Source organism: Martes martes, assembly GCF_963455335.1.
Source record: "Martes martes genome assembly, chromosome: 3".
Classification (NCBI taxonomy): Eukaryota; Metazoa; Chordata; class Mammalia; order Carnivora; family Mustelidae; genus Martes; species Martes martes.
The window spans coordinates 160509173-160640580 of NC_137890.1; the positions used below are offsets into that span (position 1 = coordinate 160509173).

At 39.8% G+C, this 131408-nt stretch overlaps 4 protein-coding genes across 20 annotated transcripts in view; 1 reads left to right on the plus strand and 3 right to left on the minus strand.

Moving 5' to 3' along the window:
* Positions 1–16632: 16632 nt before the first annotated feature.
* TM4SF20 (transmembrane 4 L six family member 20) lies at positions 16633–27662 on the plus strand (the record flags this gene model as incomplete). Its single annotated transcript, XM_080799814.1, has 4 exons — positions 16633–16815; positions 22114–22179; positions 25513–25664; positions 27377–27662. The coding sequence occupies 4 exons, from the start codon at positions 16633–16635 to the stop codon at positions 27660–27662; spliced, it is 687 nt and encodes a 228-aa protein (XP_080655940.1).
* Positions 27663–34472: 6810 nt separating this feature from the next.
* MFF (mitochondrial fission factor) lies at positions 34473–66122 on the minus strand. Of its 17 annotated transcripts, XM_080799815.1 has the most exons (13): positions 65906–66074; positions 62817–62928; positions 61871–62048; positions 60792–61012; positions 59687–59856; positions 53528–53616; positions 50872–50946; positions 49767–49844; positions 46325–46483; positions 42893–42925; positions 41252–41311; positions 38349–38433; positions 34473–35321 (listed from the first exon to the last, which is right to left on the minus strand). In XM_080799815.1, exons 3-13 carry the CDS (start codon positions 61906–61908, stop codon positions 35190–35192), a joined length of 1140 nt encoding a protein of 379 aa, XP_080655941.1. In that variant the 5' UTR covers positions 61909–62048; positions 62817–62928; positions 65906–66074; the 3' UTR covers positions 34473–35189. The 17 variants fall into 17 exon arrangements, with proteins under 17 accessions (XP_080655941.1, XP_080655951.1, XP_080655952.1 ...); XM_080799825.1 differs by lacking the exon at positions 61871–62048; XM_080799826.1 differs by lacking the exon at positions 49767–49844.
* A 7107-nt stretch (positions 66123–73229) lies between these two features.
* COL4A3 (collagen type IV alpha 3 chain) overlaps positions 73230–131408 on the minus strand; it is a 123855-nt gene continuing 65676 nt past the window's right edge. Inside the window, exons 4-51 of the mRNA XM_080799436.1 lie at positions 130692–130736; positions 129842–129904; positions 129105–129158; positions 127853–127879; positions 127237–127311; positions 125041–125103; positions 124880–124915; positions 122956–122997; positions 122663–122740; positions 120653–120715; positions 120005–120064; positions 118745–118789; positions 118174–118227; positions 117757–117798; positions 115604–115688; positions 114295–114330; positions 112118–112282; positions 109496–109588; positions 108720–108815; positions 105456–105526; positions 104473–104655; positions 103462–103630; positions 101423–101515; positions 100628–100729; positions 98871–98968; positions 98186–98336; positions 97723–97836; positions 96410–96577; positions 94861–94950; positions 94397–94531; positions 92088–92186; positions 91244–91333; positions 90778–90917; positions 90197–90323; positions 88848–88928; positions 88421–88519; positions 88140–88187; positions 85244–85429; positions 84486–84616; positions 80913–80985; positions 80740–80811; positions 80527–80652; positions 79605–79703; positions 76572–76784; positions 75770–75947; positions 75308–75422; positions 73928–74100; positions 73230–73320 (exon numbers count right to left, since the gene is read on the minus strand). Of these exons, the coding sequence (XP_080655562.1) occupies positions 73236–73320; positions 73928–74100; positions 75308–75422; positions 75770–75947; positions 76572–76784; positions 79605–79703; positions 80527–80652; positions 80740–80811; positions 80913–80985; positions 84486–84616; positions 85244–85429; positions 88140–88187; positions 88421–88519; positions 88848–88928; positions 90197–90323; positions 90778–90917; positions 91244–91333; positions 92088–92186; positions 94397–94531; positions 94861–94950; positions 96410–96577; positions 97723–97836; positions 98186–98336; positions 98871–98968; positions 100628–100729; positions 101423–101515; positions 103462–103630; positions 104473–104655; positions 105456–105526; positions 108720–108815; positions 109496–109588; positions 112118–112282; positions 114295–114330; positions 115604–115688; positions 117757–117798; positions 118174–118227; positions 118745–118789; positions 120005–120064; positions 120653–120715; positions 122663–122740; positions 122956–122997; positions 124880–124915; positions 125041–125103; positions 127237–127311; positions 127853–127879; positions 129105–129158; positions 129842–129904; positions 130692–130736 (4731 nt within the window). The 3' untranslated portion in view covers positions 73230–73235. The remainder of the gene's footprint in view (positions 73321–73927; positions 74101–75307; positions 75423–75769; positions 75948–76571; positions 76785–79604; positions 79704–80526; positions 80653–80739; positions 80812–80912; positions 80986–84485; positions 84617–85243; positions 85430–88139; positions 88188–88420; positions 88520–88847; positions 88929–90196; positions 90324–90777; positions 90918–91243; positions 91334–92087; positions 92187–94396; positions 94532–94860; positions 94951–96409; positions 96578–97722; positions 97837–98185; positions 98337–98870; positions 98969–100627; positions 100730–101422; positions 101516–103461; positions 103631–104472; positions 104656–105455; positions 105527–108719; positions 108816–109495; positions 109589–112117; positions 112283–114294; positions 114331–115603; positions 115689–117756; positions 117799–118173; positions 118228–118744; positions 118790–120004; positions 120065–120652; positions 120716–122662; positions 122741–122955; positions 122998–124879; positions 124916–125040; positions 125104–127236; positions 127312–127852; positions 127880–129104; positions 129159–129841; positions 129905–130691; positions 130737–131408) is intronic.
* LOC308340561 (large ribosomal subunit protein eL33-like) lies at positions 78737–79030 on the minus strand (the record flags this gene model as incomplete). The annotated part of the gene is made up of 1 exon (XM_080799835.1): positions 78737–79030. One exon carries the CDS (start codon positions 79028–79030, stop codon positions 78737–78739), a length of 294 nt encoding a protein of 97 aa, XP_080655961.1.

Here is a 131408-nt window from a genome sequence, read left to right on the forward strand (position 1 = left end):
CACTGTCTCCCCATCTCCATCTTCATCCATTTCCATGCCATTCTCCACACCGTGACCAGGGGACTCTCCCTGCCCTGCTTAGAGTGTACCCCCTGCTCTCAGGAGGGAATCCAGAATTCCACAGGTTCTGAAATTCTCTCTTCAATGCAAGCCATTCCCTCTTCCTTCCATCGAAACCCATGCACTCTCTAGCTTCCTGTCAGTCCATCGAAGTCTAGAAATTTCCTGCCTCAGACACTGCAAATCTGTTCTTGCCTTTCCCTGGCTTTCATACCCATTGCTACGTTTGTGGCCAGCTCCAGGTCAAGACATCAGTCAGCCCTCAGCTGTTTTCTCCAGGGACCCCTTCCCTGGCCCACAAACTAGGGTAAGATCCCTCTGCTATATGCTTCTTGTTCATAGCGCCGCTCACCACTGTATCCAAAATAAATCTTTAGTTCTCCGTAACTACCACTGCCTTCCAAGGAAGGCGGAACCCAGGAAGTCAAAGAACCTCCTGACTCTTGAACATCTTAAGGAATCTGCCTGTGAATGTTTACGGGAGAAGTAAAACACTCCACCAAGTACAGTGGTAAGAAGTAACAACAACAACTAGATTTTTCTGAGCAAGCCCAGAAGTTTGAGCAAAGTTGGACGGTGAGTGGGTGCTGTGGGCCCAAATGGAGTCATTGGAAGTCTTTTGGAAGAACGGAGTTACATCGACAATAAAACATTGTGTTTACCCGGAACTCTACGAACAGATGCACCTATCTTCATGAAACACTTGTCCTTGCATAACTCAACCCCTACTGAAGGTGAGTTCATGATGAATTTCTCTTTCAAGTAACAAGGACACATATGGCAAGGGAGCAGCGGACACGATTGAGATAGAATCGCGTGAGGGAGAGTCACCACACCCAAACCCCCACCTGCATGTGTCTGCGCTCAGATTCCAGGAGGCAGCAGAGCACAAGAAGGAAGTGAGAGGACAGGCGAGGGTCATACAGAGGCCATGTGGTGGCGGGGGTGGGGGTGGAGTGGGGAAGGAGGCCAATAGGCAGGCTCTTCATGGTCCTCCTCTTTCTCACAATAAGGTGGCCCAAGGCTAATAAGAAAAGCCAGAAGTATCACTTTAGAAATTGCCCAAGATCGATTGTTAGCTGGTAATCCATTCAATGTTTCCAAAGATGTGCCATTAAGGCACACTTATAGCTAATCTGTGTATTCCCAGTCATACGTGAGTGGGAATAAATCCTCGGCCAGGACAGAGACCAATACAGCCAACGTCTCTGTGGTGAGGCCCAGTTGGCTACCCTCAAGGACTGCAGCTACCCCACTGGCCTGTGCACCATAGTTTTCAATCATTTTTTTTGGAAAATTCCCCAGAACAGTAGTAAGGATTTTCTTAACTAAGAAAAAAAATTCATTTTAGTCAATTAAGTAAAGGAAGTCAAAAGGAAGTTATGCCTTTGAATGGGGTCACGAACTTTTTCTGTCAAGGCCAGGCGGTAGATCAGTCAGGCTTTGGGGCCACCAACCGTTCCTGCCACATATTCTTATTTTTTCTTTCTTATTTTTACAACCCTTTCGCAATGTAAAAACCAATTTGAGCTTGGGCACCATACAAAACCAGGCCAACAACAGACTGACCATGAACTATCACTTGCTGACCCTTACTTTAGATAAAGAGAAAGAGTAACAAGAGTACCAGACAACATTCTCTGTGCCCTCATTGTGTTCTTTAGGAGGAGGCATCAGATGTGGGGGCTGAGGTCAGGCCAAGCTTCATAACCAAGAACATGCAGTGCCCAGCGTCCAACTTGGCCACCTGACTCCAGAGCTAGGTTCTTCATCTCTGTGCCACCCAGAACTTACAACCCTCCTCTCTCTGCGGGATGTGGGCCTGCAGACCTGAAAGGGTGGTCCTATGGGACACTCACCACTGCCAAAGCACATGTAACAGTTTCACATGTGAGCAACCACCCAAAGGACTCCTGAGAACCGAGAGGGAAGGACTCAAAATCCATGCTCCTCTTCCAGCAGGTCCATGGGGCTTTCCCCATATCTGTAAAGTTGCTCATGATTATTTTTAATGCCTATAGAATCCAGAGAAAACTATCCTTCTAGATTTGGTTGGGAGTAAAGGATGGGATGTGGAGAGACAATGTTTATTCTGTTTCTATTGTGTGCTAGGCACAGTTGCAAGTGTAGGATCTACCCTGAGAGGTCAGGGTCTCCAGCTCTGAGCATAGAGTCCACAGGAGTGTAGGGTCTACACTGAGTGCAGAGTCTATATGTGAGTGCAGGGTCCACCGTGTTGATGAGAGAGTAGAAGGCCAGCTGAGGACAAAGCACAAACTGACACATTCCTCAGGCTCTCCTGGCTGCCCTGAAATTAAGGGAAGGAAGAACAAATGGTTAACTCACAGAGATCATAGTCCTGCAGTCTGGGAGTCTCCATTGGTTTAGAAATGTCTTAGTGATTCACAAGAAAAAAGCATTCTTATGGGTCTCTGGAAGTTAGGTTATTGATAGACCCATAGCCTCAATTTCCTGGAGCCCAAACATCATCCACCCATTCATAGCGACGTGGGAAACAAAGATAGAAGAAAATGTAGATAAAATTAAATGTCCTTATAACCTGCAGCCCATTGACAAATACTTGAGGCAGGCGGAGTATAACATTCCCCCAGGAAACTCCCAAATGTCTTAATGTTAATTCCTTACTAGAAGGATTAAAACAACCTGAGCTTGACAACAGCCGGATCCAGAGAGTTTTTGTTATCACATCAAAGTCCTTTTGGACAACTCCCTTTTTCCTTACCTCCCCCAACTCCCAAGTATATCATCAGTCACCCCTCACAGCCCTCATGCAGCAGCTCTTTCAGCCCACGGATCCTGTCCCCGTGTTTTAATGAAATCACCTTTTGCCCCAAAGACGTCTCAAGAATTCTCTCTTGGCCTCCGGCTGCGGACCTCACCAACATTCCAAAACCTACATCCCTGGGAGTTCAGGGCCTCCAGCTCTGAGTGCAGGATCTGCAGCTGAGAGATGTTTGGATCACCACAATCATTATCACGGTAGTCGAACGCAGACAATAGACAAGTGAATAATGTATTTCAGGTGCTAAGAAGTGCCAGGAGAAGAAAGTCCACATGAGCAAGAGGATCCCGTAAAGTAGTTGTTAGGATCCTTGGAGAGAGCAGATCTTGAGGAGAACAGAGAGCCTCTGGAAGACGAGGGGCTGGAGCAGCAGGAGTAGCTCTGTCTGTTGGTCCTTCCCACTCCCATTCTGCCGTGCAACCCCCCTCCCCGCCCGACGCACACACATAGGGAATAGCCACTGAGAACCATGTTCTGCAGGCAGATGAGGCTGCTCTTCTTCCTCTCACACTGCAGCGGAATGTGTGGGCCTCAGCAGAAGGGAGCTTTGGCATCCCACGTGCCCTTGCACATCTGAGAGGTGTGCTCATCAGTGATTTTCTCTGACACCCGCTCATCCCCATTCTCCTGTGCTCAGCTATGGCTGCGAGGCTGAAAGCACCTGCCCCCTTCCAGGCCTTTCATTGCTGTGCATCAGAGTCTCTGAATGAAATCTTTGCCCTTTAACACAATTGCTAGAGTGGCTTCTCTTTTCTTGATTCAGTTCCAACTGCTACACGCCTTGAACACACAGTCCTGAGGAGGGAACGCGTTTATTGGAGAGAGTGTGGCAGTGTTGGGGCAGGGCGAGCATGGTGAGGGAGGGGAGGATGGGAGCCAGAGGTAATCCATAGGCAAACCAGGAAGGGCCTCATTAGGTACCCCAACAAGTCCGCATTCTGTTCTGGAAGCTCTGGGAAGGTGCTGGGAGTTTAAGGAGGGGGAAGGGAATTAAACAGGAAAGAGGAGAAATGGGCAGGACCAGACTGAAGAAACAGACGGAAAGAAGTAAGGAAGGGTAAATAATAATAATAATGATAATGATAATAAAACTTAGAATAACGTGTTTTGGCGAAGAGAAAGAATGGCTAAGAGGTAATTTGGTAACTATTAGTTAACATGTGTAGGGCTCTTTGATTTCTTTTTTTGCCAGATGTTTTCCACCTGTTCTGTGGACAGAGGAGGACTGGCTTTAAGTTATCGAAGACCTCAGTTACATAAGGAATAAAAAATCCTTGGCTGCAGAGAGAGGTTAAATAACATGTTTTCTTGAGAATCTATAAGGATAAGACAGACAAGTAATGATTTTTGGAGAGATGAAATCTAGTATAAGACAGTGTTTGAGGGACGCCTGGGTGGCTCAGTCAGTTAAGCATCTGGCTCTTGATTTCAGCTCAGGTCAGGATCTCAGGGTCATGGTCTCAGGGTTGTGGGATGGAAACCCCTGTTGGGGCTTCGTGCTCAGGGGGTGGTCTGCTTCTCTCCCTCTGCTCCTCCTCCTGCTCCTGCTCTCTCCCTAAAACAAATAAATAAATAAATCATAAAAACAGCAAACAAAAGAACTGAAAGACAGTGTTTGAGTGTCCCTAGCACTTGGATCCCCATGATTCTTGGTTGTTTGGCCTCATGTGTATACCTGGTCCATGAAAAGTGGGACTTGATCCTAATGCTGTATGTTGCTTAACCTTTGTGTGTTCAGAAAGTCTAGATACCTGGAAGGGCAGAATACACAATTGGCACATTAAGGAAACTCATAATCTGAAAATAACACACCTCATATAACGTTGTCATGCATACGTTATAAGCTATGTCAACAAGGATAAGAAGTTACCAGTCACTGTGCATTATAAATTACTTTCTGAACATGCACTAGGTCTGTGACAAGAGCCCACGTAATGGCCACATAGGCAGGGAATGATGAAGGGAACAAGGCTGCCAGGTAGGCATCCGTGACTCAGCCTTCCCACTGACAGGCGCCCGGCCAGCAGGGTCAACTTTTCAACCCCAAGCTAATCACAATGATATCTTGGGAACAGGGTAAGAAACATGACCTCCAGCACCCCTCATCTGTCAGCTCTGGGTTCAGAAGGAGGCTGGTCCACGTGAATCAGGCCACCAGTCCATGCATCTGTCACCTGGAGCTGCAAGGGGTTGGGCCTGAGGAAGAGACAGTTTCTGCCCTCAAGCTGGAAGCCAGGAGAGCAAACCTAAAATTGGGTCCCCTTTTCCTGGGGCCAAATATTTCAGGAGACCCCGATAGGGGAGGGTGGACTGAGAAGCAAGCAGGGAGCAGGCCAAAGCAGAGGTGGGCAGGAGTGAGACCTCGGGGACAGGCCCCACCCTTGCTGGCTGCCCCACAGAACGGTCAGAGCCTGTTTTACGTCACCCTTTGGGAGACCTTGGGCAAAGTACTTGACCTCTACAAGTCTCAATATCTCACCTTTGAAACTGGAATCCTGGAGTCTTCATTATCCAGGAGTAACTAGCACAGGGGGCAGATAACTTGAAGTGAGTCTATAAATAGGAACTAAGGTGTCGCAGTAAATAATTTAGTAACGAGTGTGATTCCAACCTTATCTTTAAAAAGGAAACTAAAAAAGAAGAAAAAACAAAACAAGCAAAGGAAAAAAGAGACAAATTAAGAAACAGACTCTTAACTCTAGAGCACAAACTGGTGGTTACCAGAGGGAAGGAGGGTAGGGGGATGGGGGAAATATCGTGGTGAGCCCTGAGGACTGTATAGAATAGAATAGTCAAATCATTATATTGAACACCTCAAACGAATGTAACACTGCATGTTAATTATACTGGAATTGAAATAACAATAAAAATAAATTATTGGTAGGTTAAAAAAAGAAACTAAAAATTATGCATATAAATTACTTTGTTTTAGAGTTAATGAAACATAGGTTATCAATCCAACTATGTGCTAATTTCTAGAACAGCAAATGACTCAGATGTGATTACAGGGTTGTTGGCGTGTTTTTCCTGACAACATTCTCCGCGCTGGAGGGCTCTGCCAGTTTTCCTGAGGGTTTCTCCTCACATTTTGCTAGGCAAAGAATTCTTTCCCCATGATGTGTCATCCAGTTGTCAATACATCCCTTTCAAGAACAGATACGGAATGAACAAATCTAATTGTTGTTTTTCACTTTAATGTCAGCTTTCTATACCTTTCTTAAAAAATTATACAGATCACTTCCATTTCTGGTAGGATGGTAGGTCAGACACCCCCAAAAGTCTTCTCTTTATACAAAATATTTAGAATATGGGAAGAAGAAAAAGAGGATTAAAAACTAAGTGGGTGAGGGGGAGAGCTGAAGCAGGGACCCCTGTAGAAAGTATGGACCCTCAAAGTGTCCCTCTCAATGAGAGCAGGGCTTGGAAAAACCCATCAGGGACAAAGTGACCTATGTAGTGTGTCCGCCACAGTTTGGGTGGTGGGGAAATGGGAGATGTGCAGAAGCATGTTTTCGTGTATGTCTTTTCCATTGTTTCTGGGCACACACACACACACACACACACACACATGCACGTACTTTTCTAAATGAGTTCACAGTGTTCTGTAACTTGCTTTTTTCCCTCTTAATTTGTCTTAGACATTTTTCAATGTGTGTTCTATACACATATCTCATTTTTAAAAGTCTGCATGAGGGACACCTGGGTGGCTCAGTCAGTTAAGCATTTGACTCTTGGTTTCATCTCAGGTCATGATCCCAGGGTCGTGAGATCCAGCCCTACATGGGGGTCTATGCTGAGGGCTGAGTGTGGAGTCTGCTTGAGATTCTATCTCTCCCTCTCCCTCTGCCCCTCCCCACCTGCTCAAGGGCACTCTCTTTTTTTCTTTTAAAGATTTTATTTATTTATTTATTTATTTGTCAAAGAGAGAGAGCAAGGACTCTCTTCCAGATGCGGGACTCGATCCCAGGACCCTGGGATCATGACCCGAGCTGAAGACAGACACTCAACCGACTGAGCCACTCAGGCGCCCTGGAACTTACCACTTTCTAATGTACTCAATATTTATCCATTATATTTATGTTCTGTTTCTATCCATAAGTGTGGAAGCTTTTGTGGGGCAGGGATCTGTGTTGGGTTTGTTCACTGATTTATCCCATTTGCTTAGAACAGAGCCCACACAGTAGATTTGGTAGATTCTCAGTACACATTTCCTGAAGGAATTAAATTAATCAGTGAACATCCTTGCACAAAACTGCAAGGTCAAATACTCCTAAATGATGACGGTCACTGGATTAGCAACTGTATGGAAAACCACCTCCATGGGCAAGACAATTCCGTATCATTTCACTCATGATCATTTACGGCTGATACATTAACAAATGACTGTTAGAATTGCTACTCAGAATTTTTCCTGGAAGCTTTTATTATTGCTATGCCATAGAGAAGATGCAAAACTCCAAAAGAATCACATGTGTCTTCCTACTTTCCCCTTCACCTTAATCCATGTCCTTCCCTCAGATGAACAGTCCTCTTTCCTCTGGGGTAGGAAGGTGGAGAGATCAAGGGATTGACCACTTCCTATTGTATGGCTCTGAGTTGAGCCTATGGGCAGAGTCGAGCATTTTAGGGAGATGAATGCCAAGGTTCATGTTGATGGTGGACTAAAATCGGGATCTCATTAAATTAATACTGTTTATTTTCAGTGAGTACTGTTCTCAATGAAATGTGGAATGTGATATTAGATCAGGGAAATGACCACATAATGGTAACATTAGACAGGAAGAATTATTTGTGAGTAAGTCACACAAAGCTAGAGGGATCTGCACAAGCCAAACATCTGGAGGGGACTGACTCTCACCTCCCGTGCTTTTTCCTAACACCTCCTGATCCCCTCCCAATTTCACATCCAACCACATCCCCTCCAAAGGTAAACATCCCATGAACAACAGAATGAGAGACCAGATATTCCATTTTAAAGAACATGCTCTCGGGCGCCTGGGTGGCTCAGTGGGTTAAAGCCTCTGCCTTCAGCTCAGGTCATGATCTCAGAGTCCTGGGATCGAGCCCTGCGTTGGGCTCTCTGCTCAGCAGGGAACCTGCTTCCTCCTCTCTCTCTGCCTGCCTCTCTGCCTACTTGTGATCTTTGTCTGTCAAATAAATAAATAAAATCTTTAAAAAATAATAATAAAATAAAGAACATGCTCTCTTTTCTATTATTATTATTATTTTATCTCAGGTGATTTTGGGAAGAATAACCAGCCCCTACTTTTCTAAAAGAGGGTAACTCCCTATGAAAGCAAGACTTGACATGGACCTGTTCAAGGCCTACCTCCCATCCTTTGACTGACGCGGAATAGCGTCTTGGGGCTTCCCTCCCAGAATAGCGTCTTGGGGCTTCCCTCCCAGAAGACACGGTTCTGAGCATCAAAACTGATTGCCCGGTGGGAAGAGTAACTCACTGATCCCTGGACTACTGGGACTTCTTCCTCCTGTGCCTAAACTTTCAGGGTTGCCAGTCACCCACAGGATGGATGCAAAGAGCCAAGAGTGGTTTCCAAGCCTCTCTGGAGTGTGACCCCTTCCTTGCTAACTGATCTCCACCCCAGCTCCTCCCTGCTCCCTAGGTTCCGATCACACTCCACCATCGCTCCGAGCTGGTGGAAGCCGTCCACTTGTGTTTGCATGCAGGCCCAGCCCTAACATTTGCAGGGCCAAGATGTGAATAAAAATGAAAGCCTGCAGACTGCATGTATCAGTATTAAAAAGTGATAAATCACACTAGCAGATTGTTAAAATATGCTCTATCCTTCTGCCTTGTCAAATATACCTTTACAATAGCCAAAGGAAAAAATACATGTAAATCTGCAATTTTTGGCAAAATATCAAAGTCATGAATTTAATCACTATTGCATTATGGTTGGGTATTCTGTTGATGGGTCAGGCTGTTTGGATGAGTCATAAAATAGAGATACACATAATCATAAGTTATTGTATCTTTTTTTTAAATTTTTTAAATTTTTTTTATTTTTTTTAAAAGATTTTATTTATTTATTTGACAGAGATCACAAGTAGGCAGAGATGCAGGCAGAGAGAGAGGAGGAAGCAGACTCCCTGCTGAGCAGAGAGCCCGATGTGGGACTCGATCCCAGGACCCTGAGATCATGACCCGAGCTGAAGGCAGCGGCTTAACCCACTGAGCCACCCAGGCGCCCCAAGTTATTGTATCCTTATATCAGAATGTTTTCCCTTACCTTCATTCAGTAAACTAAATATTTATAATAACAATGATTTAACAAATGCTTTGTGGTCTATTGATAAGAATGGTCTTAAGGATGAAAATGAAATGTCACAATATTTAAACTATACAAAATTTGAATATATTTCACCAAAAGAACAAAATACAGGGATTGTAAAAGTAAAAAAATTTTGAAGTACTTTTCACATGTTTAAAAGGTAACTTTCTCGAAAAAAAATTCTGCAAAATTATCTACAAAATTAAAAGAAAAACCAAATAATAATTAACAAACACCCACATCCACATTTTAAATAAAAATTATTTTAAATATAGCTGAAAGTGTTTTCATGTAGTGAAATTTTTTTGACAAATATGTTAAGAGGGTAAAAGCACTCACACAAGTCTACTGTTTGATGTCCATTCCTTGCCAAAGGAAAGCATCAACAGGCTACTTCAGGCCCATTATGTCTAGAAGGACACGTAAACAAATAAATCTAAGAGGAGTATGAATTGTGCAATCTTGAAAACATTGCTCAGCTACTTCCTGCAATGGTTGCTAATGCCTCGCTGACACGTGAGCCCCCCAGAATGACTCATTAGAACCCAAGGAGAAGCAAGACAGTGGACACTTGCCACTCCTGACCGGAAGGGAGACCTTATTATACAAGAATATTCTGTATTCGTGTTGAGCAAGATGGAACAAGTCAATCTGTCTTTTCTCTTGCCCAAGTGTTTCTGCCACACAAACCCTCCTTCCACACGCTCTGAAGCAATCAGCCCCCACACCTCCGTGACAGAAGCAGCAATCTCCTGGGTCAGGGACAGGGGGCAGGGCTGGGGACACACCACTTCTCTGGGGCCTGAGTGGGTTAGTGAGCTCACGTGGTAGAAACGAACGTAGGCTCCGGGGCTCAGCTCGGGCTCGCTGTGTGCTTTAGGTGACTTATTTTTGTGTGTTTGTGGCATGTGGGACCCTAATGTGCAGGGCCCAGAGATCCCTCCTGCTCAGATGGGAGGATGCCCCTGGTACACGGGACACTGGTGTGATGACTGAGGAGTCACCGCCCCGCCTCGGACCTCCTCTGCCAAGGAGGGCCTGCCCCTGGGACCTGCCCTTACAACAGGGCTCATCGGGCGGCCCTGAAATGCCCTGTTTGGACGTGTGCTCGCACTCAGCTGCTGGAGGGCCTGTAGCTTACAAACAAGATTGACTTGTACTTCGCTCAGCTGTAACTTGAAGGTAATACGAGATTGATTTGCCAAATACAAACATGTATTGAGTACGTTTTTCCAACTACTCCTGCCCTCCTGTTTCTGTGCCCTGGTGGAAAGCCTCCATGCTCTTGGGGATGCCACCGTGCTCTCGGGACGCACTCCCGGCCTGCAGACCCCCACTGTGGGCTTGTCTGCATCTACTCTGCCACGGTTAAGAGGCTGCACCCAGCTCGAGGTGCTCCGGGCAGCTCCAAGGCTTGACTCCAGGACCCAAAGTCTTGGTGATTCAGAGTCTTCTTCTTGCTAACTTCTTTTTATTAATGTTAAGGTGACTCTCATCATATCTTTTAGTTTATTTGAAGGAGATGAGCACTAACCCAGGACAGCAGAAAGCATGAAAAAGGATGGGAAAGGCTTCCCCCGGCCCCAGACTTTTCTCCTTGAAGCTGGGACCCCGGGGGGTTTGGAAATGGCCTAAGTTTTGATACTTCTGATCAGCAGAGACATCAACCTCAGAATGTTTCTCTTTGTACCATCATGTAAGGGATCAGGGAGGACATTGAGACGATGAGATGTCACAATTCAAATCAATATTTATAGTTCAGATCAAGACTTTGGAGTCAGACTGGCATTGGTTGGGCAGAAAATAAAGCTGATAGCAAAATACTTCAGACCCTCATAGTCCTTTTGTAAATATGTCACTGGAACACAGAAATTCAGAACTCAAGGAAGCTATTTTATGAGGCCAAATTTTGTTAAGGAAGTAAACCAGAGATACTGCAAAGTATGTCGAGGGACACGGAAATAAACAACAATAGGGCACTCGTCAGGTGCTTGGATCAAGCCCAAGCCAAAGGTGGTACATGAGGGGCTCCCCCAGCAGAAGGCAGCATCAGACCTCCCCTGTCCCCTGAGTCTCCCTCCTCACCTCTCCTGAGTGTTCTCTCCTGACACCATGGGGTGCTGTGGCTGTGGAAGTGGCTGTGGCAGCTGTGGTGGCTGCATTGGTGGCTGTGGTGGCTGCAGCAGTACCCCCATGGTCTGCTGCTGCCACCACTCCTATGGCTGCCGCCCTGTGGCTGCAGCTCCTGTGGCTCTGGCTCTGGTGGTTGTGGCGGTGGGAAGGGCTGTTGCCAGCAGAAGAGCTACTGCAAGAAGCAGTGCTGCTGCTCGGTGGCCGGCCGACCTCTGGGAAGATGCTGCAGGGGACAAGCTCACTCCTGTGCTTAGATCTTCAGACATTTTGAACTTTCTCCTCTTCTGGTTCACCTAAATATCAAGCTTGTAATTTAATAGAAAGACACCTGATTAGAAGTCAGAAGTGCCAAATTCAAGTTTATGGTCTGCCAGAGCAACCTGACCATGAACAAGTCACCTTAGCCTCCCTGAGTCTTACAGTCTTCCTTACTCGTCTGCGAAATAACAAGGTTGAACTAAAAGTTTCTGATGACCTTTATAGCTTCGGCAGCACATGAATCTATTAAAGTCTCTAAACTAAATTCACATTTTCCCTACCTCACAGATTCCCTTATTTACTTTGGCTGTGGTAGGCATTAAAATCTGTTTATATATGTATGTGAGTGTATGTATACACAACATACAAATAGACAAATAATTTTCAAACCAATATGCTCTATCAATCAAAATCCACACTGCAAAAAACTCTCACTTCTGAGGTGCAAAAATTCACATTAAAGAACTCAGTGGACTGAAATAATGCTTTTTAATATATTTCATTCTTTTGAAATATTTACTTTAGTGTTTGTTGAACTTCCGCACTTATATTCCTACTTATATCAATTATATACCATACATTTCTTATAATTTCTAGTGTTCTCACATTTTCCTAAACATATTCTTTTAATAAAACAGCAGAAGTCAAATTCAGTGATCCAAGGTTCAGTCACTAGCCTTGAAGTTGTGGAGGCCTAGTGGCAGCAACAGTGGCCATGGCTTTCTGGACCATAGTTCTAGAGGTATATGCTTGAACTCAATTATTCCAGAAGGTGCTTCTTGATATCTCTCCCTTATGACTACAGCAGGTGCAATAGCTCCCCATGGGCCCATTCATTAGTCATGTCCTGAGAGGCATTTCTGGAAGCCAGCCTAGAATGTGCCCCTCCAAACCTCCCAATAATTTATACACATAATTTCCCAGTTATAGCTCTAAGACTTTTGGTTTTCTGCAACTGACACTGACATGAAAGTCCCCTGACCATCATTTTGTGTCAAATTCTAGCCACCCTCCAAAGCCAGGAGGAATCCTGGCTCCCTGCCCATCTTGATAGAATCCTTCCTTTTTCTGAACTCTTTTTGCTCCAGCAGGGCATGTGAGAAGTTATTTCTGTTCTTTCCTATCCTTGATTTTTGTAACAGTTGGTTTTAGCTTTTTTGGGGAATTGTTAAAAAAAGAAAAAAAGAAATCCATTTAAAATAGTGCAAAAGGAGCAATTGATTATGATATAGAGGCACCTGACAAAAAACAAAGACAGAACCTACAATCAATCTTCATAGGGTAGGAACCAAGATGAAAGCCTTTGAGAAGCCAGGCAGCTACTGTTTCTCTATCTCCCTCTAAAACCCCATGTCTCTCACGTCTTTCTACAGGTCTGCATCTTCTCTTCTTCCTCTTCCTTCTTTTCTGCAGCCTGGTTTCTCTTTTTCCCCTGGCACAACTCATGAATTTATAGGACCTGTAGAGAATGCTAATTGCCCACCCAGTACCCTCTGTCTCCTATCCCTCCACTCCATTTTAACTGGGCACAAATCACTTGAAGTAAATACTCCTTAATCCCCAGACTCCCACAGCCAATGTTGTCCCATGGCTACATTCTAGCCAATGAGCAGCTCTTTAAAAGGGAGGAGGTGGGACTTTCTCTTCCTTTATCCTTCTGAGTGGAGAATAGATATGACGGTCAGAGCTCTGGCCGCCATAGTCTGAGCATGAGAATGATGGGATCAAAGAGATGGTGGCTCCATAAGCTAGAAGGATCTCTGAGGACGTGGAGCTTTCTTTCAGGCTCTTGAGTGCCTACTTTCAGACTTCTCGGGAAGAACTAATTTCTATCTCACTTAAGCCATTGTTATCCTGAATTTCTTTTTACATGCAAAAGGCTAACCCTAACTGATAAGCATGTCCTCCCATTTCATGCATAGCAGAGAATACCTAGTATCTTTTTAAATTCTCAGCTCCTGGGAGATATTGGAAGAGCTAAGCTTCTATATATACTGGTATTGCTATCAGCAATGACCAGGGGAGCATAGTACATATGAGATACAGAGGGTCTACTCATGTAAGTTGTGGGGATTGGTTTTTTTTTCTTTTCTTTTCCCTTTTTTTTTTTTTAAAGATTTTATTCATTCATTTGACAGACAGAGATCACAAGTAGGCAGAGAGGCAGGCAGAGAGAGAAGAGAAAGCAGGCTCCCCGCTGAGCAGAGAGCCCGATGCGGGGCTTGATCCCAGGACCCTGGGACAATGACCTGAGCCAAAGGCAGAGGCTTTAACCCACTGAGCCACCCAGGCGCCCCGTGGGGATTGTTTTTACAGAAGGAGGCATGTGGGCCAGAAAGGTTGACCCAGACCTTAAATTTGTCTGTTCTGCTCCTTCTCTTCATTTGTAAACAGATTCCCTTTTCTGCTTTATCCCTGTCTTTCCCTTCATATTACAGACTATAGTTCTACATTTTAACAGTTTTTCAGTTACTTACTTTTAGCCACAAGTGTAAAGAGTACCAAACCCAAGCGGAAGTAAATTTTGTTATGGCTGCCAGCAAAGCATGCTATTTAGTTTTGGTCTTAGAGTCCCGTAGTCAGGTGGAGTCTAACAAATTCAGGTCCCTATGAGTAAACTTGTACCTAAACAGTTCTTTAACTCAGCTCCTTGTGAAGATGGGAAAGGATTTAAAATTGCAAAGTCCACATCTGAAAATAAGTAACTGCCTTTCCCATGCAGCCATCTCAGTAATAAATATATAATTTACTTATATATTATTATAATTCCATAGTCATATAATTTGTATAATTCAAGGGGGTAGTAGTTTTGTTGTTGTTGTTGTTTTGTTTTGTTTTGTTCTAAGAAGGCTCCATGACTGGCGCAGAGCCTGGTGTGGGGCTTGAACTTATGACTCCGAGATCAAGACTTGAACTGATATCAGGAGTCAAACGTTAACCAATTGAGCCACCCAGCTGCCCCAAGTAATCATTAATTTTTATAAAATAAATATGAAATTATTCTAGATAGCTCAACCATGCAGAAGTATACAAATCATATGATGGAAGTACCCCCTTTCGCTCAGCGCCACTGTAGTGTGATCTTCCATAACGGCGTTCCTTCCATCATTATCCGTGGTGCTATGGTGATGGGTGCAGTATTCTTTTTTTAATTTAATTTTATAATTTTTTATTTTTATTTCTGATGGCTGGGGTAGTCTTAATTTGTTTGGAACTGGAAACTGGAACTGATGTTTCAGGGTTGGCCAGTGGAACCCACACAGTGTGCCCTCCTGCTTCTACAGGTTGGTGTGCTCCTCTCCAAGACCATGACGCCTGCGCTTATGGATTGTATTGACCCCACTTCTGAATTCACTCATCCATTCATTCGTCATTCCCAACAGCATCTGTTGAAACCATGCTCTGGGCTGCAAAGGCGATTACTCAGCAGCAGGGAGGAAGGCGTGGAAGGTATTAGAGCTGCCTAATGTTTGACTCTCTTCCGGACACACATCAGTTTGTATTTCATCATGCACTTGAACTCAAGTGTAACTGAGTGACCATTTGGCCAAGAAAGTGTGAAAAGACGTGATGTGGCTCTTCTGGACAAAAAAGTGTTAAGACTCACCACATCTTTTTACTCTGACTCCACAACTGTGAAAGCTGGGATAGAAATGATTTGTGCCCCTGAATCTTTCAGTAACAACGGTGAGCAGAGCCCTCTTGTTGATCTATGATGGCCAATTAGTATGAGTGAGAACTTTGGTATTTAAAAGGCTATCCCAATGGGTGGAACTTTTTCTTGAGGCACTCACAAAGTAGTAGGGAGACAACATGAAGCCCCAGACCAGAAATGTACTGTGCATAACCAAGTAAGTGCTCAAGGTTCAAAGAAAATAAGACATGATGATCTCTGCCTCCATCGTTCTCATATTCCTGTTTCATTCTAGTTTCCATACTTGAACACTGCCGGTCTTCCAGTGTTAACAGAAACTCCCACCAGCCTTAGACGGGCCACTTCTAAGTGGATTTGTCTATAAGACTGGGATAATATGACTTCAGATTTTTTAAAAATTTTGTGTATGTGAGCATACAGGAAAGCATACTTTATATAAAATGGATATTCTTGTTTTTAGTTTTTATAAGGCATACTAGTAAAAGGTATTAAGGAAACAGATCTTAAGATCATCCTTTTTCTTCTTTGCTTTTTTTTGTTTGTTTTCATCTCTTTATTTTCTTGCATAAATGTATCTAACAGAAACTACAGATTTTTTCCCACCTTCCATCCCCTATGGAGCTGTGGAGAGTGACCTTTATCTGCATTATTACGTGGGTGACAAGGACAAGTTTGACCATGTGTTCCTGCATCAGTTCCCATTTGATGAGAAATTGAGATGTGCCAACAACGGCAATTACACGAATGATGTCATGATCAGGCTTATGTACATGAAAGTGTGATGGAGATGCTGAGTACAATAATTGACGGCAGTGTGATAACCAGAGAAGATGGTGCTCTGTGGCGTCCTCTTGATAGGCTGCACTGGCAGGAGCCTGAAATTGTTATTGGAGATGAACACACTTTTTTAACAACATCAAAAATTGGCTCTCTTACTGATGTCAGTCAATCCAGGGGTCCAGAAGGCTTACACGTATTTTATTATTTTGCCCAGGACCTGAAGTGTTTTGTCTTCAGTCCTACTGGATTACACTTCTGGATTAAGCCACTGTAGATTGAATATTGGGGTGGACATGTTGGTGAGGGTGGGAGTAGCTGTTTTTAATAACCATTATCAGGAAGTTTTTATGTATTATCAGGGAAATATTTTTTGTGTAAACTATAAATGGTTGTCGTTAATAAATATTTAACAAACTACAAAAAAGAAAGAAAGAAAGAAAGAAAGAAAGAAAGAAAGAAAGAAAGAAAGCCAACTTACTTCCTCTACCAGTTCTCATAATAATGCCCTGCCCTCCTGGATGGACTCTGAACTTCCCGCAGTTATTTTTCATAAGTTCTAAACTTTAACTAGAAGGCTCAGGATAAAAGGCAAGACAGTGCCACAACAGCAGCCACACTGACAGGATTTCTCATTGAACCAGGGGGTGACCATGACCTGCTGTGAGGGATGGACATCCTGCAATGGATTCAGCTTATTGGTTCTACTTATATCGGGAATAGTTCTCAATGCAATTCCTCTGATTTTCAACTTTGTGGGTGAAGGCAAAGTTTTTCACAACCCCATCTCTTGCTTTGAGTGGTGGTTCCCAGGGATTATAGGAGCAGGTGTGATGGTGAGTAACATTTATTTGACTTGATTTGGGGAAAGGGCTGCCTATTTTACCAAACTCCCAAACACCATCTTTCAGCTTGATGGTGGGCTATGCCTTGGCTGAGGATATTGTCAGGAACAGTGGAATGGTATTAATGGTATTAATTCACTGGCATCAGTGAAGAATGAAAATTTAAGTAAATTTAAATAAATGGTGGTATGGACTAGGGAGCTTGGGCAACAAAATTAATAATTTGATAAAAGTTTGTTGGATTGTTATCTATCATATTTCTTCACATGTGTTATGCCATTCTTCTAAGCTTTATAGTTAGTGCTCAAGATGTTTTGAATCCTTTCCCTCAGCTTTCCTTTGCCAATACTAGTCTCAAAGTATTCACAGGAATACAGGAGTGGGAAGTGCCACCCAAGGGATTCTGATTAATGTCAGAGAAATGAACTTTTGTTTGGATGTGTGTGTGTGTGTGTGCGCGCGTGCACGCGCATGTGTGCGTGCGTGTGTGTGTGTGTGTGTGTGTGTGTGTGTCTGTGTCTGTGTTTCAGTGATGATGAGTTGCTGCTGCTGGTCTTATTCCCGACTTCTGTGAAAGTGCTCTTGGGTCATTACATGTTAAACTTTAGATAAAAATTTATCCTTTGGCTGGCACACTGGAGTGGAAACCACTCTGGCACCAAAAGGCCATTTTAGGAAACATTCCCCCAAAGTCGGTGGTTTACTTTCCCTTTAACATTGTGAGCAATCTATTCACCTTGCTTTAGGTAGAACGGCTATTTCTTCAAATAACCCTGAGAGTTTTCTTCCAGGCTAAGAGGAAGTGAGCAACAGTGTTCAACCATGATGCAACTGCCAACATTTGTGTCTGCTTTCTGCCTTTCTAGAAGCTTCCTCTACTTAAGTAGCATGAGCTTCCTTGCATCTTGCTTAGACCAGAAGCCAGGAGCAGCTGGCTAAGTCTAACCAATAATGTCAATTTCCACGAAGCCTAAAAGTTCATCAGTGAAAACAATCCATGTAGAATAACTCATGTCGCTTTAAGTATAAATTGGTTCTACTATGAACCCCATCACAGTTAAAAACAATTTCTTGCTAGCAATAACAGAGCCTAAGGTGGTGATGGTACATACCTACATTCTATGTGTGTTTTGTCAGTGGGAGGAAGGAAGGAAGATGAAGAGGTGAAGACACAGAGAAGGGCCCACAGAGAGTTCTGTTGAGTGCCAGCTACCGGGTTCACACTTTACACTATCTCATTTCATCTAATAATCTGGCTAAGCAGATATTATCATTTGTATTTTAATAGATCAGCAAGCAGAAGGTTAGGAATGTTAACAAGGCACATAGTAGGTGGGAAACTCAATTCCAGATTTATCTGATTACAAGATTCTGTTTTCCACCAGTATTACCACCATAATCCTCAACGGCTGTCTCCTGTTGACAAAGGGGAAAGACAAAATCCATAACCTACTCCATAAATTTAAGTGGCCAGGAAACTGACGCATAGGAAGGTGATATAAATCTGTGAAACAGTTCCAAAAAATCTGGACTTCCTTGTTCTATGACTACATTTACTTTATGATCCTCAATAAATATTAATAAAGACCTGGAATCACATGAGGGATCTCTATTACGCAGTATTGTAGAATGTCATCGAGGCAGTAAACAACTCCTTGAAAATTTCAATAGTCGTTTTAGAGACTGAGCCTCAAACTCTAGACTAGGCTCACAAGCAAACTGGTAGGTGATAGAAGGGCTCAGAGTACAGGTACATTTTCATGATCCTTAACTACAAATAGAATGTACAAGAGTATCTTTTTCAAAGGGAGTCATCCAAAATACTGAACTCTTCATATACTTGTAAACACACAGAAAAGTTAATAAGGAAGCATTCACTGCCTGTGATAGCACTCTTGTCAGAGTTCTTGAAATTTTCTAAAATTGCTATGGCATTTAAAATTTTCTTCATAAACAGGCGATTTTGCAGGAGGTAGCTGATAATAACTATGGAATTCATTATTGATTACTTCATAAAATGCACATTCATTTTATGGTTTTATGATTTAGTGAAAAGAGAGAACCTTTTCATCTTTTGAAACCATGACTAAGAGATGTTACGTAATTATCTTCAATCATCATCTGTTAAGTGGAAAAATCGATACATGTTATTTTTTTTTTCCAGGCACTAAAAAGAAAGACTTGAAATGTTTCCTCTAAAAAATATAAAGGTCATTTTATTATTATATGAGATTGGTTGAAAGTCTGATCTTAATCATGCTTATTCATTGAGTGTACCTCTTACATAATGATAATTTATCAATTATTAAAGTATTAACATAGAACAAATTGTTGAATGTTAACCAAAATTAGAAGATATTATGTATAGCAAGAATTTTCAAAATGTAGTTTTTATATTCATGATGAGCTATGGCTTTGTGTTTTACTGTCATGTTCAAGTACTTAGGAAAATCCCAAAAGTTTGCCTTCTATCAGTTTTAATGATCTAAAAGCTTTCTTGTACTTCATTTGTAAAATCATATACTACCTTACTTTTAAAGCTGGATAAAAGTATGGGTATGTATAAGAGAAAGTGAAAAATACTTTTTTATAAAAATAAAAGTCTATCAAGATTTTTAATTTCACAAAAACTCATGCATTTAAATGTACTTAGGAATTGAAGAGAAAGAGTAATTCATTACTCATTTTCACAGGATATTATCTGGAAAACTTATTATAATTTAGTTACATATGTACACACATACATTCATATTGTACTGTTCAGGGGTGCCTTTCCAGTTGGTGGAAGGTGCAACTCTTTATCTCCAGGTTGTGGTTCCGAGTCCTGCATTGGTTATAGAGATGACTTTTTAAAAAATCACATTTTATTGTCCATCTTATAAAGAGCCCCTCCAAGTTCCGAAACTTTGAATGGGCCAAATGGTTGAAATACAGTGAATTACCAAGTTACACATAAGAATGGAACAAAGATGTGTTAAGATGTCATGAAATCAACTGGGTGAGGATTCATATACCACAAGCCACTGTTACTTTATAAAACACATTTGCAAAGGTAAAGAACTATGAAAGTAAATGTTCAGGCATCTCTGAAATAAATTAATCCTTCAGAAAGTTAGAGTTTAATTTACATCGATAAGGAAAATGGAATGATTTATCCATTTAAGTTTTAACTTAATGTTGTTTCAACTTTAACGGGCTCATTACATTTCTAAATCAGGGGTTGGGAAACTTTTTCTATAAAGAGCCAGATAGTGAGTATTTGAAGCTTCCCAATCCAGTCTCTCTCACAACTATTCAGTTGTGCCATTGATGTGTGAAAGCAGCCATGTACAATATGTAAGTGAATGGGCATGGCTGTATTCTAATAAAACTTTATTTATTAAAAAAAGATGGTGGCCCACAGTTTGCCAGTTTCTGTCCTAAATTATTTGTTCTTAAGTCCAGAAGACAGGATAGCTTATGAGTACAACAAAAGAAGTTCAGTCTATGAATGCTGACACCTATTTGAGAGCTAAAATAATTTATTTTCCTTTTCTTCTGGGCTCTCAGCTATGCCTCAGAGTGGCTGGGCTGTCATACATACATGTGCCCCCTGAATTATAACAGTGTTGGTGTTCAGGGCAATATATAAGCAGAGCTTGAGAACAATACCGTGCTCTCCACGAGTGACATGGAGTCAGCACATGGTTAGAGCGGGATGAAGTTTGTCAGGAAGGCTGCCTTGTAAGGCATAAACCTTAGACCTGTTCTAAAAGAACAAAGGTGTATGTGGGCTTGAGAAGAAGTATCAGGGAAAGAGCAGTAAGAGGAAGACGATGAGATGAGCCAGGTGGTGCTGTGGAGGGGGAAGGATAAGAATGAATAGACTGTATGGAGGAGGAGAGAACTGTCAGAATTGGCCAGTGTAGAATCATGGTTGAGCGTCTGGGCTCTGGCCCCCAAATGCCTAGCTTTGGATCCCCAACTCATCCACTTGCTTAAGCCAGTCACTCAAACTTGTTGTGTCTCAATTTTCTCATTGGTGAACTGGGAGGAATATTAGCGCCCACCTCATGGGATTGTTATGAGGCTGGAATGAACTGAACCATGTTCACCACCTACAACAGTAGCCGGCCTGTTGTTAGAACTCAATAAAACATTAGAAAACAAGAGTGGGAGTAAAAAGAGAGAGCTGCTTTAGGGCAGTTGTGCTGAGAGAGCAGGAAAAGCTCTTGGCTAAAATTTCTACAGTGGAAGGAAATGATTTACATTTCACTCTTCAATGATACAAACTTTTTTCCAGTAAGAATTTCCAGTCATAACTGCTGAGTAGATATTACTCAAAGTTGAAACCTAATCCTGAGAATGCGGCATCATTTCACACAGTTTTCCTCAGCGATGTACATCTCCCTTGACATAGAAGGCCCTACATGCAGTTTTCCTAAACAGCAGTGTAAAGTGAGGTCATGATCTGTCATGGATACATGAGCAGAAAGGAGAATGTGGAACCAAAAATAATTATCCGGGGGTGCCTGGGTGGCTCAGTGGGTTAAGCCTCTGCCTTCGGCTCAGATCATGTTCTCAGGGTCCTGGGATCCAGCCCCACATCGGGCTCTCTGCTCAGCAGGGAGCCTGCTTCCCTTCCTCTCTCTCTCTGCCTGCCTCTCTGCCTACTTGAGATCTCTCTCTCTGTCAAATAAATACATAAATAAAATCTTAAAAAAAAATAATGCTCTGGTCATAAATTTGGCGACTGGCAAAATGGTGGTGACCCTGGGGGTAGGAGGGAAGTTCAGAAGTGGGAGAGGGTGGTGACAGAATTCTTAGTTCCCAACTGTCAGCCAGTTTCCTTTCTGGATGCTTGCCAGATTAATTTATACAATTTTTGGGAAATTGAATAAATGGTCATAGATTATAGTAACTTAAAAAAAAGAAGAGGAAGAAAGAAAAAAGAAAAAAGGGGAAATTTGGATGATGCAAACAATTCTTTCAGAAACATTCCTTCCAAAATAATGAATAACTAACTCACTCTAATCCATTTAAAATCCAAGTCTCTCTAAAGATGAAAGTAAAGAATGTAGATGGAAGAGTTTGAAGCTGTTGTCCTGAAATGCCCCAGCCCTCCCCCACTTTAATCTTTGTGTTTGAAATGGGGATCGCAAAGTGCACAAGATCAAGGGATATTGCCAAATTTCCCCTTTTGTTCTCTTGAGCCTTGATTTCCCACAACTGCTGGGAGGTGGAGATGACTGCTTTTCTCATCTGATGAGAAGTAATCATATTCATCTTTCCTGTTGATGTGATTTCCAGGTCATTCCAGCAACAACAATGTCCTTGGCAGCAAGAAAAAGAGCGTGCTGCAACAACAGAACTGGAGTGAGTATGGACCATTGGCCTCAAGCCAAACAAAGCACAGGAACATTCAGTTACTGACACAGCAGCAAAGCTTCCCAAGTCATCACTATCTGCCCAACAGTGGCAGGACCACAGTCACAGAAACATGCAATTTACAGTAATTATATGATAATACGGAAAGTGCGAAGTTTATCTTTTTTCTTTTTTTCCCCATAAGAATTAAGCTTTCGAGTCAGTCTTCAGACCTTTCCTCAATCTTCAGTTTCATTAACCTAAAGGCTTTCAAAGAAAGGAGATTTGGAAGTTATACCCGGAGCTGTAATCAATTTCATAATTCTCAAATACTTGTCATTTTTGTGGTGTGTGTAAAAGACTTTGGGAAAGTGTATCCTCAATTCTATGAAAGATTGGTTTGCTAGGATCAAAATAATTGTCCTTATCCAGTTAAAGGAGACAATGGTTATTTATTTTCAAATATTTACTGTGCACTCATTAAGTATAAAATTGTAACTAAGTTAAAAGTAAAGGAAGTGAATATTTATTAGCCTACTGTTATTATGGTCAGAACCCTTCCAACTCTACAACCTTGCTTAATTCTCTCAAAACCACTAAGTGGGAAATATTATGGTGTCTGTTTCATTGACTGAGAAATTGATCCTCAGAGAAAGCAAATAATTTGCTAGGGTAGCACAGCTAATAAGTAGGTGAATTTTTGTCCAAATCCACCAGACTCCAAAATTCACAATATTTACACTATTTATGCCATGGTCGTTGTTATAAGCAACACTGAGGTCTCTCAATATTCTCTAAGGAGTGGTGGGCTGGATCAATAAACAAGCCGTCATAGTAAATATTCCTGGCTGATCTTGAGGTTTTATGGTGCTCAGCCTTATGAGAGCATCAGAGTCACCCAGAGAAATCTTAAAAATATCAATGCCTGGTGGCCCCCCAAGATTCAGTATTTTTCAAAAGCACTCTAGGTGATTCTAATATGATCCCAGGGGTGAGAGCTAGCGTTTAAAAGTGTGCATATTTATATCTGTATTAATATTTATATTTTTAAAAAGTACCCTTTTCTGACATTTGATATTTATCTAGGATTATAATTACTTTGCTAATTGTTGATAGCACATCTTTGTTCCTTATATACCATAGAAATTTAATAAATACTAGTTTTCAGTTTCTCCTCTCTGGCACTTTTCTTTTTAACTTATAATTTCCAGATGACTTTTTATTACCTATATTGTACTTACATTCTTGAGAAAGATATCTTGAGCTATTTCTAAATCCCCGAACTCTAAAATATCAGAACACTTCTATAGATTTTTGTCTCAAATCATATTTCCCTTAAGAATCTTTCCCCCCTACATACCTTTAATGACAAGTCATCTTTTCAATGACCACTTAAGTTTTTTCTGTCCTTGGAGGACAGTAAGTTGAGAAGAAGCAAGACACCTTTTCATGCAGGTGTTGGGCTTAACTCTGCAGGTTTTGCTCCCCCATACCAACCTTGAAAGTCATTGGAATTTTCATGCTTCTGCAACATTACAGATTATTATGTGCCAAGAAGTTATAGGAGCTCTGGAGTGCCAAGGGGTAGGGCTTGCTATGTAATACTGCTCATGCTCTGTTAATAATAGTGGTGCTGGTTATTTAATTAAAATTTCCAGCTTATATTGAGTAGATGCAATAAAGTGTTCCTAGGCACTTTTCTCACTTCGTGGCAGCCCTGGGAAGACTGGTGTTTAAGTCATATCACTTATCTTCCAAGTTGAGAAAAGACCAAAGCATCATAAAGGTGACAAAGGCTAGATCTTGGGGTGGGTGATGGGGTCACCAAGGCTTATCTCCTGTATTAACTATTCCAACTATTTCCCCTACTTTAACTGTGTCTTGCTCCTTCCCTTTGTCCAATTCTTGGTTTTGTTTCCAAATGCTTTGGTTTTGCTGAGTTATTTACATAAACCCCCACTCAGGGGAATTCAGATCCCCAGGAGCATGTTCTAACACCAGGCCCCTTTGTAGCGAGAAGAAGTTAGAAAGAATAAATGACCAAAATATAAATAGTGAACTTCTTGGTGAGCAAATTAAGTAACTTGCACAGGCCACTGTAGTGTGGAAGAATCTGGATTTGAATTAGAGTCCAAGTCCATCATTCTCTGCTTTTAGCTCGAAGAATTCTAATGTAGTGATTAAAATCTGAGCACAAGCATTTCCCAGTTGTGAGATTCTGACAAGTTTGCCAACCTCCCTGAATTATATTTTCCTCATCCTTAAAGTGGGAATAATAGTATCTATCTCTTGGGGTTATTGAAAGGGTTAAATGAGATAATATATGCAACAACATGCATGAGGTACATAAAGAAGCCCCTTATTCTGCCTACTCATTTAAGCCACGTCTCCTGAACCCTCTGGAAGTGGCAGCATTATTGGACCCAAGGAAAAGGACAAGTATTCCTTCATCTCTGCATATTTTAACTCATAATTATCATTGACTAACAACTTCACTGAAACAACACAGAGCTTTTTTTTCTGAAAAGCATACACATATACCGACTTTCATTTGGGCCATAACATTTCCTATTGGCAAATTTCATGCTTTTTTTTCTGCTTTCTCTGACTCTCACTCATGAAATGAAAGGTCCTTAAAGGCTTATAGTTTTTCTCCCTGACACAATATGGTTCTCCACCAGGGCAGTTCTGCCCCCCAGAGGGACATTCAGCAGTGTCTGGGACACTTTTGGTTGTCAACACTTTGGAGGGATGGCTACTGGTATCTAGTGGGTAGAGACCAGAGATGCTGCCAAACATCCCAGAATGTACAGGAAAGGCCCCGAAACAAAATGCCCAATGTCGGCGGTATTGAGGTTGAGAAGCTCTGTGCTTAACACGACACTATTGACTGATCTCAGCAGAACGGGGACCACTGGCCTCTCATAGCATTAGGGCCAAATCTGGATGAAAGATTTGGGAGTCAGGAGACCAGATGCCAAAATGTGGTGGTTAAGATCTAGTCCAGGTTCTGTGAAGTAGGAAGTACACAGAATGGGGAGGAGGTACCACATGTCGGTGGTCCCTTGAAGTGGACAAGGCTCAGGGTATAAAAAGGTGCAGATTTTCCAAAAACAGTAGCAAGCCCAACAATCTTTTAGTAAGTCTAATCAAATGGCAGAGACTTTGCCCTCTTTGTTCTTTGATAAATCAGACCTAATCAAATGGAGATCTTAAGACCTAGGACCACAGGGGGACCAGAGACCAGCAGCGGTTGGTCAGAAGTCTGTGCATGCTGCTGAGTCTCGAAACAGACCAGGAACACGTGAGAACATACACCAATGCTTCTCCTTTGTTTTCCAGATGTTTCTGTCATCACTTCTGAATGTAATCACGGTCATTGGTGCTGTGTATTGCATGTCGGTATCTATCCTGGCTCTCTCGGAAGGTCCTCTCATTTGCAACTCTCAAGGGAACAGCACTTTCAATTGTGAATTTTCATTCAAAAATTTGAGGTGAGTATCCTGATTTTCACAGATTGTCTCACATGCTGCAGCTAGCTCCATGAGAACAGTGTGGTGCTGACATGTTGTTCTTTGATGGAGTGACTGGAACACAGGTTCTTAGGGATTTAGCACATTAATCCCAACTGGCGCAATCTCATAGAAATGGAAGAACCACTCAGAATGGTTTGCGGGGTGGTGGGGGACAGGAATCTTGTCTAGAAGGAGTAGTTGACTCAGATGGTTTATCCTTGTCTTCTAAAAATCTGTGGCTGCAAGTGTATATGTGCCTAAAGAATTTCTAGAAATATATGCCAGAAACTTTACACTTTTTTTTTTTTTTTGAGAATGGTAATAGAGGATGCCCTGGAGGAGTGAAGGGAGCACTGCATTTCTACACTTCTGAACTCAGTTTCTAAGCCCTAAGCATATGTTATTTTTGTAATTTAAAAAATGAATAAAAACACAATACATAAAATCTAGAGCCTTACTTATGAGCCCTAAAAGAAACAAAAGCAGTCAATGGATTCATGCAGACGTACTATAAATATACTGCAGGCATGGGAATGAATCAAGTTTAACTCATATAGTGACAATATAGAGGAGTTACTTGTAAGTGGCTCATTTCAGACTTGAAAGATGGTTCTGTGCCTGAATCTAGGCACAGTCTGTAAAACCGGAAGAAAAGAACAATCTAATTCTTGGTTATCTATATGTTGCTCAGTTTTTGAAAATAACCAGAATTCACTTTTGTAATTACATGAAAAAAAAATTTCCCCCTCCTTTTCTCCTGCTACCCTAAAAAAGAAAAATCCCTCAAGATTTGCATACTGCAGTTGTTGTGAATCAAAATCAAAATAAAGAATTCCCTTTCCTAGATCTGAAGTTCAAAATAAGAGATTTCAAGCACAGATGCTCTACACATTCAGCCCTTAGGAGAGAATAACTCACCAGGCACCCGGCTAAGCTCTGGAGATGAGAGCCACTCCAGCTGGGGAGACAGAGTTCCAAGACTGATCCTAGGCTTGCTGCAAACTGTAGAAAGCACACTCCCTTTCCACGTGCTGAAAATACTGTTGTCTTCCCAGGATAAATGTCAGTTGTTGGTATCCAGAAAGGCAAACTCTCTAAGAACATTTAGCCTTACTTGGTAGTAAACTGAGGGAACAACCACCTTAGGGTAGATCACGTTCAGGCTAGAAGTCTCTCATTTTCCAAACCTTGTTACAATGGGCACAAATCCCTTTAATCAGACTTTTTTTTTTTTTAAACATGCCTTTTGTCAGTAAAAGTTGCACAGCCCATTTGAGAGCAGATGCAACACTGCCATTTTGTAGGAAGAACTGAGCTCCCTGCGGGGGCGGGGAGTGCCTTACTTTACATGTCTTTAGAAAGTAGAGGAACACCTGTATAATTAGGTTGAATCATGGGAGATTAAGAATATTCAGCTATTTCTGACACAGAAAATTTCGTATGGTTCAACCCGAGAGTAGGTACTCTAGAAATGCTGGTTGAGGGAGGGGACAGATACTCAGTAAGAGTTTTGTAGAGATCAGAGTACATGGACACATGATCAGAAACTTGGGTCTTCACTATAGTTTCTGGGCACAGTATTTCAAAGGACTTGCTGTTTTAGTATACTTGCCCTTTTCTGGGCACGATGATGCAGTCTTTTCATGGTAAGTGATAATCCTGAAACCAACCTGTCGTTTCTTTCATTTCAGTGACGTTGACCCAGACTCCTTCAATCTGCAGTGGTTTTTCAGTGAGTCTTGTGTCGCTCCTCCTGATTTTGATAATCCCATCAATGGCGTCAGAGCCAGTGACTGGAGAAAGTATACCTTGAACTTCGACTCTGAAGAAAACAAACACAGGGTGATCCATTTCTCGGTGTTTTTAGGCCTACTACTCGTGGGGATTCTGGAGCTCCTGTTTGGGCTCAGTCAGATGGCCATCGGCTTCCTTGGCTGTCTGTGTGGGGTCACTAAGCGGAGAAGTAGAATTGTTTAGTTTCATGGTAATAAAATGGAAATATTAGCAGTTTTGAATCATTTGAGAACTGCATTTAAAAGACACTCCTTGGGGTATCTCAGTAGGTTAAGTGGCTGCCTTTGGCTCAGGTCATGATCCCAGGGTCCTGGTATCAAGTTCTGCATCAGGGTCCCTGCTCAGCAGGCAGTCTGCCCCTCCCTCCAACTTGTGTTCTCTCAAATAAATAAATAAAATCTTTTAAAAAAATAAAAAGACATTCTTTTAGAAGTTCAAAAATGGAACACTGTCTAGAAAGCTGTATCAGTCACTTTAGGCCAAAAGTCATCTTTGAGGTGTTAAAAAAAAAAAATCAGCCTTTCATATACAAAGCAAAAACAATCATCAGTGGTTGACTTTGGGGAAAGGTGGAGAGAAGTTTTCAATTTGTTTTGTACCTTTTGATACTTCTGTACTATTCGAATTTTTAAATTCTATATTCCCAAGTGTGGAGGGAGAAGGGAAGGAAGGGGAAAGGAGAACGAAGATGGGGAGGGAGGGAGGACAGGAAGGAACAGAAGTTATCCTGGAAGTGAAAATATGGAACTTTATTTTATTTCTTTACACTAAAAAATAAAATAAAATAAAATAAAATAAAATAAAATAAAATAAAATAAAATAAACAGATAGCTTGAATGGTTTTAGACCTAATTTCCAGCTTATAGACAATCTGGAGAAGAGGACATAGTCAGACAAATCCAAAAGGTGGGGCAGTAAACAGACAATAGCCCTGTTTTCAACAAGAAAATATATAGGAAAAATAAAAGGTGGGATGGGCTGAGGGAACTATTCCAGGTTAAGAGAACAAAGAGACAGGATTCAATGAAATGTATTCTGTAGACTCATTTCATTGGGGGATAACTGGGGAGATCTGTACAAGGATTGGTTTAGGGGGATTCCTGGCTGGCTTGGTCAGAGGTATATATGACTCTTAATCTCTGGGTCATGTGTTCAAGTCCCATGTTGGGCATAGAGCCTACTTAGATAGATAGATAGATAGATAGATAGATAGATAGATAGATAGATAGATAAGGGATAGGAAGAAAGGCAGGCAGGAAGGAAGGGAGGGAGGGGGGAGATTGGTTTAGGTGATGTCAAAGAATTACTGCTAACATTTTTAGTCCTGACAATGGTTTTATGGTTACACAGGAAAATGTTCTTATTTTTAAAGAAACGTATATTTCTGTTTTTGGGGAAATATCATGTTGTTAAAATACTTCAGCCAAAAGCTATGGAAAAATGTTATATTTAGGTGACAGGTATATGGTAATCCATTATACTCTTCTATTTTCCTGTTTGCATTCTTCCACAATTAAAAAAAATAAATGGCTACAAAAAAAAAAGTGCCAGTCTGAATTCAAAAGCTGCTTTCTATACATGTCGATCTTTAAAAGATAGGATTACAAAACCATGCATTTACCATATTAAAATGTTATAAGACAGACAAAACTGAAAATCCAATTTTCTGAATGTGATCATTCCTGCATTTTATCTCAATTATTTATGTTTACTGGGCTTAAGTTTCTAGAAATAATTTTCAATACCTATATTATAGCTGCCCCACAAAATTAGTAACATCAGAAGCACAAACAGGCATTTTTTTTTTTCTGAATCTATTTGCTGTATAGAGACCTTCTCCCTATACTCCTATTTTATAGGCCTATTTATCCTTGAGGTCTAGCTTCAGGGTCTCTTACTTGTAAAAGCTTTCCCAGGGTGCAGGATTCCAAAAACTAAGCTAGCTAGCACTTACCCAGACCACTGTTATCATACCTGTCACAATGTAACATAAATGTTTGTGTGTCCACTACTACCAGAAAATTTGAGAGAGCAGGAACCATGTCCTTCTCATCGATTTATTCATCAGCTCTTTTTTAAAAAACATTTTTTTTAAATTCAAGTTAACGTATAAGCATATTATTAGTTTCAGAGGTAGAATTTAGTGATTCATCAATTGCATATCACATGTAGTGCTCATTACATCACACACCCTCCTTAATGCTCATCACCCAGTTACCCCATCTCCCTGTCCCCTCCTTTCCAGCAACCCTTCATTTGTTCCCTATAGTTAAAAGTCTCTTATGGTTTGTCTTCCACTTTATTTTTATTTTTCCTCCCTTCTATATTCCTCTGTTTTGTTTCTTAAATTCCACATGAGTGAAATCATATGGTATTTGTCTTTCTTTGACTTATTTCACTTAGCATAGTACCTTCTAGTTCCATTCATGTCATTGCAAATGGCGAGATTTCACCCTTCTTGATGTCTGAGTAACATTCCATTGTATGTCTATACCACATCTTCTTTATCCATTGATCCTTTGATCAACATTTGAGCTCTTTCCATATTTTGGCTACTGTAGATAATACTGCTATAAACATTGGGGTGCATGTGCCCTTCTGAATCAGCATTTTTATATCCTTTGGGCAAATACCTAATAGTGCAATTGCTGGGTCATAGGGTAGCTCTATTTTTAACTTTTTGAGGAACCTCCAAACTCTATTTTTCCAGAGTGGCTGTACCAGTTTGCATTCCCACCAACAGCGTAAGAGGGTTCACCTTTCTCTTCATTCTTGCCAACATCTGCTGTTTCCTGAGTTGCTAATTTTAGCCATTCTGACAGGTGTGAGGTGGTATCTCACCATGGTTTTGATTTTTATCTCCCTGACGATGAGTGATGTTGAGCATTTTTTCATGTGTCTGTTAGCCAATTGCATGTCTTCTTTGGAGAAATGTCTGTTCCTGTCTTCTAGTTTTTAATTGGAGTTTTTTTTTTTTTTTTGGATGTTAGGTCTTAAGTTCTTTGTAGATTCTGGATACTAGACCTTTATCCAACATCATTTGCAAATATCTTCTCTCATTCTCTTGGTTGCCATTTAGTTTTGTTGATTGTTTCCTTTGCTGTTAAGCTTTTATCCGGTTGAAGTTCCAATAATCCATTTCCCCCTTTGTTTCCCTTGCCTCTGGAGATGTGTTAAGAAGTTACCATGGCTGAGGTCAAAGAGGTTGCTGCCTGTGTCCTCCTCTAGGATTTTGATGGATTCCTATCTCACATTTAGGTCTTTCATTCATTTTGAGTTTTTGTGTGTGGTGTAAGAAAGTGACCCAGTTTCATTCTTCTGCATGTTGCTGTCCAATTTTCCCAACACCGTTTGTTGAAGAGACGGTCTTTTTTCCATTGGATATTCTTCCCCGCTTTGTCTAAGATTTGCTGGCCATAGAGTTGTGGGTCTATTTCTCATTTCTTTATTCTGTTGCATTGACGTGTCTGTTTTTGCGCCAGTACTATACTGTCTTGATGATTACAGCTTTGTCATACAGCTTGAAGTCTGGAATTGTGATGCCACCAGCTTTGGTTTTCTTTTTCAATGTAATGGCTACTCGGGGTCTTTTCTGGTTCCATACAAATTTTAGAATTGTTTATTCTATCTCTGAAAAATGCTGGTATTATTTTGATAGGGATTACTTTGAACGTGTAGATTGCTTTAGCATAGACATTTGAACAATATTTGCTCTTCCAATCCAGGAGCATGAAATGTTTTTCCATTTCTTTGTGCCTTCCTCAATTTCTTTCATAAGTGTTCTATAGTTGTCAGAGTACAGAGTAGTATTCCATTGTATCTTTCTCTCTATCCATCCATCTATCCATCCATCCATCCATCCATCCTACATCTTCTTTATCCATTCATCAGTGACAGACATCTGGGCTCTTTCCATATTTTGGCTATCGTGGACTTTGCTGCTATAAACATTGGGATGCAGGTGCCCCTTCAAATCACTATTTTGTATCCTTTGGATAAATACCTAGTAGTGCAATTGCTGGGTTATAGGGTCTATCTTTAACTTTTTGAGGAACCTCTTTGTTGCTTCCAGTCCTTAGCAAGGTCTCTCTTCTGCCTAGTCCCCAGGCTTCACTCATCTCCTCCCTGGCTAAGTCCTCTTCATCCTTCAGACTTCAACACAACCATCATGCTTTTCTGAGTGGCCTTCCCTAACCACCTAATGAAGATTTCCCTTAACTTTCTCCTTTAGCATTCTGCCATTGATAGTACTCATCATAATGGCCACAGCACTTCTATTTGTGCTTGTTTCCTGAATTTTACTCTCCCCCCATAAGACCATAAGCTCCATGAGTCCAGAGATATGTTTCTTTTATTCACTCCTGGTATATTCAGCGCCAAATACAGTGCCTGATACAAAGTAGGGCAATTATAAATATTCCGTTAAATGAATTAATGAATCTTATCTTTTTTACTTAGCTTTTAGTGAGAGTCAATTCTTACCGAATGAATGCCAAACTGCTAATAGCCATAAAATTAAAACACAAGTGAAATGAACATGACTGCTCATGGACTTGACTGAACAATACAAGGGTCAGTCATGGTGCATCCAATCTTCTCATCGCCTTGGAAATGGGTGTGATGACCCTAGTTCTCCACAGGATCATGAAGAGACAGAAACTTAAGCCTCTTGTGTCAGAGGGCAAAAGAGAGGATTGTTGGCAAAAGAGATTCAGCACAATCAGCTGAAATAGCTGTTATTTCTTTGCTCTTTTAGTCTTGTGGAAATGACTGCCATAGATTAAATGCCTAAAGCCTAGGGGCCACCGGTGGTTCAGTATCTTTTGGGGTGATGTCATCTCTGCTCTGGTACCTAAACTTACAAATGCATGTATGTACACACACACACACACACACACACACACACACACAGTGTACATCTAGTAATTTACAAAGCTCACTGATCTTTTTTTCACTGCCACCCCCATGTTCAATCTCATTTTGGAATCTTTACACTTTCATTTTTTTTGCTGTGTCCATCATCTGAAACACTCCTCTCCCTATCCTTTAGCTTATATCTCAAGTTCTTTCTCCACAACAAAATCATTTTTATAATCCTCTAATTCTTTAATAAGCCTTCCCTCTTCCTTCCGCCCTCCTCCATCAATCTGTCAGTTCCTTAAGGTCAGGGCTTGTGGCCTACCTGCTATAACTGCTCACTACAGAGGTCAGTGTGGTGCACACATGAATTTTTACTTATTGACACAACAACACATTGTAAGTAAACAGCGGTTACAGTAAATTAAGCCTTTTTGAACTTGGAGCCCAAAGAGTTCAATTTCAATGTCAAATATAATTAAGAAGATAGAAAACAGACATTCATAGAAGAAAGGAAGGAAAGCTCTCTTGCAAATATATTTTTCTAAAATTATCCCTCAAACTGTAAATAACCTGCTACTGTTTCAGTAAGTATTCCCAGAAGTAGGAAAAAAAAAAAAGAAACACCTGTAGGTAGAGTTCTGTACTTAAGTTGTAGGACACTAGCCTGTTAGGTTGAGCACTGTATTACTGACCCTCCCTGTAAACTCTTCTCCCACTGTTCCCTGCCCCAGGAACCTTTTCTTCATCCTCTGCTTTTTGAAATCCTGTGTGTGTGTGTGTGTGTGTGTGTGTGTGTGTGTGTGTGTGTGTACACGCACACAAAGGTATTTAAAGGCTCAGCTCAAACATCTGCAAGTGTTTTTTAATCATCTGGACCAGGAATGAATTTGTTCCTCTCAACTCCAAAACCACTTTCTTACAATGATGAACAACTTTCAGGCGAGGGAGGCTGGTGTAACAGAGCTTGGCTTTCAAGCGACAGAGTCAAGCTCTTCTATTTTTAGATCTGTGACAAGGCGGAGGCACGTTTCTTTATTATCCCCTTTTGGGTGGTAAGTTGATTTCCTAGTTACCCTTTCACCGAAGGTGTAACCTTTTGGGGTCCCAGCTTCATGCAGGAATCTCCTGTCACAGCTAGTGCCTTGCCTAAAACATGGGACTGTATTCTCCTGCCCTCTGCACAGCCACTAAGGGAGAAAGTTCTAGGTTTCCAGAGTTTGGTAAAAATTAACGGGAGAAAACAGCTTTTGTATTTGCTTATCTCCTGGAATGCCTGCTTTTATTTCATTTTTGGCCCTAGCAGAATCCTTTTCATGCCTGCCCAGCAAAAGAAGTGCTAATTTTTTCCATCATTTTCATGTTTCAATTGGGAGGATCATTCAGAAATTACCTTGTAAAAAAAAAATATATATATATATATATGTGTGTGTGTGTGTGTGTGTGTGTATATATATGAAGCTAGAATTAATATAATCATATCATTAGGCTGTTATAAAAGGCAGAAGATTTTCATGGATAAAAAGAAAATATCCTCAAACTCATGTAAAACTTTAGGAAGCAAAGAGAGGAATCCTTCCTCCAAGTATTTTATTTTGGAAGGACAGGAGAGAAGCAAGGACAGAAACACTAAATCTTCCTCTATCTAAGGAATTTCCCTCAACTGCCTTTCCTAACACTGACTGCCTAGGTATTCAGATACTGAAGATACGTGGCAAATACTACACCTAACTAAAATTCTGTTTCTGAACACAAAATCGCGCCAGGGTGGGGGGTTGGATAATTCTGAGAGCTAGAGCCTCCCAGGATTTGATTTCACAGGTACACTTAAAGTTCATGAGATATAGTATCTTAGCTAAATACTACAATGCAAAAAGCATACACAACTCCAGCTGTTTTCCTCCAAAGCACCTGACAGATACCACAACTTAGAAAACCACCTGTAATGCTACCAGTGCCTGCTGCTGCCGGGATGGAAATCAGAAAGGAAACACAGTAGGTTCTTGCTACCAGCCAAGTCATTAATTGCATTATTTCCTTCTGAGACAAGAAGACTCGGGTTCATTAATGGTAATATTCTATGAAATACAGCTCACACAACAATATGATGAAATAAAATTTTTCGACAAACATTGCTTTAGTTGACAGTTTATTAAATACACTACATTTGTACCTTATTCTGTAGTTTTTTAAATCATTCACACAGGGACTTAGTAAAAACATACTTTATAGAAAACCATCTGCAAAACTAAAATAAAAATAAGAATGCACATTTTACACTCATATTAGATAAACTGTTGGAAATGTTAGGAATTACTTTAGTGAAGGTGACTGGTAAACATGAAGTGCCTTGGCTTTATCAAATCTGACACTAGACCATGACTTCAGAAGTGTTAATGTTGAAATGCGGATGCAAAAGGGTCTATTAACAAAACTGTCCAATCTAACAGTGTTTGAGAAATAGGACAAAATAAAGTAATATTTTTCTTCTACAGATACTTTTCTAAACCCATTCCCTATGCACTCTCGCTCCCATTCAGAGAATAAATTGTGTGGGCTGATGAGGCAAAAATTCCTTTTAAAAAACAAACTAGAGCCTATTTACAAAACATGCAAAGGGAGAATTTTAAGTAGGTGTTTGTTACTGCAGATCTGCTTTAAGTGACTACAGCTGAGTGAGAGAACATACCTTGACTTCTGCAAGTATCAGTCCCTCCCCCCTCCTTTCTGGAAGAAATACATGTTCAGGGCATGGACTATAAAACGGCATACAATGCAAAGACAGAAACAAAGAAGTTTGTAAATGCTTTATATTTCCAGCTGTTGAGACACGCGTTTCGAGAGCTGTTACCTCTAGCGGCGGAACCAGAGCCAGCTGTTAAGAAGCCAGAACGCTACAGTAATTGAGTACATGACCATTTCTCTTTTAGCACGCTCTTTGTTCTCCTCTTCTAGAAGTTGCAGACGTCTATTTAGTTTGATTATCTAAGTGAAAAACCGCGACAAAAAACAAAAGAGAAACTTTAATGCACAGAGCAATTAGGTTCTTATAAAGCAGGATGTCTTTCAAAAGAATTCTTATAAACAATGAACAGTTTCTTTGGGAGCAAAATAAACTATATGTAGAAAAAATGTTACCCATGACAGCTTAAATTCACGGATCTAATCTTCTCCTTTTCCCTTCTCCAAATTTCTGAGTCAGAAAAAGTGTATTTTCCTTCCTTCCCTGATTCAATGTGGGCCAAGGAAACTGTTGCATCCTGCATGCTATTCCAATCAAAAAGACCAAGTAAGTACACATTTAGGCAGGCCCAGCACAGCAGAAAGGATGAGGGGCTCCTGCTCCTTTCTAGAAGCTTCTGTCACCCAGCTTCAGTTGTTCATCTGTAACCTGCTTTAATTGCCTTCTCCATCCACTCTCTGAGTGACTGGGAGCATCTCATAAAATAACCTATTAGAGCGGGCCCTGTGCTATGCCATTCAGACCCTCCAGAACTGAAAGGCTAATAATTCTCCAGCTGCTAGGAGTGTCACCTTGGCTGTTGGCCCTCACTGTCACAGCCCTGGGCCGAAAGACTGCCTTGCCTAAGCTTATGCTCCTTTACCAGGGCAGCAGCGTGTATCCAATAACCAGATAGTGAAGGGATGAAAGGCCCAGCCCTTGTTCCAACTCTGAAGGGTCACCCCAGCTTCAGAGCTCCGCAAGAGGCTGGCCACATGCAGCCCTTGTTCTGACTACACTGCAGCCCAACATAACCCTCTTGCCCAATCCCGCTTCCTTTCCTTCCCTTGGGAGGTGGTCACCTCAGGAGCACTCCCCAGAAAACGCTCTATGTGCAAACCTTCATCCTAGAATCTGCTTTCTGGGGAGTCTAACCTGCAACACCTGTGTAAAAATACATTATAAAAGCCAAAGGGATTATTAACATTATATTAGAGAGGTTGAAGGAAGAGTATTTTCATAATGCAGAATCCTTAGCATTTCAAGGACTGAGAACTCCAAATTGGGGGTGTGGGGTGGGTGGGGCCAGGAATGGGAGTCTATGGACAGAACCAGACATAGAGGTGCAGAGATAACCATTTTAACAACCTGAAAAAGTACTTCACTTTTGATCAGTGCTGAGCAATGACTTTTCTCCCAGAACCAAATCAGTTAAAAAAAGAAAAAAGAAAAAAAGGAGTGTTTAAAGACTACCTTCTCCCAACCATTTGTAATGAGAAGCGCTTATTTGGTCCCATGGGATATAAAGTTCTTACACTAAGCAATCCACTTTATTGCCAATGAAAAAAATTGGCACTGACCTTGAGTCATTTAAGTATTTTCATCTGGGCTCATCTGAGAAGTATCAATACCAAGGCAGCTTTTGAATATTCCACTCTGATCATGGATTACATTTTGAGTCTCGGAGCCAGGTGGCCCACGAGTCCCTCGTCCCTAAACTAGACTCAGTGAAGCACAACTTGTTGGGTCCCTGGCAACAGGGCAAGGACAGCTACAGAAGCATAGCTTCCAATGCCGCCAGGGTCACAAATGTGAATTCTGCAGAATCTCCTTGGGACTCCGTTTTGTTACTGATCTCAGAAACTCATAGTTTACCAACTGGCTTTCTACTACTTTTAAATTCTCAAAAAAATGTGTGTGACTTGTTTATAATGACTGTATCTTTGTCCTCTACTCGTTCACCTCTAAGCTAAGGATTGAGAAGATGTTAAAACTCTGAGGCTCTTATTACACTTTCAGGAAGGCAAGGTTGTTGGTCTAATGGTGAATTCAATGACAAATGCCAAAGAAATGCCCTTCCTTCAATAGGCAAGGTATAAATCAGTGTAAGAAAATATGTACAAACTTATAATACAGCATTCTTTTTTTTTGAGAAAGATTTTATTTATTTATTTGACAGAGGGAGAGAGACAGAGAGAGAGAGATCATAAGTAGGCAGGCAGAAAGAAAGGTGGGGAAGCAGAAAGGTGCTAAGCAGGGAGCCCGATGCAGGGCTCGATCCCAGGACCCTGATATCATGACCTGAGCTGAAGGCAGTGGCTTAACCCACTGAGCCACCCAGGCACCCCAGCATTCTTTGTTTTAATAAGTAAGACTCAAAATAAAGTATTATTTGCTTCATATTAGCCTTTTATTATATTGTCTTTAAAATGATATTGATTTATTCTTATGCTAAAATATTTAGTTTCTTCATCTTAGAAATACTTTATTCATTCATTCCTCCTCTACATCTACTTGGCACAGACACAATTACAACACTGAGCCTGCCTTCCTCACATGTGTGTGTCTGTGTGATTCTAGAGGCTGAGGCACTCATAGTAAAAATGTGTGTATGCAACTATAGTTCCAAGATAGGACTTTTCATAGAACACAAGAATTGTGTTTATAAAGACACTGTGCAAAATGGAAGGAGTGATTTCCAAAATGGAATTCTCAGAGTAACACAGGTTCCTAAAGTGACTGTTACAAATTTCAAAAAGTCAAACAAGCAATTTATGACTATACCAATTTGCTAAAACACCAAGATTCTTTGTTATTGGCCAGAATTATACCAATCCATCCTGGTAATACTGTTTTATGCTGACCAAAACATGTAAATGGTGGTTTAACATATCTTTAATCAAAATGGAAAAGTCAGGGCCTCTAGGTGGCTCAGATGGTTAAGCGTCTCCCTTAGTCAGTTAACCTCAGGTCATGATCTCAGGGTCATGAGATCGGGCTCTGCATCGATCTCAGGCCTCAGCAAGGAGTCTGCTAAAGTTTCTCTCTCCTATGCCCTCCACCCCATGCTTGCTCTCACTTGCTCACTCTCTCTCTAAAACAAATAAATAAATAAATCTTTTTTTTTTTTAATGGAAAAGTCAATTATGGCTTATTAAACAGCATGACAAATAAAATATTTCAGTTCACGGGTTCCACAGGAGAGAAAATGATAAAATGTTAAAAACTTCTCATTTAAAGTATTGTATGACTATAATTTAGGATTATATTTTATCTGGTACGTTAAATACCTGTCGTCTTAATGAAGCTGCATCTACAACAGTCATGTCGTCTGAAGTTCCTTCAATTGTTGTATCTATATGTGACATGCCATGCCTAGCAGATGAGAAATAAAAATACATTTTAGTATTAGAATAGAACTAAGAGTATCTGGTAAGTCATGTCATGTGTTCGGTAATGTTCAAAGAACTGTTCAAAAGACTGGTATTTCACAATACAAATTACTAAAATATCTTACCATCTGAATTGGTACCAACAAAAGAAACCAGAGGAAAAAGCAAAAGTATTTTGAGCAATGACTTAAGAGCTGCCACTCTAGGATATAACAATGCGTAATTCTTCCACAAACTCATGTCTTTATGTACTTCCACAGGAGTCCCTGCTGAGACTCACTGGCAGGGAACACAAAGTAAATGAACTCTAGCTAAAAAAAATAAGACATATTTTTTTTTTCTTATTTCTCCTCCTCTTCTTATTGCCTTTTCTCTTGCCATTTCTATCCTTTACTTACTTGTTATTACCTATCTCGACTGTGTCTCCCACAGAAGGAATTATAAAATCACCTGAGTACATCCTGTTACTATGTTCAGATCCAGAATTGGTTCAATGATAAATCATTAAGAGGCTGTGTATAAAATAATACTGGAAAGCCACTAAGAACAACTCCAGAGAAAGCACATTAAGAAATACTTCTTTTGCAAATACAGTTACTTTTAAAAGAGCACTGCTTTTTAAATGCATGACACTAAACTTCTAAGAAACAAATACACACAAATGCTGTTCTTTCCCTTTGCCTGGATTTCCACTTCTTAAGCTTATTTTAATTAACAGCTTAACCGAGATATAATTTACATACCATACAATTCACCTCATATGTTTATATTCTCACTGTTTTAATCCTGTATGGTTATTTCAGTGCAATGGCATAGTAACTTTCCTGAATGAGCAGAATATAAATAAACTGAATTAAAAAGTAAAGTTTTTGTAATCCACAGAGAGTTGACACATGGATCATATATTCTAATCTTTCTAGCAAGTCTCCACTACAAAAAGCACAATACCACCAAAGGGGTATGAGGAGAATTACAGTTTCATCCAGACATGTTAAAGACAAGTATATTCAGAAAATCCTTTGGTTTCATATGCTGTTGAAATTTTAATAAAGTAGGTAGAACAGAATTTTTTATTTTATAATTTTCCAGTGTGCTCCCAGCCATTGTCGTCATTCTGAACACAGAATGTTCACTGTAGGTGTAGGTGATAACTACAGTGCTCCAGTTTCAAGGACTGATGGTGTGCACTGACTCTAGATAATATAGAACAATCTCTAAATGTTCCTTTTATTGCAAAAGGAACTCGCTTTCCCATTTAACCGCTCCTTTCTTTACTGTAAGAGTACATATTCTGAAGACTGAGAACAACTGCATCAGTGAGGTGAGCCGAGCAAGCAGATGTTGGGACTATGGGTTTATATAAATATTGGAGTTCATTATTCTTTTAAACATTAAGACAGAATCATTAAAAGATTAGAGGAGAAAACAGGAGTTAAAGATTCCTTTTCTTTACACCTGGTCTTTAAAATAAAACTTTTCTATTTCCCTGAGATTACCTATGAGAAATAAGCTCGGGAGGGGGAAAAAAAAAAAAGCAATGGCTTCAAAGGTAAAGGGACCTAAGCTGAACATAGAGAAGGAAGTATAAGTGACAGGGATTACTCAATTTAAATCTTGAATTAAGGTGTTAAACATCTGTAAAGGAAATCTTTATTTGCAAAGAAATCTAAGGACATGGCCAAAGGCTTTACACCTATATAACTCAAGGTACAACCGAAAAAAAAAAAAATTACTTTAAGGTGTGTCTTAAACTAAACACTATATTTATCAGAACTAAAAACTAAGAAATGCTAAGTCAGATCACAGACTGAAAGTTCTTTCACAGAAAGAGAAAAGGATCACAAACTTAAGTTCTAACTTTGGGGAAATATTCAAGGGTAAACTTACAATGGATTGAATTAATACAGTGAAAGAAACCAGTCAGCAAAGTAGTAAGGGACCACTAAGGAACTAGGTTTCAATTCCTCTAAGCCAAATTCAGTATTATTAAGAAACTGATGTTTCCCTCTTCTCTTGCCAGATTCCTCTCATCATAGAAATGATGCTGACAGTTTTAAATCTACTGCAAAGGATCATACATTTCTGCTTAAAATAAGCAAAATTATCTCTGAAAAAAATGACAGTAATGGTATTTGTGAATACCAACCAAATTTCTTTTCCTCAGAAGATGGGAAATAGGGATCTGGGCACCTTAGAACCCTAAGGATTCCTCTGTGTCATTCTATCTGTCCTCGTGCATGACAGGAAGAAATAATTACTCAGGCTAAGAAGTATGTCTGAAAGAGCTAAAAGAGCAAAAATAAGAGGGAAAGCTTAAATTAACAATGACAAAAACTCTTCAAACTAAATTTCTTTTTTAAACATTGGACTTCCTAGACTGTGAATGCTGATTTCCCCCAATTGAAGATGACACCTTACACAAAGGTTTCTCCATACACTGCAAGTGACACTACACTTAAAATGAAGCACATAAAACAAGATTTAAGATGACTTTTTCTGTGTTTCAGCATGATCTATAAGCTATAGATCATGCTGAAAGTCTATAAGCTCCTAAAACTATATTTAAATATCTCAGATGTTCCCAAGACACCATAACTGTCAAGCATTTTTCTTCATCTTGTAGTAGACAAGCGTCATGAATGACTAGGCTTGCTGTTCTCAGAGAAAAGCAGGTCGTACTCAGAGAGAAAATCTGTAGAAGTTCAAGCTATAATATAAAGGCCTACTACATGCATTATGTCCTGCAAAATACAATTTCAGTCAACTATTTACCCTGATAATTACAAAGTCTCAAAATTTACCTGACGTTGTCATGATGAGGATTAGAAGTGGCGGCAGCAGACCCACCACGCAACACAGGTCTAAGGCAGGTTTTTGCGGGAGAAGGCACAAGACAGAATCAGGAAACAGAGAAGTAATAAAATAAAAGCAAAAACAAGACAAAAAAGTGTCAAATAGGATTATATTGTATGTTGCAATACAATATAATATCTTTCAAATACTTTAAAAATCTTTGTACTACATGGCCTCCATTTTGATTTTCATAAATTTAACGTTTCACCATGGGTTAAAAAACAAAAAGAATAGATCTTGTGTGACAAGACAGCACGCACATTAAAAAAATTTTCTTTGGTGCCTATTATTTTAATTTATGAAATTCAAGACAGAGGACAACCCTGTTTAAAAGGTCTAATTTCTCTTTTCTAGTTGGAAAAAGAAAATCACCAGCCACTTTGGAAGCATGTCAACAACCGGTTAGTAGCACCTGCATGATCATGGTTGCTCGTCTGGTAACAACAGCCCTGTCTCAAAAACTGAACATTTCAAGTAACTCCCATTTCCCACAATTCCTTCCCTCCCACCTCAATCATTTGATTTACACCCGATATCTCAATGTAGCTGTGTCTCATTCAAACCTCAGCCGTCGAGAGCAAAGCTGCTAGCCTTGGTTCTGGAGCTGAGACAGTCCCGAGCACAGGCTCTGAGGGCTACGCTAGGGCACATTACAGAAGTACAACCAAATGTGGGAGTCTCATCTTGAGACAACCAGGAGTGACATACAGGGCAGCTGGGAATGAAGACTTAAGGTGCACTGGAAAACTTTGTGGGGATTTTCATGTTTCAGTACACACTTTGATTCTAGAGGACAGTTAGTTCTCTACCTAGGTAAGCAGAGTAACCTTTTCACTAAATTTCATTTTTAAAAATCAGAAAACAAAAGCTCTCTGTGGTTGCTGGTCAAAGCTCTCTGTGGTTGCTGGTCAAGTCCCCAAAAAGTAATTAGCAACATTTACCAGCCAGAAAAAGGAGTCTGAACTATAGGGTCCCTATAAGGATTTTAAGAATTATTACCTTCTATTTTAAATGTCTCATTCTCTAAGTATTGATGAGGTCTTTGCCTGTATTGAAGTATCAAGGCAATACTTAATTACAGTAAACATTTAATACCAAATGAACTAGATTTTTCTGTAAGTTGGTACAGAATTTTGGCTACAATACAATACAAATCATTGTTTTCTGTCGAGTTAATTCATACAAGGAAATGTTACTGTTTAGCTTGTACTTTCCTAAAGGCATTATTGGTGCTTAAAGAAATTTCTGGGGCTCAGAGGATAAGAGATTCAGAGACTGTTGGGGGAGACATGTTAGACTTCTATCGTGCTAGGTAAATAAAGAACAGTGAGAAATCACATATGCTTGAAACAGGCTTTTGAATTGTCCCATCCTACTCATATATTCACTCTGTGGCATAGGAAAACTTACTTCACTACAGTCCTGTGTTACACTGATAGGAGAATCATCAACTAAATGAAGCCCCTGCTGGGTGTTACCTAAAGCTCTTCTTAAAAAATTCACACTGGTATATGGATCTGCCATATTTAACATATTCCACCACAGAGATTTCCCTTTTATAATGCAGAGCTAGAAAATAATACAGTTACCTTTCACAACGTATTTCATTTTGTCTTCTCACACTGGCAATTGACACATATAATAATATAAAAGTAAATTAGACAGGTATTTGGCAAAGTTAGAAACTTCATTCAAGTACCACTTTCTACCATAAGTATTATTTAATACATTAAAAAAATCTTTTTAAGTTTGATGTTTGACAATAATGTTTTGTAATTTAAGCAGCAAAAGGGAGAGATCCAAGGCTCTCCAAGTTCTCGCATTAACTTGTATATTAACATTTTTAGTAAATAAATGCTCTGACTTAATAAAGTATGTTTCTTCACTAAAAAAATGGACACCACTATGGTGAATAAACAGTAATATATTTATATGCATACTTGCAAAAATATCAATTATTAACACAATGGTTTCGTATTCTATTTAAAGCTAATATAATCTGCTTGAGAAAAACTATATAAAAATAATCAAGTTCCTTCTAAAAATAACACTTAAACATGCTAAGGATGACTAATCTGTTGATATTTAAATAATGTTCTTACATGAGAATTAAGTTTCTTTTTCAAAATGTTAATATTTTGCTTTAGAGAATGAGATATGGAGTTCTAGAGATGTCAGGAGACATGGACATCTCCTGGTCAGCCAAGGACTAAATCATATCAGCATAACAGCATTTAAATTTTTGACACATCAATTTTCCAAATGCACAGCACTGACCTGTGTAAATAAACTCTTCTAATATGTATAAAGGATTTAGCTTTGTCTCCATGTGGAGCTTGGTTTTAGATCAAGGAAGTTCTCATTAAGAAGGGAAAACAAAAATATAGTACATAAACCTTTCCACAGTGTTCCCTGAAGTGTCAACTAAAATTTGTTCTTCCATCAAGCAACTGTGAATCCACATTTTTTAATGATAATAAAGCAGGCAGGACATTTTTTTTCTTTCTTCCTGCCAAATAATTCTAGCTTAATTTAACTGTACCTAATGTGAGGACAGAAGACCAAAGACAGGATATTGCATTAGCATAACCACCAAGAATAATAAAATAGGAAAGAAAAAATGATATACAGAGCAAGGAACATAAAAGCACTTAAAACTTTATAAGCAATATTGTTTTAATAATCATGCAAATAGAACATTATCCAAATTTCACATTCCTACTTATATCTGCAAAGTCATGCCGGACAGTTCCCTTATAGAAATAAAAACTGATTTGGTACTTACAATTCTGATTAAATCTTGCTCAACATTTAGATCATAAGAAATTTAAATACAATTATGAAAAAAAAAAAGAATAAAAAGGAGCCCTTTCAATAATGAAAGCATTCAGTAAGACTAATAGAATCTAACCATTTAGGCTCTAAGGTAACAACTAATGGTATGTATCCAGGAGCAAAGAATTATTAATACAATTACTTCATGAATTAAAAAAATCTCTTTTAAGTGAACAAGAAGAGATCATTCCTTTTCAGAGAATGGATTTTAAAGCCATCAATTCACTACAATTAAAAAATGAAGAAACCTTCATTCGGGGCTCAAAACAGGTTTTCATAATAAAAGAATACAAAGTAAATTCTACATTAGTAAGATTTCTGATTTTGTATTTCTTAACTTGAAGCAAAATTATTTTCCATTATGGAGGACTGTTTTGTGAAGTTGTAATTATTTAATCTATATCAAATTTATAAATATCTTTCTCATTCAGATATTTTCAGTGTAACAGCATTTGATATGACATAATTTGACCTCATAATCTGGTCTCTTCTAAGGACCTAATGTAATTAAAAAGTGAAAGAGGATACCTGGTGAAGATTAAAGCTGTTTTAAGGTGGGAGAAGAAAACAGGACTTTGGGAAGATCAGTTCTTAAGTGCCAGGTACTTTATATTCAGTATCATTTGAAAGCATCGGCCATGACCCTAAATTGAGGCCATCATTACCTATATCTTAAATAAAGATGGTGGGGGGCGGGGAGGAAGAGTCCTCACAAGAATCTAGAAAACTAGGTAATATTATTATTACCCCTCTATCTCTTTTTTGAATAGATGAAGAAAATGAGGCCCAAAGAAGCTAAGTAATTTGTCCAAGGCCCTCATGTAGCTAGCTGTTCAGTGGGGCGGATCATGATGAATCTGACTGGCTCCCTGAATCCATGCTCTTTCTTCTGAACCGTGCTGCTTCTTATAGGATGCAAATACTCTAAGACAGTCCTCCAAACCCACGGGGAGGGGAATGCAGATGTATACACACATGCATACATATACATGAATGCACATATACATACACGCATATATAATTTTTCCTTGCTATGAACTTTCTGTTTTAAGCTCTTTCTGGTGCAGCTTTAAGTTCTGGGGCCCAAAATGGATAGCACTGCATTAACCCTGGGAAGGCTTAGAAACACCAGTCGATGGTACTGACAAGTGTTCATGAAGTACGGTAAAACCTCTGAGGCCTGTATGAGGTTCAAAAGCACTCACCAAGAAAGTTTGTTCAGAGCGAGCCATAAGACATATCAACTCCTAAGGTACGAAACAAGGTTTCCTGGAAGGGCCAGCTGAACTTACTGGGCATTCTTCAAAAGTTAAGTCTTCTAAAATGACCATAAAAATTCAAACAGTGACTCACAGAGTCATGACATAAAATGTTTGGAGTTGAAATGAAAGTGCCTATACTTTTCCCACACCATGCCAAAAAGCTCCCCAAATTTTATCTTTTAAAAATACTATGTAGTAAAGAATCAAGGGCAAAAAAAGAAATCTATATCTACATCTACATCTACATCTATATCTATATCTATATCTATATCTATATCTGAAATACAGGCAAAAAAGAATTTGCATGAGCAGGTCCAAGTATACTTCTCATGATTTCACTTGGGGATGTTCAAAAGTGAGAGAAGTTATCAATACTGAAAAATATCAGTATTATTATAAAAGATAATAGCACTTGAGGTTTTCAGTACAGGCCTAGAAATCCGTAGCTAAAAGGAAAGTAAAAAAGTGTCCTGGCAGCTACACTGATACTGTCTTCTCAGATTTGCTTCATTAATCCAACCATATTAGTATCATAATTGATTCAGTCAAAAGACTTACTAAGGAAAATCAGTGTGCTTTAGTCCAACATCCTACACTTAGTCCAACAGTAGGCCTCTGCATATTCCAATGGAGTCAAGTACTTAGGAGAGGTCAACGAAACCTTCGAAAAAAATCATCATACTTCGTGTATATAGTTATTAACTGAATACTCTCCCTGACTAAAGAGAAGCTAACAGAATCTTGTGAAATGTGAATTTTGGACAATAATCCCAAATTAAAAGAAAGCAAAGCAAGTTGTTTTAAACCACTGCATCTTGGAAAGAGACGAAGGTGCAAACACAAAAGAAAGACACCACAGCCCACTAACAAGGAGCCAAAAAAAATATGCATTACAGCTAGCAAGAGTCACTGATGGCCAATCACCTGCGATTTTCATCCAGCACATCCAAGATCTGCTGGTAAGCCCTACGGGTGGAAGACTGGATAAGCGACAAAATGCCTCGAGCAGAGGAAAGATTAGCTCCGTCTTCAGGTAACATTTGGGGAGGACAGACCCGAACCTGTTGTGGCGATGGTGTCACACTGTTTACACAGCACAGCAAATGAAGAGAAAAACACTCAAGTCAGATTTTTATAAAACTTCAGCTGATCAGTTTCCCCAAACACTTAATATTTTAAGGATTATCTTAGTTTTCTTGTCCCTCTTCCCACCCTTCACTTTCCCCTATGAAAACAGTCAAACCAAACAAGTTAATAAACATATTAAATTGTTTTAAAAAACAGCTACAATGCAACATCTGTGACTGTGTAGCCTTACACATCAAATTAAACAAACCGAATATGAAAAAACAACTTTGGAGCAGGAAGAGAACTACAGCAAGCAGCAGTGGGTTCAACCCCAAGCCTTGGAGAAGCAGCATTCATTACTCGATGTATGTAATCCAATCCAGTCAATCAAACCTCTAACAACCAACACTGCACTGTGACTTATGGATGGTGAGAAGATTAAGACAGAGAGTTCTAGTATACAGGTGTCAGAGTTCAAACACGTGAATCAAAATGATCCCATGAAAATGCCATTGCAAATACTTCACAAAGACAAGGAAGCAAGCTGAGTTTACGATGCGTAAATTAAAAATGAATTAAAGTTTCACAAAGCTGTAACAAAAGCATTTTGATAGCTTAATTATATTAAAGCATATGGTCTCTAGCTAAATGACTAAAACATAAAACTACTCCCAATTCTGTGCAGAGAGTGAACAGAGAGGCAAGAGAGTTCTTAAATTATCCAGATGGATGTTAAACAACCATTTCTGGGCTTCTTGGTGACATAATCTTAATCATTCTTTCCTGTGTAAGCTGAGAGTCACAATTTCTTTGGCTCCATTGCCAGTGCTTCATAAAAGCTGAACATATTTGAATGAAGCAATTTTACAGTTCTAACATAAACTCTGGAGCTTGGTGTATTTTCAGAGAGCAGTTTAATGTTAGGGGATGATCAGTTGTGTGAAGTATTTAAGTGATACCAGGACTTGGCCATCTGGTTTGTTACATTAAGAGGCTTTGTTGCAATAAAAGGACCCTGACCCTGGGATGTGGGCTCAACGCTTTTTCTCAGTGTCAGTGCAAAAACGCCTTAGGCTAAAACTCATCCTTGTGTATTTCATCCAAAAGAATGAAAGTGAAACAGACAGTGAACAACTGAAAAGAGAAAAATCTTTCATTTTGACTTGTGTAATCTTTTCTAACTCAACATGCATTTTGTTTGGAAACCACAACATAAATGGGATCATTTTTGAAAGGACAGCTGACATCTAATATTGTTCCCGGAGTCCCCAGAACATTAAAAACAAAATCCACAATTTTGTAACTTTGAAAGTCTTGATGATTCAAAGTGAGAAGTATTATAAATAAGAAAGCCATGTTTTCCAAAGACTATTTAGAAGAAAAAAATCTAAGCCATAACTTGGCATATTGAGAAATTAATTTATCAGGGCTAATTCACCACAGGAATTTGGCCTGTTGTTGTCAAGATAAATGCAAACTTTTGGGTGCTCATGGATGATTACCCTAAATGTCTGTCCAGAGATTCTCTAATATATATAAGCCAATTTATCAACTGACCCATGATACATGGCCAAACCCATATTGAGCGTCCAAGAAGAGTAAATCTGGGATACCAAGTCTAGGTACTAGCCTTGTACTCAGCCCTCTCTTTAGGGAGCACAGGGAAAACCTGAACTTCTTGCTCTTTGTGAGAGAGCAGACTGAATTCATGTTAGAAAAGTGTCACCAGAAGCAGGAATAAGAAGGCCAGTTCTATAACTATAAACAAACAATCCAACTTACACTCTCTTGATAGAGCTGGTAACAAACTTGGCTTTACTTAAATTGTAAAAGACTCACCAGTACAATATTCTGATATAATTGAAATTTTTTTGTCTTTGCATTTGGGGGCTTAAATCAAACATCTGGCACATCATTCTGCATCAGTAAATACATTAGCTACACACTAATACATTAAAGACTATAATAATCAGTATTTAGAATTATAATCTTGGAGCAACAATGTCAATAAACTAAATCCAAATGCACGACAGAAGTTTGACGGATTTTTGTCCACTAAAAATTACAGAAGGGTTACTTCCTTCAAGAGAAATAACTTTGTCAGAAACAAGTAATAGGAACTATTTATTTAAAGTTCTAAAAGTACAAGTATCTCCTGTCTGTACACAGGAAATCAGGTGGCCATTTATAAAGTAGTCAAGCAAAAACAGAATAACTGCAAAGAATTCTTAGGAAGGAATGCACAGAAGGTTGAGTTTGAAAACAGTCTATAAGATCTCTGCTGATTCTAAGATTCTATGCATGATGATATGAAAATTGGAATATGATAACAAATGAAAAAAACCTACATGATCTTCAATTATAACTTAATAAGAAAAAACATTTATATAGAAGGATAAAAGATGAAATTAAGTCCTTATCAATACTAGTAAAGACATTTATTTCATCAAAGACCAAAATCAAAAGCATATTTGGATTTCTGGTTGTTTCTCAAAAGAAGTTAAAGTTCCAAAGATTAGTAAGAACTTTAACTTACTTTTCAGTATTTATTTGATAATCCTTCATAAACACCAAAAATAGAACAGGAACTATTTTTAAAACTGCTAACTACTTCGGGCAGTATATGTATAGATAAAATGCCCTTGACTAACATTTCCATCTATAGTTGAACCAAATGATTAAATTACAAATGACCAAAATTACCATAATTAGAAGTAATAAATACTTTAGCAATTTTTTTTTCTTTTTAAAGCTTTAAGTGGTCTTGCAGGTGTTTTTTTATGAATAAATTTAAGAACAACAAAAAAAAGCAAGCCCATTTTAGCGATCAGCCTGACTGGCATCAACTGTGGAAGGGAAACAGTGTTTAGGTTTTTTATTTTTTATCTCTGTCTACTCATCCACCCAACCCAGGTGTACTGACTTTAGTTTTGACAAGCGAATTATTGTGAAAAGCAAAAAAGTAAACATATTGCCAAGGCACTGGGATTATTAAAGCAAATGTTATAATATTAGTAATTAAATAGAAATGTACTTTGATAATAAATTGATCCAAGTAATGTTATAAAACAGCAAAATGTCTATCTTTTTCTTTTACACAAGATTAGGAAATTTTGAAGAAAGTGCTCATGTTTACTATTATCATTTCATCAGTAATAGATCTACCTCATGCTTATATGAAATCTTACTACATGAATATTAAGTAAACAACACTAGCCAATGTGAGAACTAAAATTTAAATGAAAATTTATTTGGCATAACTATGTCATTATTAAAAGATCAGTCCAAAGTCAAGTACCTCTTTCCCCAAGGGTTTTCACAGGAACAATGTTTCTCAAACTGTGAGGGTATAACCTCTTTGGTGAGGCTCCAACCTCTTCCAAAAACAGTAAAAGTAAAATCATGAAAAGGGGGAGAAAAAATTTTCATGGAAACACAAATTTTGTACCATTTCTCTTGAAAACGTTTAAATTTTAATTATTTATTTGACAGAGATAGAGACACAGAGAGAGAGAGAGAGAGAGGGACAGACAGACAGAGAGCACAAGCAGGGGGAGTTGCAGGCAGAGGGAGGGGGAGCAGCAGGCTCTCCACAGAGCAGGGAGCCTGATGTGGGGCTCAATCCCAGGACCTTGGGATCATGACCTGAGCCGAAGGCAGATGTTTAACCAACCACGCAGGTGCTCCATTTCTCTTGAAATTTTAAATAGGAAACCTTAATTTTTGCCACTATCTGAGGCAATTCCCTGGTTCCTAGAAGCATATTAAGAGAAAAATCAACTCCTGTGGCTCCAGAACTGCCGCGGCTATTGAATTCCTATGCAGCAGGCTAAAATATCCCCACAAGAGGTCAGTCACTCCCACACCTTGCTCTATCACACTTACAGAAAGAATTGGTTTAAATGATCTCAAAACATTCTTCTAAGCATTTTAATCTCTGGAATTAAAAAAAAAAAACAAACCTTAATGACAAATCACTCTTAAACCCTATTCTCCTTCTGGATGAAAATAAGGAAAGAAAAGATAGTGTGCTAAAATTGAAAAAAAGACTGGGATTGCCCAAACCTGGTTAAGTTGACTCTATAGAGAACTAATACACCAACCAAAGCAAAATAAAGAAAATAAAAAAGGATGCATGGTCCTTATGTTCAAATTATTCCATTTTACTTTACTGCTACACTCCAAATCATACATAACTTCCTTAATTGATCTAGCTCTTTTTTTTTTTTTCTTAATGAAATGTATGACAGTTTGAGAAATCCTAACACCCAGGTACTGAAAAGCCAAACAGTAAGAGCATTAGGATATTAAACGATGATTACTTGGTGAAATATTAGTATAACATACGCCTGCAAAATTAAAACAACTCCTAGTTGTGAAAAGCAGAGCAGATAAAATCTTACGTGTACTCCGGTGCAGAAATCGACGCCTGGAACCTTGAAATTTTATTTCTTGGGGCAGAATCTGATCTGTGCCACCTTAAATAATAATTATGCTTCTTTTACATTCAGCTTTTATAACAGAAAAAAAAGCTAGATACAAGTCTACTGTTCAGAATTCATTTTTGTGTCAATAGTGGACAACAATCAATCCTACTAACTCTTGAAAGCCATTAAGAAAACAAAGGCCAGTGCTCCTGCTCTTCTGTCTGTATGTACTTCTACTCTTCAAACCAAGGAATAAAATAAAATGGAGGCAGGCAAAGGTTCATGCATAATGACACATAGTTAATTTTACATTACAAAGAGACTAAAGTAGGTAAAGACAAAAAAGGTTTAGTAATTACATTAGTGGAAGTAAAATGTAGCTGTTTTACATCAACAATCTCTTCATTACCACATTACCAACACTGAATATATAACAGGGCTCATTATATAAAATTCCTAATGTTAACTACATGTAGATTCTTACAGATGAATTATAAATTTTAAAATTAATAATGGTAGGGGAAGAAAAAGCAAGGTTACATTATTAACAAAAAGATGGTTAAGTATCTTACCATGACATGGTAACATACGAAGCATAAAAGTATGGTTAATGTAAATATGGTAATATAAGAATTTCATTGTGAAATGTATAGTTAAATATGCATGTTATTTTTGCCACCAAAAATTAAAACATGAGCTTTACAGTTTTATTAAACGGCTAGAAAGTGCCATTAAGGCAACTTAAACACAAAAAGAAAGAAAACTTAGTTAACTCTCTAATCTTCTCTGTTATGAGGAACTTAAGTTATTGGTAACTACAAAAATACCTATGAACTAATCATCCACTCTAAATTATACCTCTCTAGGCTGGTTTTCAAACATAGTAAAACTGTTTCCTTTCTCTTCAACTCAACTACCAATAGTTACTTAAAAACCAAAAGTGATGCTATCCTACAACAGTCCTGTTTTTCTCACTGGTGTGAAATTTCAAATTTATTAGCGACCTAAATAATAAGCCACATCTTCATATAACAGAAAAGTTTACTAGAAACCTTCGCTACCTTGTAAAATATTTCAAATAGAGAATAACAAAATCCCTTTGGCATACACTTAATCATTCTGATAGGTACTAAATATCAAGAAGCTATCCTAGCCATCAACTATGTAGCCTTTTTACCATTTGTGTAATATATCTGAAAATATTCTAGAAAAATGTATTTCATGGACCAGCTGATATCCCTGCCAACCAGGTATCTTCAGAGAAACATAATTACCATAAAAAATTTCATATTAATGGTTGAACTTTTCAGGTACTTCCTGAAGGAGAGATATGTTCATTTTCACTCACTATCTTTCTATATAACCCTTCAGAATAACCAGAACACTTTGGGAGACGTTTCAAGATTTTCCAAGAAATCAGAGCAGTTACAGTTCTCCTTTGCACCTACTACAAGAGAAGAGAGAGCCTAATCCCATCAAAGCCCTTCTGCATCCCTATATTCTTCAGTCAGGTCCAAACTAGAACTTGATGTAGTTTTAACACAAATGGTATATTGTACTATCCTGTACTTTAGTTGTATATACATTTAAGTGTTTTGCTTTTATCTAGATTTGCAAACTCTGAGATGTTCTATCTCCTAATTCTGTTGTAGTTCCCAGAGAAGCTAACAGGATGCTTGGCATCAAATATGGTTCATGATGAATGAGTTCATGAAAACTGACCAAAAATGGAATGAGGAAGATATATAAATTTACATAAACATTCTAAATCATCTATTTAGAAAAGCCACAATCACCAATGGATTTGAGACTTAAAATTCTGAAGAGATTTTAAAGGGATAGTTTATCTGTACAAAACCATTAACCTTAATGAAACAACAAAAACATCTGCCTGATCTAAAACATCTTATAGTGGGGTAGCTTTAAGATCAGAGTATGATGATACAACCAAATGAAAAAGAAAAGTCTAAACAAACAGCCCTTCAAACAACATACTTGTATTTTTGGAAAATGCAATGGATCTAACAGTTCAATGACTCACTCAGTAGGCAGAGAGCTAAACAATAATCCACGAAAAGTAAAACAATTCCACTTGCCTAAGCTACATTGTTTACCACGGCTCATTAGAAGCAGGGCTGGAAGGGCTAGTTCACAATCTGATGACAAACTGAGTAACTTGAAAATAAAGACACTTGCTTAAAGTGTTTTCTTTTTGTTTTGTTTTTTCAACCTACATGCTAGATAAACATTTTTGAAGGCTGCACAGAACTGAGCACTGACATTTATCAATTTCTCTTAAGTATACTTAATAAGCAATTCCCAAAAAAAGTAAATCATACTTCAAGAATTCTGCCATCCACATTGAAGAGGATAATGCTACTGGAAAGTTCTCACAACATATTTTAAGGCTATAAAAATAACCGCAAAAATGTAAAATTGATGTAAATGTAAAACAGATTTCAAACACTTAAAAGCAAATCATTTACTTTTTTCTCAGGTTCTTAGGCACAAAACACATACTTTTTTCTTTTTTTAGTATTTGGGAGTAAAAAAAAGAATTATTTAGAAATAGATGGGAGAATACATGGAGAAAACTAATAAAGGAGATACACAGCTCAGTGGTTCTACTCACATGGAGTCAGCTCTGACCAGCTGTCCGTTTTGGCGAACGGCATTTTCACTCATAGAGCGCTCTCTTTTTAGCCTGCCAACTGCACGGATCTGTGAGGCACAAAGAAAGAGAGAGGAATAGAAAATATTCTTGGTAGCCTAGTAGCTCCTTAGTATCAAAAGAAGCTTAATCCAAGGCTATTCACAAAATTTACAAAGAACATAACCAAGATTGCTGTCAAGCAGGAGTACAAAAGACAGGTTAAAAACAACAACAACAACAAAAAACCCTACCTATTATAATGCAGATAAACCTAGGAATGCTTCTTAACCTCCTGAAAAAACTACCTCTGGTTTCTATTTAAATATCAATCTTACTTGGTACAATTATATTTTTATTTATTGTAATTTATATAATACACTTATATTACTTAAGAACAATTTAAAACAGTTTTTAAAGGCATATATATTATAGGAAATGGGACATATTTGTATTACAAATAAATGTTCCAGGCTTCTGGGACTAAAGCAAATTCAAATTTGGTTGCATATTTGAAAACCAGACCAAAAAAAAAAGCCTTGGTACTAGCTTAAAAGTTTTGGCATTCCAGAAATAGCCACACGCTCCCAACCCACATGCTCTTCTTACAGAATGTATCACTGACCTTCTGCATTAAAGGGATAGGATTTATGTTCCCTTCCTTTGAAATTGGGTGGCCTGCTATAGAGGTGATGCAATGTGGCTTCTGAGACCAGGTCATACACAGCAATAAGGCTTCTGCCTTTCTTCCCTAAGCTGTTCATGTTTGGAACAATGGCACCAGGATGTTAAGATTACTACGAGTCACATGGAAAGACCATGTGTAGGTGCATCACCAGCAACTGTAGTTCAGGTTCCAGACAACAGCCAGTATCAACAGACACATGAGTAAACCATCAGCTGATTGTAACTCGGGCTGTAGAGTCATCCAAAGTCATCCCTAGCTTTGAGACTTCGTAGCTTAGACCCAGGTATTGTAAAACAGAAACAGGCCTTCCCCACTATGCCAGCTGCAATTCTTCACACACAGAATCCAGGTCCATGAGCAAGATGGAATTTTGGTTTTTCCCTTTTCTTTTAAGTTACTTAAGGTGGTTTAAATACAGAGCAATAGAACAATGATAATCACTAACTTTCCTGTTCGTTTAGGGGTTTTTTGTTTTTGTTTTTAACTAGAAACAGCCATGGCAACTTCATGGTTTAAAAAAAAAAGGTACACTTTACTATAAAGGACAACTGGTATGTGAACCGAAGGACTTGAAAGTTAAGATTTTAAGAAATGCAAATCAGTACCTAGTGATGATTTTTTAAAAACTTGAGAGTAGACAATCAGGTTACAAGCACCTTCAATGGAGAATAAATCCAGATTCTACGACAACAAAATTTAAAAGCATACTATGCAGCACATAATTTCAGAGCATGGTGTAGATTTGGTTATGGTTTATGAACGATTTATCCACTTCAGCAAAAGAAAAAAAAACACTTCTAGAGACAAAAAAAGAGTCAGTCTGAAGCCTACTGTAAGAGCTCTTTACAGTTAAACCAAAAATAAAAATTCCTTTAAAGCAATATATATGTGTATGTATGTGTATATATATATAGGTGTTAAGTTATATACAACTTATATACATATATAACAATATATTGTTATATATGCATATATATGCAATATATATAGGTGATATATTTATATCTATTTCTGTATCTCTATCTATATCTCTATCTCTTAATACCACTTCAATCAAGTATACTTGATTCAGAGAGCAGTACTGGTCTTTTGAGAATCCCTGTGATCACTGTGTTCCATCTCCCCAGAGAACAGCTCTTCCATGCTATAGGGATCAGGATGAATCCTCTACTAAATCAGAACCATTCCTGCTGTTGTGGTGTGAGAACTAAGATTAAGCAGGACAGGCAGTGACAGGAGAAAACGAATTAGGTCTATGACTTCAACACAGCCTGGAAACTAGAGGATCCTAAGTCTGCCATTTTCACCATTTGAATCTGATTTAAAGATAATTTACCAGGAACACTAAGCCTGATACTACTGCCATACTGGAGGGAAAAAGCAACTTCAGACAAAAGCATACATTTGTCGGGGGCGCCTGGGTGGCTCAGTTGGTTGAGTGACTGCTCCACGAGGAGTCTGCTTCTCTCTCTGACTTTCTCCCCTCTCACTCTCTCTCTCTGTCTCTCTCAAATAAATAAATAAAATCTTTAAAAAAAAAACAACCATACATTTGTCATGCCTTCTAATACGACCAACTTGTATCCTGTAATACCAATGTGCATGGACACAGCCTGAGGTGATAAGGGACACCATCTTTTAAATATTTCCACCCTTTAGTTCAGTCATGGTGGTAGTTTTATCAATCCAAGGGGTTTTTTTTGTTTTTTTTTTTTTTAAGATTTTATTTATTTGACAGACAGAGATCACAAGCAGGCAGAGAGGCAGGCAGAGAGAGAGGAGGAAGCAGGCTCCCTGCGGAGCAGAGAACCCGATGTGGGACTCGATCCCAGGACCCTGGGATCACGACCTGAGCCGAAGGCAGAGGCTTTAACCCACTGAGCTACCCAGGCGCCCCCAATCCAAGGTTTTTTTTTATTTTTTAAAATTATTTTTTTCCAGCTGTATTGAAATCTAGTTGACAATTCAAGGTTTTTAAATGTCATTCAGAACCAACCGGCACTGACTACCCATTTAAAAACTTGTGTTCTGGGGCGCCTGGGTGACTCAGTTGGTTAAGCGGCAGCCTTCGGCTCAGATCATGATCCCAAGTTTCTGGGATCGAGCCCCACATCGGGCTCCCTGCTCAGCGGGGAGAATGCTTCTCCCTCTCCTACTCTCCCTGCTTGTGCTCATTCTCTCTTTCTGTCAAATAAATAAATAAATAAAAATCAATAAATAAAAATAAAAACTTGTATTCAGTTCTGAAGCTGAGAAAGTTTCCCAGCTTCAGGTAACTTCCTGTAGGCCTTAGGGTCCTCTGTGTCTGATAATAGGCTTAAAATTCCTCCCTCCTCATTTATACGGCCTAAGCAATGCTAAGAACACTAAGAACTGTCATGATTTGGTTATTTTGCAGTTTCTTGCCCAGATCAGTTTAGTACTTGGTTGCTTTCATTAGTTTCCTGCAGGTAGAATCATCAAGTGATGGTCATGTCCTAGAGTGGCCTTCCATGTACAGATGAGGTATATTGAAAGGGTTCATCAACTTCCTCTCTACCAGCCAAGCCTCCAGATTTTATAAACCCTGTCTATGCGAGAGGATTATCTGCATCATGCTTTAAGCCTTTTCCATGGGTTCCCTTGGGTTCTTCAAGCCAGTTTAGGAATTCAAGTACAGTTACTTTCTGCAAACTTATTCATTGTGTCAGACAACATTTTAGACAACAATTTCTACAGCATTCTTCATAAGCCACCTTCTTATAGTCTCCTTTCTTACCATAGGCCAGTGGTTCTCAAGGGTGATTTTGCCCTCAAGGGGACATTTGGCAATGAATGGAAAGAATTTTTCCTTTCTTTTTATTGTGATGAACTACACATTACATAAAATTTACCATTTTAAACTACTATACAATACAGTGTATTTGATGCATTTGAATGTATAACCATCACCTCTACCTAGCTCCAGAACATTTTTATCACCCCAAAAGAAAATCCTATAATGATTAAGCAGTCATTCCCAATTCCCCTTTCCCTCAATCTGCTGGCAACCACTAATCTGCTTTGTCTCTATGGATTTGCCTATTGGATATTTCATGTAAGTGGAATCATAAAATATATGGTCTTTTCTGTCTGGCTTCTTTGATGTAGCATAATGTTTTCAAGGTTCATCCATGTTGTATAATGTGTAAGTACTTCATTCCTTATTACGGCTGAATAATATTCCACCATATGGATATATCACATTTGGTGTATCTGTTCTTCAGTTGATGGACACTGGGATTATTTCCACCTTTTTTAGCTATTAGAGACATTTTTGATTTTCATGATTTGGAGGATTCCTGTGGTATTTAGTGCACAAAGATCAAGAATGCTGTTAAACACTCTACAATGCAAAAGGAGAGCTTTCACCACAACAAAGAATTATCAGGTCCAAAATGTCAACAGTGCCAAGGCTGAGAAACCTTGACATATGCTGCAAAAGGACTACTACAGAGTCAATGATTCAGGGGATCTCACTTTATAGGTTCTGACTAGGATCTGAATGAATCATCAGAGCAGCACTCAGGGTCTTACTGGCCTTCTCTTTCAATCCATCTTCTAGAAGCTACTAGAACTCTGGTTCTTTTTCCTTTCCCCTCTAGTCAAGAGGCTGATTGTCTTCAAGGCTGCAGGACCCTTCCATGGACTTGAGGTACAGGTCATCATCTTTGCTTTCCTTTCAATATAGGCAGTGGGTACTAATCTCTGAAACTCCTTTCTTGCATCTCAGGATTTGGCTCCTGCCACAGGAATTTAACTTTTATGACAATAGTATTTAAACATACAAGCTTTTAACATAAATTAGAACATGTGCTAAACACATTACATGCGTTATTATAGTTATTCTCACAATAATCTTAAATACTTGGCATTATTCTTATCTTTCTTTTAGAGATGAGCCTCAGAATTAATAAATAAGTTACCCAAGGTTATGTCATTAATAAGTAGCAAAACAGGCGTTCAGAATTAGGTCTCATTTTCAACCCAAGTTTTTTACTCCGGTGCTATATACTTTGGGCATTTACCACATTTGACTAAATGTACTTGTACTACTGCAGGAGTAAACCCCATAGGTCTACTGAGGGCAATCCCGGTAAACTTTTTTTCTTAAAAGTAATTACTCAAGAAAGTGCCTGACTTGTTTTCAATCAATTATTCTCACCAAGTAGGCAGTTAAGTTATCTAAAATAGTGGGAGCAGAAAGATCAAAAGGAAAACAAAACTCGAAGAATATTACAGGGAGGGTTTCTCCCCTGGTAGAATCCTCACCCCAAGACATTATTATCCACAGCAGTAATTTCCACTGGGAACTTTTGTGTGGGGGCTAGGAAGCAGGGCCTCTAACTGAAAGCGTGCTGTGATAACTTTCATCTTGCAGGACAATTCTCATACCCTGCATTATTCTTTGCTATTGAGAGCTTTGCATCTTCTGTGTATGAGTGTCTCTCCCTCACTCATGCCAGCATGCACAAACTCTATCTCACTACACAGGGTCTTACACAAAAGCTCAAAGAATGTTTGTTAAATAAATACAATTCTACAAGTATCTCAGTGCCTTTTCACCATGTGAACACTCAAATTCAGTGCTTTTCACCAAGCATGTATCTAGAATGTCCAAACTGGCACCTGTATTATCTCATTACCTCAGCAAAAACTTCCAAGCTAAGAAAAGGCCTCCCTGGTACTAGGACATTGCACTCCTCTGGGTTATATGGATACTTTACCCTCATTGGAAAGGACTAACATGAACAATGACACACAGGCAGTTCCACAATCAGTAAAAACATATGTTTGCATATTGTCTTATGCTAGCTTCATGACAACACAGAAGTTCAGAAGCTACAGTGTAAAAGCTGCAACTCTAAGTATCATCTCAGAAAAGAAATTTTACAAAATTGGCCCTGAATCAATGGGAGAGGCAACATCTGAACTTTGCTACTAACATCTCATTAGTCCAAGTTGCCATATCTCGGTCAATAGGGCTATTAATGTTACAAGGTGCATTAACTTAGTCAGGCTTTTTAGCAAGCTATACTAAGTAGTATCAAGGAAAAAAAGAGCTTTCCTTGTCCTCTTTGCCAGACTTCTTTTGTAATAAAGTGATGTATTAATTTTCTATGCTAAACTTCCCAACTCTTTCAGTATTGCTTAAGGTATAACTCCTAGTCATAAAAGTTCTTCCATCTAGACCATGTGAATGTTAATGACTTCCACAAAACTTCCATTTTCCTGAAACATAACATTTAAACTTTAAAAAATAGCATAATATCTTATTTGGGTTATCTATGTAGCAGAATTTATGGTAAGCAATGGTCCATGTGGAAGGCTTTCATTACATATTGCTAATGTAGGAGTTACAGCTTTCAATCTTCTTTATCTTTTGCTTTTACCTATATTATTTCAAATTCAGTTGACATTAAAACTGTACTTACTTCTTCATTTTGAGGGGTTGGAGGAGGTCTTTCTAAATCCAGAAAATCTAGTGGTCTTTCACTTAGCGTGAGTACACGAGGTGGTGTTTTTAGTGCCAGAGGTTTAAAGGGAGTTGACTGAATAAGGTCAAGATCTGCTGGTCTTGAAAATGGAATGTCTTCATTATTTCCTAGGAGTGTTTAAAAAAAAAAAAAAAAAAAAAAGGAAAGGAGGGAGGTTTTGAAAAGACAGCGGTTTCATTAAAATGTATCTGCCACTACACATCCCCAGAATGAATAAAATTAAGACTGACATTTCAAAGTGTTGGCAAGGATGTGGTGCAATGGAAATTCTCATACACCACTGATGGGGACATAACAGGTACAATCAATTTCAAAAACAGCTTGACAGTTTTTCATAAAGTTAAATATAACTTATGGTATAATCTAGCAATTCCACTCCTAGATATATGAAAACACACATCCTACAAGAACATGCACTTTAATGAGGCTTTATTCCTAACAGCCCCAAACAGGAAACAACTCAAATCTTCATCAATAGATGAATTCACAAACAAATTGTGGTATATTCACATAGTGGAATACAACTCAGCAATAAAAGGGAATGAACAACTGACACAGCAAGAACACGAAAGAATTTCAAAAAAACATTACACTAAGCAAAAGCCAGACCCAAGAGTATAAACTGTATCATTCCATTTATACAAAACCCTATAAAAGATGAATCTAGTCTCCGGGTATAGAAAGGAGATTATGGTTGCGTGGACTTTAGGGGGAGGAAATAAAGGAGATGGGGCACAAGGGAATATTTCAGGATAATGAAAATGTTCTATAGAAGGTCACAAGAGTATATGCATTTGTCAAAACTCATCAAACTTCACACTTAAAAATTACATGTATTTTCTGTAGGTAAATTTTGTATCAATTAGTTGAATTATTAGAAAACACTGTTTGAAATTTCAGTTTTATTAAACTTTTGAAAATAATGTAAAGTTTTATTTCCCATCCCCTTTTCTAAATAATGTTTTGAAAAACCCATAAGTTTTCATAAAAATACAAAAAAACAAAGATTTATCAGACAACTTTATGAACAAATGTAAAATACCTGCTACAACAATCCTTTCTGGAACTTGCATAATGACACTAGCATTTGGAACTCCTTCTTGGAATCCTTGTTCCAGGTCAGCATTTGGTGGTGCTACCTTTAATTTCTCCGGAACCCTCATTTGCTGACTAATACCTTCGGTGTATTCCATTTCATACTGAATTCGACTAATCTCCGCCATCTCAGCAGCAGTGGGAGAAGGAAAGGCTGCCCCACTCACTCTATGGGCAAAAATTTAAAGACAGGGGTGACTGTTAAAATGTCAGTCTTCTTTACATAGTGAAGTTAGAAGACAATACCTTGTAGGAAGCGCAAAAGGAGACTTCTTATTTGTATTGAACACGTACAAAGTGAAAGTAAAAGATTGAAGAAAATGTTTTCCTCAACATAATGCCTTCTCACTTATCAGCTGAAATGGCACCCTGAGGATATTGGTTAAGAGCAAATTTTAAAATTATTGTATAACTACAAGACAAATGTGCACACACATATAATGAAATAAAACTTAAATTAAAATTTCCTAGTTAATAATTTGAGGGAAAGCTGCTAGGATTTTATAAAAATGAAATTAGGAATTGCTGTCATGCATGAACAAAATAAAACCTTTTGATGATGAAAATCAAATTCATAAAGTAAGTAAGGCTAATTCTAAATTTATTTAAAAAATGTAGTCCCCTGAAAAATCACAAGATACAAATTCAAACTTCTCTTACTGAATGTATACCTGGTTACTGAGATGCAATGAACACCAAATATAGAATATGTAGCAATAAACCCTTCCTGTATGCATGTTTCATGGGATTATAAGCTTCACATTAATCTGTATTTAGTATCATATTTACATGTATATTTTTAAAAAGCATGACATGCCTTTAAGGGGAAAGACAGTACAAATGCATGAATAACCTTCTAAATTAGAGAAGGATCCATGCTTCAGGAAAATGCAAAGGAAAGTTACCCCCCAAATATAAAATGTTGAAAGAAGTGCAGAAGAACATGGTTAGCCTATGGCAATCAGCTTTAAAGCCACTATCTCTCAAGCCTATAATACCAGCTCAACTGAATAAAACGTCACTGACCTTCCTAGTGGTGTGTCATTGCTTGTTCTTTTACTCATTTTTAATACAGTAAATACACGTCTAGAATAGCTATTAAGATACTGCTACCCTGTAGTTCAGTTTATTTTATACAACAATTCCCCTACAGATCTGAACTTTTTTGGAGGTGTACATAACAACACGGACACTGCTTTTCCAGCTGTAAAAAAGAAAGAATAAAGATCAGTATTTCAACAATTCATTTATTTAAAAAACCATGAATACAAGTAAATATCTATTTCATATTATCTTCTAAGACTTGGTCTACAAAAACAGTTTTCAGATTTCTTCTAAACAGAGTTATTCTATACCTCAAAAATCATAAAGATGATTTTACACACAGTCACTATTTTATGATTTTCCAAACAGGATTATCAAATGTATATAAAGTCAGAGTAAAAAAAATTTTTTTTGCCATAAGACTCCTTTTAATCATTATATTCTGAATGGGGGAAAAAAAAGTCCTTTCCTTTTTTTAAGGCTTAAGTACAATACAAATGAAGAAATCATGAAGAGAATATAAAGGGCAGAAGTAAATGTATTTGAGATACCTAAAAACCTGATGTATAAGTAATGGTTTCTTTGAAAGGAAATGACTTCAAAAGTCAAATTACACTGAATTTTCAGCAAAAGATATTATATATAAATCAAGGGCAATAAAAAGTAAAGATGACATAAAGGTGAGTCATGCCTGGGATATTTCCTAAACTTTACGTCAGAGATGTGTTACGACCCTTGAACCACCTCAATAAGATGCTTAGGAGAGTTCTGAGAGGTTGCTCAGATTGCTAAGCCCTGACAACTGGTTAGTTATGACTGCTAAATTGCCTCCTTTATTCTTTACCAAAATGTGTGAATTTTAAGGATCTGGCATGCAGATGGCTTAAAGACTAAGAAAATAGAGCCAAAAGACAAAATTTGTACTCACAAATGTGTACCAACTACGGCTTGCTATTTGGCACTATCTGCTTCTGTGCTTCATATTAAATCCTTTAACTTGCTTCACTGTGCCTGTGCTGGATTTAGAGCCACTTTTGTCCCTAGGGGAGAAAAACAGGAGCTAATTGAAAACCTGCATGATACCAACATTAGGAATTCATTGCTGGAAATCCTCTAAATGATAAGTCACCAAAGACATACAAACTTACATTAAGAAACTAGTACAATAAAGAAAAAATTAACAAGCTTATTACCAATCTTAATCCCACAGTCAGGGCCTATAAGCATTCATTAGTTAATGTAAAATAAAATAAAGAACTGTCATCATCTCTGATCTGAATTTAGAAAAATGTGACAGATGAAAAATATTTAGTTTGAAAGACCCTTAATATTTATGTGTATATACATATATATCAAGAAGGAACAAATGCATTTTGGTTAAATTTTCATTCAGCTATTTTCATGCAATACTTAATTTAATTTCATATTTATTTCATTCACAACTTTCATTCAATATTTGAATTTGAACCAGTAATATATGCACATGTTACAAAGCACACAAGAACATTCAGAGAAAACAGTGTCCCACCAGACCCTACCCTATAGCAACCTAGGTCCCCACAGGCAATCTCTAATTCTTGTGCATCTTTCTAGAGGAGAAACTCTTCCAATACTTGTGTATAGATGAAGCACAATAAGAGACTATATTCAGATATGATACTGAAAAGAGACATCTCAAAAGAATTACAGCCTTGGGACACTATAAATTGAAGTTTTATAATAAACAAGGAACACATATAATCAGAACATTATCTCTCTGAAATGTGCTATTCTCTTGTCTTATGAGAATCTGTCTGTAAAATAGCACAGACTTAGATCATAAAGACAGATGCTGAAAAGACAACTTCTAGAAAAAGCCAAATTCTCCTGTAACCTATTTGAGCTACTTAAATTTAAAAAGCAAATGGAACTTTTCTAAGATATAAGACTGTACTGTCCTAATTAGATCAGAATCTATCCACCCCCATTAGACTATAGCATTTTTGGTATTATCTTTTGGCAATACATAAAACAAACTTCTCATCTGGAGTTAAGATATTAATTCCAGAGGTTCTGTCATTGCAGACTACCAGTCAACTGGTACATGATTCTCCATCATATAATTAAGGAGACAAAATCTCTCTCAGAATCACAGAAGATCTTAACCTCTAATTTCTAAGCCTTTGAGTTCCCAAACACCAATAATTTACCAATTTTATATAGTTTTTTCCACATTCCCACAGTGCATTTATTCTTACCTACATTTTTTAGCTCAACTTTTAAACATCTTAAATAAATGTATTTTAAAAGGAAACTTTACATCACTACCTTAAACCATACATATATAAATACATGTAACAAAAACATAACTAAAAGAAAAAACCTCATCCATATACTATCTAGAATCAAGTCAAATTCCACTCCTGGAAAATGTCCGGAATGTGGGACACAATGACTCAAACTTGACTTTCTTATTTTCTATATTAGACCACTGGAACCCAGAGAAATAGTCCAGGAAGTTGCAGAAACAACTTGGGTCAAATTGATTGTGGTTACAAAGATTCATATAATTCTCCAATTATGAAAAAAAATATCCAGTTCTTTATCACTTATTGTTGTGGACCTAGTTGAAGGTTTTTATATAGGTCACCCTGTTTCCATTCCCTTTTCAAGCAACTATACTTAAAAAAATAGGTGCATTAACAAATTAGGGTAGAGCAATCCAGGATTAATTGCAGTTTTGAAAGAAAAGTAACCAATAACTTGAAAAAACACAAATCCACAAATTTTAAAATAAGGGTATGAATCTACAGAAAACAAGTTTCAAAAGCAGAAGGGAGGAAAGCAAATGCTAAACTTTGTAATCCTAAAAGGAGGCAGCCCTATCGGACAGGAAGGGATAGTACACACAATTTCCTTTTGGAAAGAACAGCAAAACCAATCCCCAAGGGTTTGAAACCAAAAAGATAGCAGCTCCTACACATAATTTAATTACACGGGGAGAAGACTACTTAGTAGTCTTACTAAGTCATTCTAATTCTTTCCAAATCCATTTTCCTGAGGGTTTTTCCTTTGGGATCTCATTAGGTGACAAAATTGACACAGAAAGAAACTTTTTTTTTTTTTTTTTTTTTTTCATTTAGGGAGAGAAAACACTTAAGGTCCTTCAGGTCAAGTCTCTCGGTGAGGGGATGGGAGGCTTGAATACAACTGGCTCTACGTGAGGGAACAAGGGCTGTGGGGCTTTTCTTATTTGCCGCAATGAAAAGCTGTCACCACTTGGAAAGGGTCGTCATCCCTACAGAGCGCCCCTTGCTCTAACGCTGTAGGACACGGCCCGGGGTGTTCCTGCACCATCCAAGGGGCCTCGTCCTGCAGGCGAAGGTCAGAGGCTCAGCAGAACCGGCACCCGAGCTTTCCTTCTCCGGCTTCCCAGCTCCTGGAAGGAAACCCGAGGAGCAACTAACTCCCAGCATCCACACCTGGGAGCAAGCGTGCTCACGGACCCACCCGACCCCGGGCCTCCGGCGGCCGACCAGCTTCCAGCAGAGCCTTCCTTTGCAAACACGTCTTTCCCACGAAGTAAAAACAAAAACAAAAAACTACTTGTCAAGCCGGCTGGCGTCTGGCCCAAGGTCATTCTGAAAGGGGCCAGGGCCTCTGCCGGGAAGGATGAGGGAAAACCCCAGCCAAGCTCCGCGTTCAAGTTCTCAGGACGTCTCCACCAGTGTTTCCCAACACCATCCCACCGGGCTGTCAAAATGAGACCCCGAACTAGAAAGGGGGGGTCGTCAGGTTAGCCCCAAAACGTTCGCGGGAGCTTGTGCTGCTCTCTTCAGGGACCGAGGAGGCGGCAAGGTCCTGAGGGGGTGGCAAGGCCAGAGCCCGGGGGTTGGGACTCGCGGCGACACCATGGACCGGCCGGGGCCACCGCGGGTAACCTCCTTCGGCCGGAGGGTCATGGCCGCGGCGGTAGGCCCGGAGGCCGGCACGGGCCACGGGCCACGGGTCCCGCGTCGGGAAGGCATCAGCACTTACCCCTGGGCCCGCTGAAGGGTTCCCGGCGAGGGCCTCCGGCCGCCGGCTCCCGGGGCGTTCCGGTCGGCTCTCCCAGAGGCCGTTGGCCGAGCGCACAGAGGCGCCCCGGCAAAGCACCGGCCTGAGTGGCCCGCAGCGGGCCGGGAGAGATGCGAGAACGGCCGGAACTGGTCCTTGCCGGGAGCCGTAGCTGAAGCAGGTTCGTGGTCATGTGATGCAGGCGAGGGCGGACGTGAGGCTGACGCACAGGAGCAGGGGCAGGGCGACGGAGATACGGGGACATCTTTGTTGAGGGCAAAGAACGCCAACTGCAAGTAAGACTGTGTCTGTGGTAGGAATTTGGTTCACGGCTGAAATTTTATTTTATTTTATTTATTTTTTTAAAAGATTTTATTTATTTATTTGACAGCCAGAGATCAGAAGTAGGCAGAGAGAGAGGAAGAGAAGCAGGCTTCCCGCTGAGCGGAGAGCCCAATGGGGGAGGCTCGATCCCAGGACCTTGGAATCATGACCTGAGCGGAAGGCAGAGGCTTTAACCCACTGAGCCACCCAGGCGCCCCACGGTTGAAATTTTAATTGGAGTTCGTGATCTGTAAGACTCACATGTTTACAAGGTAAACAAACCTTCGATAGCCAGTTAAAGTGACTATTTTTCAGGACCGTTAGTATCAAAATATCTGGCGTGAGGCCTAATACTCCGAATATTTCACCAACTCTGCTGGTGATACTCCGATTTTGATCACTGGTTGAGCTAATTAATTATTAGATGTCTTCCTTCACAGTACCTCTGCCCTGACTGGCTTCACTAATCGCTTAACATGAGAATGATGGAAAAAGAGAAGTTAGGTTTTACAGTAGTAGTTAGCAGCCTTATTTAGCCTCGGTAGAGCCCTCTCTGGATCTAACCACCCAACTAACTCTCCGTGGGAGATTCAGTACTATGATCCCCCATATGGGGGCGGGCTGAAGCCAGATCGCGGGTTATTTTGTGTAACTGGACTTTAACAGCCAAACAAGGACATGCACACGAGTGGGTACTTCTCTAGAATCTAAAGATGCTCCACAGAGGTTACCGCTTTTCAAAATAATTTAGGAAGCACTTTGAGAATTATGTTCTTGGTTCTCTTCTTAATTGTGGCAGATCATCCTTTCGGAAGAATAGATAGATTTTAGGAATGATGACTTATTCCGAACCAATTCTTTTAGGGGAAGATAGAAAGACCAAGCTGGGTAGGCTCTCCGTAGTCAAGACTTGCAGCAGTGAGGGCCCTGCTGCTTCAACCAGCACCCTTCCACTTCATTACTTGCCTTTTGCTTTTTATGCCTGCCCCCTCCCCACAAGAAGAACGTTTTGAAATAACTTTCAAATGAAAGTTGTGAACCAGTTACCAGATCCGAAGTCTTCTCCCTTAATTCTGATCACCCTTGATTTTCCTGAATCATTTGATTCTGTTAAAGGAGTCAGTGTGGTACATGAAATCACCAAACATTGGTAGTAGATTCTCAAAGAGAAAAAAAAAGGAAAAAAAAAAAAAAAAAAGGCTTTTCTCTTCCTTACCTAGAAAGTCTGCCCCCTTGTTTTTTGTGATAAAGCTTCATGCTGGGTCTTCCATCATTAATGTGGACATTCCTGTTTATGATTTAATCCATTATTGACTATCTTTGCACCCATAATTGCCTCAAATCTTTTGTGGGGAACAAGTGCCATGTAAGTCTACATTAATTAACACATCCATTTAGTATCATCCTGTTGCCCTAGTTCTAGCCATTTCTTCATAAGTGTCCCTTTGGAGTTTTGATCCCAACAGATTTCAAACTCAAATTTTCTCCTTCTTCCCAATCCAGATAACTTCACCTGATTTTTTTTTTTTTTCAGTTAATGGCAAGATTATTTTTCAAGTCCTCAAGTTTCAGAATTCTGAAGTCATCTTTCACTCTCTCAAAGACCCCATCCTTTTAAATTCCCCCACCTCAATGCCAACTCTCCACTTTGTTCTGTTCCCACTGCTAACTCACTACTGATCAGCTGGGTTGATAACCTTTTAACTGGCCTTCCCAGCTCCATTTTTCTCCTCTAATTCTTACCAGAGGTTGGATCCACAAAGAGCCTAGTTTTACAAATTGTGACATCCCAAATTTGAAGCCGCAGGTTTAAAAGAAATTGATGATTTACAGTTCTCTACAATTCAAAAGTCCGTAACAGCAATCCAGTGATTTTTAAAAACATTTGAAATTATGAAATAGCCTGGCAAGCACAGTATATAAAGTAGTGGATCTTCTAGGTTACCGTTTATATGATCATTCTACTCTTTTCAAAATCTTCATTGCTCTTATACCAGCCAATGAAATACAGGTTTAACCTGATATTTGAAACTCTATGTGATATGGCCCTAACTCCTACAATGTCACTTTATTCATGTTTGTGTGTGTATGCACATGTGATGTTTACATGTACAGATAATGCATATATCCCATATATTTCTATGTATTCCATGCATGTTCTTATACTCTATATATTCTTGACCATTAATTATTCTCTGAGATTGCTTCATGCTTTCCTAACTACTTACCCTTATCTGTAATATTCCTGCCACCTGAAATGCCATCCTCCTTCTGGCCACCTTCTGCTTCTTGAAATCCTAACTGTCCTTGAAGGACCACATAAAATACTCCTTCTTTCATAATTATTTCCTGAGGGCTCCAACTTTTGCATCACTATTTGTCATCTCTTATGGCACTTATTCTGTCCAGTATTATAATTAATCTTTGTATTTGCCTTAGTTTCTGCCACCAGATTAAGTTCTGTGTTTGAAACCAAGGTCTGTGTCTCACTCATCTGGATTGACTTCTATGGAGCCAGATATCTTGAGCATGATGTAGGTCTTGGGTATAAAGTGATGAGACCTACTTCCTGGTTTGGCTGATAAACCCAATCTCAAAGCAATCATTTTTTAAAAAGGTTTTGAGCAATGTCAGCATTTTTAGAAAAAAACAGAGTCTACAGATACCCAGAGAGGGTCACATTTATCTGGATGTTTAGATTTAGCCTGGTTATTCAAAATCAGTTACTTTTCTCTTTGTGTTTGGTTGTTTCTCAGTTTCCAGTGGGCAGAGCTGGGAATAGGGTGAGGTTGAACTAGCCACTGTTCGTGCTCTGCAAGTCCCCTGTCAGTAGGTTGCTAAGAATAGATTAGAGACTGATCACAATTTTTCCTTCCAGGCTCGCAAGTAGAAAGAACGATCACAAATAAAACATTCATTCATCTACTTGCTAACAGTCAAAATAAGTTCATTTAAATGTATTAACACATTTTGGAGGGACTCAAAATGTTTTCAGTGTACTTTTTGGCCCAATTTTGAAAATATTTCTAAAATATTTATTTGAACAACAATTTTCTTTGTCTTCTTAGAACTATTACCCAAGATCACTGTTTAGTTTCTTCCTTTTATAATCTTGATTGCCATTTAACACAGCCTGAAAGTTCCTTACTTACAAGATTTCTTATTTTGTATATTAAAAGCATTCCTCTTTACCATTTCTGTACATTTAAAATTTTATGAATATTTTTCTTTGAATGAGTAATATTTGTATTAGAAATGAGAAACACTTATCAAAAGGTATGACACATACTTTCTGTAATCTATATGTGTTCTCACTGATTTGTAAAAATTTCTTAAACACCCTAATAGAAAATGAGCAAAGATGTGATTAGGCCCTTCAAAGGAAAACAAAAACAGGCACTAATACAAAATAAGAAAATCCAAATAAAACTAAATGAAAAAACAAATACTAATTAATAATAAAAAAAGCAAATACTAATTAAAAGTGACAAATACGCAGCATCACTGGTAGTGAGCAAACTGTAAATTAAAATGTGATAGGGAAAAATTGTAAAAGAACAGCTATATCCGGAAGTGGTAAAAGCATAGGAAGATGGGTGTTTACATTGTTGCTATAGCTGGAAATTCTAACAACGTTCCTGGAGAACATTTTTGTATGTATATCAAAGACCTAAGATCCTGTGAGTTCTTTGATTCTGTAATTTTCCTTCTAGCAATTGATCCTGAGGAAGTAGCTGGAAAATGTGAAATGAAATGTGTACAGTATTTCCATAATAAAACTAAATTAAGTGTTCCTGGATTGGGGGATTCATTGACTTATGTAGTAAATCCATGCAATGAACTATGGTGTAAATAATGATTAGTTCTTGTTAGTTCTTGTCCATTGATGTGAAAAAATATCCATAAGGCATTAAGTTAAAAAAAATCTTGTTATGAACATGTTTTATTCTATTTTTGTTTAGGAACATATTTACAGGGAAGAACTCTGGAAGGACATACACCTTAATTATCTTGGGTGAGGGTGACAGGTTAGATTATGGCAATTTTTATATTCTTCCTAATTTTTTTATCGTCTCTTGTTTTTACAGCAAACATGTATTATCTTTACAATTCAAAAAATTATTTCCATTTTGAAAGAAAAATAAGACCAGATATTTTTTCAATTTTATTTTTAGACAATACAATAAAATAATTTTTAGCTATAATTACAGAAATATTAGTACATTACAATATTGTAATGTTGTCAGGATATAATAATATAAAATATCCAATATATTTTAAATATATTTCATTTGGTTATAGAGTAAACATTAAATTAAGTTTAGTTGCAGTAAGTTACATTTGCTGCATAGAAGAATCTTTGTAAGTTAAATTAGCAATAAAATTCAAATTCAGCATTATTGTAATACTTTTATAAATAAGTTACTTAATAATGTTTACCTTGCAAAAAGACCTCTGAGAAATCCATTATTTTAGCACACTGTGAAATTTCAAAGTTGAAGCCCCAATTTGAAAAGAAACAAGTTATTTACATTGTATCTACAAAGTTAAATCTTCATAACATTATAAGCTACTCATAGGCATTTGGAAAGTAATGCATCGAAGCTGTGTTTTAAGGCTCAGTCTCAGAGGTATGATTGAGCTACTGTTAATATGGCTTCTTTGGAATGTAAGGCTTTAGCATCACCTGTCTTCCTCAGAAGTTAAACACTGCTAAGAGGGCAAGAGAACACAGACGCTTGGATAAGCAGAGGCCAGTAATTTGGCATTAGCACCAATCTAGGGCTTTTACATATTAGTAAAATTAGACAACCTTAGGGTCGTTTGTGATTTTGGACTTTAAAAGGGAGGCACAGATGGAACAATTACAGCCAGCTGTACCTGGTAACTGTCCATACAATCGTTCCTTGGCTGTTTGCCCACGACAGTTCCTAAATTTGAGTGTGTTAGAAATCACCTGGAGGGCTTGTGAAAATGCAGATTTCCAGGCCTTACCCCTAGAGTTTCTGATTCTACAGGTCTGAGGTGGGCCCTGAAATTTCCATTTATGGCAAGTTCCCAGAGGCTGCTAATGCAGCTGGTCCAGGGACCACAGTTGGAGAACGGTTGTCCTATAGAGGGTTTGTGGTCATCATTTAGACCCTGTATGCCATTATGGTACAAATGGGACAGCAGGATATTTTTAGAGCAAAAAAGTCTTAATATTAGGTGAGTCTACGTAAGTAAGTAAAATGCACTTTATAATGTTTAAATGTAAAAATGGCTTGACAGCAGTCACCTGAGCAGGGAAGGGTGGGAACCAAGGTCCCAGCCTGTGCTATCCTCTGGGGTCACACCTTCACTTACAGAGCAACTGAGACCAAAGCAATAACCTGAATTTAAATATCAGCACCATCAATGCCACCTGGGTGGCTCAAGAAGCATCTTTAGAGCTTTGCCTCAGGATACCTGGCCTCTCAGATCCATCAAATAGTGTTACCATCGAGTTCAAGTGGTACTTAGTGCCTTGCAGATCTTTGTTTTCTTAACGTTGTTCCTACCTTGGCTTCTGTGATGCCCAAGAGAAGCTAGATGTCCTGGGCTTTCTCTGGCCAGAAACCTTCTTGTAAACCTTTTTTGAGGCCTACTGAATGATGATGATGGAATATAAGAACAGTGACAAAGGAAGAAAAAGGGGGGAAAAGCCAGCTCAAATATGTGGGAGTCCTAACAGTAACAGTAAGTTAGTCACCTTTTCTGGGATATCAGATCAGAAACATTAGTCTCTTTTTCTCCCCCTTAGTATCTGTAATTTAGCACCTTCCTTGGGGCCTGGGTTGAGGCTAAATGAAATGCTTGTTCAGCTGAATTAAGTAACTTTGGGAATGTATCAACACACTGAAAAGCAAGTCTTAAGACCTATATCTGCAAAGCTATACAATTTTTACATTAAGATTTTTACAGGACTCTTTCAACACAGTTGGTGAGACTATGTAACATAAAACACAAAATTTTTTACAAAAGAAGTAGGGAAATAATCAGGGAATAAATCTGGAAATACCCAGGTTACATGGAATATGAATGGATCACAGCAAAGGAAAAATATTTTGAGCCTAATCTGATTAGCCAGCAAATGTCTTAAGTTTTCTCAACATTTATAGGGATGGAGATAAAGTGCACATCCAATAAGCGGTATCCTTGTTAACTGGGTGAGCAAATTTAAAAAAAAAAAAAAAAGGAAATCAGATACATTTCAGAGCATGTGTGTAACATTATCCTATTAAAATTAATTCACTAAGGGTAAAAATTTGAATGCAAGCAGGTTACCTTGCTGCGGTGAAATGAATTCAATGGACAAACAAAAAATATTTTTAAAAATATGAACAAAACCATTCAGGGAAACCCCCTTTTGGCCTTAGTCTTGGGTATACTTGAAAGAGCCCTAGAATATCCGTGAACCTTAGTTTAGTTCTGGTTTCCTCAGGCCTTAGGTTACTGAACAGGTCTCAAAGTCCAATCCAATGCATGAGGTGTCATTACTCCACCTGCCCCACCCCCCAATCTCCCTCCTGTCTCAGGGGCGAGAGGGGGTGGTGGCACAATCTAAAACCAATTTAGCCACCCTGAGTCTCAACAACTGGAATAGAAAGGGACAAATCTTGGGAATCCAGTGGACCAAATAGCTCTTAACTTGTAGCACCAAACTTCATACCATCGCAGTTGAGACCATGCATTGGATGCAAGTAGAATAGGATTTCAGGGGTATTTTTTGAAAAGTCTGCTGCCTTGCCATAGGAAACTTTGCAAGAGCACAGATTAGATACCAGGATTGCAGAACTGACTTAAAAGAAATGCTTTGTTGTGTGGGGAAACAAATAGATACTTTGTACTAAGTCATCATGGAACCATATTGTTTGGTTAGAGAAAAATATCGAAATAAATGCATATTCTGCATCATTACTTTGTTATTTAGGATGAAAAAGAACAGTTCTGTTTTCTTTTGATTTCTTCATTGTACTCTCTTCATGCACACCCGACAGCGACTTATTATCTTTTCTAACTCCCCAGCTTTCACAGTTGACGGAATAGGTTTTCTGAAATAAAAGCAAAAAGTGCAAACAAAGAATCTCATCAATGTATAGGTAAAGAGGGAATATTTGCTGGGTTTGAGATTTATTAATAAATATTATAGCTCATCTAAACTCTATTCTAGGAGGCATATTTCTGTAAAGGTATATATGTCAATGTTTTGTAATTTAGTTGTATTTCAGCAGCAGTGAGGAAAACATAGGCTGTGATGCAAACTTACAGATTCTCTGTTTTGTAATAAAACGGCCCTTGTCCTTTAAACAGTCTGGATCACGCACAAGTCTTCCAGTACAGTAAATTAAGAGCAGCAGATCGTCTCATGGTTTTATTCAGTAATTTGCTATAAGTTCATATACAAATGTTAAATATATTTGGTGTTGACAAAAATCACATTTTTGGGCCTTTACTGATGCAGTAGTACAAACCCATGGCTACTAGTTGACTGTGGAATGCTTGTAAACTGGGAGTTCCAAACTAAGCAGAATTTTGTTGTCACGGGGATCTCTTTTAAACGTGAGTTCATCAACACACAGGTAATGAAAATCTAACATGGCAACCTCTGAATAGTTCAGCAACTGAGTCATGAGATTAAACTTGACTTTGAATAGTTACCTGAACATTCTTTGGGGGTTTAATGAAGCCAACCAGAAACTGTAGGAATTTGAATAGTAGTTGCACGTTCCTCTTCCATGGCACTCTATGAATGGACTGGCTCGGAATTCTTCCAGGCAGGAGCCAGGGGAGGCCAGAGCTTGCCCAGCACCCTCAGAACCCGCACTTGTGAACTATCACAATAAAAATACCTGGATAAGAATTCTGTGCATGGTGTTCAAACTTTCAGTGCTTTACCTTTTTTTTTTTTTTTGTAATAGTAAGAAAAAAAGTAGTATGAAATAAACTTACGCTTTTTTATCCAAATTTGTTAATACTTAGGTACCTTCCAAGTTGAGGATTAATCATCAAAAAAAAGTAAAAGCTATTTCTTTGGCCTGGAATCCTCCTTTTCCTCAGTCAGCTAGCTCGTTTTTATAGTTCAGGGATATGCCTAAATATAACCTCCAGGAGGCTTTCCTTGACCTCGTCCCTTTCACAATCTCCTATTTCCTTCAGAGTACTGACCACCATCTAAACTCATTACTATTATGGTTATTTTGTCTTCTTGTTTATCGTCTACCTTCACCACTAAGGTATATGTTCCATGGCCAGCAGGAACTTTGGTTCATTGTTGGTATTCTTCTTAGTGCTTAGAACAGTCATGGCACATGGTAGGTGTTCAATAAATACTTGTTAAATTAATGGTTGAATGAATGGAGGAATGGATGTCTGTGAGTAAAGAAAGGGGAATAATGTATCCTAAGTGATGCTATACAAAATATGAATAACCACCAACCACGTATGTGTGGCTCTCAGAATCACTGATGGTCAGTGCATAGATTTCCTCATTTAGCACTTCATATCTGGAGAATCTTTCTTTAAAAGGCTTTTTCTCTTAGCCCCCATCTTGATATGAATGTCAAAGGGGCATAAGTGTAAGGTAAAAAGATTGTAGAACAGACAGACTCAGGTTCAAACCCTGGTTTTACCACTTAGTAGTTATGAGACCTTGGGGATCTTCATTTTTATTTATAAAACTGTAGAAGATAGGAACTACCTCCAAGGTTTCCGTAAGGATTATGGAGGATCTATATAAAACGGCTGCCATGTTAAAAAAAAAAAAAAAAGGCATTCTATTACTAATTTGGCATTACTCATCACCTGAATGTCTTATTTAGAATTTGTGGGTAAAGTCATTTTTTAAAATGCTCCATTATTTACAAAAAACCAACTTACTTTAAAAAAAAGTATATTTCCAGATTTTCAAGCCAATGTCCCTAGAATACGTTGCATGTTGGTGTCAGGCAGCATCATTCTTGGGGGCCAAATTTCACCCCGTCCAATGTAAGGTTCTAAGGGTAATCTTTACTATGAATTTGCTGTTCCTTTCTTCCTTACCATGATAAACGAAAATCCTTTCCAGAGAGAAATCCAGCCATTGGGACAGGAGGGAATGACAGTGGTTTGGCTGTGAATGGCTATGGCATTTGTAGGACCTTCACAGACAGTGCATCTGTAATGTGAAATAAAAAATATGGCAGCTGGGCTGCTTTGATGGCTCAATTGGTTACGTGTCTGACTCTTGGTTTTGGCTCAGATCATGATCTCAGGGTTGTGAGATTGAGCTCAGGATGGAGTCAGCTTATGATTATCTCTCTCCCTCTTCCTTTGCCCTTCCCCCCACTCCTCTCTCTCTCTCTCTCTCTCTCTCTCTCTCTTTAAAATAAATAAAATCTTAAAAAAAAAGAAAAAGAATACAGCAGCATCACCACTTTCTGGACCATGATGTGCTGCCTTACATTACATTACACATGAAATGATTGACCTTGTCGCATCACAAAACTCAGGTTAGATTTTTACCTGCTAATATAGGGCTCCAGGGCCCTGCCAGTAATTGGAGCCATGTCCATTGGCATCGGAGCTGGTGTTGACAGCCAGTATGAATAATCATTTCGAGATGCAAAATTACATACATCATTGATGTTACAGAACAAGAATGGCATTGTGGTAAATCGCTGCAGACAGCTGCCGAGAGTTCCTAATGAAACATCGGACTGAGTATCACTTTTAGTTAAGTTAAAATTATTTTGAGTATCATTACTAGGCAGAGGCTAATTAAAACAATGTGTGACAAAAATAAGACAACCCAAAAGTGTTGTTTGCAGAATGTGTTATTGAAAAGTTTTAACGATGATAGATGTCAAAGATCCAATAAAAAACAAATTCTCCTGCCCCAACCCTCTTAATACTTCGGGTGACCCTTCCTAATCACTCTAGCACTTGAGGACTTGTCAAGGTCGGGTGGGAAAATGTCTTTATTTCGAAGTATTCCCAGTTCTTCATATGTGTGTAATAGCTAATAAATAGACTAAGCTTCAGAAAAGATGCTGCTTTTAAGATTAAAAAGAAAGCGGGTGATTTCAGTGAAAATTGTTTGCATTGAATAGGACAAGCTAGACTGACATTCATGAGCTAGGCGTCTTCCAGAGCTATACATTCCAGAATGAAAATTAGACATTAGGCCAATGTTGTTTCATTTACTGTCTTTAAAAAGTGCTGTAAGGTACTCAGGCTTGTTCACACTACAGAGAAAAGTACCCCATGCTATAGAAGTTGACAATATGTCTATGGAACAAAATGAAAACTAGGGCTGGGACATTACCCAGGTCTTGTCCATGGGCTTGTTCATTTCCTTGTACAAAAAGAAGAGAAAATCCACTGTAGAGTGGCTCTGTCCCTTCTGGACAGGAGGGAATCGCTGTCGTCTGACTATGCCTGGTGAAGATAAAGCCTCTCCTCATTGGCCCAGTTGCAGGAGGTCCAATGTGTCCAGGTTTCCCCTTCAAGCCTGGCAGTCCATCTGATCCAGGTGGTCCTTTAAAAAACACGTCATATATGTTGCAATACAAACAAAACCACAAACTCAGTTTCCCAAAGTACTAATTTCAATGTTGATGTATATCTGGTAAGCTCCTCTTGAAGGAGTCCTAAAGACGACTGACTTACAAAATAGCCAAACAGTATTAAATGTTGATTAGTTTATCACACAATGCCTCTTCTTATAAATATTTGTATATATTGTATGATGAATTTTTGAGATCAGGTCGTCTTTCTCTTTTCATTCTGTGGTACCTAGCACAGTGGCCTGCATCTAGTAGGTCTTACGTACATTTTTTTTTATGTACGAGTGAGTCCATCCTACAACAAGAGTAAATAAGTCAAATACAATTTGAAAGTCTCTTCAAGTGGATAATAAAAAATGACATGTGCTTTTGATAAAGTCAGTAAATACTCATGGAAAACACTGAAAGTTCTTTTTAAAGGTGTAAACTTCGAGAAGGTTTTAAATCAATGAGTAAGGCAAATAAGAACAGAAAAGACTTTTTTCTTTTAGTGTGATAAGAGTTTCTTTTATCTATGAGTTTAAGGCAAAGTAAGTATTTTTTATACTTTTTTTCCTGCACTAGAGTAGGCAAATACACGTTTGTCACTTTTTAAATAAGGACCAGAGAGCTCTCCTTTCTCTCTATCCTCCTTTCTTTCCTCTCCTTTTTTTCATCAAACAGCTATTATTTAATGGTATTGGCACTGGCTTCCATCCCCCCTTGATCCCTGATCCAGTTCCACTGCCAGTGTACCCCAAGCTCCACCCAACCCATCTTGGGTCCTAAAGAATGCAAGAGGGTAGAGACTGTTGGATTTGGGGCCCACGAGTCAAGGGAGATACTCTTGTTTCCCACAAACAGCCATGCCCTGGAGTCAGGCAGTGCCCCAGTTTAGTCTTGGCTCAGAAGGCAATGCCTTTCCCCACGATCTGTTAAAGCCCTAAGATTCTATATTTTTCAGTCAATCCACATTCTTATGTTTCCCAGGGGTCTTGGCTTATTGTTTGAAATTAAAAATAGGTCATATCTAAATTCATCAAAGTTTCATGTCTTACTTGAATCATCCAGAATTGTATGTTTTTAATATATCAGATGGAGAGGATACACCTTCTTCACTTTTCCCCCACATCCACCCACATTACCAGGGAGCTATTAACTGGTCACAAGCAAAAGATCCCTGTACTTGTCTCTGCACAGGGATTGTGATTAGCTGAGCATGAGAGGAACTGGAGGTAGGCTACCATGCAAAAATGCATGATCCAGGATATTCTGTATTTCTGAGAGAGAGGCCAGGGCTCTAAGTTTATACCTGTGCTATTTAATTCTCAGATCCTTTTATCTTTCTTGTGAGGTGGGTATGGCATCAGGACTAATTCTACATGCTAATGATTCTCAATACACTTTGTATTGTAGGACCCTCACTCTTACTGTGGTCCTCTTCTGAAACTGGTCAGTAAATTTTAATTAATAGAATTAATTAGTAGAATTATTAGTAAGCGTTTTGCATCTTCTCACTTTGAAAAACACATTTTAGGGACAGCTGAATGATTAAGCATGCTCTAAAGTACACTCTTGACAATACTAAATCATGAGTGATTATGCAATTAACATAATTAATATTATTAGCATTATATTTGAATTTTTAAAGATTTAAGTCTCTAGTTTTTACAGTTTTATTATAGTAGATCTGATCATATGTCAATAAATTGGAAAACTGCATTTAGAATTTTTTTCTTTAACAAAATCAGCAATTCTTTTGGATATGTAGGTATTTTCTAGAAAGTGCTTTTGAAACTTTTGCAGAAGGTAGATTTTGATCCAGGTATATCAAATTGACATATAAACTTATATTCAGACTATTTTTTTTAACAGGAAAACAAATCTGCACCTTTATTTATTTACTTCTCAGTAAGTTAACTCCTTGAGGGGGAGGGGCACAGCATCACACGATTCTGTGGCCAGTGGGTTTAGCAGGAAGATTACTTTGGAATTTGGCACAAAGAGGAGCATGAGTTACTTTTCTCCAGAGTACTCTGGTTTTGTTTAGTTTGCCACCAGGAGACACTGTGTTGTTCTTTGCTTTGTACACATAGGCACATCTCTTGCCTAGATAGAATTCAGTTTCATCTGCAGCACAAACACCTTCAATTTTAAGAAGAGCTGTGTGCTTCCTCTGGTTCCGGAGACCCTGCTTAGAGCTAGCAAAAATGACCTTGGATAAATGCCTTCCAGACATAGTTGTTATTTTAGCAGTCCTGTTCCCAGGAGGCCCCACTTATTTGCCTCCAAAGTTCAGCACCCTTACCTCCACCCAGACTAAAATATTTAAGAGGGCCTTTTTCAGGGTAACACATGAGTTGTTCAGTCATTCAGTATTCATGAACGGCATGGCATAGTTGAAAGATAGCTTTCCTAGATAAAGATACGAAGCTGCTCTTCAATTCACATCAAGATAATATTTGTTCAAACTATGTACTTACATGCCACTCCTATAAGTAGATATTATTAAATAAGTACTCCTGTAAATAATTAAAAACAGTTCTGGCCTTTCCAAAAATAGAATTCATGCTTCATTAGGTCTCCTTGCCCCCAGGCTAAACATTTAGAGTACCTGTGCCCAGATAAGAGATAGGAAGAACGGTGTACTCCAGTAACTCTAGGTTTTTCATCTTCTTCCACTGGAACATTTTTGTGAACAACACAAACTGAAAGACCTAGATGACTCTTAAAGTCACGTATTTGAACAAGACCTCTCTGTATATTGAAAGAGCATTCCTTCAGTGAAGAGAACAAGCCAGCTGTATATTTACCTTTCTCTCCTTTACAACCTTTGTTGCCTTTTTCACCGATTGGTCCAGGAGTTCCTGGTTTTCCATCCTTGCCTGGTTTACCTCTCGGCCCACAGGATCCTAGGCAAAAAAACCAACACTGTGTTGAATGGTTCATACAAGATAAAATGTAGGGTGGCCGACCACCCCAGTTTACCTGGGATTTTCCCAGTTTCAGCAATGAAAGTCCTACAAACTGAGCTGCAGACAAACTGGGACAGTTGGTCATCAGCTTGTTAAACCATCAAAAACAAACTAGGAACATCTGAAATAACATGGCAGTTTGAAATTGTGCTGCCATTTTGATGGACTTTGTTCCAGAATTTGCTATGCTCTTGTACTCATCAAAGTAATATCTCTTTTATATCCCAGATAATTCAGGCAAACTTAGAATGTAACAGTTCTGCTCAGAAGACTATTACAGGGTGCTAACCCCGTACAGAGGGGTTAGTTCAGTTTCCATACACCAATACTTTGAAAAGATTTCTTAAGATCAAGCATACATTTACATTTACTGCTCTTCCAAGTGCTGTACAGAGTGTGAGAACAGTGTCCACACACAGAACTCCGGTTTATTCAGGCAATCATTTAGAAATTGAGTTCCAAGACTGAGAGTGGTCAGAGAAGATAGAAATAATATTTGAGCATAATAAAAAACACATTTAAGTGCCCTAAAGAATATTTGCTCAAGCTTATGATATACACAACAGTTTTCAGTAGATTTAAAAGGTCTTTTATTTACTGGTCAAGAGTAAAATAAGCTTGATCCTAAAATGGATTGTAAAAAAACACCATAACGTGTAACATTTTCTGTGAAGTTGTATCACTTGCTTCCAAAGCACTTTGTAGGTATTTTAGTTCGACCCCTTCCTAGTAATCCACGTCAGTGCTGCCAGTGCCACACCTAGGATTCCCGGTGGCCCTGGTGGCCCGGGTTCTCCTTGCATCCCTGGTCCTCCAGCACGGCCAGGTGGTCCTGGGCTTCCTGGAAGGGAGATGATCTTAACTGTGCCAGGGTCTCCACGTACACCTATTGGTATGAACATAAGACAGTGATGGCTTCACTGATGAGTTACCCTTTCTTCAGGAAGAGCAACACTAAAGAAATAATACTTACCGGGTGGTCCTTTTGGCCCAATTTGCCCTGGAGGTCCAGCTGGTCCCAGAAATCCTGGATCACCCTTCTCCCCTTAAAAAAACAAAACCAAAACAAAACAAAACATTTGCACGCCCTAAAATATAAATCAAAATCATCGTCTTTGTATCCACAGTAGTACACGAAAACAGTACCTTTCACACCTGGAAATCCATGGAATCCAGGATCACCTCTGAGCCCCGGCAGACCTGGGCTTCCTGGTGCTCCCTGTATTTCAAACAGAAGGGAGCAGAACCAAAGACAAATTTAAAAAATCACAATAGTCACTGCAGTTGTTTTTTTTTTTTTTAAGAAAATAGTATTACATTGGATCAGAATGAGCTGAAGTTGACAGATACCATTTTTACCTTCCCAACCACCCAATCTCCCTATAGCTCCTCTACCACCTAGACCTTTCCTTAGCGTTATCATTGTCAATAAAACAGAAGCAAAAGCTGCCTTTAAGCTCAAGAGCAAACACAACTTCTGGATATTAATGTCTGTTATATGAGTATTGAATATAATTGAATATATCCTCAAGGAAACTGCCCAGTATTTGGAGCTCTTTCAGGAAGAGCAGGCACTGGATTGCCAGAATGAATATTATCATTTTTCTTTGTAATTTTTGCAAAGACAACAGGGCCAATATTGAATTGTGGCCCCCACCATTGTTCTAACTGAGCTGGCAGAGTTATAAATTACTCCTGATCACAGTGGTAGAATAAGTCAAGTGCTAGGGATTGGGGTGAAGGGATTGTCATGGGAGCTCTGACTGTACTTTTGGCGAGGATTCGGTGATCTGACCAGGAGGAGATGCTCCCTCCTTGTAGCCATGGAATGCTCAAGCAAGGCCATAGGAGAAGGGGGAAGGAAGCAGAGCTTCAGAAAGGAGCTACATATCAGAATGTAAGTTATATCTAGTATTACACTATCCATGTGAATTGAGACAGAATACTATTACTTGAAAACAATGAACTGAAGGTCATTCAGAATGCCAAGAATAGCAAAACTGGCCTCCGAGCCAACTGTCTTTGGAGCAAGAAGATGAAAGGAGGAATTGTCCTAATGCTTGAATAAGGTGTTAGGAGGTGAAAAAAGAAGAGAGAGAAAACAGAAACCCCCTGGTCAAAGGTTCTCAGGCTCCTGAGGTCTGGCCTGTTCTCCAGAGGCCGAGGTAACCAGGGAGAAGGGTCTGGTGCCAGGCCCAGCCCTTGGGTGAGGAGGGAGCCACTCCATGCAAGGAGAGGGTTGGTCAGGGCAAGAGCCAGTTCAGACGTCCTTCAAGAAGAATGACCTTTCAAGTGCAAATGTAGTGTGGAGGCCAAGAAAAACAAGGCTGTACCCACCTCGAGTCTAGCCCTGACATAAGTACAGCCATCTTGGCAAAGCAAAAGCTGGCACCTTGCACCCCCTCTCCACCCGCTCCCCTCCCCTCGGTAGTATGTGTGACATTCCTCAGCTACCCCTGGCTGCCCTAAAAGAAAAACAAATAGTTAACTTGCAGAGATCACAATCCTGCAAGACAGGAGTCTCCCTTCGTTTACCAATGTCCTAGAGATTTACAACAAAGAAGCTATCTTAACCATAGCCCAATTTCAAGAGACAAATAACTCAGTTCCTTAAGCCCTAATGTCGCCCTCCCCACCATAAAACTGAAGGAGGCTGAGGCAGAAGGAAATGCAAATAAAGTTAAATTTCTTCTAAACCTAAATCTCACTAACAAGGACACTTGACAGGAGAAATGTGAAACTTTATCTCTAAGCCCCCGGGATAGTGTCAGCGATCATTCCCAAGCATATGACCCACTGATATACATCTAAAGGGTCTCACAAGGAGATTTTTATTACTGGTAATGAATAACCTTTTCCCCAGACAATAGCTAGCCCCTCAAGGTCCTGGAGACCTTGCTTCCAAAATTCCTTAGAGACTTACATCATCCATAACCCCCTTTGTCCTCACCCACTGCTGAGCCCACCCCTACTCTGCCTTTAAAATCTCTGACTGTAGGGGCACCTGGGTGGCTCAGTGGGTTAAAGGCTCTGCCTTCAGCTCAGGTCATGATCCCAGGGTCCTGGGATCGAGCCCCGAATTGGGTTCTCTGCTCAGCAGGGAGCCTGCTTCCTCCTCTCTCTGCCTGCCTCTCCTCCTACTTGTAATCTCTGTCTGTCAAATAAAAGAAATAAAATCTTTAAAAAAAAATAAAAACTCTGACTGTAATCTGGCTCGGGGTCCAAGTCCCTACTCCTCTGTGACGGGTATACTTGGGCCCAAGCTTAAGCTTGTCAAATAAACCTCGCTGTATGACTTGCATTATTGAGAGTGTTCTCTGTCTAATTGAGGGGTGGTCGACTCTGTACCCTAACAGTAGAAGCCCAGTGGACTTAAGCAGGATCCCATTTCCAAACAATACTTTCCACAGCCCAGTGTCCTTGGAAGGACTTGCCCTGTGATTATAGGATCAGCGTTTGCCACTTTCAAAAAATCATGGAGAACATGAGCGATACTGAAGACTGGGCAAATAATTTCACTAAAAAAAAAAAGTTTTAAAAAGGTAGATTCTGGAAACCAAATACCAAGAGGACTTTAGAGAATGTAACATGATCCCTGACACACCACCATGCTGAAGTTGCTCACTGCCCATCACTGAAGAAAACACAAAGATTCTATGACCTAACTCTGACTCTCTCATCAATCTCCCAGAGTTTGAGGTAAACAGGGGAAATAGGTTTTTCAAATATGCTGCTAAAGAGAAAGTGAGGAAAGACAGCCCAGGTGTCCAGAGAGAAATTCAGAGAATTTCATAGGCCTAACTGGACACAATGACAACTATAAAAAATAAATGTGAAACTTCTACACCCCAGTCACAAACAAACAGACAACTAAAAGTAATGGAGAGAACCTAGAAGCCATTCATGAGGAAAAGGCAGGTGTGTGAGCATGTGTGTGCACACACACATGCGTGCGCAAACAGACACACACACACACACACACACACACACACACACACACACCAGAAGCTCACTGTGCAGTGACAGTGTGGGGACATGGGAGCTGAACAGTTCAAGCAGAATTTTAGGCTGGATTATAAAATGGTGATGTTCAAGATGGTGAGACTCCTCCCTCCTTTACCCACTCCATGGCGGAACTGAGTTCTTAATCCCCAGTGGTGTTTGTCTCAGGGGCTGTGTTTTAAGGGAGATATTGACCAAGCAGGATATATTCAGAATAGAGGCAGGGTTGATGAAGGATGATACTGAATTTGAAAAGCACAGGTATTTGTTAGGGAAGAAAATACTTGAAGGAAGTGACAGCTACTTACAAACACTGGAAGGTACCTCAGTGGGAAAAAGTAAATAGACATTCAGGGGATAGCACAGATAACTTTGAAAACATTATTAACAGAGAAAAATTATGTTGTCCTCTAGAGTGATCCCAAACTCTTAGGTGGTTTTTTGTTTGTTTGTTTGTTCATTTATTTTAAGATTCCATTACTGGAATTGCTTAGTGTCTAAAGAAGAAAAAGTCAGGAATGACATAGGAAAGGGTCCCCTACAAATCAAACTTCTAGAGCCCAAATCTTTCCAACTCTTGAGATTCTTTAAACCTTCCAGACTCTTCTGTTGAGGGCACAGAAGCATCACAAATGGTAATCTTTTTTTTCCTGTGGGTACATCAGACCCTGACAATCAATTTAGAAGAATATAAGAAGAATAATTTTCCACACTTACCGGTGGACCCGGTGGCCCTTCGGCTCCTATAGTTCCAGGCAGACCCCTGGGGCCAGGCTCGCCCATGAGTCCCTTGTCTCCTTTGATGCCTCTTATGTGGCTCCCTGGAGGTCCCGGAGGACCGGGCTCACCTGAAATTGACAAAGGGCCTGTCAGTATTACCAGTCCAGGAGTGTGGCTGGTTCTGTGGGTGACGTTTTTGGACAACAGCAAACTATACACCTGTTGTTACCCACACGGTCTTTGTGTTGAGGAGTGTGATGGCTTGTGGTAAAGACAGAATAAAATAATGCCAGGAAAGCACCTGGCCCAAGATAGGAGCTGTTTCTCCCCCCTGAAGGTCTGTTAGAGCCCCTAGCACAGTACTCCATTCGTAGTAGCAACTCAATGAGATCTTGGTGATGGGATGTATCCTTCTCTTTTAGCTTATTAATTTGGTATTTACTAATTTTCTAACAGCCTCAACACCACCACCAGTGGCTTTGATGAGCATGAGTGTTGTATGGAAGGCTTAAATCAAGGCTGTGTACCTGAAACTAAAGTTACATTGTATGTTAAGTACCTGGAATTTAAATATAAAGGAGACCACACCACCAGCAGCCCCTTTGCTGCCTTCTATAGGAGAGCGAATGGGTGGGAGAAGACGATGGGGGGGGGGGGGCGGGGAAGCAACAAGGTCACAACAGCGGAAGGTTGAAAGCTTTTGTTGTCAAACGTTCTTTTCATTCTTTTATCTTATTTAAAAGTAGACCCTCTACCTGGGTTTCCTCTGAAGCCAGGTGGGCCTCGGTTTCCTTTCTGGCCGGGGATGATCGTTCCAGGAAAACCTGGTGGCCCTGGGAGTCCCGTTATGCCAGTGGGTCCCCGTGGCCCGGTGTCTCCCACTGCCCCCTTCCTGCCCGGGAGGCCGGGTAAGCCCGGGGCGCCTCTGTCTCCTTTGGCTCCTGCAAAGAAAACATTTTGGTAAGTTTCTGTTACGCCCTTACTAGGGGTATCTCTAGGAATGCAGAGACAGTGTCCTTAAAGATTCACAAAATATTTTTTAATAGAGGCTGGTAAAAGAAATGTAGGTCTACAAGGAACTGAGCTGAGACCTGTTTCTGCCTTAGTTCAGTTTGATTTTGGCAAAGTCACCTCACTGTTGTATATGTCCGTTTATTATTTTTAAAATGACGGTTAACACCTGGCGCAGCTCAGTCTTTAAAGATCAAGTGAGATGGAAAGGTATAGTGTAAGCTCTAAAGTGTTCTGTAACTGGGGCACCTGGGTGGCTCAGTGGGTTAAAGCCTCTGCCTTTGGCTCAGGTCATGATCCCAGGGTCCTGGGATTGAGCCCCACATCGGGCTCTCTGCTCAGCAGGGAGTCTGCTTCCCCCTTTCTCTCCGTCTGCCTCTCTGCCTACTTGTGATCTCTGTCTGTCAAATAAATTAAAAAAAAAAAATAAAGTGTTCTGTAACTATATGCTACAATTATTATTATTATCTGATGAACTTTAATTATGTCATTATTTAATCACTGACAATTCAAGAGAGCATTCAGAGCCAAACTTCCAGACCCTAATGTGAGCATTTGAAGAGTCACCCAGCTACACCCAGACAAAGGAGCAACAAAATTGGGATCCCTATTCTGTCCACTGGTTGCTTCTATCCCCAGAACACAAACACTAGTCTGGAAGGGACACATGTGGCCAGAGGTTTGGATTTACCAAAGAGGATACCCAAAAAGTTACCACTTAGTTACTAATATTTTTCATCTTGGAGAACCTTCAAGGAAATTGTGCTCAGACATTCATGAATGGGAAACGTATGAATTAAGAATAATCACTCCCTCCTCTTTCCTTTCTCTGGGTTATTCTAGAAATAGTGAATGGCACACATTTAGGAAACAGGAAGGAGAAGAAGGGAAAGTGATGATGAGGCTGCTAGCACAGGAAAGGGCTTGGGAAGTTATTGTGCAGGAAGAGTGAGTGATGGGGCTCCTGGGTGGCTCAGTCAGTTAAGTGTCCACCTTTAGCTCAGGTCATGATCCCAGGGTCCTGGGAGTTGAGCTACCTGCTCAATGGGGAGCCTGCTTCTCCCTCTCCTCCATTATCCTTATCTCTGTCACTATCAAATAAATAAAATCTTTTTTTTTTTTAAAGGAAGGCAGTGAAGACAAAATGAAATGGATGAATATTGAATATCTAGCCTTTGTCTATTATGTTACTTAGCTTTTTTTTTTTTTTTTTTTTTCTGTGGTATCTGCTTTTCGAAGACGGGGATAGATGATTTCAGTTCAATTCAAGCTCAGGACAGGATCTGGCAATTTTCCGAGGCACTGAGATGCGGTCTTAGGTTGTACAGTCCCTGCCCAGAAAGATGCTTCCTTATTTGCAATATGATTTCTTTTTAACATTTGGAAGGATTAAAACTAAAAGGATTCATACCTTCCAAGTCTCAAGAACTCCTCTCCATATTTAGTTATCTTTGGGGGACTGAGGTGCATAATCATTTACTTACCTAATTAGGCTAGTTTTCTTTTTTTAAGGTTTTTAAATTTAAGGTACGATCCTTTTACATCAAATTTTATTTCCAAATAGGTGCAAAAGCGTTCTTATTCCAAATGGTTAAACTGTGAGATTAGCCTAGGAAAATAAGACAGAAACTCTCTTTTTGACCATAATTCTAAAACTGATCTGTGACTTGGAGGAAGCCTTTATGCCCTTGGGGGGGAGGTGGGGTCTCGGGGGTGTGAGGACATTGAGCTCAACCAAAGAGACTATGCCATAATCAAGAAACACATGAAAAAGGACAGCTCTTGTAGACTTTGCACAGTTGAGCTGATAGGTCACGAGGCAGCTTCTGCCCCTCAGAGCTTCTCAGGAGCACCTAGCTACTCCCTGCTGGTGCCTGTAAGCATGAGTACCCTGAGGTCTTCATTAGGTAGAGCCCTTTCCACTAATAAAATACTCCTTTCCACAGGACCCACATCTGGGAAGCATAACAGAAGGTGCAAACAAGTTAATATCTCTTCTGGCAGATTTCTCTACAACATGGAAAAAGTTTGAAGAAGCTGCTTATCTTATCAAACACTGGCATGAGAAATTCAGACTCACAGTCTGTCAAACTAAAAATCTGTATATCCTTAAAATGACATGTTTGGTAAACTGCCATGTTTGGTGTTGAGGGAGTTGCCGGTAGCCCTTAATAAAAAGCAGCGTGAACCACGAGCTGGCTCTGGGGGTGGGAATCAGAGAGATGAAGATTAACAAGGTGGGAAAGAATTCGTGATATGACCGCATGCTTTTACTACCCTCCCTGCTCAGAATAGCAGGGAGCGATGCTCCTGGAGAAGGCCGAAATTCCTCCTCCGCCTTCCAGGAGGTGGTCCATTTAAACCATGCTAACAACCACACCAAAGGAACACACAGCAAGTCTTTGGATTTCTAAAGATTTTCAACAGAAGGGAATTCCAAAACAGGATCCCAGCCCTCACTTTGTTATGATGGTAATAATTTTTAAACATTTTCACTTGAACAACCAAGAATATAAACGTCCTATATCACCACTGGGACTTCTTTCCTTCGCTATGTGAAGTTTATTTGATATATCAGGCATTTCGATTAGTTTCTGTGCTTGAAGCTATCACCAGGGTCAGGGAGGAAGCCCTTCTCACCTGGAACACCGGGGCTCCCTCTTGGGCCTGGAGGTGCCCCCAGCAAACCTGAAAGAGATAATTTTGGTGCGTTAATATTTTATATGCGGTTAATTTCATTTATGCCTGGTCAGTTTCACTTTGGTAACAGAAGGCCGTTTAATTACCATACATCCAGAACACATGAAACACATCATCAGTTCTGTGGGAGAAGAAAGTCCGGAACCGTGAAGGACTACACTGCCACTAACCATTCAATGCGAAATAAAGCCTGGGGATCCGAGCCAATGAGCAAACTGTACCTGTTTCTCCCTTTTCTCCTGCTGGACCAGGAATTCCATCACGTCCCTGGCTGCCTCTCATACCCATTGGTCCAGGAGGTCCTGGGTATCCTGGGGGTCCTGAGAAAAGAAATGTCATGTATAGAATTCTGTTAAAGGGTTTCCTTCCCCAGAATGTAGTTATATGATGCTCAAGCCACAGTGACACTTAGAACCGAATAACACTATCACAAGGACTCTCACGTGAGAACGTATGGGCTGGCAGATCTCTGAGTGAGTTAGGTATAAATACCTAAGCTCACAGTTTTTGCATTTCTGTCCCAGGACTGGGTCACTGGGAGCAACCTTCTGAGGGGCAGCCGATAGGTGCGTATACAGAGATTCCAACCTCAGGAGAAAATGTGCCTCCCTCATGAAGGGGAAATAGACAAAAGTACAAAAATGGAACCTGGAGGGCCTTTGAATCCTGGAGAACCAGGGAAGCCTTTGATGCCTTTTAACCCCAAATCACCATCAGGGCCCGGCTTTCCTGTAAATGAAGAGAGAAGAGAAGGAAGCAGAACAGCACAAGACGAATGGTTACAAGGATGGCTGAGCTGGGCAGTTCTTACAGTCACCTGTGCTCACACTGGCCCTCAGGCCTTTGTCCTGCCTGCTGTTTGTCCTCAGAAGCCCAGCAGAGATATGTCGAATCCCTTTCAAAGGTCTGCCTGCACCCCCCACAAGGACCACTTGGTATCTGATGTATTCCTTTACCGGGACTTAACAACAGATCCACTGAAATTTTCAGTATTTGAAAAGATCACTTAAATAGTATCTTCAAGTAAGCCGCAACCCAATAGCTTGGCAGTTGTTTTTAGTAAAACAAAACAAAAACTTAAACTCAAATGATAAGCCACTAAGAAAGCCAATGCTCAACCTGGAAACAGTCCAGAAAAAAAAAAAAAAAATCTCAGCAGTGTTACAGATTGAATTGTGTTGACCCCCAATTCACATGTTGAGTTCTAACCCCAGGACCTCAGAATATCACTGAATTTGGAGATAGGGTCTTTAAAAAAGCAGTTAAGTTAAAATGAGGTCATTGGGGTGGGCCCTGATCCCATGCAACTGGCGTCCTCACAAGAAGAACTGATGAGGACAGACACACAGAGAAGACGACCATGTGAAGACTGAGCAGGGAGATGCCCGAAAAAGCCCAGGTGAGAGGCCTTGGAGGAGACCAAAGGTGCTGACACCTTGATGCCTCCAGAGCTGTGAAAACATAAATTTCTGCTATTTAAGCCACCCAGTCTGTGTTGTTATGGAAGCCCTAGAAAACTAATACAAATATCGCAAGATTGGACAATGAACTAATACTTTACGTCTTTAGGCTGAGTTCTTGGAGATAGAACTTAAGTTTGGTTCATAGGATCAGGTTTTGTGTTGTTGTTGTTGTTGTGTGTGTGTGTGTGTGTGTGTGTGTGTGTGTTTGAAGTGGGCTCCACACCCAGCTTGGGGCTTGAACTCACCCCCCCGGGATCAAGAGTTAGATGTTCTACTAACTGAACCAGCCAGGCGCCCTCTACAGCATCCAGATTTTAGATGTCAGCCCCCATACTGGCTGATTCGTAAAATCTGGGCTCCCCCTGATTAATTTACGGTTCCTTTGTGTCTAAGAATTTGAGAATTAAAGTTGCATAAAAGCAACTGTAGTACAAAAACCTAAATAGCTTCCTGTTTACGGAGCTGATTCCAGGAGGTCAGGGCTATGCTCAGTGTCATGCTTCTGGCTTTCAGAATTACAAAGCCCACACTCACCTGGGTGGCCAGGACTCCCGGGATTTCCAGGGGCTCCCTCAGTTCCAGCAGACCCCGAATGTCCAGGGGTGCCAGGTAGCCCTCTTTCTCCTTTCCTTCCCATGTCACCTGGCAATCCTGGGTCTCCCTTAAAGTCAGTCAAACACCTTTAAAATCCTCATATAAGCAGGATATGTGATCAGAACCGAGTATGAACAATGTTTGCTTGCATTTATCACTCAGTTACTTAGTTAGCAATGCATATGCCATGTCTGCTATGTGCCAGCACCGTGATCGGTGCCAGGAACAGAATGGCAATGGTATTTATGGGAACCAGCGCAAAATGCAAGGGCAGCACAGGTAAATTGCAGGGACAGTGATGAGCCATTCCTAGGGGACAGAAACTGGAGGGATAAGCTCATAAGCTGATAGCTGTATGGTAGGCATTCTAAGTGGTGGAAAGAGGATAAAAACCCCAAGTAGTTTCCTGAAAATGCAGTGGTTTTATCAATGTCCTTTGCCTACACTGAACGCAGACACTTTGCTGATACTCAGAAACTCACTCTACCACCAAAATGTAACTACTTCAGTGGCCAGTGTACCTTTGGTCCCGGTGGTCCTGGCCTTGTACCTGCCGAATAACCTGGCTCTCCCTTATCTCCTCGGAGACCGTGGACACCCGGGAGGCCCGGTCTTCCGGTTAAACCTGGTAGTCCCAAAGCTCCCCTGTGTCCTTTAGGACCTGAAATTAGGAAAGAAGTCCGGTAAGATAGGGCAACACAGGGATCTTGAAGCATTCGACTTCTAACTTTGGCACAAACCACCTTTCTCCCAGGAAGCTGGTTTTTCAGAATCACGAGTGCATGGGGAGTTATAATGACTTTCACACGATATGAATACTTTGTTCTTGTGCGTATACTAAGGGCACATAGTACATTTGTCTAAACATACATCTAGTTTTACACCAACTTTCTACGAGGCGGAAAACCAAAACAACAAATCATACAGAAAATTTAGAACTGGGAGGCAGCATGAACTTTAAACTCATAATAGGATCTTATACCTTACCTGGCACCCCCATGTTCCCCATGCTTCCTGGCCCACCACGCGGTCCTGGTTGTCCAGGATTCCCAACGCTGCCTGAATCCCCTCTGGGACCTTGAGAACAAATAAATGGTCACATGCCCTGCACAGTTCTGGACATAGTAGGTGCTCAACAAATGATTGTTGTTTGCATGCATAAATGAATTCTGAGCAGCCAGACTAGCTAGTTTAAGTGCTTGTATAGCTGCCTTTTTGCCTCTAGATGAGCAAGGGATTGAGGACCCAGACAAGGTAAAATTAGAGAAAGTTAGATTCTTGGATTTCAAACATCACAGTCATGCTAGGACCAAGGCCCACAGATAAGAGGGGGCTCCTGCCACCACAGAGCAAAAGATTTCCGAATGCAATACTGAAATGGGATTGCCCATGTAATGTATTTTGTCACTGATGTGGTCATAGAGAAGAGGAGGCTATGTTAATTCAGTTAGAAAATTTTCTTTGCAGAATCAGTAGCTTGTTTCAAAAAGAAAGTGGCAGATCTGAAAATCTCTAAATCGCTATCTGATTTTCTTCTCTGATATGGGATATTGTGTTAAACTATAGAATGTGCACTTCATAATACATATCAGCAGTGTCAAAATAACATTTGTAGTACAAAAATGGAACTTGGTGCAAGTTAGTATTTTTCTAGTTGGTACAGGCTGACTATAAACAGTTTCATTTGGGTTTAATTTTGAAGCAAATATCTGTTGGAACACCATGCGAGCAAAATTCATATTCAACCCAATTCGTCAAGAGATACATTTTGGCTACATTTAGATCTGGGAACACTCAGAGGCTGAGCTTTCTACCAGAGAATCAGCTATACCTGGTGGACCTGGTGGTCCAGGGGGTCCTTCCGGTCCTTTTAAACCTGGTAATCCTGGAATGCCTCTGTTTCCTTTTTCACCAGGCTTTCCGGCAAATCCTAAAGTTAAAAACCATGTATGAGGAACACAGGTTAGAATTTTTTTTTTTTTTAAGATTTCATTTATTTATTTGACACAGAGAGAGAGAGAGAGATCATAAGTAGGTAGAGAGGCAGGCAGAGAAAGGGAAGGAAGCAGGCTCCCTGCTGAGCAGAGAGCCCGATGCGGGGGCTCCATCCCAGAACCCTGAGATCATGACCTGAGCTGAAGGCAGAGGCTTAACCCACTGAGCCACCCAGGTGCCCCCACAGGTTAGAATTTTATCAGACTTCTCTACATCCTGATTAAACTTGATGAGATGTTAACGTAATATGGCATAACATATTTGTTTAGAGCATGGGCAGATGTGAGCTCTTTTCCAAAAGAGGATTAAATGAGATAATACGTATAAAACATTAGCAGAATACCTGGCCCGAGTTAGCTCTTAAATAACACTAGCAATGATAATATGTATACCTTAAACAAACATATTTAAGAATTAGTGGCCTAAATATAGCTTCCTTTAAAAATTTTTTGTTCTTTATTCGTAATGACAGAGGACCATTTACTACACTATTCTTGTCCAGACTATCCCCTTCTCAGATCCACTTATTACAATTATCATTTACTAAGTAATTAGTACATGGCAAACATTATTTAATTTATCTTATTTAATCTGCAGCCAATGTCAGTCTATCCTTGAGCCTTTCCAGGCTGGGTGTAAAGATGACAAAGCTGAGACCTTATGAATTCAGTGGACTAATCTAGAGTCACCACCCATTGGTGGTGATGCTGGGATGTGAATCCAGCTCTGCAGGCTGGAAAGCTCGCAAATTTCCTACTTTCCATAAAACATGGGCTGGATTGCATTATTGTCCGCTTAAAAATGTTCCTTGAATCTGTAATATGTACAGGGCAAATTCCACACTCCTTCCACTGGCATTCAAAGAAGTTACTAATCTTTCTATGGCCTGGCTTTGGGCCTTTTCTCAAGCAGATTTCCTTCCTTGTACTGTTCTCCTGCTTACATCCTTATTCATTCACAGAAGGACTGAGTATCGAATTAGTAGGTCTTATTCTGAGTACTGGAAATGGAAATCCTGTTCCCTTTCCCCAAGTTTTTAGTGTTTAATTGGGGAGTCAGCCAAGTAAATAAACAATTACAACCCAGTGTGATATGTTCTGTAATAGTGTCGGCCACAATATGCTACAGGGATGGATTTCTGCAAGAGGGGATGGTGTGTGTGTGTGTGTGTGTGTGTGTGTGTGTGTGTGTGTGTTAAAGACTGAACAGGAGATACGTGGATGGAAGAAACATGAAACAGGACAACATGCCCAGGAAAGAAACTAGCATATACAAAGGAATGATTAGCTATTTTCCTTTGTAACATTTTGGTTTTTTTCTATGTATATCACTTATCACAATGTTAAAAAAAAAAAAAAACGTATTATTCAGCACATTCATTTGCTTTGGGTTTGTGGGGTTGGCAGGTTATAGCCTGAGGGCCAAATCTGGTTTTCTGTTGTATGGTTGGAGGGCTAAAAATGGTTTTTCTGTTTTTAAAAGGTTGGGAACAAACATACAAACACTAACAGATAAAAAAGAATATGCAACAATGGGGACCATATGTGGTCCAGAGAACCCCGGATATTTACTATCTGGTCCTATACATAAAATGTCTACAGACCCATTGATGTCTCTTCCCCCCCCTCCCCCCACTGAACTGTACATTTCCTCGTGACCAGGTTACCGGTACCACCTCTACTGTGCTCACTTCCATGTCTTCAGCACATAATAAAATACTGAGTCTATAGGCACTAAAAAGTATACTCGTTGAATAAATATGTCATGCATCTGGCAAGGCAGGCAAAAGGCAAGTGATAAAGAAACTCTGTAAACCAATCTGAGTTTACCTTTGCCATACATGGCAAAAAGAAGGGTTTGAGATTTATAATTAAAATGGACTAGTAGTAATTTAAATACAGCAGACCCAAATGCAGAATTAACATGAAAGTAAAAAGTCACGCATTGCGGAGGCAACATATTATTGTGCAAGGCCCAGAAGACCCAGTTGTCATCCAGGCTTGGGCCACCAGCTGGCTTTGTGACTGTGGGCGGGACATGAAACACCAGCTCTCACTGTCCTCATTTGTCAACTACAAGGATGTTCTTGGACAATTCTTAGCCTCAGAATCAGACCCAAGTTCTTCCCAAAGAAGAAGACTGTACCTTTGAGGCCTGGTTCTCCTTTGTCCCCCAGCAAAGTGGATATCTGAGAAGGCCCCCGAGGTCCTTTATCTCCTTCTTCCCCCTTGGTTCCTGGGGGCCCTTTCTCACCCTTTGCTCCTGGAGTTCCAAAGCTACCTAAAAAACAGAAGTAGCAACATCAGTTCCTTATTTCTTGAAATAGTTCTTAAGGATTCAAAAGTTGACAGTGCTTACCATACAACAAAACAAAAGAAGACAGATAAACCAAAACAGGCAGCCCCATTAAGGCAGTGGCATAAAATGGCAGGGAGAAAATTCAACTGCATTCAAACAGAAAAAAGAGTGCAGAAAATAGCAAAATCAAAGACATGGTCCTCTCAGGGAAACTACTTCTCCCTCAAAGGATAAAACAGAACTTATTTTGGTGTTAAATAAGCAAAAATTGCTCAAGCCTCCTGATCCTGGCAAGATACTCCCTCACTTACCCCTCTGTCCTGGGGCGCCTGGGTTCCCAGGGGGCCCAGGAGGGCCAGCGTCTCCTGGATAGCCCATCATCCCCATCATTCCTTTTTCACCTGTAGAAACAAGTTCACACAAAGCAGGTCAGATTGTGCACAATGAGAGAAGCAAAATATTCCATAAAATAAAATAACTTATGCTTCTAAAGAGGGTTGAAGGAATGGTTTCTGTAAATAGAAAAATAACTATCTTTGTCTGGGAGACAGGTTAGTACACAGTCTTTATTACATCATGTATGTGGAGGTCATTGGTAGCAAATCACATTTGCAGATGAAAGGAGAACATGTTGAAGTTTTGGATTACTGCCTCCCAATCCTTGACCAACAGCTCTCTGTTATAGTCCCTTATTTTGTTTTCCTCAGAGTAATTGTCAATCACTGAACTAAGTTGGTTTTTTTTTTTTAAAGGATTTTATTTATTTGACAGAGAGAGATCACAAGTAGGCAGAGAGGCAGGCAGAGAGAGAGAGAGGGGGAAGCAGGCTCCCTGCTGAGCAGAGAGCCAGATGCAGGGCTTGATCCCAGGACCTTGAGATCATGACCTGAGCCGAAGGCAGAGGCTTAACCCACTGAACCACCCAGGTGTCCCTGAACTTAGTTTTAAAATGCATTTGTTATGGTCTCCCCCACTGTCAGAGGCAGAGTCTTATCCACCAAGGGCTTGGAACAGTGCTGACACATGGTAGGAGCTCAATAATATAAACGAAAGAATGATTTGCAGATTAAGTTGTTATTCTGGGCTCTTCCCGGGAGAAGAGAGATAGGTGAGGTCCTTATGCCATGAGGAGACTACTGGCATATTCTTCCCAAATATATAAACTATAAAACTAGTGATGAAATAAAAAGAATGATAAGGGAATACTATGAACAACTATATGCCAGCAAATTGGATGATTTGGACAAAATACACAGATTCCTAGAGAGGCACAGATTACCAAAACTGACAGAAGAGGAAATAGAAAATCTGAGTAGACCTATAACAAGAAATTGAATTAGTAATGCAAAGACTTCCTACAAAGAAAAGCCCAGACTCAGATGACTTCACTGGGGAATTCGACCCAATGTCTAAGGAACGTCAATTTTTCACTTACTCTTCTAGAAAATACAAAAGAAGGAAATACTTTCCATCTTGTTCTATAAGGTCAGCATTACCCTGATACCAAAACCAGACAGAGATATCACAAGCAAAGAATAGGACAGACTAGTATCCCTTACAAATGTAGAGGTAAAAATTCTGAAGAAAATACTAGCAAATGTCCTTTAGTGTATAACTTATAAAAAAGATTGCATGGCCAATGTTGTCATACCCTGGGTAATTGTGAAATGTGATCATCCCACCACCACCACTGCCCTGTTCTCTGACCTCTTTGCAAATAATTCAGTAGGAAACACTTATACTAACTGAAAGAGGAGTGTAGAGTCAAAAGCCTAGGCCTATGCCCAATTTATACAGCTACCTTAAAAGAAAATATGAAAGAAGATGGAAGAAGAATCATGAAAGCACAAAAAAGGATACCTGGTGGTCCTAAAAATCCTGGATTTCCTGGATATCCTTTTTGACCAGGTGGTCCCGCTGCACCTCGATGACCTGGCATTCCTGGTGGTCCAGGTTCTCCAGGAAAGCCTGACCTATCCAAGCCTGGAATACCTGGGTCTCCCTTTGGCCCTGTTTCACCTCTTCTGCCTGTATATGAATGAATGAATGAATGAATGAATGAACACACAGCTGCTTTTCCCACCAACTCCAGAAATACATTTTTTAAAAAGATTTTATTTATTTATTTGACAGAGAAAGAAATCACAAGTGGGCAGAGAGGCGGGCAGACAGAGAAGGGGAAACAGACTGCCTGCTGTGCAGAGAGCCCAATGCAGGGCTCGATCCCAGGATCCTGAGATCATGACCTGAGCCGAAGGCAGAGGCTTAACCCACTGAGCCACCCAGGCGTTCCCAGAAATACATTTTTTATGGCTATAAATATGTAGTTGTGTGATCATGGACAAACCACACATTTATCTGATTGATTGACATCCCCTTCTGTACAATTTCTAAGATCCCTTCTAGCTTTAACATAGTTTCAGTGATTTGTGCAGTAATAAAAATGTAGAATTTTTAGATCTATTTTGTAGTCCTTCAGACACATCCTGGGACTGCCCTTTATAACTGTAGCTGGGTCTTTAACCTGCAGAATACATACACAACCATAAGGGGAGGCGAGCCACTAGATGCTTCTGGAAGTAATAATAGCACTATGACAACCATTAATGTCTTGGCCAAAAATTGGTTTGTGAACATAAAAGCAATGTGACAGCCCATAGGCATTAGCTGAGTTCTAAAGGATTTTTCTCAGTTCACAGATCTGAATAAGAAGAACAAATAAAACAGAGTAAATTTCATATGATCTGGGCCACATAGCCTGCAGCATTTAGATTTATTTCACACCTTTATTTTATGTTCCTTGGGAAGCAACAAACTACATAGCTATTTATCACTTGATATACCTATGGAGTTAAAGATAAAACATTTTCTGAGAGTTTATATGTATATAAATATATTTGTAAATATAAGTTTCTATGTATCTTCAGTATTCATACTGTCTTGCATACAAGACACAAACCAATTTTACTGTATTAATTTCAGGTCTCTTACTCTGTAGGTGGTACTCACTGAAACAAATCCGTGACAGAGTTTAGATGGCTAAAATAACATTTCCCACTGAACAGTGGTCAGAACTTGTTGCTGGACAGTTCCCATGTTAAGCAGCAAAGCACAGAGAAGGAATCTCCTGTCACCTGTCTGCCTAATGACTGGTTTCAAGGCCCTCTTCTTACCCGGTTGCCCTTCCAATCCGTTTAATCCTGGAAGTCCTTGGGCTCCCCTGGGACCCTCCATGCACCTTCCTGGGGGTCCTTTTTCTCCAGGTGGTCCAGGCTTCCCTGGATCCCCTGCAAAATAGAGTCCAGGAATATATTCAGTTGCCCAAACCCAAGGTCCTAGTACTGCTATCACAATCCTTCTCCTGTAACTTTCCCCCCTAAATTGAACCTATGTTTAATACTACTGGTATGCCTTTTATAAAGGACAATTGTTATAGGGGACAGAAGGAAGGAAGGAGAAAGGAAAGTAAAAAACAAAGGGAGAGCAGCAATATTGAATGGAAAAATAATTAGACGCTGCAGATTCTATTTGTTAAACTGGAAGTCTGAGAAGAAGTCTTCGTCCTAGAGCACCTTCAACTTGCTGCATTTTAGCAGAGCTCACCATGGAGAAAAGTAATCATACTTGCTATTGTACCTTGGGGTCCACCAACCCCTCCAGTTCCTGGAATTCCAGGGAGACCTGGAGGTCCAGGGAATCCAATTTCTCCATTTTCCCCAGAATTGCCTCTTTCTCCTGGAAAACCTGGTGTTCCTGGTTGTCCAGGCATGGCCAGTCCTGGTTCTCCCTGTGCACAGAATATATGTTAGTTTCACTATGTAACACTTCCAACTCTTTCTGGGCTGTTGACTGGTCTTTAGGCCAATGACTTGTGAATAGTCCCTTTTGCACAGTTACCACCATTCCACAATTCTTTCGTTTCTCAATTCTAGCTGCTGAGTTTCATAAAATTATGCTTGACCATTCTTGAGGCTCTGTAACTGCCACTTTTACAGAAGACTGAAATTGTAAACAGTCCAGATGTCTTTACTTTTGACAGTTTTGATCATAGTGATCCACACTTTTTTTTAGAGCCCTTCCATTTTAAATACTCTGAATGATCTTGAAGATTAGGGAGGAAACAGGGAGGCAAAACTGTCTTCTAACACTACTTTTCCTTTCTAAAAGCGAGGAATGCTTCAAAGAAGTGTTAAAAACTATTTAATATCTTCATCATCTACCATTATATAGATAACTCCTATACCCAGAGCATCCTAACTGGCTGATTATGATTGCCCCCATTCATCCCCACACATTCATCTGAGTTTTAAATCTTGAAGACCTTGGCTCCTGGGAGACCTGGCTCTCCGGGTGGCCCGGGCTTCCCCATTTCTCCTGGACAACCCGGTGCTCCTTTCGCTCCAGGAAAACCTTGCTCTCCTACAGAGAAAACATAATAAACGTTGCAGGAGTAGGCTTAGTAATAGATTTACAGCAGGATCCCTGTTATTTTATCCAATGCTTTTACGAGGCAAGTTGCTAGAGATGTTTTTATGGAAGTCTGAATGATGAAAAAGCCAACTGCTACATTGACAATTAAAAAAAATTCCATTCCAAATCAGATCCTCAATTGAAAAATGACTCTCTCCATTTTATTGTTTAGCATGACTACAATTTTGATGCAGCAATTTCACCGATTCTGGTTGACCATTTGGGTGACTTTTTCTTTTGGAGTATAATTTACATAAAATGTACAGCCAAATGAATTTTTGCATGTCTATAAATCTGTTCAAGCATGACCCAGACAAAGATATAAAGCATATCTGCTGCCCGAGGTAGCCTTTCTCAACATGGGTTGCTCAAGAGAATTACTTCCTACTGCCATTGAATATAATGAATTAATTTCTTTCTTATACATTTGTAGTAGGAGAATTGAGAAAAGAGTCACAAATATCATTTGTTCTGTTCCTAGTTCACAAGAGGAAACCCTAGAGAAGCAACACTGCATTCAGAGATTCCTTTTGTGCCTCTAGATTGACCAATTTGTTTTTTTGGTTTTTTTTTGGTTTTTTTAGTTTGACCAATTTTCAATTCACCATTAGTTTATGGGATTATTAGGTTCAACTGGGAAACTTTGAGTCTGAACTTTTAGGGATTTCTCAGGCTACTTCTGGTCCCCATAATTTACAGTCTCCTTACAGAGGGTGAATCCATAGTGTTACAAACAAGGATGCAAACCTTAATGCAGGGTCCAAGAAGGAGGAGGCAAAAATATGGGCCAGGCTGCATTACTTCACAGATCATTGGGAAGACATCCAAGAAACTGGAGTCAAAGACATTCTTGAAACTATTACATTTTCCATTTCAAATATTCACAAACTGAGATCAATATATCTATATTTGTAAGCACTAATGACATTAATCTAGGAGATCAAGTACCAAAAATGGATTCTATTTTCACAGACACTCTAAATAATATTGAAACAAACATTAAAGGATTATAAAATCTGAAAATCTATGCAACAACCCAGGGATGAAATGGCTAGTATGTCATCCTGGACAAGACTCCGATGTATTTGTTAGCTTATGGTTTGAGTTCTCAGTATCTGAATTTCTTTGGAGTGATTTCCCTTCAATGAGAAACAGCATTCGTTCCCAAAAGAAAATAACTTCTGTAATTTGTAGGGTAGTTATAGGAAAGCCAGTTAATTGTAAATTAATAGTCCTTTTCTAATTATAAAAGAAATGTATAAAGTTAAAAAAATACATAAATGTAAAAAGTGCACACATTTATTAAGAAGTCAAGAAAAAATTCCTCATAATTCCACACTCAAAAAGAATCACTACTACTATTTCGTGTGAATTTCCTTCCAACTTTTTCTACATATTTTAAAAAATTTAATTGAGATGAGATGCATAAATCTGTGTGAATTCTGCCTTTTTGCCTAACATCATTGTAAAATTTTTTTCCCTTGTAAAATGGGTGGAAAACATTATTTAAATATCACATTATGGATCTTTCCAATGTTATTCATGACACAAATATATATTTTCTAAATACCCACAATAGACCTTATGTTTTAAAATTTGTACATTTACCCTTAGGTCCAGGGGGCCCAGGGAAGCCGATTCCTGGAATTCCTGGTTCACCATCAGGCCCAGGAAGACCCGGATCACATTTTCCTGTGGATCCAGGGATACCTTGAAACACACACACATCCACGTAAGAAACTTCCCTTCATCTTGCCCTTAAACAAAAAGTCTAAGTTTCTGTGTCATTCAAGGTCTTTTGGGAAATTAAGAAATAACTTTAACATAACCCCAACTGTATACTCTTCCTTCCTCTCCATTCTTATCCAAGGACTAATCATTAGCAGCTACAAATAGTGTTCAAGATAGAATTTAATTCCTATAAAGAAATAGTCTAGATATCTTGAGCTACAGAAGTCTCCCTCCATGCATGCAAAGTTATGTTTTAGATCATATTGTCAAAGAAGTTCCATTTTCAAATGAAGAAGCTGTGGGAACTAGCTTGATTAACCACTGGCAAACATCACTTACTCCCCCCACCAAAAATCCATGGAGCTTGTTCATCTCTTGAATTCCTTTTAAGTAATTTTATTGTTTCCCCTCCTCCTCCTCCTCCTTCTCCTTTATTTATCTATCTATTTATTTCTTATTGGACTCAGAGACACCAATGAGAGTAATTTGGATGATCTCAAAGCACAATGACAAGTCCCCTACTTGTGAGCTTGTCATCTCACACAACTCTGGCCTCTGCTCTCTTTTGGTGCCAACAAATAGAGTTTTTCTTACATAGGGGACAGTGTTTTCCAAGGACAGTCAGGATGCCATTTGATGCCAGGCACCAGACTTGGCAGAGGGGATACTCACCGGGTGGACCTTGGGGGCCAGCACGGCCAGGGGGCCCTGGAGGTCCTGGTGGCCCTGGGATTGGTGTCGAAATACCGAATTCTCCCTTAGGACCTTAAGAAAGTTTGTGATCGTAAGATTGGTGTGCAGAGTAAAGCTTTTTTTTTTTTGGTTCAGAGGAAACAAATGTGATACAAGGGGTTTATAAACATATCCCAAGGAATAGAAAAAATAGGCTCTGCTTTCATAGGTTTCAAAACTGGCCTAAAGATGACCAACCCACTGAAACTTTTTTATTCAGTTGAAGAATATTTATAAGCACTGACTATTGCCTAAGCTTTGTTTTCATTAATAGCCCACCTCAGTGCTAGTCTATTGAAAGAGAAGCTATTCCAAAAAACATCGATAATATGGGATTTATCTTAAACATTGGTGAATATTTATTTGGTAGGATATTTATTTTTTGGGTCACTAGTTTGCATGGGAAGGAAATATGGTATGCTAAAGAAATAATGAAGTGTGGCTTGGGCACACACCTTAACCTCTGATAAGTTCTTCATGTGTCATTGGGGAGATACAGCCTAACCAGCCCTTAAAGATTTGAGATAATGTGGGTATGGTGGTCAATATTGAAAACATGTTAGTGATTTGTTTTATGCATATATTTACAGAAAATAAATAAATTTACAGTAGTGTGATGGAGAAAAGTTGATAATATATTTTACAACAATGGAGTTCTTTACTAGAAATTTGTATATAGAAAGAACAGAAGATTTGAAGATAGATTAGAAGAACCTTTTCTTTAAAGGGCCAGATAGTAAATAATCTGGGCTTTGTGGTCCAGATGGTCCCTATGCCACTACTCAACGCTGCCATCGTAGCACGGGAAGAGCCAAAAACAATATGTAAATGAATGAGTGTGACCATGTGCCAGCAAAACGTATTTATGGACACCAAAACTTGAATTTCATATAATTTTCATGTGCCATAAAAGATTATTCAAAAGGTTTCTTTTCCCCCAATCATTTAAAAATAGAAAAGCTATTTTTAGCTAGTAAATTATATATAAATATGCGGTAGACTGGATTTAGGCTATGAGCTGCCATGGTTTGCCAACCCTTGGATTAGAACAGCAGCCTCAAAAGTAAGATACAGAATATATATGATCATAAAAGAAGCTTTATGTACATGTGTGGGCAGAAATGCATACATATAATTTAAAATATATATAAATACTTGGGAAGCACTTACAAATTTTTTTACTATAGAAAGATTTGGAGGCTATTAGTTTAGTGGGTCTAACCCTTTAGAAAGTGATGTTAGAAGTAAAAAATGACAGGGTGGCATTATTTGTTGAAAACTGTCCTCCACATGACGAGTCTCATCTTCGGCCATGCTCTCTGCTACAGGTAAACATTGAGGATCGGATCCCTCCCAAATCCACCAACCATGTTCAGAACATGTGGATCTCAAAAGTTCCTGGGACTTTAGAACTATTATCAGAAAACTTTTCTTCATTTATCTTCGATATTTAGAAGTTTTATTTATAAACCATCCATTGGATTATGGGTCAAAAAGAGCAAATTTGCAATAACATTAGTGGGTCCTTGAGACTTGCAAGAGACTTCTCAAGATCAATTTCATAGATTTTGGCCTCCCCTTTGTCTACCATAACTGACTTCCACTCATTCCATATATTTCTTTTCTTTTCTTTTCTTTTTTTTTTTAGATTTGAGCCCCAACATGGGGCTCAAACTCATGACCCTCAGATAGAAAGTCTCAAGCTCCATGGGCTGAGCCAGCCAGGACCTCTCCATCCCAAATATTTCTATTAGTAAATAGAGACAGACCATCAGGAAATTTCAGCTGAACTTGGTAAAGGGAAAATGAATTTTTTTAAACATATCCTATATATTCTTTCCCAGTGTCTGTGAGGTGATATATTCTACTGATCAGAAGCAAGTTTCTATGCATTCATTAGTCTTGGGGAAGCTTCACTCACTCTAGGAACTATGAACCCACTCCATAGGAAAACAGGACTGGAAAGAAAACTAACCAACCGGCTTCTCCAGGTAGTCCAGGGGCTCCAGGAACTCCTTGGGTGCCCTTTGGACCAGGTTCTCCCCGTGGTCCATAGTTTGCTGGTCCAGGTGGTCCTGCAGGTCCTGGGGACCCAGGGATGCCAGGATCCCCTGGAGGACCCCGGTCCCCCTTCTCACCACTCAGGGCCTGTGACAATGGGAATATGTTTATAGTGCTTCAGTCCAGTATCTCCTTATGTGGGTTAATCTTACCGCGAATAGGAGGACCCGATAAGCAGCCAATGAGAAAATCTTGAATTACACAGCAGTTGGCATTTGAAGGGAATTATTACTAAACTCAGAGCGTGGTCTGGTGCCTCTTGGATTTCAGCAACATTTCATGAACTTGGACATCTCTTGAGTCCCACTGAAGGCGTCCTCCAGCAGGATGTTATACATATAATAGCCCCCAGATACACTGGGGGGAGGTGCTCATCATCTGACCCCATGACATTTTAAAATCGATCCTGGTAGGAATCTCTCACGTGAACATGTGAGAGATTCTATCCCTATTCCATGAAAAGAGATAGAATCTACAGAAGCTTAGATATTTTAAATGACAAAACATTTGGTCTGTTTATTTGACAACTCTACTCCTAAATATTCTAGTCTTTAAGCATTTATTTTGACTTAAAAGAATGAACACTGCCCCCAAAGTATTGACTAGAACTTTCCATTATTAATCATTTTCTGAACTCGTCTATAAACTCACTGGATACAGATGTGGGAATTGTAACTTGTAACTTGTAAATTGTAACTTGTGTAGGAGACAAGGTCATTATCAACGTGGAATTTTATTTGGGCTACAAGCACCACTGAGTCCCACCTATGTGTCAAATACTATGCGTGTGTGCTGTTGTTATTACCAGTTGGAAGGACCCACTGTGCTGGGTGGCCAACCGTTTTCTGAATGGAAATTGCCCAATGTCGTCACTTCAGAGCATTTCAATTGCAGGGAAGGTAATTTGAAAAAAGTTACTCGATACCAACCGGTTCACCTTTGGGTCCTGGTGATCCTTTGACCCCGGGAGTTCCAGGAATTCCGTCCAAGCCCCTTCTTCCAGGATATCCTCTGAGCCCGGGGTCCCCTGGGGCACCCACTTCTCCCTCAGGCTGCGATGCTTCACCTTTTTCTCCTTTAAGTCCTGGATCCCCCGGAGCACCTGGGAATCCCTAGGTCGGTACAGAAACAAGGCTGCATTGCATTTGGGTAAAGCTGTTCTTGTGCCAATCTTACCAAAAAAAAAAAAAAAAATCAACTAAAATTTTTCAATTTTAATGAACATGGATTTTTTTTTCCAGACACTTTCTTTAGCCTACAAGTATAATGTCAAGCTTTTTGGTTTTCTTTTCTATTTGCTTCCAACACTGGAAAAGAATACAGTCAGTGAATTTCAATGTAACACACAGTAATATTATTCAATATAATACAAACATCATCATAATTTAGATGACGTTAGAATGTTGGTAATTTTAACATGCATTATGGATAATTTAATTTATCTTTATATAACTTTCTGATTCACTGTAATAATCAGAATTTTAATTTATGAAAGTTTATTTGGTATCATTTACATACCATAAGATGTATCTGTATACGAATACAATGCAATGATTTTTAGTAAATTTGTACACTTATGCCACAATCACCACAATCCGGAGTTAAAACATTTCCATCACTCCCCTAAGTTCCCTCAGATACACCTGCAGTCAGTGCCTGTTCTCAACCTCAGCCCCAGGCAACAACGGATCCGCCGTCTATCTCTGATACCGCTTAAATGATTATAAATTCATTACTGATTCACTTATTCCTTCACACATCATTCATTCAATCATTTAATCAAGAATCTATCAAATGCGCTGATATTAAGTACTCTTTGCCAAGCACCAAAACTATGTGTGGTTCAACTGTATTTCCTGAGTGTGCTGTTCACCCAAATTAACACTAAAGCTTCCAACCCATGAAATCTTACTGGAGATCCTGGAAGACCCGCACTTCCCGGGGACCCTGGGCTTCCTTTAATGCCAGCTGCCCCTTGTCCTCCTGCAAAGCAGTAAATTATTAAATATTCATTGAATGCCAGCTTCGAGTAGCCAGGGTAATGCAGTAAATGAAGAGAATAGGGTGTTTTCTTCTGAGGAAAGAAAGACAATTTGTATCTTAAAACACAGAGTGCAGGGAGAGAATGGGAGTACATTAGTGAATTAAGAGATGATGTAAAAAAAAAATTAAAAAAAATCTTAACTTCCTAATTCTTGTCTTTATAATTTTAAGGAGAAACATTTATTTGTTTTGATCATAAAAGTAACATATGCACATTGTAAAAAACAGATTCAGAAAGAAGAGAGTAAAAAATCATACATCTACCACCAGAGGACAATATTTGCTAAAATTTTCATGCATGTTATTCATAAAATTTTATATCCATAATGCACTGGACATATATATGGTATTTTGGAATCATACATCAATAAATATCCATGTCAATAAATACATATTTATAGCTTCACTTAAATGGTTGCATAGTAGCCTTTTGTGTGGGTCAGCCAACATTTATTCAGCTAACTGCTATTTGTAGACTTTAGATCGTTTTTCAACTTAACTGTAGTAAACAATGCTATGATAAATATCTCTAGGTATTTAGTGCTTCACACTTCTCCAACAACTTAAATAAATTCCTAGAAGTGTAAGGGCAAGACAAAACTGACAAAAATTTTCCCGAGGCTTTGGATATTCATTGCCAAATTGCATTTTACTGTACAATTTTATACTTCCTCTATGTATTTAAATATCTCTGTAAAGTTGATCCCTTTAGAGGGTCTTTTGGAAGGCTCTCAAGCCAATGTGTTAACAAGTGTATATTCAGATTATATTTTTTGCAAGATCTGAGTCAGGATATATTTTTTGATAGTCATCCAAACGGTTTTCCTGTTTATGTATCTTCTGTGAGCTACACCTGTAGTATGCCGAATGTAGAGAAACCAAGGAAAATATGACTCCGCTAGGGGGTCTTCAACAGTGAGCTGACCACCCTGGGCTAGAGGTCCCTCAAGGGGAATGTAGGAAAATGATGATTGCTTTCCTTCTATTCTTTCCCTTCCTCCATCTCTCCACAGCTCCTTCCCTTCCTTTTAGGTTTTTGTTTTTGTTTTTAAGATTTTATTTATTTATTTGTCAGAGAGAGAGAGCACAAGCAGGGGGAGCAACAGGCAGAGCAGGTAGAGGGGGAAGCAGGATTCCCATTGAGCAGAGAGCCTGTTGCGGGACTCAATCCGAGGACCCTGGGATCATGACCCGAGCTGAAGGCAGACGCTTAACCGACTGAGCCACCCAGGCTCCCCCTAGTTTTTGTTTTAATAGAACATTTCACCCAGAGCCTTAGGCCCTGCATAGGAGCCACGTGAGGAATAATCCACCCCACCCCCCGCCCGCCCCAGCCCTTTGCACCTTCTCTCCCTCCCCATCCTTCCTTCTCAGGCCCGTCTCAGGGAGTCAGGGGGCAGAGATTACAGAGTAGCTAAGGCATTTATGAAGGAGCAGGAAGGATTTGTGGGTAACAAAGGACTCTGGCTGAATGCGTGTCCTCTATCAGTGAACACGGTACCACACTTTGGACTGACACCCAATCTCCTTGAAGACCCCGTGCCAATGCCAGTATCTACTTGACAGCATTAACATACAAATACCTCTTATCTATGTTGCCAGGTAGACCTTTGGATTAACCCGCTTCCAAAGGAAACCCCTGGCACAGCAGTGAAAGGTTGCCAGCCTAGAGAGCAAGGGTACGGCTCTGGAGGAGCGCGTCTGGATTTGAGTAGGGGCTTTAACACTTCTGAGCTGCCATCTTGTGTATCAGCTTCCAGATCTGTCAAATGGGGTTAATGATAGCACTGACCTCTAGGGTGGATGGGAGGAATAAGGCACGAAGGGAGGTACATACAATCCCTAGAACAATGCCGAGCACACACGCGCTCTGTGACTTGAGCTCTTGTTGGTTAATGACAGATCGTTTGGTGACAGTGTCTACAGACCAAGGTGGTCAAAGCAGAACCGAGACTGCAGGTGACACCACGTGAGAGGCCCTGAGTAGCCAGGAGAGTGGCACGAGGGGCAAAGGAGCCCAACAAATGAGACTTTCTCTACCTCAGAGTTTCGTCTACGGCCAGTTCTGTGACTGAGAAAGGGAGAGGACGGAGGGCAGCTGGGATGTGGATCCTAGAGCCAACAGGTGGGGAGGAGGGTCCGGGTCTGTCATAGAGGTTGACGAGGGAAGTGACACGGGCTCTACTTAGCTCTCAGAATATTGGTCTCCGAGATGGGTGCTTCCCTTAAAAATAGAGTTAGTAGCTAATATTGAAAAAAATAAGATTTCAGATAAAAATCCTCATTTCTTTCTTCTCATGAAAAATTGGATGATTTATCGGGGCGCCTGGGTGGCTCAGTGGGTTAAAGCCTCTGCCTTCGGCTCAGGTCATGATCCCAGGGTCCTGGGATCGAGCCCTGCATCGGGCTCTCTGCTCAGCAGGGAGCCTGCTTCCCCCACCCCTCTGCCTGCCTCTCTGCCTACTTGTGATCTCTGTCTGTCAAATAAAAAAATAAAAATCTTAAAAAAATGAAAAGAAAAGAAAAATTGGACGATTTATCAACACAGGGCCTAAAATACTGCAAAGTAACAATAGGCTGGAGCTGGTGCGGGATGGCCCCCTCTGATGTGCCTTCCAGTTTACCAGAGTCCTCACCCCGCTATCGCCCCCCATCGGTGTGCTGATTTATTGCACTGGTGTCCTCCTGAAGAATGAAATAGTGCATCTGCCCTTAGCTCTACCAAAAGTGAGGATCTTAAGAAAACAGACTGAGGAGAGTTGTGTCTTTTAAGAAAAAAAAAAAAAAAAAAAGAGAGAGAGTGAGCTTATTTTTTTATGGAAGAAAAAAGTGGTGTGTGGGTGGGGCAGGGGATGGCTGCCTCACCCCTCCTAGATCTACCCCTGGAGGAACTCCAGTCTACAACTCATGGGGAACCCCATGGTTTGCTAGAATCAGCAAGTAAAATGGAACACGAGGATATGCCAGTTTTTGCGTTCTTTTGGCTTACTTTAAGTTGATAGAGTATGTGTTTGAAAATCTCTAAGTTCATGCTAACCACATCATGACATCCAGACATCTGGTACCTCTTTCACCACTCAGTGAGCTGACCCTTTTGTACTTGAAAAAACCCTTGTGTGCAAAATGTCTATACCTGGGATTCCTTTTATGCCGTCCAACCCTGGCAGTCCTGGGAGGCCCGGGGGCCCTGGGATACAAGGACATTGTATGCACAAGAGGCCAGGTTCCCCTGCAATGAGAGCACGGGTACATTACTTGTAAACCCACACAGAGTCTGCAGAAAGGACAGATGCTTTCCAACCACACAGTCATTTATTACATTAAAATGGGGGGGTAGTGGAAAATCATCAATGACATTGTGCTATTAATAAAAAAACCATTCATCTTGGGGCACCTGGGTGGCTCAATCAGTTAAGCATCTGCCTCTGTCTCAGGTCAGGATCATGGGATCCTAGGATCAAGCCCCGTATTGCGTTGGGTTCCCTGTTTGGTGGGGAGTCTGCTTTTCCATCTCCTTCTGCCCCTCCCCCTGCTCACACTCTTGCTCTCTTTCTCAAATAAACAAAATCTTTAAAAAACTATTCATGTATTTTATCAGCTTACTTTATCCATCTGACCTTCTTAATATTTTTAGAGGAAATCCTGAATCAAGAATAAATTATCTGCTCTCTCAGTACCTCTCTCCTTCAGTGCAGGATAAAACTTATACTCTAGACATATGCCACAATTCATTGCATGGGTGCTAAATTGATTTGCAGATAAATGAATACCTTGAGGCAATTCTCTTGGAAAAGAAGCCATCCCTGACTATAGTTTGGGATCATTATTATTCTGAGGGGCAGAAGCAGTGAAAGGAATGATGGTGAGAGTGGCTTGCTTTCACAGAGCAACACCACTGATCAAACCAACCTTTGGGACCATCGGTTCCTGGGATTCCTGGAAACCCTATAAGGCCTGGGAATCCACCATCTCCAGGTGGACCTTTGCGAAAAACGATGTCACCTGCAAAAAAGACACCAAAGCTAGGTTTTTGTTTCTTTGATGTGTTTTTTTTTTTATTCAGTTAGCAAGTGTTTCCATAAGATATATTATTTTATATGCATTTCCCCCATATGTGTTTTGGAGGTTGCATCTTTTGAAGGTTATCTGCAATTGAAGACTGAAATGTTTTGACCAGCTTTTCTTTTCTCATTACACACATTTAATTTTTTTTTTTTTATTCTGGTGCAGTGATTCTTTGAAAGTTTGTTATCTGGTTAGCTCTCATCACCAAATCAACCCATGTTATTTTACTCAATTATTTCCAATTATTCCAAGATTATCATTTTAGAATGTTTAGGCAAAGGATCACATCTCATTCTTCTATTATTTCAAGTACACCGAATCTCCCTGATATATTGGAGATGCTTAATACATACTCAGGGGAAACGTTGTAACAGGGTATCATCTGTTTTCTTTGCATTAGTTGTTCACGTCAGTTGAGTTTGTCCTTTTTCAAGAAAGCTCTTCCCAGTTTTTCATATGTGTCTGCTACCATGATGTTACAACAAACAGCTAATGCTCTTAAACTCTTGTGTTCTACGACCAGATTTTTTAGTCTTGTCATTTCGAATCTAGGTTGAAGGCAATGCTGATAAAACTAAATATTTCAAAGCAATGCCTATAGAGGCTCCAAATTTCAGAGCAACAAGGTATCAAAGGAGACATTTAATTGAGAAGGAACAGGGTATGGGTAATGTTGGCTTGACTCTGAAAGGAATGCACGTTTTGTGATCCAGTTTTCTGTGTCTTTAAGATGACTGGATAGTTATCTTTAAACAGTAAAACATAATGACAGTTTTATACTTAGAGTAGACATATATGTATACTTCTATATTTATACATTTGTATTTATTGGCACATTTTCATAGTCATTTCATACTTAATTCAACAAATATTTGAGTACCTACAATGTTCCAGCCCTCAGTGTCACATGCTGGGCTTAAAACAGCAAAGAAGACACAATCCCTGACCTCAAAGAATTTTGAGTCTTAGAGGGGAAACTGACAAAGACAGGCAATCCGAAAAACTCTACTATCGGTATAAGCTTGAGTGTTACAGGATGTGGGCTTAGTGAAAATGTTCTGCAGGACTTGAACTTGAAGCTGCCACTGGATGGACAGACGGATGTTGCTTAGGTAAGAGAAGATAGGAAACCAGGGCCATCTCTAAGGGGAGAGATGCATGGTGTCTTGCAGAAGGAACTGCATTGCGACAGGCACGCAAGGTCCAGAGCCCGACTACAGTACTCATTATCCCTTGCTGATAAAATGACCCAACTAAGCCTACATCTTGAAAAACACTTGGAGGACTAGAAATTGTTAAAATCCCTGATACAGTGAAAAGTTTTAGTTAAGTTTTATGTTGCTTTGTTTTCCACATAGGTTCACACCATAGCTTGACAGCTTTTGTTCTTGGACATTATATCATTTTGTTAATGGAATAATTTCTTAAACAGACATTAGCCTGAAGGGAAGCTTTTATTTTTTTATTTTTTTAATTTTTTTAATTTTTTTTTCAAATATTGCAGAAAAAGCCAGACATTTAGGCTGAATTATCTTACTAACACTAAGAGTTTTCCAGATTATTCTTTTGGATCTTTCAGGTTTATAATCACACTGTCTATAAATAATAAATCATTCCTTTCTTAAAAGCAAAATCCCTGACACAACAGAAGATTCTTAAGGCTATTAGGGGGTTGAGTATAAAACACAAGCTCTCCCAGGCACCTTCCAGAGAGATGTTTAAGAGACAAAGAGTGGCTCATATGTTCTGAGGTTCTGTGTACCTGTCAGCCAGCAGAGAATGGTAAATGGCTCTGCGGGGGGCTGGAGAGGAGAGGACAGCCCCAGGCACTTCCCATCCTCTAGGCTGCAGCTCCGCAGTCTCTGACCCACCTTACCTGGCAGCATCGTGCCCACATCTTCTTGCCCTGAGTTTGCCTGCTGATGCCAGGGCACAGGACACCCTGGGAGCCATGCTAACACAGGCTGGAAGTGTGTGTGTGTGTGTGTGTGTTTACACACGCATGTGTGTGTGTGCTTAGTCTGATCCTGTGAGATAGATCTTCGACCCATGACTAATAGGAATCGGTGGATAAATTCTTGCTTCTTGGTCATCTGGGACAGATTGTCCTGAAACAAATTTGTAGCTTCCAGGAAGATATTCTCCAGGGACCAGACAAGCAGTTGCAAAATTGGCCAAGGTCAACCTGAAAACCGTCCCTCCCTCTCTGCTTCACTGTCCCTTGTCCCTGACTCCCACTCCGCCCTCCGCGGGTGCTCAGGCTGAAACTTTGCTACACAGGCCAAGTCTTCATTCCGCCCAAGCTGCTTTCATAGATAGTTCATCAAATGAAATAGCAGCAGAAAGATGGCCCTTAAGATCCACACAGACTGACGGCCAAGCTGCAAGTAAGGTTCATTGCCACTGATTTGCACCCATCTGTTATTGGGCAGTGTACACAATAGGGGACGTGTTAGATATATCTACCTGGTGGTCCTGGATATCCCGGCAACCCTACAGGGCCTGGCGAGCCAGGACAACCCGGGGACCCGGGAGGCCCCACTGCATTCTTTCCTGGGGGCCCTCGTTCCCCTTTACTTCCTTTCACGCCTGGAGGTCCAGGGGCTCCTCTGAGGCCAGGCCTCGATGACCCTTGGAGAACAGAATCATATTAGCACATTTTAAATATTTTCCTGATTCATATATATTACTTTTTTAATTGCAAAAAGTAACTTATTCTTATTAACAAAAGTTACACAATTGAGAGGTATAGAAAGTGTATACAACAAAAAAAGAGACTACCTTCCTTCCTTCCTTCATCTGAGGTCTTGTTAAACTACCACAGCACAGCAAAGCCCAGAAAGTTCCAGTCCCATGAGGTAAGATAGGGACTTATTTAGTACAAGGGACTGAAAAAGAGTTAGAGTTGTACTGTTGTCTTTTTTGTTTAAAAGGACCTCATGAGAAATTCTCCGACATGTGCTGCTTTGTAGAATTTTTCATTAGCGACTAGAAGATACCTACTTTTCAGTGTTCAAAATGAGAAAGAGAGACTGTGCTACTGGACTTCATTCCTGCCAATCATCTTAGTTATAAAAGAGCTTGGTGGGGAGGCTGGCATCTCCTGGGAGAGAAGCCTTACTAGGAGGTACAAAGCCATTTCATCTGTCCCTCTTATGGTGACAAGGATGTGAGGAGAGGGCCAGTCTGGAATCCCTGACTTGCAAGCAGTTTAACTATAAAGAGGAAAGACCTCACCACCAAAGGACTGAGAACTGGCAGGGGTAATATCTGATTATTTCTAATATTGAACATGGGATTGTTGCTGTAAAAGCAAATCCCTCTGATTGGCCTCTGTTTGAGAGCTCTGTAATTTTTACTCACTATCTTCCTAAAGAAGCCTATTCATTACTTGGGGGGTCTGGTGGAGACCAGCTCTTTCCTAATCTTTGACCAGACCTCTAAAATATCCTTTTGTATTCCAACTTCAAGAGATACCCATTGTTAACAATTTGCTGTATATTTTTCCATACACATGCAAGTACACATAATATCCATTTGTCTCTTTTTTTACAATGGGATTATAAAATGCATACAGTTCGGCAATTGCTTAATTTTAATTCATTTTCAGAATTATGAAATAGTTTAAATATACAACAAGGCTTAGAGGAAAATGTAATCAATGGCAGGGCTTACTTATCAAATCTTTGCTATTTTTTTTATCGTTTCCTTTAAAAAATGACACACGACAGCATTTTAGTTATAATTAAAGCCACTGAGGTTAATCCTTGATTAAATGTCTTTGATCCTAGTCTTCTTCTCTCAAAAGGTAACCACTCCAGTGAGTCATGGATGTTTTTATAAAACATAAACATGTAAAAGTTTAATCTATGGGGTGCCTGGGTGGCTTAGTTGGTTAAGCCACCTTCTCTTGGTGTCATCTCAGGTCATGATACTGGGGTTGTGGGATTGAGCCCCGTGTAGGGATCCACGCACAACAGGGAGTATGCTTGAGATTCTTTCCTCTGCCCCTCTCCTGGCTTGTGCATGCTCTCTCTCTCACTCTTTCAAATAAATAAATAAATCTAAAAAAAAGTGTAATCTACGTACTTACACAACATGTGATACACTATGAAAACTACCATTTTTAAACAAACTGATTACTATAAATTATTGTTTTCTACCTCCGTGCCTTTTCTGAGCTTCAAGTCTTCTGCAACTACACCAGTTATTGCCTTACACTTAGTTAAAACCACTGAGAAGTCAAAGAGCATCTCTAAGTGACTTTGTGTCAGCTTCTACTCCCTTTTCTGCTATGAGTTACAAACTTAAAAATGAGGAAACCGGGAACACTTTTAGATCAATTAATGAAACATTTGTCTCATGTAAGCAATGCAAACATGAGTTTCCTTTTTTTTTTTTTTAAGATTTATTATATATTTATTGGAGAGAGAGAGCATGAGTGGGGGGAGGAGGAGAGGGAGAGGGAGAAGCAGGCTCCCTGCTGAGCAGAGAGCCCAATGCGGGGCTCCATCTCAGGACCTTGAGATCATGACCTGAGACAAAGGCAGATGCTTAACCGACTGAGCCACTCAGGTGCTCCTCGCCCCATGATTTCCCTTTTAAGACCATTTCTATTGGTGCCCCAAGAAACAAGTACATACCAGCAATTCCAGGAACCCCAGGAGAGCCACGGGGACCTGCAAATCCATAACAGTAATTACTTCAGCATAAGGATGTACATACATCCCTCCCCCCCATTTTTGAAATCTTGGGTGACCATATTATCGTCATAATATATAATACCATTATATTTATATGATATGTATTTATATAATGAATATTATAATATATAATAAATATTTTCATACCTTTTCTTCCACTTTCACATAGATAAATATTAGAAAGCTTCACTTGTTTAGTCAAACCACAGAGAAGAAATTAGTCTGAGATGCCTAGCACTCAGAAGTGAATCATCCCACCTTCCCACCTTCAGACAACTCAGTGGACATCTGCTAGGAGCCTGCTCTGCGTTTGACCCTTGGTGGGATGGTGCAGATGGGAGAACGGTGAGCAGCTGGAATGTCAGGGTCCTGTGGTTTGGCCTGGTGTTGCCTCTCAGGTCACTTCCAGCTGTGACAGTGCAATGGGGTTCCAATTCTCTGATACATGTGAGTGACTTAGGGTGAACATACCAGATTAAAAAAAAAAAAAATCTTTGTCCGTGTCTATACTTCTCTGTCCATTTATTTAAGAACACTGGGAACTTCTCTTTTAAGTGAAATTCTCCTTTGAAATCTTATTTGTATCAATAATTGGCCTTAGATCGGTGGTTCTCGGTCCTGCCTGCATACTAGAGTCATCTAGTTTTTACAATCTACCAGTGCTCAGGGCTACGCTCTAGACAGTTACGTCAGAATCCCAGGGATGGGACCTTGGCATGTCATTATTTAGAAGTTCCCAGGGATGCTGATGTGTGGCCACAGAGGAGAACTCTTGGCCTACACCTTTCTAATCTATCCAATGGGATGGCATCTGAGTGAATGTGACTCTGTTTCATGGTGCCAGGAGTCAGGAAACCCAGGGTTCAGGCTCCTCTTGTCACTGTTGTGTGGGTTTGCTCAAATTTCAGTTTTTCAGGGTCCCCGTTTTTTCTTTTGTACCCCACTGAGATTGCCGATTCTTCCCATTCCCTCCTCCTGCCCTCTGGCCACATTTGTGTTTTCTTGTCAGACTTGAACTTGATGCTTTCGCACACAAAGGGAATTGATTTACCTTCTGTGGTAGAGCACCTATGGAATTTTCTTATAAAGCTATGAAATTTAGGACACACCAATACTGCCATGAAAACTGGGAGACCTCCCTTTTGCCCCCATGCAAATTCTAGGTCTATAAGCACGTTTGCTATACGTTGCCTGGAAAGAAACACATGGAAATGGTCAGCAAATGCTTTAGGAAGAAATTTATTCTCACCTTGTGGGCCACGAGCTCCTTTAGGGCCTGGTGGGCCTGGAAGTCCTTCATCTCCTTTTTCCTGGTATGCATCATAATATTCTGTCTTAAAGGAAAAAGAAACAAATAGAGAGACAGGATAGCTATTTATGGTGGGCTCACCAAATGCAATACCTCAATGTCCCCCCCACACACAAGAAATGGTGTTTTCCTGAATTTGTAAGTTTATGTGTTAGGAGGAATAAAGTCAATATGACTTTATTCCATTATGATGGATATCCATTATGATGGATAAATTTAAAGATCAAAGTTGATGATTCTGGTATCATGATATCATATATTTCATGGGCTTTCAGTGAGAAATATATTTTATGATGGGAATGAGCCAATTCACACCCTCACAGTTCCATATCGAGATATGTGGGATATGTATACAGAAATTAAAGTTTCACAGGCAGTGACTCACCATTTTGACATAACAACTCTTGATTTTTTTTTATTATATTGTATTTCACTTTTTAAAAATGCTTGTCCTCATGGACTAACTTTATTTCAGAGTATGTTGGGACCCATCCACCAAAAAATACTCCATTTTGATTATTCCTTTAAATTTCAGGATACTGCTGACTTGCAATAATATGGAGCGTTACCATTTCTAACATGTTGGGTGGACCTATTGCTGGTCTCCTACACTGTCTGGTTCCTAAGTAGAACTTCCAAGGAAGTTACTAGAAGCTGCTGAGTTATATAGAACGGAAACACACACAGCAAGCTAGGAATGCCAAGAATTTCTCTCACATGCAACTGGCAAGTCAATTTCACTTAGAATTCAGTACATTTATCTTGAAGGAAAGAAAATGAACGTAAAAGTTTTGGTGTTGTTTTCTCATATACTGCATGGGGCCAGTTTGTTTGGCGTGTTTAAAAAAGAGATAAGAAAAGTATTGTGGTTAATCAACTATGCATAAAATCACAAAAATAATTCATAATAGTAACAGTAATGATCATGTAAAAATCATCACAAAACCCATAACGACATACGTGTCCCTGCCAACTGCTGGCTAAGTGTCTTCACAAAATGGCCCATTTCTTCTTCCCCACAACTCCATGAAAGTATTTTGGGACTACCTGCATATGAATCATTGGCATGTGTGAAGATGTGAATTTCCAGGACGTTCCTCCAGTTACTGAGTTAAATTGCTTAGCCAAAGGGGTCTGAGAACTGCGTTAGTGACGGAACCCCTCACCCTGACCCCATGACTCTTTTACCATCATGGACCTTTCTGTACAACTTGCTTAATCACAAATGCCAGCTCTGCTCAGCACACTGAATGTGAGAACTACTGTCTTTTTTATTTTTTTAAGTTTATTTTTTTAAGTGAGGGGACAGGGGAGGGGCTGAGAGAGAGGGAGACAGTGTCTTAAGCAGACTCTGAGCTCAGCACAGAGACTGACTGGAGGTCCATCTCATGACCCTGAGGTCTTGATCTGAGCCGAAACCAAGAGTCTGACCAACTGTACCACCCAGGTGCCCTGAGAACTACTGTCTTCTAAAGGCAGGAGAGAAGGGGATACCAGAATTCAGAGCTTGGGTCCCTTCTACTCATCTCCTTAAGCTACAGAGTTACAAAACAGAGAATATGACTGCTCTGCAGTGGAGCTGATGGACATCACACCCATGTCCATGCCAGAGAGAGGAGACTGCCTGCGGAGTTGAAGTTTGGGCAGGGGGCGGTCACTGGTCTTCGCTGGCCCTGGTTGAGTTTCTGCTGCCTGGAAATGCAGGTTTGTCATACCTGGGCCCCACTGGAGTGGGTGGAGTGGGCTCCCTCTCCCCTGGGTTCCCCAGCTGGTCTCCAGTGCATCCCTCCTACTCTGCTCAAGGGCACAAGTCACCTTGGCCATGTCTGAGTGGACGTAAGATTTCTTCTTTGCCACTGACCAGGATGGGCATTTCTAGTGCCTTCCAGAGACCAGATAGGACCAAATAGAAATATTTGTCCATTATCAAATGGACAAATAATGACAATAGCTATTTTCTTCCTTGGTTTGATAAGAAAGTGAATACCATAATCTCTATCTTAAGTTAATGAGAGACACTGATTCAAAATTTCCTTGATACTTTGAAGAACTTGATCAAATAGGACATGGATACTGTCTTTAGTTACACTTACTGGACCACGAAATCCTGGAGGGCCAATGTCCCCTTTCCACCCCTGTATTGAAAGACAGTTACAAATTATGAGTACATTAACCCAAAGTATATATTTATTTGGTATGCTTAAAAAGCAAAATGCAGTTAAACAATAAATCAATGCTAAAAGTTATGTTATTTCCATGTCATGTACAAATGTCACTGATCACAATGTCAGTCAGCTTCTACCACATAAAGCAGGTTTTATATCTTTCCCACAAAACTGTCCTTTAGGTGTCTACGTAAACTTGTCACACCTCTCTTTTCCTCTTAATAAACATAACTAAGGTATTTTAATTGCAATCCTTGTACCTATTTTCAGGGCATGGTCAGGAAAGGGTGGACAAAAACCAAGCAGTTAAAAAACCTAAAGATGGGATGTTAGAGAGGGGATCACCTTAATGCCGTCTTCACCCCGTAACCCAGGGAAGCCCCTGTTGCCTTTGGCTCCCTGTGGAAAAGGACAAAGAAGATGGGTCAGAAGACATACAACTCATTTTCTTCTGTGGGAAGCAGGAACAGTTGGAGCTCTTTTTTAAAAAAAAATTTTTATTTATTTATTTTAGAGAGGACAAGAGAGAGAGTGAACAGCTACACACCCATGAGTGGGGGAGAGGCAGAGTGAGAGGGAGAGAGAGAATCTTCAAGCAGACTCCCCACTGAGCATGAAGCCCAACTTAGGGCTCAATCCTATGACCCTGAGATCAAGGCCTGAGCCAAAATCAAGAGTCAGATGCTTAACCGACTGAGCCACCCAGGCACCCTGGAACTCCTTTTTGAAAAGAAAAAATAAGGTGTGCTCTGATGATCCCTCTTCACGGTGAGGATGTAACACTTCAATTATCAAATACAAGTTTAAAAATCTATATGCTTTTGCTAACTTAATAACTATTAGTAATTCCCCAAATCCTTCTTTATCTAATGGGACTGACATTTCAACAACATCAATGGGCCAAACATGTCTTTACCTCAGTGCCGGGGAAACCAGGGGCACCGTCTTTGCCGGGTTTTCCCTAAAACAAAAACAAAGCAAAAACACATAATTTAATAAATATGGATAACTTTAATAAATATGGAAAATGTAAATAATAAATGATCATCTCCTCTTGACCTCGGGCAAGAGAGCGTGACTGAAACTTCCCACCCACCTGCTAGAAGGAAAAACTATTAATCACAGAACACGCATGACCTTCCCTTGCTGGGGAGGCAGAAGCCAGGCAGAATAGGAAATTAGGGAGGACCAATGGAAGAAAGACTGGAAATTATGATTAGCTGAGCTCTAACGAGTTTGATATTGCCCATCCCAGCTTGGAAGAAAAATTGAAAAAGCAGAGAAATGGACAAAAAGACCTAGAAAGATTTCACCGTCAAATTATTTATTTGAAATGTTGGCAATTCCCTGACCTGCACACGTGCCGATATTTGAACACATCTGTAAAGGTGTATTGCCGTGCCCCAAATAGACAGGGCTTTTGGGTGAACTATTAACAATGTCTACCTTCTGTGATAAGATTCAATATCATATTGACTGAACACTTTTTCTTAGGAAAAAATACTTTTCTCAATGTATAATCTTTAGAGTCTTTAGACAATATATATGTTTAAATCTTTCTAAAATAGAGCTGGGTGAGTGAGTGGACCCCAGTTGCCTCTGTCTCCCCAGCTCCCATGTCACAGTGTTCCCCATCTTCTTTGGGGATCTGCCCCTCCTTCACTGTGTGGGTCTGATGGGACTGTGGGTCACAGTACGTCCCACCACTCTGGCCTGGCCGATGCTGGAAACTTTCTCTCCTGGCCAGAGTAAGCTCTCCAGGGTGAGACCTAGGAGCACTCTGGGTCAATTAGAGCGATTCTCTGGGGTGTTATTAGTGGATACAGGGAGACACACTTTTTTCCTGGAGGCCATTAAACTGAAGCTGTGTGCTGCTACTTCCTACTCTTTCTCCCCATTGCGGCAGATGTGGAAGATCAATGTCAAAGGAGACCACGAGGCCAATACACAGAGGAGGAGAGTCCTGCCCATCTTGTTTCAGGCTCTGAGATCCTCGAAGGCTGTTTTAGCCTTGAACTCCTCAGATACTTGAAAAAATAAGTTTCATTTCCTGAATCTTTGAAAAAACATACAAAAATCTAAGCTAGTTTGAATTGGGCATCTTACACTAGCCTCCTAAAGAGAGCTGAGAATTGACTGATACAGGCTGCACATGACACTGAATTTTCAAATTTACCTGCGGGCCAGGTTCTCCAGGAGCACCCTTTTGAGATCCATAAGATTCCCCAGGCGGTCCCTGTAATTAATAAGAGTTATGTCAAGTTTTATGTATTGATTTTTTGACTCACCCTCGATTGTCATTAAGTTGTTCCTTCTGATTATTCTGTTATATTTTAAAATGTTCCAATGGTGGGTCATTTCATGTATAAGCATTCATTTAAAAACAGATGCAAAATGAGGGTTTTGGAGGGAAGGGGGTTGGGGAGGGGGGTTGGGCGAGCCTGGTGGTGGGTATTAAGGAGGGCACGTATTGCATGGAGCACGGGGTATGGTGCATAAACAATGACTCCTGGAACACTGAAAAATAAAATAAAATAAAATGAAATGACAATAAAAAAATAAAAACAAAAATAAAAAACAGATGGTAAAATAGCAGATGCTGAAGATAAATCACAAGATGGGAGACAGTGGGTGGATATACAACCGTGCAGGGATTTTGGCTAGAAGAGGCTATGAAAGGATTCTAGTATATTCTGTGATGTCTGTGCTGAAATATTATCATGCTTTAGCTAGTATTAAGATTTAAAAGGAGATCATACATCAAAATCCACACTAAGGCTCTACTTCATGTTTTGAGGAAACAGTATGACTCTGAATAACCTACCGAGGGTCCGGGAGGTCCAGATATCCCCATGGCTCCCTTGTCTCCCTTCTCCCCTTTGAGGTCCTGCCACAAAAACAATTTAAAATCATTACACACGGATCAAACAAAATAATACCGCTTTTACTTGAAAAATTCCTCTGTTCAACAAACTGTATCTACAAACTACTTACAAACCTCCTGTTAACATGACAGACTATCATTTTTCATATTCCAAATTTTATACTTGTGAACCCATTAAAACCATACTTAAACTTTTGTTGTTTTAAAGAAAGTATCTTTTGGATCAAACTATGTTAAACCAACTTAATTCCTGAATCTGTTTTCAATAAGCACATTCAAATCATTCCCAGTGTATCTTATTTTCATTTTTAATATACAGAAATTATTTTCACTGGGATCAATTAGTTTCTGAGCATGTGTTACAAGGAGGATTTGATTACTTTAGTCAGGTTTGTTTGTGTTCTTATCACATTTCATTGACTGTATTTTCCCCAGTGTGAGTCTCCTCTTGGGGCATCATTTTTTTCAAACTCAAAAATTGTCCCCTGGGTCAAATCTTCCAGATCTAGATTTTCATCAAGATAAGATTTTTTTTTCTTTCCATTTCTGGCCAATAAAATTTTAGACTTGTTTAATTTTATTTTTGTTGATTATCTCTGAGAAGTTTAGTTATTTTCCTTAGGTCAATTTTTTCCAGTCTTCAATGAGAGTTATTATTTTGGTCATATCAAATTTCACCATGTTTTGTTTTAACTCTTCTCAGTTTTGTTTTGATAATTTTTACCATTAAAAATTAATTATATTGGAGAGTAAGGGCTAGAGGGTTTATATTTTAGGAGATGAAAATGTTCTAAAATTGCATGTGGTAATAGTTGTACAACCCTATGAATACACTGAAAGCCACTGAAATATGCAACAAATAAGTGAGCTTTGTGGTGTATAAATTATACCTGAATAATGTTGTAAAAATTAATTATAACTAAAACCCATGAATTGTATTTTTTAAAACAGTGAATTACATGGTATGGGAATTATACTTTAATCAAGCTATTATTAAAAAAAATCAGAAGTTTAAAGAGGAAGGTTTATATTTATTTCTTAGTTAATCCACAGGAAAATTGTTAGTTAACCCCTTACTTTCCATCCCCTCTTCCCCCAGACATTCAGGATCAACCTTGTGTCTAGGTTTAGGGTATTATATTATGATTCACTTTTTCTGAGCATTCATGCAGTTCTATATCCTGGTCCTTCTAGCTACCCCAGAGTAGGAGCAAAAAAACAAATGCTCATTTTGAAAAACAGGATCACAATGTCCTTGGAGAGGAATGCAGGCCACATTGCCCTTGGGGACATAATGGCAGGTAAAAATGTCCCGTTTGATTTTCACACCATTCCACTAATATCTTTAGGTCATTACTGTCTGGCTGGATCAGAGCCATACACCTATTTTGTTATCATTTATTCAAAAATACTCACTGAATCCCCATCTGAGTTAGGAACAATGTGAGGGTGTTGAGGATAAAAGGTGAGCAAAATTAGATCCAGGCTCTACCTTCTAGAATCGTGGAAGTTGCTAGTGTCTGATCTTGCCTCAAATCTCTGTCTTATGTTTTCTGGTTCTCAAGTAAAAGATGGAGAAAAAATAAAAAATCCAGAGGCTGAGGCTGGCTCAGAGGGCTCAGAGGGCAAAGCTTATAAAAGAGGTAAGGGAGGGGCGCCTGGGTGGCTCAGTGGGTTAAGCCTCTGCCTTTGGCTCAGGTCATGATCTCAGGGTCCTGGGATTGAGCCCCACATCGGGCTCTCTGCTCAGCAGGGAGCCTGCTTCCCCCCGCCCCGCCCCCGCCTGCCTCTCTGCCTACTTGTGATCTCTCTCTCTCTCTCTCTCTCTCTCTGTGTCAAATAAATAAATAAATAAAATCTTTAAAAAAAAAAAAAAAGAGGTAAGGGATCACGGGGACCTCACCCCGGAAGTGAGAACACACAACCCGTGTAATAAAATGGAAGAGTTACCGTTCTGTTATCCGGGCCGGTTAGTGTCACAATAACCGTTCCTGGTGGTCCAGGGGGTCCTGTTAATCCTTTTACACCCTAAAAACAAACACACTCAGGAATGTGAAACCAAACATCACCACCTTGGTTTTGGGAGAGCTAGGTTTTCCCCTTTGGTTCTTAGGTAAGAAGACAGCCCAAATAACAAAGCAAACACATTTGTTCCAGTGTCACTTACAGACTAAGAAGTGCAGGATGATTGCTATGAAATTTAAAATGTCTTGCCCATAAATAAACCACAATATTTGAATTACCTGCTCTCCTTTTTGTCCTATCACATTATCGCCCATGTGACCCTGTAAGAAAAACACTAAATTATTTTTAAAAAATGGATATGAGGAGTCTAAACCCACTGATGTTCCTTCCAATGTTTGTAATGGAACGTTTGTATTTTAATGGTGATGTCAGTATTACAAAAATTACTTTACCTATTTCTTGGAGGAGAGAGGCAATATGTTTCTTTCAAAAGTGGAGATCACAAAGTGCAGAGGGCTTAAGGGATTGACTTCGCAAGGCAAAGGAGGACATGACGTGGGGTGGGATGGGGAAGAGAAACCAGCTTGGAGAACGTTTTCCTGGCTCAGATACTGGTTATCTAACTTTCTGATGCCCTAGTTTTCTCATCTTAAAGATAAGAGAGAAAGATGACTGAACTTCTGGATTCTGAAATTCAAAAGTTGAAGGAGGCTAAGAAAAATTTGAGGCTATCTCCTTTCACTAGTCATTTAGTCAATTGAGCTAAGTCTAATGTGAATAGTCTGTCTCGCTGTAACAATGGCTAATCTATCATTTCAACCAATGCCTCCTTGCTTTTTTTTTTTTTTTTAACTATTTATTTAAATCTTGTTAGTTACCATACAGTGCAACACTGGTTTCTGGAGTAGAGGTCAATGATTCATCACTTCCATACTACATCCTGTGCTCATCACAAGTGACTCCTGGCTTTTCTGCTCTTGAGTATATAGATCTTTCCCCCATTAGCCCATAAGCTGCAGGAAAAAAGCTCAAGATAAGGAATCAAAACACTTTAAATCTCAGCTCTGTCATTTACAGTCTATTTGACCACTCAAATAATGATATAATAATTGTGGAAACACCTTGGCAAGTTCCCTGCACACCAAGTCTAGCTGTAGTGAGTAAGAACTACTACTGCATGAGGACTAATTTCCTGGGGGGCTCAGCCTCACTCAACATTTTCCTACCTAGTTAATGGAGGGGCTCAGAATAAGCCACCCCAAAATATATCACTTTGGCATAAGAATTATTTTGAGCTCAAGACAACTGAGTAACAGCAAATGGAGAAAAAGTTCTCCACCCTCCTCCATTTGCCCAAGGGCAGGGTTTGGGGACATCTTCCCTTGGGGAAGATGTTACCCTGCTCTTCTTCTATACCAGGAAGAGGAGACAACTCTTACCACTGGAGCCAGCACTGACTGAAATCTTCAACAAATCTTACTGAAATAACCCTCATCTCCCATTAGTTTCCCCCATATATTTACCTTCCCGCAATTTACTGCCCCAGCTCGAAACCCTTTTCCTTTGTCTTGTCACTCCTCCACAAATTTTTATCACCCTTTGTTAATATGGTACACAAGCCTCTGGACCTGACGGCCTCTTTGGGGTTTTTATTTCATTTCTGTGAGGCCCCCACATACATATGAAATAAACCTTCTTCTTCTGTTAATAGGTCTTTTTTCAATTCCATTTGCATGTCCCCACTCAGCACCTAAGAGGATAGAGAAAAAGTTCTTCCTCCCCAACACTAGCAATTGGTCTTTTTATGAGAAAGACATGCAGGACCCTGCTTAATGAGTACATGAATATTCACCCTTCGTTTACTAACATTAAGATCAGGTTGGCATTGGGAAACAGTGCACTACACAAGTTTATAGGATAAAGTGTTGGGTGATCAGTAGGATTCTCGGAAATGGGAAATCTATGGACTCGCCCTATCCTGATAGGGAGCTCCTTATAACTGAATTATCAAGGATCAGGTTACTAAGTCCAGGGCGAGGAGAGTGAAGGGTACAGAGCTGCTTGTCCTGTTCCCTTCTCTGCCAGGGATCCTGTGGCTTCTAGAGAAGGACCAGGATGTAACCACATGTCCAATCAGACCAGGTTTGTCTTTTAGCTCATTTTCAGTGTTCTGGCTGTTGTGATACATGAACCACAATCTACCTTAGGTCCTGGAGGTCCCATGGGTCCTGGAAAGCCCTAGAAAAATGCACAAGTTAAAATTACAGCAAACAATGTGCCAAGATGAAAACTCTGTGTAAAGTTTTCACTATAACGAGTTTATTAGGCTACAGGGTCTATAGTAGTGATGATTTCATACTCACTAAAAATCCTGGAGGGCCAGGTGGACCAACAGGTCCCGGAAAGCCTGGAAGGCCTGGCAAACCCTGTAAATTAAAAGAAGAATAGAGTTAAGCTTGAATTTACTTCTCATCTAAGAATGATGTCCATTAATTAAATCCATTAAAATATTTTAATGAAATCTGAGGAACATGATGCCTCTCATTTATGGCTGCAGCTAATTGCAAAAAAAGAAAAGAAAAACATGCTTAAAAGCATGTTGCCATGTGTAACAGGATGCCAGGAACATGCTGATGGCAACATTTCCAGAATCATTTTAGAGCTTTTTTTTTTTAAATTTTTAAAATTTTGCCTTTCTGTCTGTCTCTCTTTCTGCCTCACTGTCTCCCTCAGCCAAGCATGCTCCTCGGGTAGGGTCTTCTACCTGCTTTCCTTCTGCCTACAATCCACTTTCCCCAGACATCTTTATGACTCATATCCTCTCCCTTTTCTTATTCTCACTCAAATGTCATCCTTTCCCCATCCATCCAATCTAAAGCCACAGCCCTTCTTCCAACCTGGACACTTCCTCTCTCCTGCCCCTGCATTATTTACCACCTTGGCATTTCCTGTGATTTAACACACCATGGACTTTACTAATTTACATCTTTTCTGGTTTCCACTACTAGAATGTCAGCTTCATGAGGGCAAGAATTTTTTTTTTTTTTGGAACTCTTTTTTGGCTCATTTGTGCACCATGGTATCTCTAGAGCCTAGAACAGCTGCTGACACATAATCAAGATATGACAAATATTTCCTGTGTAGATGACGGTTTCCCTGCTCTGTCTTTATCAGCAGCACGCTGCCATACCTAGCCAACACTCCATGTACATTTAAGGGACACACCAGTGTCCCAGATCGCTCCTATCTCTTCTTACTGGATCCCTTTCCTTCAGCATCCCACCCCCTAAATGTTCCCTAAGCAAGAAAAGTCAAGTCTTATCATGTTCTGCATCTTTCCTCAGTAAAGCTCCTAACTGCATCATTGTCCCATTTTGCGGTTCACTGTCAGTTGGCATGGCTCACCATCAGGGGGTTCAACACCCTAACCTTGAGCTCTTTGACTCACTTATACACATTTCCAGAAATTTCCGTGTACACTTCTGAATTAAGTTAAAATATTTCTGGTTAATCAACCTGGAAGTTACTACCTGTGCTTTAGGTCTATCAAGAGACCCTTTGAATCCCAAAGTAAAGCATACACGGTCCCCAAATAACCGTGTCTCTTCTTATCCATTAGGCATCACGCTCAGATCTACATACATATAGATCAGAAAGTAAACCTTTCAACAGGAGAAGATGCATTTAAATAAATCCCAGTTACTTACTGTCATGCAAACTTGGAAATAGGGCTGTTATTTAACATTCTAGTTTTAAATGATATTCCATGTATGGTACAAACCTATCCTTGATTTCAACAAATACAGAGTAAGTGGAGCATAACTATTGCTCGCAGCTTCCTCCTTAGGTTTAGGAAAGCCTGGGCAATTGAGATTTAAGCAGAGATTAAAAGATTTAGGCACAATATCATCCTTTTATATTAGTTCCGTGGAGTTTCGTAGGAGGTGAATGTTTTAGAACAAAATGAAGTCAATATGTCAACAGAAGAAATATGAATGTCTATTTCACATGTTCTTGTGGTTGTCAGGGGTGGGGATGGAGGGCGGCGAAATGAGTAAAGGGGGTCAAAGATAGAAACCTCCCGTTAGAAATAAATAAGTCTTGGGGATATAAAGTACAGCATAGTGACTGTAGGTAACAACACTGTCCTCCAGATCTGAAAGTTGCTAAGAAAGTAAAGTTCTCATCACGAGAAAAAAAGAGTATTCATCACTGTGGTGATGGAGGTTAACTAGACTTATTGTGGGGTTTGTTCCACAATATGTGCTAATATCTAATCACTACCCTGCACATCGGAAACTAATAAAATGTCATATGTCAATTATACCTCAATAAAATAAGAAAATAAAACAAAAGAGAAAACAGAAAACAAATCATAAAAATGTTCCTAAGACAGTGAGAAAGAGATTTAGGGAAAACTGAGAGAGGAGAGACAGACAAATACAGAGTCACCGAGGTACAGAGAGAAGAGAAAAAGGAGAAGGACAGACAGACAGACAGGAACCAAGAGCCAGAGCTAGAGGACTGAGAATAACGAGGCCTTCTCTGACAGGTGATACCTGGAATCCCGGAACTCCTGGCAACCCAGGGTCACCTCTTCCATCAAGTTCTATATCTTCTGCAGCAGGGGCACCCTTGAAAATGAAGAACTTCATTAAACAGAATCACAAACATAAACATATTTTCAAAACTTCTTTAAATGCTTCTTCAAACTCCTACTACCTCAAGGACAAAAGTGCTTTTCAGGATATATCCTTAGAGAAATGATCTAGGATTATGTAGTTACTCCATTTTGAAGAAATGAAAGATTATCCTGTATCCTAAAATTGACAATTTAGTAGAGAAGGAAGAAAGACACAAGGATGAGAAACATTTCTCAAGATACCAAAATGAGTGGCACCTCCTGATCTAGAAGGTGGGGGTCCCGGGCAGAGGTCAATTCTCTTCTCCTAGACAATATTCCCTTAAAGAATTTTACAAACATTGTATCCCTTAAGAGATATGTATGACAAGAGCTAAAAGAAGTTGCTGAATAGGAATAAATATCATGTCCAATTATTAGTTGGTTTCTGAATTAATTATGAAACCTGATTTGCAATTACCTACATCTCATTATTTAATAGCAGTCCTTTCATATGTACACTTAGAGATAATAATATGCCATGCTTAACTTACCTTCTCTCCTTTCAAACCAATAGCACCCTAAAAAAAGGAAACCAAATACATAACATCACTGCTTTGTCTTTGCTGCTATTCTGCTCCCTCTCCCACTGTCTACTTCCCACTGTTTTTAAAATTTTTAAAATTTAAATTCAATTAATTAACACATAGTGTATCATTACTTTCAGAGGTAGAGGTCACTGATTCATCAGCCTTATATAACCCCCAGTGCTCATTATATCATGGGCCCTCCTTAATATTGACCACCCAGTGACCCCATGCCCTCACCCCCTCCCTTCCAGCAACCCTGTTTGTTACCTACGATTCAGCCGTCCGTCTCTTGCAGTTTGTCTCCCTCTCTGATTTCATCTTGGTTTATTTTTCCCTCCCTTCTCCTATGCTGCTCTGTTTTGCTTCTTAAATTCCACATGAGTGAGATCCTATGATAAATCTTTCTCTAATTGACTTATTTCGCTTAGCATAATACCCTCTAGTTCCAACCATATCGCTGCAAATGGCAAGATTTCATTTTTTGATGGCTGAGTAGTATTCCATTGCATGTATATCCCCACTCGTTTTTAAACGTGCTCTAGTTTCTTTCGTTTAAACAGACAAAATCTCCCCCCATCAGTCTCTCCTTCATGCCATCGGCAGTCTTCCCATTCTGTTCATTCCTTACTCCCCCACCTGCCTCCTGCCTCCTGCCTCCATCCACGCTGGAAATACCCCCTTGCTAAGGTCTGCAATGACAGTGACGTTGCTAGAATCAATGACAAGACCTCAGATCTTACTGGACATCTCAGCAGCTTTAGGCAGCTGTCAGCCACTCCCCTCTACTGAAACACATCTTCCCTGGGCTTCCACAATATTCTTGGTCTTCTTTCTACCAGCAGGGCCCTCCTCTTTACAGACTTATTCTCCTCGACCCAGACGTCCCCTGCTGGGCTTTCTAAGTCTGTTCTGCGCTTCTTAGCTCTTCTTTCTCCTGCTCCTTGTGTCGCCACCATCCAGGGCTTCTCCTCTAAGCGAATCCAGCTGCCTCTCCCCTTTCTCTGCTTGGATGTCTCAAAAGCAAAGTAAAGCCTCAAAGCACAAACCGGAACTCATAAGGCATTTAATCATTCATTCGTTCCCCCACCGGTGAGTTTAATATCTACTACTGGCTGCCCCTGACTTCCACAGAGTCATGATGGGTTTCGGCACACGGCCATTCTGGAGTAAATGACTTGTATTTATACTTTATACACAGTTAGAAATGGACACCTACCGGGATCCCCGGGTACCCTGGTGTCCCCGGAAGGCCTGGAAACCCTCGCTCACCCTGGAAGGCAGACAAAGCTTGTTATTCTTTTCAGTTGTTCTAGAACAGCCTATTGAGATTATTTTCCCTGTTTCTCTCTCCCAGCCCTGCAGTGGTCAATCTAGACTAAGTAACCCAAATTCCTTATAGCTACTGGGTCATGAGGCCGAAGGCTAGAAAACCATTATCTTAATTGAAAACAGGATTAGAATATACTGTTTCTCAAATTGTGCATAAACGGCAAAAGTCCAGTTGTGCCAAGAACTTTTTAATTGCCGTTTCCTTGAAACTTGAGTAATTAGTTCTTTCATGGGCACCATTCTGGGTGAAAGGAGGGTGCTGTCACAGGACAAAGGGCATGAGTGAACGCTGGAAAGCTCAGTCACTCTTCTCCAAAGACCAGTTCTGCATTCCAAGCTTTCATTTCTGATTTACATAGAATCACAACCTCAGGTGAAAGTGACTGGGTGAGCCCCTAGTTGTCTTTTTGTGTGAGAACACAAGAGAACATCTTCAAAAGACAATCAGAAACCAAGCCACAAGAAGAAAGAAAACCATCATGTTTCCATCCTGAAGACACATACCAGAGGTTCTGGTTAAAAGAATCTCTCAAGGAAAATCTGTGCCTTCTCTTTCCTCCTTCCTCTTGATTGATTCAACCTGCGGAACGTTTCCTAGCCATCTCCTGGGTGAGATGTACATACCTTAGAACCATTGCATCCTGGGACACCAGCAGGTCCATAGGGCCCAGGATGGCCCGGGGTGCCCTAAAAACAGAGCAAGTCTCAGAAAGGTGACATCAGCACTGGGCCCCGGGGACAAGGGGCCATCGTGAGGGACCCAAGGTGAGGGAAGAGGTGGTCCAACTTAGATAGTTATTTAAATACAAATGGCTATTAAATAGTTAAGCCGTATCTTTAGTTATTTTAGGTGATTTAAGTAAAAAGGATAGCAAATAAAATGGCCAATCAAAACCAAAAATTATCAGGTGAGATACATATATTTTAGATAAAACAAAAGACCTTTCTATATAAAATGAAGTCCTTACTATGCTATTTTAAGCTGGAAGAAAGGAAAGGAAAAAGAAGAGGGATGTATACATAAGGTAACATTTTATTTTCTACACTATTAAACAGAGTTAATATTCTGTATCTTCACTTCTCTTCTCTTCTTTTCTCTTCCTTCATTCCATTCCTCTCTACTCTACTCTACTCTACTCCATTCCATTCTATCCCATCTAACCTGTCCTGTCCTGTCCTATCCATTCCATCCCATCCCATCCCATCCATCCCATTCTATCCCATCTCATAAGGTCAAGTCCCATCCTGTCCCATTCCGTTCTGTTCCATTCTGTTCTGCTCGGATTGTTCAGGAAATCCAATTGGACTTGTGTGTCCTACAAATCCAAACTCTATTAGATGACTCTACTGTGACATTTTCATCATATAGCTCATATCATAGTAACCATTTCCTTGTGCTATTGCTTCAACCACTTTATTAAAGTGAACTTTCTTTTTATTTCTTTTAAATTTACACATTTTCCCCATTACTTACTGGAAGTCCAGGAGGACCTGAAAATCCCGGCAATCCTGTTATTCCCTAAAGATGTAGAGAAGGGGAAGGTGGCAAGAAAAACACTTAAAAAGTGCTTGAACCTATAAAAATAGAAGCATTTACCATTATGATAACACCATCCTGCAATGACAATTAGGGGTGGCTAAACACTATTTGAAAACAAAACAAAACAAAACAAAAAAAGGTTGGACAACCGTCTCAAAATCTTACATGTATCAAACTTCTTTTTTTTAATTTTTTATTTAAATTTTAGTTAACATACAGTGCAGTATTTAAAAAGAGATGATTAAGATTGTTTTTGTCTTCTTTGGGGGCACTTTTGAGGCATAATTTGCATACAGTAGATGGCCCCAAGCTTCTGCAAAGAGCTTGAGGAATGTTTACATATGAGTGCACGTACATACGGGTATCACCACCATCCCATCCAGACAGGGAACATCTCCACACCCCCCCATGGTCCTCTCACACCCTTTCCTAGACCATTAATACCCACCCCCAACACAGTAATCACTGCTTTCTGCCATGACAGATTACTTTTACCTGTTCTTGAACTTCACCTATACAGTGTATCAAACAGAATGTATTCCTTTGTGACATTTGTAGAACTTTTACAGTGCAGAGTTCTTATTTTTTAAAGAAGAAGAATTTTCATCAAACCATCCAGATAGACCAGTTGGACTACTAACCCTCACACCT

Excerpts from the sequence above, each read along its gene's own strand:
- MFF (XM_080799815.1), bottom strand. The coding sequence starts at position 61,908 with ATGAGTAAAAGAACAAGCAATGACACACCACTAGGAAG. Across the intron at positions 49,845-50,871 it reads ATTTCTGCACCGGAGTACAC|AGGTTGGAGCCTCACCAAAG; the intron begins GTAAGATTTTAT and ends TGTTTTTGGAAG. Across the intron at positions 35,322-38,348 it reads CAGCTTCATTAAGACGACAG|ATAATCAAACTAAATAGACG; the intron begins GTATTTAACGTA and ends TTTTTCACTTAG.